General features: G+C 38.7%; 2 protein-coding genes across 2 annotated transcripts; both read right to left on the reverse strand.

Annotated features, from left to right (window-relative positions):
- Positions 1–26808: 26808 nt before the first annotated feature.
- Positions 26809–90926, reverse strand: LOC114025574 (TBC1 domain family member 2A-like). The gene is made up of 13 exons (XM_027839056.1): positions 90279–90926; positions 85764–85911; positions 76200–76347; positions 67865–67998; positions 61879–62072; positions 52862–53248; positions 46879–46989; positions 44263–44450; positions 42537–43013; positions 36239–36359; positions 32923–33108; positions 31098–31219; positions 26809–27379 (listed from the first exon to the last, which is right to left on the reverse strand). The coding sequence occupies exons 1-13, from the start codon at positions 90672–90674 to the stop codon at positions 27178–27180; spliced, it is 2814 nt and encodes a 937-aa protein (XP_027694857.1). The 5' UTR covers positions 90675–90926; the 3' UTR covers positions 26809–27177.
- A 6155-nt stretch (positions 90927–97081) lies between these two features.
- On the reverse strand, positions 97082–98041 carry LOC114025935 (olfactory receptor 13C7-like). Its single transcript, XM_027839470.1, has one exon. It carries the CDS (start codon positions 98039–98041, stop codon positions 97082–97084), a length of 960 nt encoding a protein of 319 aa, XP_027695271.1.
- Positions 98042–127348: the final 29307 nt, after the last annotated feature.

Raw genomic sequence — 127348 nt, forward strand, 5'->3', positions numbered from 1 at the left:
GTGGAAATGTGAATTGGTCCAGTTATTCTAGAAAGCAATTTGGACCCTATTGCATTTGTTGTTTGTTGATTACTAAAAAAAAAGGCATTTGACTCAGTAGAATAAAATTCATCTGTAAGGTGTCTCTTTCAACCAGGCATTTCTCATGGACATGTTGTTTATACAAAATTGCTTGATGAATATAACCCTAGAGATTACTCTATTTGATGACTGATTAGTAATATCAAACAAAACAATGTATAGTATTGGCCAAAAGTATTTCCTACTGAAACTAAGAACAAACCAAAGCAAATTGACTTCATTTTATTTTAGGATGAGGTTATTAGGCTGGTAGATGAAGGAAATGTTATCAGTGGAGTGTATCTTAATTTCAGCAAGGAATCTGATAAAATCTCTTTAGTTTGACGACAATGTAGAGAGATGCAGGCTAGATGATAGTACCGATAGGAAGAGTCAAAGGTTGGTGAGCTGTGCCCAGTGTTGTTGGTTAATAGATCAGTATCAGCCTGGAGGGAATTTTCTAGTCATGTTGCAAAGGCCTATCCAGTATAGTCAATTCAATTTAATTCGATAAATATTTATCAAGCATGCAGGAAGCACTGTGCTTGCTAAATTGAATTTCTTGATGTCCCCTTTCCCATTGTCTATACTTAACCTGTTTTTTGTCCTATTTTCTTATTCTCAACTTGTCAAGGTACACCAATTTGGCCAATCAATTGATTCTAAGGTGTTGAAGAGAACATTGGTTACCAAAAGGTTAATGTGTTATCCTTATCCTCCCCAGGTAACATGTAGGTACTAAAGGGACCTTCCAGAAGCACAATGACCCAAGCTCAAAGCTCTCTAAGTTCACATAGAATCACAGAATTTCAGTTAGAAGGAACCTCAGAGGACATCTAGTCTAATCCATGTCAAAGAATCCCCTCTATAATATATCAGTCAGAGGGCATCTAACCTTTGCTGAAATATCTCCAGTGAATTTTTATTGTAACAAACAACTGGAAACTAAGGGTGTGGCTATCAGTTGGGGAATGGCTGAACAAATTATGTATGAGTATAATGGAATATTATTGTACTACAAGAAATGATAAAAAGCACAGATTCAGAGAATTCTAGAAAAACTTGCCTAAACTAATGCAGGAATGAAGTGAGTAGAACTAGAATGAAATATATGCAATTATCATATCATTGTAAAGAAAAACAACTTCCAAAGATTTAAAGTTTCTTATCAATGCAATGACCACCTATGACTGCAGAAGACTGATGAAACATGATTCTCACTCCTTGGTGGAAATGTCAATTATTCAGTCAACAAGAATATATTAAGTGCCTAATACATGCTGGGCCCTGGGGATACAAAGAAAGATAAAAGACAGTCCCTGCTTTCAAGGAGCTCACAATCTAATAGGGGAGATAATATGCAAATAACTACATGCAAATAAGACATAGATAGGATAAATTAGAGATAATTGTTAGAAAGTTTAATTCAAAAATGGGTATCATGACAGACTAGTTAGTTCAAGGGGGTTTTAGAACAAGGCTTTTCATAACTCCTCAAATGGCATTATCTGTCAACTCCACTTACATTGAGAAATAATAAGTAATGATAATAACACAACAATAACAAATTTATGTAGTGTTTTAAGATCAGAAAAGTGCTTATGGGCAGAGCCAATCAACTTCCTTTAATGACTGTCAGAGGAGCTAAGTGTAGGAAGAAGGGCCAATTGCCACATTTCCTACTCTGATAGTTGTCAGGATTGGACGTACTCTGGGACTATCAAAGAAGTAAGAGGAAGAGGGGTAAGAAAGTCTTTTATTAGTAGAGCTGGAGTGCTCTAGACAGACATCCCAAAGACATGCCCCGTTTGAAGGAGTCCATATCCTTTCCAGCTACTCTATACGATTGTTTTAATTGGGAATTGCAGCTTCTCCTGACATGCCCCTGAATACTGGCAGTGGCATCTTTGAGAGCTCTGAGTATGTCTTTCCCAAGGCTAGTTTCAGTCTTCCTGTGAACAGAACAGATGGCGGTGGAGGGAGCCAGAATAGAGAATGGAGGAGTGAGGGAAGAGGTTCTCAAAAAAAAAAAAAAAAAAGAATCCCCAAAATGAATCAATAGTCCCTGTGCTAAATGAGAGGCTTTTCCTTATGTCTGAATCCCTGCCTTTCTTTGTTCTTTCACTCTCCTTCCGATTCAGCAAAGTTTTGCAGGAATTATCCTGATGTCAGCTATAGTCTTGAAGCTAAAGAAGCATCACAGAATTTCAGATTTGGAGGGAATTCCAGAAGCCATCTTGTCTTATTCATCCCCTCTCCGTCATACCCAACAAATGTGTGGCTTCTAATTGGGAGTGAACCCACTATATCCCAAGGCAACTCATTTCATTTTTTGATAACCTTGTTAGGCAATTTTCCCTTACATTGAGCCTAAATCTATTTCATTCCAATTACTAATCATTGCTCCTAGTTCCACTTTCTGAGGCCAAGTAGGACGTATCTAATCCTTGATCTTCATGACAGCCCATGAAATACTTGATGACTGTTATCATGTCCCTACCTAAGCTTCTCTTCTTTAGGTTCTTGAAGCTCCTTCAACTACTGCTCATTTGACATGGTCTTAGTATACTTATTATTCTGATCATCTTCCTTTGGAACCTTTGCAACTTCTCAGTGTCCATCCTAAGATGTGCTGTCCAGATTATATGAGATATGATATGACAGAGCAAAGTCCACAAAGGGACCATCATCTCTCTTTTTCTGCCATGCCTTGCCTCTTTAACATAGCTAAATGTCACACTGTTGGCTAACATTGAGCTCGCAGTTTCACATAAACTTTTCAGACTGTTGGATCATTCAAACAAGAATCCCCATGCAAACTCATGTTCATTCTCTCCATTCTATTTCAGGTCAAGCAAGGGGACTGATTCAATAAGCATTTAATTCAATAAACCTTTATCAAGCTCCTACCACATTCCCAGAATTGTGTTGGGAGTTAAGTGCTATAAGAATGAAATGGAGAGAAAGGCAACTGACTCAATGTGTTTAAATACATATCTCTCATCATAATCTTGCTTAAAAAATTAATTCTGTATTTAATGAGCACCAAATAAAATGTCCATTTTCATCTACATAGTAGAACAAAAATGAGAATTATACATGAAATTGCAGATGTCTGTTATGAATAGCTTGCTTTTCTTTTTAAGTAAATTCAACTTGTAGTGTTCAAAATTGTCCTACTTGTCTGTGCTTTATTCTGTCCTTCCTTCTGTTCTTTGCATTCTTAACAAAAGATACCTTGATTGCCCTCTTTTCTTTCTTTTTTTAATCACCCTATAATTATTCTCCCTTTATTCTTCTTCCCTTGGAAAAGGAAAAAGAGAATAAAAAAGAAAGAGAGAGAGAGAGAGAGAGAGAGAAAGCCCCCCCCCATTTTTTTTCTTAACAAATATGCATAGTCAAGTAAAACAAATACCCAGACTGTTTGGTTAGCATGTTTCATCATCAGTTCTCTGGAATTATGGCTAATCATGCACTGGTTGGAATTCTCAAGTCTTACACTCTTGCTGCTTGAGTTATAGGGAATGGGAATAACATAAAGGTTGGAGAAAAGATTGTAGATTACAGAAGGTCTGATTTAATAGCATATTAGTGATTAAAAAGACCTTAGAAAGCTAGGTGGCACAGTGGATAGAGTACTAGGCCTGGAGTCAGGAAGACTCATTTTCACGAGTTCAAATCTGGCTTTAGACACTTACTAGCTGTGTGACCCTAGGCAAGTCACTTAACCCTGTTTGCCTCAGTTTCCTCATCTTTAAAATAAGCTGGAGAAGAAAATGGCAAACCATTTTCAGTGTCTTTTCACTCCAGTGTCTTTTCCAAGAAAACCCCAAATGGGGTCACAAAGAATCAGACACGACTAAGAAACAACTGAACAGCAAGAGATATTCTAATTTGTCTCCTTCATTGAACTAAATCTCAGAGAGGTAAAATGACCTAATTAAACCCAGTTAGTAAAAACTTGCTAGAAAACATCTGAGTAATACATAATAGAAATGAATCCTATAAGCTTATTTAATTAAATTCAAAAAGCATGTATTAAATGCTGGGCATGTAAGCACAAAAACCAAACAGTCCATAACCTCAAGGATTCAAGTATTCCTATTGGGGGATATACCATGTGCACAAAGTAGGCATGGCAGAAAGGAAATTAAGGAATCACCAGGCATTCATAACTGGGAAAATCAGGTATCTTCACACAGGAAACCTAGGTGAGAGAGGTGAAAAGAATGGCCAGATCTCCTTGATACTTCTTTATTGTTGATGGGCCTTAGTCACCACAGGGGGAGTGGGCATCAGAGCCCTCATTACAGACAACTAATTTAAAGTTAGATTTTCCAAAGACCGTCTTTGGCTTCGTGTGCTCATGAATTTGAATCAGAACAAAAGGTAAGCTAAGGAAGCAAGGTTATTGTTCTCTATCCCTACAATACTGTTGTCACTTTCCATATCTGAGAGCAGAAAAGTTCCATTTGTCTTGTCACTTTAAACTGGCCAATGAAAAACCTCAGTCTCCCTCTCTAGATACTACGTCCTACATAAGTATCAGAAAAACACAAAAATATTCTATGTAATATATATAGTGCCATGACAGTCCAGAGAGTCAAAAGAGAAGCCTAGAGAGGAAGAGTCTGAGAAGACAATTGGTGATTGAAAAATGTCTCTGATGTTACCACTCCAAAGGATAATGATGCTATCCAGACTGCAGTGAGGATTTGACAATGATCCCCATCCATCACAAATTTTTTTCTCTCTTCTCTCCTTGCTAATGCTCTGTCTCTATCACTCAAAGGTTACCAATGGCCTTCCTATCAGTCCAATATCCTTTCCTCAGTCATTCTCCACCTTTCTGCAGTATTTGACATGGTTGATCAATCTCCTCCTGCCCCTCCCAGCCCCTAGTGGCTCTTGGCATCTATGTTTTCACCCTCTCCAGTTTCTTCTTCTTCTCCTCCTCCTCCATTTCCCTGACTGACTCCTCTTCCTCTTCCTCACTTCTTAATGTTGGTGATCCTCAAGATTCTATTCTTAGCCTTCTTTCTCTACACTCTTGCTCCCTAAATCTTTTGCTTATATTATCTCTAAAGAAGATTAGAAGAAGCTTAGTTTTAAGCTTGTGGTAAAAACCACCAGATCTTATTCACCTGAACTACCATTAGGTTAAGTCTCCTGACTTCTGTATTTATGAAATTAACTATTTGAAACATTTTTTTAAACCTCCCAATAGAGACTTTGTCAAAAGTCTTGCTGAAATTCAGGCATATGTGTCTACGTCAATCCCTTGGTCAATAAGTTCAGTTAACCTTATTTGTAAAAATCATTCCATGGCAGAATTTTATTATTTTAGAACCAAAAGTAACCTTAGAAATCAGTTCAGTTTAACATGATTTGTTCTTTGGAAACTTGTGCTGACTACTAGCAATCATCTGTTTCTTATCTACATGCTCGCCAACTATTTGTATAATAATCTATCCAAAAATATACTGTTCAATAATCTGCTCCAAAATACCCTATAAGATTTGATCCCATTCTCCTAGTGGAGATCGTGTGGCCACCCATTCTCACTTTTTTTTTCTCTCTCAAATTATTTTCTCTTTATTTCCTTATACAACACTGACCTATGTAGAAGCGCCCTTAGAAAAACCAGAACCTCAGGTATTCTTCTATAGAACTTATTTAGTCCTAGTGCAAAAATTGCTTCCTGGTTTCCAGGCCTGTATTTGGTCTCTGGACAGTGTCCATCTAATCAATAGGGACAGCCTTCTATGTAATCCAGTTTGGTTGTCAAATTAGAAAGGAAAGCCTATCTTGCATTTTTATTTTAGGATAAAAGGCTAGTCTAGGAAGGTATTCTCAAAGGCCAGTGGGAGATTAGTCAGTAAAAAGGCACCCTAGCAAGGGCCTTGTTCTAAAAGTCCTCTTGAACTCATCTGCCAGGATACTCAACAATCCCACTTTCAAGATAAATTTTCTAACAATCAGAGCTATCCATAAGTGGAATGGGCTTCTTTAAGGAGTGATGGGTTTCACCTCACTAGAGATATTTTTTTACAGGATTTTAATTTTAATTTTTTGAACTTGACAGACATCCACAAAATGGACATTTCCTTGTACAAGGAAGAATAGAAAAAGGAGATTGTATATGAAACCAGCAAAAAACCACCATTAGCAAAAACCTAAGGTCTCCTAGAAAATCCTTTCACCTGAAGTCCCCTGGGAGGGGGGAAATGGGTTGGGGTGGGGGGAGAGAAACAACATGCAATTTCATTAGTGGTGGGAACTCTCAACACTCCCACCTCTACCAATACAAATGAGCACCTGTTCTGCAATTCATATAGTTAGTTACCTGGGGAGTACTGAGAGATTAAGTGAATTAATGAATGAATGAAAAAGTATTTATTCAGAACTTAGTATGTGACAGGCACTTGCTAAGGGCTGAGAATACGAATACAAATACAAGTAAGTTTTGATCTCAAGTAACTTATGTTCTACTGAGGGAACACATAAAGGAGAGAGATAGGAGAGGAGGCAAAAACTCACTTAGAGTCCCAGGGGCAGAGTATGAGTTCTGGTGAGAGGAGGATGAAGATGATTTGGACATGGTTAGAAAATGGTTTGATGGCATTGTTCTGAGCAAGATAAGGGTCACACAGCCACATGGGTCAGAGGCCTTGTTTCTGACTCCAAGATCTGCTCTCTTCCCCGTCTGCCTGTCAAAGCCCCATAAGCATCATAGAGTTTTAGAGCTAAAAGGGACCTTCGGTATCATCCAGTCCAATCTCTTGTTTTAGAGATGTGGAAAATGAGGACCAGAGGTCATCTAGCTCACCTAGACTCACACAGGTAGTGGGTAGCGGTGCTGAAATTCAAATTCAGTTCTACTGATTCTAGACCCACCATTCTTTCCACAGGACCATGATGCCTTCTGGCTCCCATGTTCTCTCCCTTTTACTATGTTGCTTAGAGGCAGAGAGGTGGCATATTGGATAGAATACTAGGCCTTGTGTCAAGAAGACCTCAGTTTAAAGCTGGCCTCAGACACTTATGGGCTTTGTGACCCTGGGCAAGTCACCTCTCTCTGCCTCAGTTTCCTCAACTTCAAAATAGGGATGAAAATAAGAGCACCTACTCCCTAGGGTTGTTGTGAAAGCCAAATGAGATAATATTTCTAAAGCAATCAGCACAGTGGCTGGCTCATTGTAGCTGTTTAATAAATGCTTTTTCCCTCCCTCTGGTAACTGAACTCCATTTAACATATAATCTCTAAGGTCAGTTTCAGCTCTACTACTCTCTTGCTCATCCTAAACCTACTCTTTGCCTTCACTATAACCATTAGCTGGCCAAAAAGACTGGGCTGATCCAATGACCCTTCCTCTTTCTTGTAAAATCACTTGTCCCTTTTCTGGTTAGCCAGGTAGACAAGCTTTTTTTTTTGTTTGTTCCTTATCTATTGTTTTCAATTTGAATTTCATTTACATGCTATAAAACCTATTGACCAGAAATGCTCAGCTGTGTGTACATTTTACTTGTCTTAAAGTGAGACACACAGAAAGAAGAGAGACAGAGAGAGGAGAGGAGGGAGACAGAGACTGAGAAAGGGAGACGGAGAGAGAAAGAGGGAGAAAGAAAAGAGAGAGAGAGAGAGACAGAGACAGAGACAGAGAGGGGGGAAAGGAGAGACAGACACAGACAGAGAACACATTCTTTATTCCAGTGAGACAAAATCTTTGACCAACAGGAGTTAACCTGAGAGTTCAGACAAAGTGGGAGAATGGGCCAGGGGTGGGGAACCTGCGGCCTCAAGGCCCTATGTGGCGTTCTAGGTCCTCAAGTGTGGCTTTTTGACTGAGTCCAAGTTTTACAGAACAAATCCTTTTATTAAGGGGATTTATTCTGTGAAGTTTGGATTCAGTCAAAGGGCCACACTTGAGGACCTAGAGGGCCACATGTGGCCTCAAGGCTACAGGTTCCCCACCCTTGTTACAAGCCTGGCATTTACATTCAGGATTCAAATACTCCTAAAAATAATTGCAAATTAGTGAAATTAGTAGGCTTCCAGGAAGCAAAGTGAACATCATCTTTTCACTATCTTTTTTTGCTGACATTAGTAATTTTGCCAGGTTTTGCAAAATTAGCCGTGTGTCCCTACAGGTGAGTTCCTTAGAAAGGGGAGCTAGGCCCCTAAAGGAGAGTGAGCTATTGGGAAGCTCCACTCATGAAAAGTGGAGAGGGGATGAGTTTTACAAACATGGTTCAGTCTTTCCAATGGCTCCAAAGTGAATGACTGGCAGCCTAGCTCTCCAGCACCACCTGCTGCCAATGTTGAATTGAATGGAATTCCCAAATATTGCATACTCATTCCAGGGCAATGGAAAACTCTTTGTCCACAATGTTGATATTTTAAAGTTCTGAGTAAGAGTCAGAAAAGGTCTTCCTCAATTTTACCTCATCAACTTTTTGTACATAAATCAAATCATACTTATAGTACCCCATGCTGCCAATTCATGTTACCCTTTATTGAGGCCTACTGTCAAGTCATCAATTGGTGATGGAGAAAAGAGGCTTTGGCTAAGAGGGAAGGCCTCTTATTTCCTCCTACTTTGACACAGTCTGTCCCAGAGGCACATCTACCGTCTCATTTCTAGCAAAATGAAGTTAAATAATAAGGATAATCAATATGTTCTACTAGCAATCAGTATATATCAAAAAACACCAAATGTCACACATTTATGGGGGCACTGTATTAAAGCTTAAAATTGAACTAAAGTTAGGAGGAATGCTTATCTGAACACATTTAGATACCTATTCTGCTTGCCTTGACCTTGTGTCTCTTGCATTCTCAACTCCATCAATTCCTTTCATCGATGGAGTGGACACAAATTAGTATTTTCATTAAAGGATGTGAAGATGCATTTTACATTGTACACTAGGAGTTTGGTTCATATTTATGTCTTACTCTGTATTGTGGGGTTTTTGTGTGGCTAACCACTTGACTTCTGAGGTAATTTAAAATAAATCACTTCAAAATTAAAAAAAATTTTTTTTCCAGTTATCCTCCCTCCCTCTCTCCCTCCCTCCCTCCCATAAAGTGATATAAGTTTAGAAAAAAATTATTGTAATGGACACATGACCCTATTTAAAAAATAATAGTGCCTCATATAAAGAGCTTTCATGTGAAAACAAGAAAACACTTTCCATTTTAGAAAACACCTTTTCTGGGACCCAAAGAGAAAAAAAAATCAGAAAGTCTCTTTGTCTTCTGTCAATTATCACCTAATATCCTCCTCATCGTTCACTTCTGCCCCTTCCCAGGACCCAAGGTGCTCAGGCAATGTCTCTCTCATTGCGCTACTGTACAGAGTAGTCAGAAGAAGGGTAAAAAGAGGGCTCCAACCCAGACATCTTGCCTGCTGGGTTGGGGGCAACATCAACATGCTTCTTTCTGAACCCCTTTTTCTGATACTAGCTTTTGCTTCTGCCTCTCCCCACCCTTGCCCCTACAAAAACCCTATGAAAAACAATCATATCAGTATGGCTGAAAGCTATATACTGGTTGAGTTGGTCTTTTAAATATTCTGAAGGAAAAAAGGTCTCAGGTCCTTTAAGAAAAAAATAAGACTATGTTAGTGTTCTCTGTCAGAAGTCAGGCTATAAAACTGCAAGGAAGCCTGCATGTTGTGGTTGTTACTATTTTTATTATTATCGTCAATAGTAATTAAGTTAGCTATAATAATACCTTAATTTTGTATCAGGCATTATGAAGTACTTTCAAAGTACTTTCACGTGTATGAATTTAATTTGATCCTCATCTAATTTAAGGCTCCCAAAAGCCATGTGGGATAAGTAGGACAAGACTCATGACCTTAGAAGCCATCAGTTAGGCAAACCTTTTCATTTTACTGATGAAGAGACTGAAGTTCTAAGAGGCTGAAAGGCCCCACATATCCCGAATACTAGAACCCTTCAGATTTTTGAAGTTAGCTGTCATGTCCCCTTTTAGCAAGGGGTGTGCTTGAGCCAGCTCATTCTGGCTTCCGGAGAGCTGATTGTTAAATTTTCAACATGAGCATTTACACCATGGAATTTGGTCAATGCTAGAAATCTGGGCTTCGTTGATTGTTTTGTTGATTTCTTCCACCTAAGAAAGTGATGGAGAAAAAGTTAAAAATGCAGATTAAACTTAAAAGTGTGTCATGCATTTTCAGAGAACTGGTTGTTAAATACTGACCATCAGACCTCTGCCCCTAAGCCTTTTCTTCCTCAGGCAAAATATTCTGTTCGTTGATGCTCGTGGTGTTTGGTTTGGGATCTCCTCGATATCCTCATTACCTTCTTCTGAGTGTACCCTGGTTTGTCAATATCCTTCTAAAATGTGGCACCCAGTGAACACAGTAATCCAGGTGCTCTTTCTGACCTGGGCAGTGCAGACATACCTTTTTCATTCTGAGCACTATGTGTCTCAACATAGCCTAAAATCTCTTCAGCTTTTATTTCTGTGGGGGCAGGTGGGGTAGCACCCTCATTTAAAGAGGAGAAAACTGAGGCTGAGAGATAAAGTGACTCTTGATCTCTTCTCCCCCTATATGTGGGGCAAAAAGCCAGTTTCCCTCTCATGCAAAGAGACACAGAGAGAGTATCTAGTAGAGAGGGTTTAGCAAGGGCTAGGAAGAAAGTATAACTGAATTTCCTCATCAAGTTTGGAAGCATTAGAGGTCATCTTTGTACCAGGCCTAAAGAAGTTTTCTAAAAGGTTGATGGAATCAGGCTAACTTGGCTTTGAAGAATGGGCGTGCCCTTAAAAAAATAGATACTCTCTAAGTCAGAAGTTCTTAATTGGGGGGGGGTCTGTATATTTAAATAAAAAAATATATATATAGTATATACACATACACATATAGATATATAGATATAGATATATAATTTTATTTCATTATAATTGATCTTCTTTGCAATCCTGTCTATTTTGTTTTAGGCATTTAAGAACATTTATTCTGAGAATTTATTCCAGAGACTTCACTAGACTTTCAGTCCCTAATACCAAAAGGATTAAGAACCTCTGGTAGAGAGGTCTGAGATCTGGGTTAGTGGAAGGGGTACTTATATCAATGAAATGATGGATATTTTGATGAATGATAATACTGGTAATTAGTGAGTAGGTAATATTAGTAATTCATTTCAGGAAAGGGTTATTTTTCCTCCTGAGAGAAACAGCATAATTGGGAGAAATGTGCTATAGAATATTAGACTCAATCACATTTTTGGGAAACAACCCTTTAGGCCATATGATGATGACTCAGGTACCACAGCTCACATAGTGGAAGTTTATCCTAATTGCAGGTGTAGCTCCAATGGGGAAATAGCCTCACACATGCCAACTTTGCAAATCTAGACCTATAAAGGGGCAGTGAGCTAACACCAGAAATGTAAAATATCTTGAGAAAACCAAGCGTTACCTTGCTATTTTTAGGACCTAATGTGCTGTCATAGAATTATAGCTCATGAAAACTGGAACAGACCTTAAAGACCAATGATTTGAACCCTTCATTTTGCAGCTGAGGAAACTGAGTCCTACAGAAGGGCTTGTCTTGAGTTTCAGGGTTCCTTGGTTAATAATAATGTAGTGGAATGATAATATGTACCCATTATCAATATGGTGCAAAATGTGTTTTGAGTAATTTTTCCAGTTTGGTGGAATGGGAAGATTCTTCTAGGCCTCCATTGATGCTAGTGCCTTCCCTGAAGATCACCTCCAATTTTTGCTGTATGTACTGTTTGTACATAGTTGTTTACATGTCATCTCCCCCATTAGATTGCAAACTCCTTGAGGTCAGGGACTGTTTACTTTTCTCTGTATCCCCAGTGCTTGGCATGGTGCCTGGCATATAGGAGGTGCTTAATAAATGCTTGTTCATATGCCCAAAGAGCAACCAAAGCAATACCACTACTAGGGAGGGAACCTTTTTTATGATCTCTTTGGAATACAGACCTAGTAGGGAAGCTTTAAAAAAATAGACCTAATAGGGAACCATAAAACAGGGAACCTTTTTTATGACCTACATGTGCAAAAATATTTACAGCGGCTCTTTTCATGCTGGCAAAATATTGGAATTTGAGGGGATACCCATCAGTTGGGGAATGGTTGAACAAGTTGTGGTATATGAATGTAATGGAATACTATTGTGCTACAATAAACGATGAGCCGGATGGTTTCAGAAAAACGTGGAAACACTTATATGAACTGATGCAAAGTGAAATGAGAAGAACCAGCAAAACATTGTACACAGTAACAGCAACACTGTATGATGATCAACTATGAATGACTTAGTTCTTCTCAGCAACACAATCATCCAAGACAAGTACAAAGGACTCAAGAGGGAAAATGCTATGCACATCCAGATAAAGAACTGAGAGACTCTAAATGGAGATCAAAGAGCAGTTTTTTCACTTAAAAAAAAAAATTCTTGTTCACTTGACTATAGGTATGACCCACCCATGCTCTTTGGTTCTGTCCTCCTTGGGGATCAAAGTATTTGCCCTTCTCTCCAATAACAGCTGTTGAAAGGGATGGAGAGATATGTCTAGCACAGTACCCACCAACTTAAAAGGCTGAGCTTTTGTGCAGGTGAATGAGAAATCCAATGTTGAAGGCGGCCATAGCTCAGTAATCTCTGCCTTTCAATTTTGGGCTCTGCCCCCTGTTATTTTCCTTGTTACTTTGTAACCTAAGCCTTATTCTGGTGCCTATTTAGTCTGGAACCTCTGGCTAGGGCTAGGATAAGCTGCTCCTCACCCTCAAGACATTTGTTGATCTGTGGCTATCTTGGCTATGATTCCAATTTTAATAAGATTTTACCTTTTCTTCTGTTGACACGGCCCCACCTCTTCCCTCATACAACCCAAGGCAGAAAAGGTAGGGAAGGACAAGTGGGTTCTCTTCCAGGCAGCACCCACCCCTTGTTTGGGATATTGGGCTAGGAAACAATAAATCATATTTGTCACTCATGCTTGGAATGTTCTGCCTCATACCTCCTTTTTTTTAGTTTTTTAGCATCCTTCAAGACAGCTCAATGCCCACCTTCTCTAGGACACCTTTTTTAGGCCTCTCTTTTAATGCCTCCTCCTTTTAGATTACCTTCTCTTTACCCTGTATACATCTTATATGTGTCTAGTTATTTACTGTTGTCTCTCCCATTAGAATGTAAGTTCCTTGAGGGCAGGGACTATTTTTGTTTTTACCTTTTTTTGGGCTTAGCACAGTTTCAGGAAATGCTTGTTGACTGACCAGCTGACAGTCCAGCAGAGCTATAACTAGGGTAGGAGAGATCAAGGCTTTTGCCCCCAGGACAATTTAAAGGATTCTGATAGTGCTGGCATTTTTTTTTTTTAAGCATTCCAGATGAGCTCCTCCTTTGTCCAGCAATCGCCTCTGAATGTCCTGGGTTCTTTGCCTCTCACGTTATTGTCCTAAGGTCTCTGCCTCCCTCCACAGGCCAATGTCCCAGAGCATCTTCCTGATGAGACCATGTGTCTTGGAATTTCTTGCCCTACTTCCCTCAGTTGAATTTAGCTTTTAAAAATCTAATTGTGCCATTAACCCTTTGCATGGTACCAAAATTGTTCTGCTGTCATGCCAGAGGAGAACATGTGATCTGGGGTCTGGAGATTAAACAAAGGGGTTAACAGTCTATGGGACCTCAAACCTTTTGTGTGGCCTCATTAGCGTCACTACCTAATAATCTAATAATAAGAGCCCTTTACTATTTACGAAGTACTTTTACATACATGATCAATTGTGATCCCTGCAACAACCCTGTAAGGTAGCTAAAGTAGGTATTGTTACCATTATACAGATGGAAAAACTGAGAGTCAAAGTGAAGTGTCATATTCAAAGGCATACAATTGAGTGTCAGAGCCAGGATTAAACCCAGTTCATTTTTCTTCTCCTACGTAACACTTCTTATTGTTCAATTGTTCAGTCACGTCCGACTCTTTGTGATACTGTATGGGGTTTTCTTGGCAATAATACTAGAGCAGTTTGCCATTTCCTTTTCCAGTGGATTAAGGCAAACAAAATTAAGTGACTTGTCCAGGGTCACATAGCTACTACACGTCTGAGGCTGAATTTGAACTTAGATCTTCCCTACTCTAGGCCCAGTACTCTATCCGCTGAGCCACCAAACTGCTTCCAAGACAAAGTTAAGTGACTTGCCCAGGGTCACACAGCTAGTAAGTGTCTGAGGAAGGATTTGAATTCAGGTCTTCCTGAGTGACAAAGGTCTTCCTTACATGATGCTGTTGAGTCATTCAATCATGTCCATCTCCGTGACCCCATTTGGGGTTTCCTTGGCAAAGATATTGGAGTGATTTGCCATTTCCTTCTCCAGTTCTTTAATAGATGAGGAAAGTGAAGCAAACAGGGTAAATGACTTGCCCAGGGTCACACAGCTAGTAAGTGTTTAAGGCAGGATTTGAACTTGGGTCTTTCTGACTCACATGACATTACTTCTCTTTAAACAATTGAACTAAATGGCTGCAGACACTTTGTTCATATAACCTCTGTAGGGTTATGTTTCCTCCTTTCTAAAATGAAGGCATTAGACTAGGTGGCTTCTAAGGCCCTTCCCAGTTCTAAATCTTCTTTCTCTAATCTATCCTCTACACAACTGTCAAAGGGCTATTACTAAGGCATAGATCTGACCAGGTCACTCTCCTGCTCAAGAAACCCCAGTGTCTCCTTATTAACCTCTCAGGTCAAACACAAACTCCTCTGTCTGGCAGGATATTTAAAGCCCATCACAACCTGGCTCTAACCCGATTTCCCATCCTTATCAGATATTACTCCTCTTCATGTATTCTACAGTCTAGTACAGCTGGCCTTCTGACTATTCCTCACACAGGACATTCCATCTCCCATTTTTGTCCCTTGGGCCAGACTACTCTGCATACCTGAAATGCACTCTCTCCTCCTCTGTGCTTCCTAGAATCCCTTTGTTGTCTTTATGATTGTTCATTCCTGTCTGACTCTTCATGACCCCAGTGGACCATAACAGGCCCATTCTGTCTATGGCATTTTCTTGGCGAAGATACTAGAATGGTTTGCCATTTCCTTCTTCATTGAATTAAGGTAAACAGAGGTTAAGTGACTTGCCCAGGGTCACACAGCTAGTAAGTGTCTGAGGCTGGATTTGAACTCAGGTTTTCCTGACCCTAGGCCCAGCCCTTTATCCCCTAAGACACCTAGTTACCTCCCTAGTTTCTTTCAGAGTTCGGCTCAAATGTCATCATCTACATCAGGCTTTTTCTGATTCTTCCTAGTTTCTAGTGGTTCCTCTGCTAAATCACCGTGTCTTTATTTGTCATATCTCTATCTCTATATCCACATCCATATCTATATTCATATCTATACCCATTTCTATATCTGTACCCATATCCATATTCATATCTATACCCATTTCTACATCCATATCTATATCTGTATCCACATCCATATCCATTTCCATTTCTATATCCATATCTATACCTATATCCACATCCATATCTATATCTGCATCCATGTCTATATCCATAGTCATATCTCTATCACATCTTTGAACGTAAGCTCCTTGAGGACAAGGACTGTTTCATTTTCATTTTTGTATTCTCCAGAACCTCCCACAGCTGAGCCAGATTACAAGAGGTTGAGAAGTGAGAGAAAAATAGAGGCAAGGAATGAAGCCTTCCTAAGAATTGTTATGAAAAGGAGGAATGATATTATGGAAAAGCTTGAGATACCGCCGAGTGGAAGTTTTTCAAGAATAGGGGATACTGGGTATATTTGTAGGTCGCAAACAAGCAATCAGTAGATAGGGAGAAGGGGACGATTAGAGGAAGAAATTGAAGGGGCTGGGGCAAGGACCTGGAGGAAATGGGAGGAGATATGATCAAGGGTTCAAATTGGACTGGCCTTGGAGAAAAGGCCCATGTTTTCAAAGGAGAGAAAAGGGGAGTATTGGGAAAAGTGCTTCTAATTCTTCAGGTCTCCAGCAGAGGAAAAGGAAAGAAGGTTGGTGTGGGAGGCGAGAGGGGTTAGCTGTCCGGCATGTGGAAAGTCAATTAGGGGACAGTAAAAGTATTGCCTTGGGGCAGCTGGATGCCTCCGTGGACAGAGCCCTTGGCCTGGAGTCAGGAAGACCTGAGTTCAAATTTGACCTCAGATACTTACTAGCTGTGTGACCCTGGGCAAATCACTTAACCTCTGTTTACCTTAATCTACCAGAGAAGGAAATGGCAACCTACTCCAGTACCTTTGCCAAGAAAACCCCATGGACAGTATTGGCGTGCTATGGTCCATGGAGTCACAAAGAGTCAGACACAACTCAACAACAACAACAACAACAATAAAAGGATTGCCTTACAGCAAGAAGAGCCGAAATGAGATTACATCCCACATATACGGAGTGGGCCCAGTTACTGAGGTTGTGTTCCTTTCTCCAGGACCCCAATTCAGTGGAAATAGTATTTTCTGTAGCTTGCAGTCACACGATTGGAAGGTGTAGAGAATAGGATTTTACTTTGCTTACTGTTTGTTGATTATTTTTTTTTTAAAGTGTTTTATGAGGTGGAACAAAAGGCCACTAAAAGATCACTTCATCCAGTGTTTCTCATTTGGCAGTTAGGTGGCTCTGTGGAAAGAGCACTGGACCTGGAGTCTGAAGACCTGAGTTCAAATCCAGCCTCAAACCCTGGGCAAGTCACTTAAACCTTTGTCTACTTCAGTTTCCTCATCTGTAAAAAGGGGATAGCAACTACCTCCTAGGATTATTGTGAGGAAAAAAGTGAAGAAATATTTGTAAAGTGCTTTGTAGACTTTAAAATAATAGATAAATACTATGACGTTGCTGCTGATGTGTTTATAAAGATTTAGTTCGATTTAACAAACATATATTTAAGTGGCTACTATATGTAAGGCAGGGGCAGGTAGGTGGCTCAGTAGATAGCGTGATGGTCCTGGATTCAGGAAGACTCATCTTCCTGAGTTCAAATCTGGCCTCAGACACTTACTAGCTGTGCGACCCTGGGCAAGTCACTTAACTCTGTTAGCCTCAGTTTCCTTATCTGTAAAATGAGCTGGAGAAGGAAATGGCAAACCCCTCCAGTATCTTTGCCAAGAAAATCCCAAGTGGGGTCATGAAGAGTCAGACACAACTGAAACGACTGAACAACAATAACAGCAATGCGTATGGCACTGGTCTAAGTGCTGGGGATGCCAAGACAAGAATGAAGTTGACCCTGCCTTCAAGAAGCTTCTGTTCTGAGGGGGATTCTTTAAACAATGTGACCCTGGAGCTAACTTTGCTCAGCTGCCACTATCCAGCACAGCATAGACACATAGAACGGATATATAGGTGCTCATTAAAGCTGAGACTCTCCAGTGCCAAGGTGAGTCTTATGGAGCATCTCTTTCCCTGCATTTCCTTCAGGGAGTCCAGACCCATCAGTGTTAATAATAGGCACGAATGACAGAAGAGCTCAGTAATGGCCAACAATGTTCAATGCCAGCGCCGCAGTAACTCATTTTCCATTTTTATTAGCGTGAGTGAAATGCCATCTGGTGTTCTTTGGGCCTTACTCCAGCTGAATTTATTGCAGGTCATGGGCTAACATTTATTTGTTTTGCTCCTCTCTCCTACACTCATTCAACAAATCATTAATTTTAGTCCAAAGATTGTTGGGTTTTTAAAGTTTGTGTTTAATCAACTTTTAAAACTAACCACTAGGCCTCAATGGCTTATCAGTATCAACAACTCATTTTATTACAGTCTCAATCAACATTTATTAAGTACTTTCTATGTGTATGGCACGAGGAGTCAACTAGGTGTCTCAGTGCATGGAACACTGGGCCTGGAGTCAGGAAGACTCAAGTTCAAATCCAGCCTCAGACATTCACTAGCTGTGTGACTCTGGAAAAGTCACTTAACCTCTGTTTGCCTTAATTCACTGGAGAAGGAAATGGCAAACTACTTCAGTATCTTTCCCAAGAAAACCCCAAATGGAGTCACAAAGAGTCGGATATGACTGAATGACTGAACAACAGTAGTGTGCAAGGAACTGTGTTAATCCTCAAGATTATACATTCATAGGCGAGATGTATATACATATATATGGGTTTGATGCACACATCTATATTTCACATAGTTACTGTCAGTGTATGTTTGGTGGGCAAAAATGCAAGAATCATCATAAAAGACATAATAAAGTCCATGTATGACTGGAATGTGAAGTCATATATTTAAACTGAAAGACTGAGTGCTGTAATGGTATCTGTGAAATATTAAAAAAATGTTTCATTGCTGGTTTTTTTTCTTTAAATATTGTTGTCATTTTCCAAGAATATTGCCTCCCCTAGCACAACCTTTCTTTGTAACAAAGATTTATAGCTAAGGAAAACAAATCCATCCACTGGCTACATCTGGCAGCATAGGACTCATTGTGCACCCATGGTTCACCATTCTCTGTTGAGAGGCAGGGGCCTTCTCTGCTCTGAATCTTCTTTAAGTCACGAACAGTCACTGAATTGTGCAGAGTTCTGAAGCATTTTTTCCCCCTAAATTTTTTTTTCTGTTATGAACTTAACAATTGCCAACAAGCACACACATTCCACTATACAAAGATGAGCAAAAAAGGATGATTACATATGAACTTCTGTTACATCCAGGTTAAGTGTATGTTAATTTTTTTTGGCTAGGCAATGGGGTTAAGTGACTTGCCCAGGCTCACACAGCTATGTATGTTAAATTTAACAAAGAAGGGAACAATCACATTGCCCTTATGAACATTCTGGTCTTCCAATGTTGTTTTCCTTCACATTATGGAGGCCATTATGCAAATTGTTTCTCTTTTCTTGTTACTTCTCCCTTCATTAGCTCATGCTGGTTTTCTTAAGTTTCTCTGAATTCTTCATAGTCATAATTTCTTCCAGTGCAATAATATAGCAATTTGTTGATTCAATCTGCAGACAACCACTTTTCTTTTTCCAGTTCTTTGCTGCTACAAAAGGGACTTCAGCAAATAATTTTTGTCTCTATGGGAAATTTCCCTTTGTCTTTATTTATTTATTTTTTAAAGGCTGAATCTCCATATCTTGCCCCAGCCAGAAGTGTTGTTAGGCGATATAGTAGATTTGAGCCCTGGGCTTGGAGCCAGGAACATTCAATTTCAAATCTGGCCTCTGACACTTTCTATCCATGTGACCCTGGGCAAGTCACTTCTTGTTGTCCAGTTGTGTCTGACTCTTCATGACCCCATTTGGCATTTTTTGAGCAAAGGTTCTGGAGTGGTTTATCATTTTCTTCTCCAGTTCATTTTACAGATGAGGAAACTGAGGCAAACAAGGTTAAGTGACTTGGCAGGGTCACATAGCTATTAGGTGTCTGAAGTCAGATTTGAACTCACCTAGCTGCCCCAAAGCAGTATATAAATCTTGTATAATATTTATTTGTGTACTGGCAGGCGTATGTTGGAGCCAGCTTGAGCTGACTCACAAGAGCAAATCATTAAAATTTCAGTATAAGCATTTCATCTTGAAAAATCAGCAAATCATCAGAAAGTGACAGAGAAAACATTAATAATATAGATCAAAAAACTGAAAAATGTGTAGGGTATAATTTTTTTTTGGAGAACCAGTTGTTAAATATTTACCAATACACCACATACCATATCTAGTCCTGAGTTGTATCCTCCCTACTAGGCTATGAGTTTCTTGAGGAAAAAAAATAAATCATCTTTTTATCTCCATAGTTCCTAGTATAATGCTCTTTGCAATAGTAAGTGCTCAAATCAATGATCCCCCATTTAATAAACCAGGAAACTGTTAATGCCAAAAGGGAAAGTGATTTGTTGACGTTCATAGAGCTAATTAGGGAAGAAACCAGGTCTAGAACTTTATACCATATTTCACCACATAATCATCACCACTGCATAATCGTTGCACCCTATTTTTTCAGTCCAAAAATTGGTTTATAACTTTTCATCATATAATCGTTGCATAGTATAATTCTGTTCGTCACATTGCTTAAGAGATAAACATAAGAGCAACGTATTCACTAGTGGTATATGGATACGTGTTTATCTCTCACACACTGTGAACTGTGAGCCTAGAATTCTCAGTGCACATACACTGTCAGTATTCAATTTAAATATATATTCATTTAAATGTATATTCTGTGCATCCTAATCTTATACCAAAGACAGTTTAGTAATAAATGATTTTGAAGTAATACTGGCACAAATTTTTAAAAGCTTCACATAATGGTTGCACCCCACTTTTTTGCAAAAAAAATTGCAATAAAATCTGTGATGAGTATGCGGTGAAATATGGTACATCCTCCCTCTCTGATAAGGATGATAGTAACAATGAATTGCTAGCATAACCCTAGGAAGCAGGTGCTATTATTATTCCTATTTTATAGTTAAGGAAACTAAGGCAGAGAAAAGTTAAGCGACTTGCCCAGGGTCACACAGCTAGTAAATTTCTGAGGCTGGATTTGAACTCAGGTTTTCCTGACTCCAGGACCAGTGCTCTGATTGTGCCACCTAACTATCAGGAAACAAAGTAGGTACCCATCAATTGGGGAATGGCTGTATAAAGGTGGTACCTAATAGAATGTAATGTGGTATGTAATAGAATGTTATTGTGTCGTAAGAAATGTCAAAAAAGAACTGAGAAAATACATGGGTAGATTTGTATGAACCAATAAATGCAAAATGAAGGTAGAACCAAAAACCATACACAATGACCACAATGACCTAAATTAAAAGGAAGTGGAAAACCAAGTTGTCCTGGAGAACAGATAATGAAGGCTATCTTGTCCTTTATGCAGAGAAGTTGGGGGACCACTAGGTCTAAATGTTGTATACATTGCCAGACGTAGTTTCCTTGTTGAATGTTTTTGTTTAACTATTTTTCTTTGTCATAAGGGATGGTTTTATGGGGGAGTATTTTGGGGAAAATGACTGACATGAAGATAAAAGATATTTATAAAATTTACTTTTTAGATATCAATAGAACCCTCTTGTTATATAGTATATGCTTAGGGCAGTCAAGGCTCTTCTGAATTTACAGCATCACTTTAAAGTGTATTCAGTGAGAAAAGCAGGAACTGTTAACTATATCAAGTTGAAGGGGTCACACATGGTCAATTGTACTGGAATCATGAAACAGGATTCAGAAGCTGATCTGCAAGTATGAGTCAGGGATCAGGCAACAGGCAGCTAGACTGGCTGGGATTGCTGGCCATCTTGAGATCTGGCAAGGAGGCACTGACCTCATTAAGCTTCAGGATCAGGGTTGAGGTAGGAGCTACTTTGGCCTGGAAGCAGCCATGGCAATCCAGGGAATAGGGAATGGATATTAATATAGGAATTACATCTGTTCTTTCTCTAAGCAATGAGGTCTCTGGACCAAGGAAACGTCTATGTTGACCACTGCCCACAACCCCACTGCCCAAATTTCGGCTTCCCAGGGTTCTCCTGATATACTTCAATGCCCTCACCTGAGGGTGCTCTGCTCAAAGGAAGGTAAATTTTGAAGACTGAAACCTACCTAGGTATCTTGGGGTTTACTGGCTAGATTTCTTTCTTAAAGACCATGCCTTAAACGCAATTCACTCTGGGTTGAATTAATTGGCCAACTATAGGGCTCCACCCAAGCACCAATTAATGGTTACTAATTGGGCCAGATGGCTCAGAGTGAATGTAAATAGTAATTGTTTCTCTTTTGGCCAGAAACCCTGAGGGTCTTCCCTTCCCAGTTTGATTTTTTTTTTTTTTTGATTAATGGGGTCATTTCTTGGCTCACTTCTTAAATAGTCCTAATCACTGAATGGGTGTTGCCTCAATCAAAGTGAGAATTCAGAAAGAACTTAGCTTAAAAAGGCCAAGGTCTCCCACTGCATCCTGGGCCATCTCCAGTTGTCCTGATCCACATCTGGCCACTGGACTCAGATGGCTCCAGAGGAGAACATGAGGCTGGTGACTTTGCACAGCCCTGCCTCACTTAAATCCAATTCACTTGCAAGTCATGGCATCATTTTCCTGATGCCATGGTCCTCTTTGAGAAGGAAGGACAAACCACAACCACAATATATTTGATATATACTTGAAAAAAACTATTTCACATATAATTCTTTTTGTTTATATATTGATACATTCATGTTTATTGTTCATTAAATTCATTGAAAAAGAGAAAAATTTTAAAAGCCAAACAGAGGACTTAAGGTTTTATTCAAGAGGCAAGAGGGGGCCCTTTGAGCTTCCTGAGCAGTGGAGTGACAAGTCTGAACTGTGCTTTACAACATCACTTGGCAGCTGTGTGGAGGACGGCTTGGAGTGGCGAGGGTGGAAGTAGGGTCCCCAAATAGAACATGACTGCAAATTGTCCAGGAAGTTACATGAGGGTCTGAACTGGGTTGGTGGCTATGTGAGTGGAGAGAAGACTGTGGTGGTGGTGGGGGTCCTCCTGTTTCCTGCTTTTTGATCTTCTGCTAAAACATTCATTGCACCTTTTTTCTTTTTTAAAGAAGTATTTATATAGAACTTAACATGTGCCAGGTACCATGCTAAGTACTTTACAAATACTATCTCATTTGATTAAATTCTACTTCCTCATCTCTGCTCTGGGCCACTCAGCACACAGGTGGCCTCCAACAATCTCTCATAGCAGATACGGGTCCTACTCTGTGATATCCCTAAATACCTCCTTGAAGAATTTCAAACAATCACTTCTTTTTTCCAGCTACCCCACAACAATGAGAATTGGGGAAGGAATCTTTTAAAGATGAGGAGGTGTAGTTAGGATAATTAACTCCATTTTGTGACTGAGTAGTTTTGACTAAGTCGTTTTTCAATAAGCTAAGCACTTGTGCAGTATGATGTAGTAAACGACAAGCATTGTGTGAACCCTGGAATAGGACAGATCACCAATGGAAAAATATTAAAACCACCAATCAAATTATGAGGAATTAGAACACTTGTAGCTAAAAACTACAAGCAACCCACCAGAGGTCCTAGTGCTCAGCCTGCTCCTTGGTTGTGACAGGAACTGACTCCTGTGTTTCCCTATGCTTGTGACTCCAGCACGTCCAAGTTTTACTGGAGGGCAGCGCTGATTGACAGAAACTTGCCCTACAACCATCTTGGAGACTGATGTTCAGCCTCTAGCTGGGCAGAGAGAAAACCTCGTCCATCCAGTACTTGTTGAGCAACCCTTCAAATATGATGCCTTGAGATGGATACATCCAAGCACAAGAGTTAATCTCACAGCTACATTTTCCAAAAGTATGGCTGAAGAGCGATTGTTCCCCTTTGCATCATTACTGCTGAGATCTCCAAAAGGCAGGATGGGCACGGCCATATAACACCACTAGGCAGAATTTCCAGGAGACACAGCAGTATAAAAAAGAACAGTTTACCTCACATGCAAAATAAAATAAATTGAAGAGTTATTTTTAATAGTAGAATTGTCACAAAATATGTTCCATTTTATTTTACAAGGTACTTTATCATTGTTTGTGGTGAATATAAACACAAGGGATCATGAAAACAATTGCTATGCTTTATTTATTTTGTGATATAAATACTGTAACTCCCCACTTTTAAACTCTAATGTGTAATGTAAACATTTGGTGTAAAGAGCTATACACAAATCAGTTTTTAAAACATCGAACACGTGAATGGTTTTCTTTAAGTCTGCTAAATACAAAAATAGAGTCAAAGAAAAAGGTATCCTCCACATAGCTTGGCAGCTCCTACAAAGCTAGAAAATCCTTGAATCCGAATGGAGCTGGTGATGGATTAATGTCCTAGGCCAAGGCTCACTAAGTGCAGAGATACATCCCCAAAAGGCTGGCCGAGGGCTTTTCTTGATATTAGCAACTCAACGTGGAAGGAAGGGTTAATCCATGTTAATGAAGAGAGTGCCCATAATGATAAAATTACAGATTTTTTGAAGAAGTAATAAATGTATATTTTTTTCTACATTTGTACTTGCTGATTAACTATTATATGGTTAGTGTACGTTTGTGAGCCTATGACATACCTCAGCTAGAACGTGAGCTCCATTTGGAAGATAGGAGCTATACCTTCAACCTAAACAAATAATTATTATATTTCTACTCTGTGAAGAGGACTATTCCAGGTGCTGGTGAAGATACAAAGATTAAATAGGACAAAATCCCTGACTGGATGCACTTAAAATTTAACCAGGAGATATGATGTATTTTATCATAAAAATTTCCATTATATTTGTATTCTCCCCAGAATGTATTATAGTGCTCCATAGACACTTAAGTGATTGACAGATAAATTAATAATCATTATTATATGAGTACTGTTTTAAGCCAGAGTAAAATATCTTTTTAATTTTTCAGAAATACTCCATCTAAGATAATTTCTGTGCAGTCTTACCTATGGACAGAACAAGAGAACCTTTAAAAGACCCTTTCGGGCCTATGATTTTATAGTATGTAGAAGGTCACATTGCACAGTTTATTTTTTAATACTGGAAGTTGCTTCCAAATTCTGGGGAAAGCATTCTACTTTTTGGCAACAAATGGTCTATGCATGACCCACTTGCTGTCTCTCTGTAAGTCTGTTCTGCAGAAAATAAGTATCAGAAGTCTCTAGACTACATGCATCGATTTATATGTTCAAGTGATTTACTGGAATAAAAAATTCCACTGCCACCTCACGAGGCTCTTGCCAGTTCTTTGTGAGACTTTCCAATGGTTACATCATATCCTGGGTACTTTGTGCTGTTACTGAGTTTTTCAGCTCAAGATTACAAAGTGCATTGGGAATTCCAGAGACAAATTTACCAGCGATTCTATGAGAATCTATAGGCAGAGTCAGTTCAACAATTAGAGAACACAAGCCCACCTTACCTAGGGAGGTAAGAAAGTCAGGATAAGTTTCTCTAATTTTTGTTTTAGGTGGATGGGTTAGGAGGGCAAAATATCAGCCAAACCATTCTTAACTAGCCAGGCCCTCGGCTGCATCACAAACACTCTAGTTATGGTGTGCATCTGTCATTTCATCTGTTCCTCACAACAACCCTGTGAGGTAGGCAGGGCAGCATTGTTAACCCCATTTACCAGACTGAACAGAACATTTAACTGAGGCTCAGAGGTGAAGCAATCTCCTCAAGGTCTTATGCCTGCCCCTGGGAGTTTTTCCACTGGTAGTATGCTGCCCACAAAGGTAAGGGTGTGTGTGTGTGGGGGGGGGTCTCTACTGATTGAATCAGTGTGATCAGTGTCTGCCATGTATGACTCTTCCCGAAGAGGGTACCCCAATTCCTATAATGCTCTTAAGTGTAATGAGAGCAATAGGTCAGTGAATACTTAGACAGGAGGGGCTTTTCAAATGAATCATTTCCTGGAAAGTTCAACTGTGCCTAAAAGCTCCCAAGCAACAGAAGATGCTTGGGGTACACTCAAGCATTCATCTGCCTCTGAGGGTGAAGTTATAGAACAGCCAGGAGTGAGAAGCCAGTCTGGATGGAGAACTATAGACAACTGACTATTTCCTGGTTCTGATATGTGATGCTAATCCCCTCTCCCTCCTCACCACACCCCATTTCCCTTCCAACCTAAGAAAATACTTAGCAAAGGAGACTCTGGCTCCTATAGTCAATGGCTTAGCTTCATGACTAGAATGGACTGTAACAATGTCTTGGCTAAGAGGAGCAATATGGACTAGATTGAGAGATTTGGGCCACAATATTCTGAACATAGATCATTAGTATGATTTTGATATTACTTGAAGGGAGCAGAAAACATATCCCAGCCAACAATTTCACAGTGACCTTTCCTGGACAGAGAAAAAGGAAAACTGAAGTAGCAATATTTTCAAATAAAATCTATCATCCAGTTTCATTCTGGTGAGCTGTGTGCATTAGGTGGGCTTCTTTATTAAACATGTAACTGCAAATCAGCTCGTATTTCTCCTCTCCAAAGAGAAATCAGTTTTTAAGAAGGCAAGGGATTGTTTAACCATCACTTGAAGCTTTTAAACTGCAAAAATCAAAACAGACATATCATAGTAGATGTAACAAGCAGGTTACCTGACTAGCTTTGCATAAGGACAAATGTATAAAATCCTTTCATTTCACATTAAAAATAACTTTGTAGCTGAAGGGGGGAGGGGGGAAGACATGCTTTACCTGTCATTGAACACACTGTCTCCCACAAAGCCCACATCACTTTCAAGTCCTCAGAAGTGGGCATGGAACAAGAGTACAGTTAAGACAGGGCTTCAGTAAGGTGGTATTTCCTGGTATCTCTACTCTGGGTATTGAGTAAACATAGGGAGATGAAGCCAGGACACATGCTTAACTGGATGATGAAAGCAGGTCTACTAGTTTAAAACAATAACAATTGCAAGGTACAATAATAACAGCTAGCATTTATTTATAGCTCTTTAAAAACCATGGTCCTCTAGGATGCCCAAGTTAGTACCCATAGTGTCATTCTTGGCTGTCTCCTCTCTTTTATTGCCTAATCTCCAATCTAGCCTTAATCACTGAATGGGTGTTGCCACAGACACACTGAGACCTGGCAAAGGCATTAGCTAAAAAAAGGCCAAGGTCTCCCACTGCATCCGGGCCATCTCCAGTCCTGATCCACATCTGGCCAATGGACTCAGATGGCTCCAGAGGAGAAAGTGAGGCTGGTGACTTTGCACAGCCCTCCTTCACTTAAATCTAATTTACTTGCAATTCATACTATCATCTCCCTGATGTCATGGTCCTCTTCCAGAATGAAGGACAAACAACAACCTGTGAGTAGTAGCAGCTGCTCCACTGGGGCTGAGGAGGATGAAACTGAGGTAAGAGGGAGGCAGAAAAGAGAGGGCTGCAGCAAACACAGGGCTGGGCCACATGGGAGATAATCTTTCCAGAAATCCCCCTGGATTTGAAAGGTCTCATCCTCATCCCTCCTTTGGTGCTATTTACTCCTTTTTAGATGCATTTTTGGTTAGAAAATCATAGAGAGCTTTGAGAAAGAAAAAGGCAAAAACCCAAACAACCTGACAATTCCCCAAACCGCCAAGGCAGAAGATGAGTGGATCAGGGAGCTCTAGCTAGGCCTCTTCCTCATCCTCACTTACACAGCCTTCCAGTGACTTGCTTCCCTGCAAGGACCTCTCTTTCAGGAATTCTGCTTTGATGTGCTCCAGCTCCTGCATTTCAGTCTCCAGCTTTTCCCTGTGCATGGCCCGCCGATTTCTGAGTTGCTTCATGGGAAAGGGGTTCATGTCATTGAAAGCAATATTCATCAGTTTACTGTGGAGAAGAGAGAGGGAGGGGTAAGACTGATTAGTTAGCCAATCTGAAAAGACAGGACAAGGTCTGAACATTTTTCATATGAATGGTGATGGTAAACAAAAGGAAATCACTTAAGCTTGTGCTAACAAATTAATAAAACTCGTGACAGGATGAACACCTTCATTAAACATCAACCATGACATGTTAGACTCTCACTGTATGTAGATTGTTTTGGGTTGTAGTGTGAACTCAGGTGTGGACACTTCTCCCTACACAGATGTTCCCTGAAGCACAGCCCCTAACAAGGTGGGCGTCAACATAGAAAGCTGGAAAATGCAATGGCAGACCAGCCTGGCACAAACAGAAGGAATGGAGTGGGTCTTTTTCAGCAGAGCTTTGTGACTGATCATTAGTCTAAACAAGCTTATAGCTTTCATGCCATGAAATGAACATTAAAGAACTTTCTGGAAAGTTTCTCCAGTCAGTTGGTCAATGAGCATTTATTAAGTGACTACTATGTATCAGGCATTGTGCTAAGTGCTGGGGATACAAAGAAAGGCAAAAACAGCCCCTGCCCTCGAGGACCTCACATTCCAGGTGGTAGTGGTGGTGGCAGCAGTGGTAGTGATGGTGATGGTGGTAGTGTTGGTAGTGGTGGTGGTACAACTATGTACAAACAAGATAAATACAGGAAAAATTTGGGATAGTCTCAGAAGAAGAGCACTAACATTAAGGAGGACTGGGTAAGATTTCTTGCAGACAGTGGGATTTCTGCTGAGACTTGATGGAATCCAGGAGGCAGAGAAGAGGAGAGAGCTCTCCAAGTGTGGGGCACAGCCCGTGAAGATTCCCAGAGTCAGGAGATAAGAGTGGCTTGTTCAAGGATCAGCAAAGAGCTCACTGGATCACAGCAGATGAGGAAAGTAAAGTGTAAGAAGACTGGAAAGGTTGGAAGGGGTTTAAAAGTCAAACAGAGCATTTTACATTTGATCGTGGAGGTAATAGGGAGCCTCTGCAGTTTATTAAATAGGTGGGGAAGGGTGACATGGTCAGATCTGTACTTTAGGAAGATAACTTTGGTAGCTGGGTAGAGGATGAACTGGATGAGGGTTGGGGGAGTCAAGAAAGGAAGACCACGCAGCAGGCTATGGCAATCGTCAAGGTGACGAGGACCTTCACTGGGGTGGTGACGGTGGCAGACGAGAGAAGAGGGACATGTGTGAGAGATGTTACAAAGGGACAACTGATAAGACTTAGCAACAGTTTAGATGTAGGGGTGGGAGTGAAGAGTGGAGGATAATACTTAGGATGTAATGTCCTTGACAGTTACAGAGACATTAAGAAGAAAGGAGAGTTTTGGGGGAAAGATGATGAGTTCAGTTTTGGACACAGTGAGTTTAAGAAGCACTGAAGGGGTTGGAATGGAAAGAGTTCAAGAAGCCCCGGTCTATGGGACACTGGAGGTAGGGGATGCAACACTAGAAGTCAGGAGAGAGATTGGGGCTGCAGAAACACTTGAAGAACAAATTCTGTAACTACAGTTCAGAACCTGTGGTCCAAGGCTATGCACCGGCTTTTTTAGCAACCACAGCACACAGAGGCACTGTGTTAGGTCCAGGATATACGAAGACAAAAGTGAACTAGTCAGTGACCTCCAGCAGCTCAGATTCTAGCAGGAGAAATAGTTTGTCCCTATAAGGAGCTACTAGGCCTGGGGATAAGGCCTGCACCCGTGACTTCACCGGGACAGAAAACTCCCAGGTGAGGAAATGTCTTTTCCCAGTGCAGGTTGGCATGTCTGCTACAATTTACATGTCCACAATTGCCTATAGTGCTGAGAGGTTACAGGATTTGCCCAGACTCACACAGTATGTGGGGCGTGAAGCCAGATTTTCCTGGCTTTGAGGCCAGTATTCTATTTGCTATGCCATGCTGATAGAAGGTAAACACAAAGTAGATTTTTCAGGGTATGCACCAACAGCTGCCAGGGGGAGAATCAGGAGTAGTTTTTTTGAGGGTAGATACTGAAAGATTGGTGTGTGTGTGTGTGTGTGTGTGTGTGTGTGTGTGTGTGTGTGTGTGTGTGTGTGTGTGTGTGTGTGTGTGTGTGTGTGTGTGTGTGGTGGAAATCAGAAATGGCCTCATATAGGAGACAGCTCTTAAGCTGAGCTTCTGGAGGAGCCAGATTGGGGAGAGGAGGGAGGAGAGTCCAGATATGGGGGTGGGGAGAGGACTATGCAAAGAGCACAGAGATGCAGGCAGAATGCTCTGTATAAAGAACATCACCTTCATTTTATTTCCAATATATTCTTCTCCCTCCTTCCCCCAGTCACCCTTTAAAACAAAGGGGGAAAAAGTCAGTTCAGCAAAACTAAATACATCAATCAAGGTCAACCATCTATGTAATGTTCCATAGCTATAGCAGCCTCCCCACACTCCTCCTAAACCCAACTCCAGCAAAGAAAGGTGTGTATTCTCCTTTCTCATCTTGGAGGTCCGGCCTAGTCATTATTAATCGCAGTGTTCAATTCTAACTTTTTTGTTAATTTTATGTTAACATTGTTGTGGTCATTCAGTTTACTGCCTTTCTGGTTCTGCTTACTTTACGTTGCATTCATTCATCAAATCTTTGCTTGCCTCTCTGTATTCTTCATTCACATTTATAGCTTCTTAGGTTGCAGTCATATCCCATCACATTCATGTACCAAAATTTTTGTAGCCGTTCTCCAAATGATGGGCATCGACTTTGTTTCCAGTACTTTGCTAATGCAAAGAATGCTGTTATAAATATTTTGGCATGTATTGGACCTTTCTATTTTGGCTGTCTTGAGGTATGTGATTAGCAGTGGGATTCCTGTGTCATAGTGTATGGACATTTTAGTCATTTTTAAAACATAATTCCCAATTTTTTTCCAGAATGGTTGGACCAATTCACAGATCTGCTTACAACAATACATCAGTGTGTCTAAAAGACTTCCTTTCAAATCTCATTTGCCCAGTGGCCTGCTTTTATGAACTCTGAAGGCTCATACCTCACAGGCTCTTTCTGGGCCTTGGGGCAACATGAGGGAGGTTATAAAGTTGTTTGAACACAACGTTTTTGGACAGGAAGGAGTCACTTAGCCAGCCATTCTTAGGGTCCTTAATTTAAAAAAAATGGTTGTTGTCTTTGGTGGGCAGAGTCTGACTGTGGGCATATAGACCCATTCTTTATCTAGTCTTAGAGGTTCTCGTGGCCATTTTATCACTGATGTAAAGGGAAGGTACACACTAATTGGTTGGAATGGTTTATGGAAGGCCTGGATATTGACTGTAGTCTCTAATCCCTTCAATCAATATTGCATATCACTTTCATTTCACGTGCCATTGGCCTGCTCAAGAGCCTATAATGGCTCCCAATTTCCTATGACATAAAATCTAAACTATCTTTAGCAAAGCAGATTAATTGAGGCTAAGCTTCAGCTTCTGACTTTCTTGGCTCTCCAAAATCTGGTTCCAAATTTCCCCAAACTACAGCACTCATAAACTACACCATGATATTTTAGCACATGTGTTTTCAGCACCTATATTTCTTGTTTCACGTTTTTTTTTTTTAAACTCTTGTGTTTCCAACTACAAAGGAAACTCTTTAGGGGCAGGGATATATTTGGGGCTGCCCATAGCTCCCAGCACAGTGCTGGGCTCAGAGCAGGTGTCTGACAAATACTTATCTAAATATTAACATTAAAGTCCTTACCGGCCATTGCATATTGTTTTGGTGAAGAATCGAAGATACTGGTAGATCTCAAGAGTGTCGTGGATCCTTAGTATTGCTTCTTCATTGTACTTAAATATGGCAAGGGCATATCGGAATATCACCTGAAATGGGTTCAAATGTGTCTTAGGAAATATCAGTGACATACAAGTACAGGGAAATACTTAATAGAACAATCTTATGTATGGCTTTGTAAGCAAGTTGTACCTACTAGGCCACAGATAGGCACTACATAGATACGGAGAAGAAACTGCCTGAGTGGAGTGACAAGAAGATCTCTAAAGGCTTCCCTTGGCTTTAAATCTCCCCTTCCAAACAGCCTAGGTCCCCACAATATCATTTCTTTGGGTTAAGGAAGCCAAAGAGATGAGCTGAAAATAGCTAGATCAAAGGCCATAAGTCAGCTTTAAAAATAAACTCTTTCCTTTGATGCATCTTCTTTAGTCCTTTCAGTTAACCTTAGTACCACTGTCTGGTGGGGAAAACAAGCACTAGACGCGTTTTTAAGACTCAGGTTTAAGTTCTGGCTCTGACATCCATTACTTACCTTTCTGAGCCTCAGTTTTCTCATCTGTAAAATAACTCTTGTACTACCTATTTACAAGGGTGGTGTGGAAAGTGAAGAAAACATTTTGTAACTAGGAAATCTATATTTGAAATGCTGGATAAAATGAGATAATATTTGTAAAGAGCTTTGAAAACCTTAAAGCACTATATAAATGCTAGCTATTATATATACAAACGTGAGCTATTACTTTTCTAACTATTATAAGACACAGCCAGGAAAATATGACACTAAGGGTCAAAACCCCATTTACTTTGAGCAGGTGAGCTCAGGATTTTGGGGGGGAGAAGAAAGGAGAGCTAAAATTTTTCTTCTCTCCCTTTCTGCCTCCCACAGATCATTCCTTAGACACCCATTGGCCAGTGAGATCTTCCTGGTTCAATGCTCTCCTGCTGTCCCCTCTGGCTACAGGCACAGCCTCGGGTCACTCCATCTGCTTCTATTATCTGGGCAGAACCTCATGCTCCATCCTTTCAGAGCTCAAGACTGAGGTGATGCTTGCCTTTCCTTGTCCTGTGTCTATCTCATCTTTGGGAATTGACTCTCCATGTTATAATAAGTTGGCAATTAACAAGACTAAGAAACTAACATATGCTAATGAAAGGATAGAGGGATACTACTTTCTCCAAGGATCTTCCCTGTTCTCTTCTACTAGATAACTCAGTGGATAGTGTTCCCTCCTTCGGGGCCTAATTCAGACAAGTAACTTAATGGTGTGGGAACTGCAGGCTAGAAACAGAGCAAAACCACAGCAAGCAGAAAATGATAGCATTCTAGGGCAATGGAGAATCCATCACCTCATAACACGAAGATGGCTGCCTGTTCAGTCTATTCAGAGCACTGACCCCATGGAAAAGAACACTGTCTTGTTTCATCTATCATTTTAAAGGTACTCTTGCAGGCCCTTGCAGGTAAGAAAGAATGCTAGTTGCCTAATCTTCATACTTTCTTTCACCTGGTCAATTCAGGGAAAACTGAATATATCTGGCTTTTAGGAATAGTGGAATGGCTTTCTTGCTATATCAGTGGAATGCAGAACAGGGAAAATTCAGTTGCTTTATGAAATAAGTCATACCAGTTGGCACATAAAATACTTCTTAGAAATAGTTTCTAGGGAAAACAAGTACAGGATGAAGTGAGCAGGCACTAGACCAGGGAATGAATGAAATAATTCTGTCATTATTGCTCACTGGATTGAGGAAACCCCTAAAGCCAGAGCTGGCAAGGGAGAGCAACTCCTACCTTAATTCCTTCATACAGGAAGGCATCCCAGACTCTGAGCAATATGTCGCTGATAAGGCTGTCCACAAAAATCACAAGGAACCAGTTGAAGGTGATCAGTGACAGGTCGATTTTGTGCTGCTCCAAGTGGGCCATCAACCTAGGAAGCTTCTCTGATAAAAAATCTTGGAGAACCCTTTGATCTACCTGGAGTGAACCAAAAAGCTATGTTACTTGTCTCTCATAACCCAGGAAAGGCCCTGCTAGCTGTATTGTTCCTTTGATGGTGTTCAGAATTCACAGTAGGCTCTTCAAAGAATCACAATATCTCAGAGCAGGCAGGCTCTTCAGAGGTGATAACACCTACCCAAAGCAGAAACTTCCCTTTGTGCACAGGCAATGTGCCTGCTGGATGAATGGACTTCCAAAGCAGTGAGTTTATTATTTTTTTTAGATATGTCTGGTTATTTAGCTTTCTAAAGGGAAGCTTTTGAAAACAGGAAGGTTTTTGGTTAGCTGAAACGGTGAGGTAATCCAACTGTTGGCCGTATGTACTGTAGGACATATCAGATGTCAGAGACCAAACAACTTAGTGTTAAGATGTCAGGGTCAGCTTTAATTGATTGTCAATTAGGACATGTAGCCTAGGCCAAATGAATATGTAGGGTTATCCCTGAAGACTCCTAGTGGTGTTAAGATTTCACAATCTATGCATAGCATTCATAACTACTAGGTCCTTCTTTCTCGCTAATATCCTCCTCTGACATCTCTTTAGTATGGAGGCTCTTAAAGACCATGTGACTAGGGTACAAGTTCTAGAAGGTCCTAGCCAGGCTGAAAATGATTTGAATCAAGGTCTGATGATGGAGAATGTATTTGTCACTCGAGGACCAGACTAGTTAAATATAGTGAGGACAGAAGGTTGGCTCCCAGATGCTGAACTTCATGGCCTCCACATTGAAAAAAGGATCCCCTACCAAGGCATGTCTCCATGCACCTCTAGAGGGAGCAGTCACCTCAATAAAACCTTTTGAAATAAGAAGAAAGAAGTATCCTGACATAACAACCCCTCTACACTTGCACTCTGACCCCTTTATAGACAGTTTCTATGTGCCCATGTGTTGTTGCACACGGAGAGTGCTTGCCCATTAAAATCCCAATGTTCCTTTTATTTCCCCCAACTGTGATCTATCATGTGTCCTCCAGCTTATTCAGCTATGGTTATTTTGTGAACCCAAGGATGAGACTCCACATTTACTCCTATTAAATTTCATGTTACATATTCAGCTGCTAGTTCCAGGGCCAGTGAGATCTCTTTGGATCTCTATGGAATCATCCAATGCATTAGGAACCTCTTGCAGCTTCAGGACATTTCCAGATCTAATAAGCATGCCACCTGTGTTTCTGTACAAGTCACTAACAAAAAACTGGAACAGAACAGAACAGTTTTTATTATATTAGATGAGCCATGTAACATTTAGCACTTCTGTATTCTGTCTGTTATTTCTTTTTGTGAGGGACTATTGATGCTCATTTATTTACAGATTGGTGCACAGTATATTCATCCAATAAACATTCATTGAACTCCCACAGAAATGCTCGGGGATGAGCTAGGTCCAGTGTGATCAGGAAGATAAACAAAACAGAATACCTGATCTATGGGAATTTAGTAGTTTAGGTGAATTTTGCATTTTCATATGGCTTTTCAGGCCATTCACTTGTGGAGTTCAAGCAGTAATTTTTTAATGCTCATACTAACCTATGAAATAGGCAGATGGCAAAGGAATAGATAGGTTGAAAACTGAAGTCTCTATATCTTTTTCCACTGAGGGCGAATGGCCCATAGGAGAAAAAAATCAATTATACATAACACAAAAATAAAAGTCAACACATTTTTTTGGGAGAAAAATATAAAACTTTAAATTTATGAGTGGTTTGAATTACAGAGAAGGAAAATGAAAGGGTATCAGATAAAAGAAGGTGAGGGGGAATGAGTGAGAGGTATGGAGAGATACACAGAGAAAGAGGTGAGAGAGAACCACAAGACAAGACAGCAGTAGAAGGAGCACTGTTCTTGGGTCAGAAGATGGGGTTTCAGGACTGCATTGACCACTTGCTTCTATCTGCATAACCTTGGAGCAATCACGTAAGCTTTTCAACCCTCAGTTTCTTCATCTGTAAAATGGGGAATGTAATATCTATGCTAACTACTGTATCAGTAGTTATCAGGATCAAAGAAAATAATTTAATAGACTAAAATCTTTTGAAAAGTTAGTCAATGGTCCTTTCTATGGTGTCAGAGATCTTTTGGATCTTTTTTTTTTAAACCAATTTTTGAGAGTACTGGGTGATGTGTTGGATAACTGACTTCTGAGATTTAGGAAATTTCTATCATAAAATCAAAGCCTGTAGGTAAAAATCAAGTTTGTTTTCCTTCTAGCTGAGGCAGGTATTTATGGATCCTTCTCTCTACCTCACCCCATTCTCTAGAAATGCAGGGAAATTCACATCTCTCGAGTGAAAAAAGGGGGGGCAACAGCACCAAGTGTCCTATGTCTCTTTACTGATGGAGCTCAGCCATTCTTTTCCTTACCATTTTCTAACTTCTAACCAGAAGTCTCTTGGTTAGTGAGCAGTAAGAGATGGCAGTTGGATTTTCTGGATCAATCTGTCTTCTCCTACAGAGGAGGTCTATTTCAGTTGCTTACAGTAAATGATTTTTAGTGGGATTACTCTTTAAAATATTACTTCAATTTGACTTTGAATTGGTGATGCTTTTTGTATATATATGTCAATCCTCCCCTTTTCCCCAAATGTTTCATATCTTTTCAGTTGTTGTTCAGTCATTTTCATCTGTGTCTGACTCTTTGTGACCCCATTTGGGGTTTTCTTGGTAAAGACACTGGAGAGGTTTGCCATTTCCTTCTCCAGCTCATTTTACAGATGAGGAAACTGAGGCAAACAGGGTTAAGTGACTTGCCCAGCAATGAGTGTCTGAGGCCAGATTTAAACTCAGAAAGATGAACCTTCTAGACTCCAGCCCAGAGCTCTGTGCACTATGGCATCACCTAGCGCCCCATATCTTTTCTAGCAAGTCCTAATAACCACTACCTTTTGTCTGAGAGACCTGGGGAGGGTTTTGGGAAGTCTCTGGGGCAAATGATATAGATTCCTACTGGAGGCAGATGCCTGAGGACACAATTTCCAAAGCCAAGGATACTGCAGAGGACTAAAGGGCCTGCCGTGTCCAATACTCTGTGGTCCCAAACAAGAAAGGTAGAACAATTTACCTGTTCAGTTTCAGTTGAATATGCATCATTAAGACCTCCTTACTCACCTGAGATGCTATTAACGTTTTACTGTAGTATTCCGCAGGCATTATGGTCTCAACAATACAAACTAGGCACCAGAAAGCGCTTTCTTCCTCTTCTAGAATCAACAGGGCAATGGCTGCCAATCTATATCATGACAAAACACAGATACTGTATGTTAAAAATAAAAGCAGTGGTCCCCAGGATACAATCTGGAGCAAAAGAGGTCACTTTCCTTTGGGCAAAAAAAGGAGAAAATGTTAGTTATGCCCTGGTTATGCAGCATTGTTAGGGTTAACACTCTTTTTAAAAAAAACTTATATAGTGCTTTAATGTTTTCAAGTTGCTTTACACATGTTAATTCATTTGACCTTCAAAATAGCCCTATGAATTATTATTACTATCCTTGTTTTATTGATGATGAAACTGAGGGACGAGAGGATAATTGACTTGCCAGGGTCAATCAGATGGGCAGTATTTGAGGCGGGACTTAAATTCAGGTCTTCCTGACTGAAGCCTACACTCTACTATACCACTTAGCTGTCCCATATTTCTTTAGAGTTTACAAAGCATTTTTTCCCCCATGATTCCACTGGAGTTGGGTAATGAAAAGGAAAGAACTGAAATTTATTTAGGTGAGGTAGTCTTCTCAAGGTCACATTGCTAGTAAATGGTGGAGAAAGGCCTAGATCTCTGGTCTTCCAGCTCCATGATCAGTGCTTTTGTGTTACACCAGATCATCTCTGATTCATGTTTCTATGTCTACATTATCTGTTTGCCAAATAGACCCACATAAGCACTTTCCAAGATTTTTGTATTCACATCATCTCCCACAAGATTTAGGAAAACTTCAGTAAGAGGAAACATGGACTGCCTGGGATCAAATCCTACCTTAGATACTTTCCATTTCTCTAAGCAAGGCAAATCACTTAATCTCTCTCAGTCTCCATTTCTTTTTTTAAAAATAATTTATTTTTAGTTTTCAACATTCACTTCCACAAGATTTTGATTTCAAAATTTTGTCCCCATCTTGTTCCTCCCCCCACTCCAAGATGTCATGCATTCTGAATACCCCTTCTCCTAATCTGTCCTCCTTTCCATCTCTCTCCCCCTTCTCTTATCCCCTTCCCCTTCAATTTTCCTGTTGGGCAGGATAGATTTCTATATAGGGTTAACACTCTTAAGCTGGTCTCTGACCAGGGGTTACTTGGAAAATGATAGGGACACTTTACTCATTGTTTAGTATTTGTGCACTATAGGTTTGTGGTAACTGTTTTGGAGGCCAGAAATATATAACCAAAGTCAAACGAAGGTTTATATATATCTATTCACATAAATAAACATATATATATATATATATATATATATATGTATCTCCAGGCAATTTAAGTCAAAAACAAGAAAAAAACTTTTTTTGGTCAAAACTACTTGGCAAGTTTGGAAAATTGACTACAGAGATATCTGCAGATTTCTGCCAGTGTAAACCTGACTAGGATGTTTAGTTTTGGAGGAAAATGAGACAATTCTTAATTCTTCTAGTGATAATTTATATTTTTTAAAACATGCTAAACAGGGGAAGTGGTAGTACATAACCTAGGATGAGTACAAGACAGTAGCCGTAACCTGTAAAAACAGGGTCAGGGAGATTAAAAGCCAAAGTGAGCTAAGGCTTGTAAAACTCCTAAGAATAGAAAAAAAAAGATATAGAACTCCATTGGGAGTAATTAGGAAGTGGAAAGGGCAGACCAACCGCTTGGATGAAATTGTAATGTTAACAGATGAGAAGGAGAAAGTCAAACTACTTACAACCTAGTTTGTTTCTGTCGTGTTCAGCTGAGGGGAATGGTTCCCTGATTCAAAAGGGAATAAATAAGAGTAAAAAGGGAATTGAAGTCCAATGATGGTGAAGAGATAGCAAGAGAGCACAAGAATGCATGTTTATTTACTAGATGATTGAAATGATTTCAAGTCTCCAGGGGCCTCTCTTTTGGCCATATCTATATAGATCATAGGATCTAAAATCCTACAAACAGCAAATCAGAAGGATGCCATAGACACAGTGCACCTGGATTTCAGGAAAGGATTTGTCAGTTTCCTATTATTTCCTTATTCCCTTAGAATTTGGGGGTTAAAGGGTAGGATCATATAATTGTAGATTATGGGCTATGAAGAACCTTAGAGACCATCAAGTTTGTCAACTCTTTCATTTTACAGAGGAAGATAAGGTTCAGAGAGATTAAATGGTTGGCCTAAGGTCACAAAGGTATCAAGCAGCAGACCATGAATTTGAACTTGAGTCCTCTGATTCCAAAAACAGCACGCTTTCCACTGTATCATGCAGCTTCCTTGACTTTATTTTACATTTACATTAAAGATCATCTAATCCAACCTCTCAATTTTACAGACATGAAACTGAGGCCACAAAGATAGCTAGTGGCAGTACTGGGATTGAGTCTACTTCCAATACACCTTCTATTACATAATACTGCCTTTAAGGTATATATAACGGGCTAAGAGTTTGAGATTTACACAGGAAACTTTCCAAGAGAGATGGGGCTACAGACAAAGCAAGAGGAAAAAAAGATCACACTGCCACTATTCTGCAACTGTCTCAGAGCTGATAACAAAGGCAGTTTCCCAGCAGAGGAATCCTGGTCAAGGGAGCAGGTGTGTAAGGCACTAGGAGACTGAAGGTGTGATGGAAGCAAATCCACTCATCAGTGATTGTTAACAGACCACAAGTGAAAAAGAACAAAGGTGCTATATATGCAAATGATGGCCAAAAAGCAGCCTTGGACATGGGACACTTGAAACTAGGCAGTGAGGTGGTGCAGTGCAGGCCTGGAGCTGAGTTCAAATCAGGTTTTAGACATTAGCTGGGTGACCTTGGGCAAGTCACATAAGCTCTATTTGCCTCTGTTTCATCAACTGTAAATTGGGGATATCAAATGAGATAATATATGTAAAGCACTTAGCACAATGCCTGGCACAAAGCAGGGGCTATATAATGTTAGTTATTATAATGAAGATGATGTATATTAGCTATTACTCCCTACCCTACCCCTCCATCCTCAAAAGACCAAGGAAGTCAGCTTTGAAATCCTAAGTGAATGATTCTGGTAGCGGCCACTAGGTGGTGCCAGTTACACTACTATCCACCCAAAGAGCAGCTTTATTCCAGGCACGAATAACTGTTGTCTCCAAGATAATTAATATGTTCCCATACTGGAACATGTTTTTTTTTTCTATTTAAAAACTACTCTATTAAAGTGTTATTATGAATACTTAAATAAGAATTGTCTATATCTGTACAGAAAATTAAAGTGAAAATATAATTTGGAAAACTACATAGAGCAGCATAAAATCTGGATATAAACTTGTGTCACTTTCCATTATTCTCACTTTTATTTTTGCTTTTTACAACTTTTAAAATTTTTGCCCTGCTGTTGCCTCTACCTCTTTTCTGAAGAAAGAGAAACACTGTGAATTGCAGGCAAGCAATAAATACTTACTGAATGACTGAGTGCAAGAAGAATCTATCCTATTTCTTTATTACTTCTGGAACCATATAGTAGACTATAGTGGAAAATGATAAGATAACAAATATGAGCCATCTCCTTAGACAGAGCTTTCCTGGGCCATGCCAACTAAATTTATAATTTGAACTTACTGGGTAAGGAAGGCAAACTGAGTAATTCCAAATCTAATAAACAAAACAATTCTTGCCAAAGGAAGCAGATAAAAAAGAGCCCTTATAAGTATTAACGAATTCAAATCTCTGGCAAAAGAGTAACAATCCTTTCTTACTTTCCACAAAAGAGAATCATAGTAGGCTGAAATCCTTTGCAATTTCCTTTTTTTCTGTCACCATTATCACCAAGCTCAAAAGCTTGGGAGGGACCCTCATAGTCTCTCCAGTTGGCAAGCCCTGCCATCCACCACCTGCCAATTTGTCTCTTATTCCCCACATCCACTGCCAATACCCTGTCTTGTCTAGGACTTATGTCTATGAGCTTATGTCTGGACTGGCTTTTAACTGGGCTCACTACCGCCAGTTCTCCACCCCTCTGTAGAGGGGTGTTTTCTTTGCTGTTAATGGCTACAGTGAATACTCACTGGATCAAAGTTACATACGTTAGCCTGGCACTCAAGGCTTCTATCATCTGGCCCTACCTTTTCTAGTCGACCTTATTTTACTTTATTCTTCAACATAAAACCTCTGCTGCAGGTCAGACTAATGCCCTCACTGTCCTTATATTTTACGTGTTTATTTCTTGCTTTTTGTAGCTTCGTTTATGCTGTTTTTCTTTTACAGAATGTCCTTCCCCATCTTTTGCCAATCCTACCTATTTTTAAAAGGTCAATCTTGAACCCCACCTTTGCCACAAAACCTTCTCCAATAACTGTGGTAATGACAATAAAAATAATGATTATTTACATAGTGCTTTACATATTACCTCATTTGATGCTCACAATAACTCTGTGAGGTAGCTGCTATTATTATCCCCACTTTTACAGACGAGGAAACTGAGGCTGAGAGACATTAAATGACTTCCTAGGGTCAAAGAGCTATTAAAGGCCAGAGGCAGGATTTGAATTCAGGTCTTTCTGATTCCAAGTTGAGGCCTCTATCTACTGTACTACCTAGATGATGTTGACCAGGGTCAACATCAATGCCCTACCCCTGCCCCTTCCTCCTGCCAAAAGACCATTTACAGAACTTGATACATGATACACTAGATAGAGTGCTGAACTAGGCAGCTTAGGCTCTGATCTACTTGAGTTCTCCTGGGCAAATCACTTTCCCTCTCTAGCCTACAGTTCCCTCATTTGTAAAATTAGGGGGTTGGATCTGATGACTTCTAAGGGACTTTCCAGATCTAAATCTATGCCCATTTTGAAACCTGGTTACATGAACACCATTATCTACTATTTCATGCTGTTCTCTAATTGCTTCACATCTCTTAATCTTTTTTTTCCCCCAATGCTATAATATGGTCCTGGACGTAAGGACTGCATCACATGCTTCTTCTGCAGCACTTCAAAGCACCTAACTGTGCTGGGCGCGGAGCTGGTCTTCAACAAATACTGGTTGATTTAATTGGGTTGCTGAACTGGGTAAGTCACTGTTTCTCTGGATCTCATTTTCCTCATCTGTATAACAAGGTTAGGTTTTATGATTCCTAAATTCCCTTCCACATTCAAGTTTAAGAAAGAGAATCATACAATTAGTTTCAACCCACTAGACAATAGAGGGAGAGAAAGAAAAACTGGTCAGGATATTTTTATCCTAACGAAGTATGAAGTCCTATCAACAGTTACCTAAGCCTTCAGGAAGACTTACTAAGTTGAAAAATTTCAGCAGTAAGATTAGTGACATGAAAAAAAAAAAAACCCAAACAGATCAAGTTTAATCCAACTGAGACTTATTACAGACAATTATATATTGCTTTAAGTTTTATAAAGCACTTTCTGTATCGAGTCTCACAACCACTCTATGAAATAGATTCTACAGATGTTAATAATCTGATTTCAAAGATTAGGAAACAGAAGTTGACAGTAAAATGATTTGCCCATGAGTATATAGCTATTAAGTAGCGGTGGTATTAAGATGTTTTAAGTGGTATTCCAAGCTAGGTCTTCTGATTTCCAGTCCAAGATTCTGCCCACTGTACAATGCTGCCTCATGACCACCTAAGGTTGTAGAACAAAGATCACTCATCTCTGCATTTTGCTTCCTTGAAGCATACACCATGAAAAGAAGTAATTACTCCATCCAGTATAGTGATGAACTTTGGGAACTATGATAATCCTTTTATTTTGATGCATGGCATCCTTCTTATGAAAACCCTTGAATGGCATATCAAATTTTAAAGCTAATTTTGAAGCTAATGATTTTAAGCTAATTCTGTCTGGAGAAAAATTTTGCAAACTTCCTTGAGATAATTAGTAGGATTCTTTTTTTTTTTTTTTTGTGAGGCAATCGGGGTTAAGTGACTTGACTAAGGTCACACAGCTAGTACATGTCAAGTGTTTGGTCTGGGGCCGGATTTGAACTCAGGTCCTCCCGACTTCAGGGCCTGTGCTCTATCCACTGCGCCACCTAGCTGCCCTTAATTAGTAGGATTCTTGAGTCACACAAAAGATGTTGAGAATGCCTAGAGACTGTGAAGGCCCTCAAGTCACTATCGGTCAGAATTCAGAGTTCTTATTAAAAGCACTTATTAATTTTTCACATTTTTATGAATTGAGGCACCAAGTAGTACAACTCAACAGAGCTGTGTGTTTTGGGGCTTACCAGTATTTGTGGGCAAATAAGCTCACCTGTTCAGCCCTTGACAATAGCCAATGGTAGGGTTCTGCCAGGAGAATGCAAGTAGTATTCTCCGGAGTTTGGAGATAAATTTAGAAGAGGGGCTTGTAAAGTGCTTGTTGTTAATTAAGGTGCGATTCAAGTCTAGCTCAATCTGCCGAAAGGCTGGGTGCTCCATGGTTTCACACTTTTTGAGCAGTAAGTCATAATGGTTAGGTGCTTGGATAGGCCTGACCCGGAGGCTTATCATCCACTTCCAGACCCGCTGGCGGTGCTCAGGAGGAATGCCACTCCGGATCAGATGCTTCAGGTCTGCAGATGGCATAAGTTCTCCAATACTATTCCATTTCTCACGGAGGGGTTTCTCTACTGCCTCATGGTTCAAGAGATTATTAGATCTTATCTCTAGAGCCTGGATTTTTGCCAGAAGTTTTAAGTCCTCAACTTCATAATCAGGGACAGTCATGAATCCGTAGTCATCATATTCACTGTCAAGAAGACACAAAGTTGGCAGTGTATCATTATAGAGGTAGGACTATATTCACAGATATTTCAAAAGACAAAGAACAGAAGAACTTTAACTCAATGATTTTCATGGCTTAGGAGCGCAACTAGTCCTACTTCCATATCCAAGCTTGTCTTCAGGGCCAGACAAGGAACAAATACATTTATTAATTGTCTGTGCCCATGGACTTATCACTAAAGGTTATGTAGAGGGTAGTGGAATTCTTATTACAGCCTTCATTTCTTTCTCTGTAGAATAAGTGGGCTGGATGAGATGATCTCCAAGGATCTCTCTAATTTTGACATTCTATAGTTCCTTCCATTTCTAAGACTCAGTGTTCTGTGTTCTAAGATTTCTTTCAGATCTATGGTTCTCCAGGTTTACATGCAATCCTATCTCAACATACAGTATTATTATCAGAGGCTACAGGGAGCTCTTTCATTGCCTATAGGATCACAGATCCAGAGCTGGAAGAGCCCTCAGAAACCTTGAAGTCCAACCTTTTCATTTTGCAGATGAGAAAACTCAAGCTCACAGAGGGAAGGTGATGTATCCATGTCCCATAGGCAGTGTCAGAGGGGAGATGGGAGTCCAGAGCCAGGGATCATTCCATTGTACCTCACTGCTTCCCTATGGGCAGTGTTGCCAACCCAGGGCTTATGGAAAAGATTAGGACCCTGAACCTGGCTAAAATTCAAATCAGAGGCCAGGCCTGTCTTTTGCTTGACACGTGCCCTACAATATGTATATCTACTAACCATGTCCAATAAATTTCTGCTTATCTTTAGAAAAAAAAATGTATTGCTGTGAAATTCTTTTTAATACTAGATCAGATGCCACTGATAACACTTCTGGGTATATTATTAGAGTTCTAATATCTATCCATTTGACACCTTCAATCTTAGATATGGAAGGGCAGCGGCTAATACTAGTTCTCTGTCAAGTTCTATCCTCAGCCCATCCCTAACACTAACTCCTCTGGCTTCTGTACTATTATTTTCTTCCAGGTTTATTTGTTAGGCAGAGGCTGAGGAGCTCTTCAAATAAGATTTCCTAGATTCTACCTAGATTCTACCACTGAAAAGTCTGCCTTCGTCAAAGCCTACCTCGGGTCTTGGGGTAGGATTTGTCTCATTTGTTGTGTAGAATTAGTCAGTAAAGGACCAAAGGGATTTCCAAGATACAAAGACAGGTAGGAGCAGAGTACAACTCTCACAGGCAAACCTCCTCACCTGATAGGATTCAATTTCATGGAGTCTGCTGCTCCTTCCTTTACATCCCACTGTAGAGCTTCATGAACCAGTTTCTTTAACATCTCCCCATATTCACTGTCCTCACTGGGCAATGTGTCCTGTAGCTTCCGCAATACAGTGAGGTATTTGCTTTCAATTTGACAATTCTTTGCTTGGAGATACGCACACTGGAGGGGAAGGTGACAAAGGAGATTATGCAAAAGGAAGGTCAGGGGTGTTGTATTTGGAGTTCAGATCAAAAATAGGCAACTGCAAACCTCAAGTAGTTTGCTTCTTAACCCAACACTCCAGTACTATGTTAAAATGTGCTCTGATAGTAGGCTACATGTTATCAATTTTCTAAACCAGGCGTGGGGAACCTGTGACCTTCTCGGTCCTGAAGTGCGGCCTTCTGACCAAATCCAAATTGGTTTTGTAAAATTTGAATTCAGTCCAAAGGCCACACTTCAGGACCTAGAAGGCCACAGGCTCCCCACCCCTGTTCTAAACTAACCAGCTGAATATCTCTCATCAACTATACTTGTAGTTTTCTTTGGATTTGTTAGAGACTAATGAATTCTTTGAATTCTCAATTCACAAAAATATCAATTTCCTTAAAATTACTGATTTGGATGACAACTTACCTAGCCATAACACTAATATCTAAATATTGTTAAATTTTCTTGATTATCTTCACTCAAGTTAAATCAACAAGCATTAACTGCTTGAAGGTCCTCACAATCTAATGGGGGAAACAACATACAAACAACTATATAACAAACAAGATATATCCACAGTATAAGCTGCAGATAATCACAGAGGGGCTGGGAAAGACTTCTTGCAGAAGGTGGGATTTGAGCTGAGTCTTGAAGGAAGCCAGGGAAGCCCAGAGGTGGAGATGAGCAGCAACAGAGCTGAAGGCAAGGAGGGAAATTCGTGAAAACGCCTGGAGTTAGAAGGAGTACCTCGTGAAAGGAGCGGCAAGGGGGCCTGAGTCCCTGGAATGCAGTATACAAGGTAGAGAGGAAGGTGTAAGAAAACTGCAAAGGTAGCAGGGGGCCAGATTATGAAGGGCTTTAAAAGTCAGACAGCAGATTTTGTTTTTGATGGAGGCAAAAGAGATCCTCTGCACTTTAGTTCCTGTACTCGGCCTTTCCTGGACTGCCTTTGTCTATTGTCACTGAAGTCCTGTTGAGATAATTAACATTTTAATTAAAAATATTATTAAAATTTACGGCTAGGTGATGTAAAAACAAAAGATATCAGTGAAAATCCATTAAAACTTTTTTTTTCCATTTTATACAGATCATGGCAGATATTGTCTACTGGCACCCAAGTGATTCTCCCTCCTTTCTCAAGGAGTTCAGCCTTTGGCTAACTTTTTCCTCTCCACCTCAATGCCTGCTCTTCACTAGAGGCCTCTAACATTCACGCTGATGCTTTCACAAGCACCCTCATCTCTTAGTTTCTCAATTTCCTCAAATCCCATGACACTGCTCTACTCCATCTCAATCCCACATGTGGATACAGTCACAGTCTGGATTTCACCATTACCCATAAATGTTCTACTTTCCTAATAAAAAACAAGACAAAACAAAAACTCTGACATTCCTCTTTCTCTATATCTTAATCCTCCTAAAACTACTTTCCCCCTCACTACATCTTATCCCTCAATCCCTCAGGATGTTCTCAGGCCATTGCCACTGCTTTGTTTTGTTTTTTTGGCTAGGCCATAGGGTTAATTGACTTGCCCAGGGTCACACAGCTAGTAAGTGTCAAGTGTCTGAGGCTGGTTTTGAACTCAGGTCCTCCTGACTCTAGGGCCGGTGCTTTATCCACTGCGCGACCTAGCTGCCCCCATTGCCACTGCTTTGACTTCACTTTCTTTCTTTGCCAATCTTGACCCTATAATTAACAAATTCATCTCTATGCTTTTCTCTTCAGTCCTTTGTCCCAAAGTTGCTCATTTCTTGCAAGATTCTAGCCCTGAATTACCTCTAATTTTGGCCTTGATCAAACCTACTGCCATACTGCTCAATGGAGCTGAAGGAAGTTACACAATGATGCTGACTTTAAAAACTACAAATTTATGTTATCAAACTCCTTGGCTTTCATTAAGTTATAAAAAATTAATATACCCTTACCATTCCTCCTACTAAGCAAAACAACAACAGCAACAACAAAGTAAAACCCTAGACACATGCATTCATAGTTCGGCACAAGAGATTCCCACGTCGAGGTCTCTCTGGCCTCAGACACCGCTGAGCAAAGTCTTTTCCTGGACACTTTCTCCTTTCTAAGTTTCTGTTCCCTGATTCTTTCCCGGTTCTTCTCCTATCAGTCTGACTGCTTCTTCTCTGTCTCCTTTGCTGTCTCATCATCTATATGACGCCCTCTAATGTTAGAATTTTGCAGTGAGTAGTTTTTAGGAATCAAAGAGAAAGCTGTAGCAACGGAACAGAGAACGCAGGCAAACTTTGCAAGGTGATCTGGAAAGCAAGGGGGAAGGCGAGGATATTACTGAAGGGGAAGGATCAATCGCAGCTCAGGAACAGAGGGAGGCTCTTAGGGTGACAGGACAATTGGAAGCTGCCTGGAGGACTATGTTACTCTTACTTTCATCAAAAGGACTTTCTCCTTCTCAGCAGCATTTCTCCATATCTTTGTGACCTGGTGGATTTCAGAGTTCAGGAACTGGTTCTGGGTCCTATAGGCTTCTATGTCATCCTGGAAGGAAAGGTGTTTTGGCTATTTAATGAAGCTGTAAATATCTAACAACCACATGGACAGTCAAACTCTGATACCATATCCCAATTTTTTAAAGGTTTGTCACCTTTTTAACAAACTCCTCACTCTTTAGTTCAGTAGTAATTAAGCTCACTAACATTACGTTTAATGCCCAGCCCAAAACATTGTCATCATCCCAGTCTCTGAACTTTTTGCTGTTTCTTGTTATAAGGTAAAGCTTTTTTTTTCCCCTTTCCCCTTTAAGGCCACGGGTTCCTCACCCCGTTCTAAACTAATCAGCTGACAATCTCTCATCAACTATATTTGTAGTTTTCTTTTGGATTTGTTAGAGGCTAATGAACTCTTTGAATTTCCAATTCACAAAAAAATCAATTTCCTTAAAAATCACTGATTTGGATGACAACTTACTTAGCCATAATACTAGTATTTAAATTGTTAAATCTTGATTATCTTCACTTAAGTTAAATCAACAAGTGTTGTTCAATGCTTTCTCTCATGTACATCTATAAATATTGTTTTAAAGTGTGGAATACCTTACTCATAAAACTACAGCTTAGAAGGGATTATAGATAGCTTCTAATTCAATCCCTTAATTTTACAGAACAGGCACTGAGGCCTAAAGTGACTTCCCAAAATCGTGTCATATGCAGTAATGAAACCAGGATTTGAATTCAGGTTCCCTGACCTAAATACAGGGTTGTAGAATTTCTACTACTTCTCCCATTAGAACCATCAGGTTCTTTCTTTACGTTCCCAAGGCTTAACATGGTGCCTGGTTCACAGTAGGCACTTAACAAATTCTTAACAAATTGACTGACAATATTTTTGTGGATTGCAAACTCAGTACGAATCAGAAGTACAAGGCAACCCCAGGAGATGATATGATCTTTGGCTGCATTAAGAGCATGACCAATGCCAATTTGTACTGCTGATTCATACTGAGTTTGCAATCCACTAAGAACTCCAGATCATTTTGAAATGAATTATTATTGTGTCATTCCTTTGCCAATCTATACTTAGGCAATGATTCTTTTTAAACCCAAATGTAGGACTTTACATCTGTCCCTGTTATTGTTTGATCTAGCACTCCTTTTGGATCCTGACTACCATTCCACCAAGTTAGCTCTCCTTGCCAGCTTTGCATCAATTGCAAAAGGGTTAAGCAGGCCATCTCTGTCTTCATCCTAGCCACTGATAACAATGTGCAACTGCCTAGGGCCAAAAGCAGGTCCCAAGGTAATTCCCTTAAATCTCCTTTCTATTATTTACCCTGAGGCTGCTGCCTGCCTTAACTGCATGGTATGGTGCCTAAGAAAAGAAGAGCCTTTATAAAGCTAGGCTTATAAACCCAAACTTATAAGTGATGGCAAATGTCATGCCCTCCCAGAAATATTTGCATTTAACAGAGATCAAAGGCTTAATGTAAAAAAAAAAAAAAAAAAAAAGAAATTCTAGCAATGAAATCTCAGGCATCAATCAGTAGGAGGGGAAAGATTTTTTTGGAAGGCTGAAATGAGGTCACAAGTAGTCTTCACTGTCCCGTAAGGATGTCTCTGCCTTAGACAGTATCTTAGGAGAAGCAGTGCCATTTGGTTATTGACCACTGTTAAAGAGCAAGTCTCTAAGCAGTAAGAGAAGAACTATGTCAAAAGATTCTTGAAAATAGTGGGAACAGTTGCTCTGTTATCTTCCTAAAAGATGCTTTTGAAAGGGGAGGGTTCAGCCTATTCTTAAACTAAATTAAAGGTTACTGGAATAGAATGTTACATGTATTGGTCTTTGCTCTTAAATACCTGCTCAGGAAAGAATGTAAGAGAACAGGTAAAAGGACCTGATGAAATGGATATATTTTAATTTTCAAGTGTTTGAAAGGTTTGGGGAATTTTTTTTACTAATATATTTTAGGTTTCACTTCTATTATTTTGAAGTCTATTTTAAGTCACTTTCAGTTATCCACTGAAAACCTATGTTGCTAGAAAGGTTCTACTGCAAGTTTCACTATTGGAAAAAAGGTTTTACTTCAAATTATCTGACGGGAATACTTTCAAAGAGTTTACAAACCTGAGATGGCTAAAAAACCAGTGAGCTCTTCCAATGTTGATATCTGCTGAAACTTGGTTCCAATACTAACCATCAGATTTGCTTGAAGCTCCAAACCAAAACGGACTGCGTTTATTATAAAAGTACAATGCCTTATGTCAGATTTTTATAAGCTAAGCCTCAAGCTTGGTCATTATTTGTATGGGAACTTTGACTCTATATCTCTGAATGATAATTCAAGGCGCAATAATAACAATCATCACTACCACCATGACCTGAAGTGTCATGAAGTTGGTGACGACTTACCCAGAAATAGTTTGCACAACTGCTTTTATTATATCTAGCATAAATAGTCATGTTTTTCTTGTTCTAACGGTCCATACAACCACAAGGAGTAGAAATAGAATTCTGGGGAAGTGATGATATAAGAAGGTGAAGGGATCAGGGTGAGGGTGGGGCTTGTGAGAAACTTGCCGCTTTGTCTATTTCCCGCCTACCATTTATATTCTTCACTGCTGAGAGGAGGCTCAAAGCAAGGGAGAGACTTTAGGAAACAGATCAAGCTTCCCAAAAGGCCCAGTGGGACAGAAGACTGATAGGATCAAAAGGATCTTATCTTTGCATATTGGATAGTTGAATACCGTGCTCAGTATTCCACACAAATTACTGATTAACAAATCAATTGTTCAGTGGATGAATGAATGGGGGGGGGGTGGCGGTGGTGGTGGTGGTGGTGGTGGTGGTGGTGGTGGTGGTGGTGGTGGTGGTGGTGGTGGTGGTGGTAACGTTTTAGATTCCACACAAAGTCTATTTCCTTTAATTATTTCCCAGAGATCCCTGAGGCAGAGCGAGAGCTGGCTAGTTGGCTACTTTTAAAATGCCATCTCCAACAGCCAAAGGAAGAGAAGATTTTGCTTAACTAGGTGACCTTAATTATGAAGTACAGAGGTTCGTACTTAAGCAAATTCAGACATCTGGGTCTTTTCATGGCTATCTGTTACAATAAGAGACTAAAGTCTGAAAAATGGCAAAATTTCTAACTGTAACTTTAAACCCTAACTTGCTGTTGGAGGATACTTTTAAACAAAAGGCCTACTCCATAATCAGGCCAGCCCTTTCTGGAAGTCTTCTGGGATCAGCTTCATGCCTTTTCCTCCTCCATTCCATCCCATGCTTTCCTTTCTCCCTTTTTGAGGTCCCTGAGTCTTTCAAAGCTTCATATTTTCTCATTCACTTCCCACAATGGCAGGTGTAGGGTCTTGTTTGCATGCATGGTTTTATTCAGAGTCATGGGCTACCTGTTCAAATAGTAAAAATTTGAATAACCAGGGATCAGCATCCTTGGAATCCTCAGCCTTCTATAATATAATAGTTTCCCCTCCTTCTCCCAGCAACACTCCACCGAAAAAACTTGTCGAGCAGCTAAGAGGCAACTCTAGAGAACCCTTAGAGACTTGAAGATCCTTATTATACCTGATGCTCTTGTGATTGGTTGGTTTTCTGGGCAGAAGGAAAGGAGTATTCTGATTGGCTGCTGATGTCTATAAAAAGCCAGGCTTCTTACATGAAAGCTGAGAAGCACAGGAGAAGTTACAGGAAACAGAAGAGATAGGAAAGAAGAAAAACAAGAGGGATGAGATCAGCACTGGAGGTCATACATGCTGATAATCATATACAGTGGTAATTGAGCATGGCCACAGGTGGGAACCAGGAACCACAGCTTACAGAATCTCAGAGTGGGAAGGGATAATCAGACAATAATCCGACCCCATTGAATAAGAATCCCCTCCACAACAAGAAGCCCGTTAAGTGGCCAAAGTAAAGCCATCTTAGAATCAAAGCTCCAAGTTCATCTAGTACAACTTTCTCATTTTATAGATAGGCCCAGGGAGGTTGGGTGACTTGTCCAAGGTCACACAGAGAGTGTCAGAGGGTAGGATTTGAATCCAGGTTCTGACTTAAAAATAAGGGCTAAAAAGGTGACATCACTTGACTAAGGCCATTTGGGAAGGGTTATGCTGGAACTGGCTTGGACCAACTTGTGAGAGTCAATTGTTAAATTTTCAGTGTAAATATTTACACCTTGGAAATCAACCAATGCTACAAATCAGTGCTTGGTTTATTGTTTGGTTGACTGCCTATACTTAAGAATGTGATTGAGAAAATGTTAAGAATGCAGATTAAACTTAAAGTGTGTTGTGCATAACTCCCCCTGCCCCCCGCCGGTTGTTAAACATTTATAAGTACATCCCTGCATATGGGTAACCTTATGGCAGAGCTCCAGAGCTAAAATTGGAACTCCAGGGTCAGTATGTCTCCCATTGCACCACCCCATTCTTCTCCCAGTGCTGCTACTCTGCTGCCTTTGGTTATCACTGAGTGGGTGCTCAGGGGATTAGTATGAAGGCCTCTTCCTTCCTCAGTGACTATATTGCCAGGGGTGGAGGCTATACCTACTCTTGACCTCAGTCACTGCAACAACATCCTCCATTATCAGCGCACACCCAAGCAGACAGGGATACCCATCCTCTCCCACCAAGCCTCTTGCCCCAGCACCTATTCTCTGGACTCTTCACTGTATTCAGGAGCTAGAAAGTTCTGTTCTGACTCTTGCTCAGACACTGGGAGGGTGTTGTAGTGACTAAGGAACTGATGCTGGGTTTAGTCACGTTCCCATATGCCCAATCACCCAGTATTTACCAATTCAGAAACCTAATCTAATTTTCCTCCTTGGTTGGTGTTTGAAAGATCACAGGACCTTTAAGGGTGGGAGCTTGAGTCAAATGATACTCTGCTAGTAAACCCCATTTCCTCCTATTCTTATCCATGTGATTCCATTACCGTCTTCCTAGGCAAAAACTCCTTTTGCCTACCACCCCCTGCATTCTAGCCCCATCCATCTCTGCCCTTCCCTTCCTATGCTACTCTGTCCTTCCTTGTCATTTTGTCTTCTGGGATCCATTTCTATCATTAACAAACTTCTTTTCATATTAAACTTCCTCCTCTCAAACTTTCTCCATCCAGGGGTAAACAGTGAGCCCCAAAGTACATCAATGTGACATGAACATTGCCAGTCAGTGGAGTTTAGTAGTGTGGGGAAACATTCATCATACAGGGGTGCCCCAAAGGTTCTAGGACAGTTTTAAGATACTAAACCTTAAAACTGCCCTAGGACCTTTGGGACACCCTATATACAGGGAAAAGCTAACATTCAAGCCATTTTTATCACATGGTATAATAACTGAAGTTCACAATAGTCACTATATTTTAATTTAGAAAAAAAAATTCTGTGCAGTATATTCCTTTTTATAAGTTTTCTTTTGGGGGAGGAGGGGGCACTAGGCAATGGGGTTAAGTGACTTGCCCAGGATCACACAGCTACTAAGTGTCAAGTGTATGAGGTCAGATTTGAACTCAGGTCTTCCTGACTCCAGGGCAAGCGCTCTATCCACTGTACCACCTAGCTGCCCCTCTTTTTTTTTTTTTTAATAAGTTCTAAGTATATTCTAAGAAGGCAGGGAAATATACAGTAGATTTTAGAAAGATTTTTTAAAAAGCTAATAAAAAAGTTTCTCCATTTAAAGAAAAGGTCTTTAACTACTTGAAAAACTCAGTTATTGAGAATAATTCACTCTCTAAGAGATGTGAATTAGCTGATGCTTTACTGTATTTAATATATAACCCAAGAATATCCAGGAATCATCACATTGTATCTGTGATCAGTAAAAAAAACTAATGGGGCAAATTGAATATGACAGGCTGGGAAATGCTGGGGACTGTTGTAGTTGGGTTGTAAGGCAGTTCTACATACCTTCAAATGCTCAACCTTTTCATGAGGATTTAGGAAGGTCCCAGAGTCCAGCCCATCGGCTGCCTTTGAGGGGTCCATGAAATTCTTGGTCACTTTCTCCATCAGCTTGAAGATAACCTGTTGCTTGGCATGGTTCTTGTCCATTAACAGCTGCACATGCTGTTGGAGTTCCTTAATGTGCTCCTCCCTCAGGCCCAGAGTATCCTCAAGGGCTTTCTTGTCCTGTTGGAGGCTCTCCACATGCTTTCTCAGCTCAGCAATTTGTCTCACTTTGTGCCGAACCAGCTCAAGACGGTCTCTATCTTCAGTGGCTGTGAGGTATGTGCTACAGGCCCGTTTTTCCTGCTGGGCTGCTTCAAGAGCTTTATGCAGAATCTTCACAAGTTCCTGACAGGTAAAAAAAAATTCAAATCAAATCAAACCTCTTGTTAATCGTCTTCTGCCATAACCCCCCCGCCCCAATCCAGACAAGGTAGGGGGCATGAAAATAAAACTGGAGCTGCACAGGAAACATGAGGAATTAGAAACCAGTTGCTCAGGAGATAAGGATCTAGTCAGCCTTGACCTAGGCTTTGCTCAGAACCTGGACCTCATATAACACTCATGTCTTATAGTCCAATTCCCACCCTATTCCCCAATTCTATCAATTAAGTCCTTATTTTTCTCCCCTGTGCTCAAGTCCATTTCTGAAATATCTAATTTCAATCAGTAAATGGTTACTCATCTCAAGATGACTCTCACTGGTTATATTAAAAATAAACATAAAATTAAAAAAATAAATTAAAAGTTAAAAATATTAGATTAAAATGAAAATTAAAATAAAATTAAAAATAAAATAGAGAAATCTAGCCATCTAATATGTTTTTAAAAGAAGGCAGCAAGCACTTATTAAGCAATTACTATGTATGAAGCACTGTGCTATGTCGGGTATACGGAGAAAAAAAAACAAAACCGCCTCTGTTCTCAAGGAGCCCACAGTGTAATGGAAGAGACAGTTCTCCTACTCAAGTTCCACCTTCCCTCCATCTCCTTACCAGAACTTTCTGACCAGTAAATATTTCTCCTATTTCACTGTTATCAGTTGCAGTTAGTTTGAAAAACTCTGTAGTCAGAGAAATGAGCTAGATGATTGTTTAAGTCACTGTCACAGGACTTCAGAGCTTGATAGGATGTCAGAGATTACTTACAAATGAAGAAACTGAGTCCATCAAAAATTATGTGGCTCACTCACTGATTGAAATGAGGACTTCATAGCTAGTTAGTGAAAGAGCCATGACTAAATGAACCAGCTAACAAAGAAGAAATGGCAGGGAAGGTAGACATGATATTATTGACTGGCTGAAAACACACACATATATATGTAAACATAAATATATATATTTGTATAAAGAGTACCAGATTACTGAGGGTCTTAATGAACACCAAAGAAGAGATTAGGAGAGTTATTTGTGCTACTTACCTCTCCCGAATATAAAAACTCATGCCTCTTTCTCACGTTTCCTTTGCTTGGAATGCCTTCCATTGTCCTCTATGGATTCCATTTATCTTTAGGGAACAGATTAAGACTAATCTCCTTCATGAAGCCCCCTCTCAGTACCCCAGCCCATAGTCATAATAACCTCTTCTGAATTTCTAAAGCATGAATTTTCTGTACCATTTATTTGGCACTTCGTATATGCTACCTTGCATTGTTAATTGTTTTTGCTGTGTATCTTAGTGGTATAGTGGATAGAGAGCTCACTTCAGACCCTGGTAGATGGGGATTCCAAAGGCCACCTCTGACACATCAACTTTACTGCCCTGGACAAATCACTTAATCTCTTGGTGCTGTAGGCAACTCTCTTAGCCTAAAAATAAAGTGAAGAAAAGGTGCCTACCTGCACTGATAGAAGGAGTTTCCTCATCTGGAAGTTCCCTTTATAAATGAAATCACAAGTCTACTCTTTAACTTGGCTCTATCCTTATTTTCCCAATTAGAGTATAAGCTCCTTGAAGGTAGGATACATGTCATTAAACATCTTTGTAACCTATTTGATTTAAAGTTAACCAATCCTTAATTAAGGTTTAATTAAAAATTGTCAGTTTAGAAATATCTGATTACTTCCTTTTATTTCCTAGCCAGGTACTATTTCTAGCCTGTTAAGATAGAAATACTTCCCCATTGTTCTCTCCATGAAGGCTAAGCACTGAATATCCCAGATAAACTTTTTCTAGGTCTAGGTCTTTAAGTCCCTAAAACTGTATAGTCCTGGAAGAAAATATGACCAGCTACCTAATTTAAATTACCACATTAATTTCAATATATTTAAAAAACCTTTTTATTCTGAATTTAAACATTAAAAAGGAACATTTCCATATATCTAGAAGAACAAGGTTCTATATAATACTGTGAATTTCCATTTCATGCTGTCTGCTTTAAAATAAAAAGTATATAGTAAGTTCTACATATTACTTTCAAAACTGTTCTCCTTAGAGGCAGCTAGGTGGTACAGTGGATAGAGCACTGGCCCTGGAGTCAGGAAGACTAGTGAGAGGACTTATAATCATTTCTGTTTAAAAAAAATAGAAAACCTGTGTTTTAAAGAACTTTAAAGTACAGACTCAAGAGTCAAGAGAAACTAAGAAAGTTGTATTAATTTGCACAAAAGGCTACATGATGATATAGTGCTAACATTTAAAAGGGAGAGAAGAAGCAAATATCCCCTCAGACACTTGACACATACTAGCTGTGTGACACTGGGCAAGTCACTTAACCCCAACTGCCTTAAAAGGAAAAAAACAAAAACAAAACTGTTCTCCTTATTTGTGCTTCCTTCTTAACTTTGTTCTACTCTCTTCTGAGAATTAAAAAAAAATATTTCAATGGTGCTGTTTTTCTGGGTATCATCTTTACCTCCCCTTCTCCATTAAAAACCAAGAGAAATAAAAAACCAAACCCTGTTTTTTCTTTCTTTTCTTTTCTTTTTTTTACATTTTTCTTATTTAATTCCCCCATTACCCCTTTGAAGACATTAAGGGTCTGAAGGGATATTTGCTTCTTCTCTCCCTTTTAAATGTTAGCACTATATCATCATGTAGCCTTTTGTGCAAATACATACAGCTTTCTTAGTTTCTCTTGACTCGTGAGTCTGTACTTTAAAGTTCTTTAAAACACAGGTTTTCTTCTTTTTTTTTTAAACAGAAATGATTATAAGTCCTCTCACTAGTCCACGAAATGTCCCTCGCCCTTATACTGGGGTTCATAGGTCAGTTACTCTTGGTTGTACACCCATCTCTTTTGCCTTTTGGAATATCACAGTCTAGGGCTTGTGAGATCCTGATTGCGGTTTCTTGGGCGCAGCAGCGACAACCAGTGCAATGTCAGAGCACTGAGACCAGGACATAGTATGTAAAGTATTGTAACGAAAAAAAATGGCAGAAATATCCTTTCTTAGAGATCTTTAAGGCTGACTGAATCTTAAGTACTGCCAAGTTGGGACTAGAGTTCTGTGTAGTTGTTATCACCTGACTGTGAAATACAGGACAGAATGTTGGACTGTAAATCAGGGGAGACCTGAATTCCTAAGGGTCCTAAGAATTAGGAGGACCATATCCTTTTCCTACCACGAGAGTTAATTACACAAAACAAGAACTTTAAGTTTCCTACTTTAAATATAATTCTGGAGAACCTCTTATTCAGGAAATGGAAAGGGCAGCTTTGTCATCTTATATGGCTTGGTAATGTGTAAATTCTGGTCACAGTTTCCTAGTAACTGAAGCAATCTGATTAGGTGGCAGTTTCACCACCCTCAAAATCTTCTGAACTCAATAAAAATCAGGGTAAGAATGTTTGTTTTTATGCTTGGTAAGGACTTGTTTGTTTTTGTTACTCTTTTTACTGGCACGCCGACAGTGATTAAACTTCCAGCAGATCCTGAAATAGTACTGTCAATCAGAATATGGCAGGAAAAGGAATTCATTAAGAAAAGATATTTGGTCCCTTAGCTAAGCCCAGAGTTTGAATAAGCCTTGCAGAGGCAAATTTGTGCTTGCCTCATAGCAAGAACTGGCAGAAAGCAGACTATTTCAGAGTCCCTCCTCTAAACACAATAAGCAGGTAACATCTGATGCCACAGAAGGAATCTTGGGAAAAATGCCCTATGCAGCTAAAAAATTCTAAAAATGTAACCGTTTAGTAGCTTCTTATTTTCTGATTTAATTTAAAACAAATCTGAGCTCTCAACAAGAGCATGCAAAAGGAAATAAAGAAGAAGGAATGTCTCCTAAAGGTATTCAGTTTAGAGTTTTAAAATGAAAATAAATGCTCTAACCTTAAAAAATTACTGATATAAAAATATACATTACCAAGACAGAAAAAAGTTTGAGTGAAAAACACTGTTCAGTATTTTTATAGGATTAAAGGAGCACAGATTTAGAGGTATGAGGCTGAGAGTTCACCTCGTCCAAGTTGGACTTTTTTTACACATGAGAAAATCGAAGCCCAAGAGAAGTAAAGAAACTGGCTGAAGGTCACATAGGTGAATGGGGCAGGATTTGAACCAAAGTACTCTGACTTCAAATCATTTACTCAAAGTCAATTAATTTACAGGAAGGACTGGGGGAAAATGCCCATGCTAGAAGGTAGTCAACTGTTAAAATACCACACATATATTACAGAAATATGCAGATCTCTGTGTATGATAAAAAATGACAGTTTTTCAAGTTATTTCAGTAGAGAGAACAAAATTAAAAGAAAAAAGGAACAAAGATTAGTTGTGTAATACAATCTAGGATATCCAGTTCCTGTCCGTGAAGCGTATATCACTTTGAGGGCAAATTCACTTACAAACATCCCTGATTTGAATGCAATATAGAGAACTCCTGTAACATACATTCCTAGAAATCCTGAATTTCATTTGTCTATGTAGGGTAGAGCAGGCAACTGAATCATGACTTTGAAAGTACTATGTCAATGTAATAAGACTGAGTGACTACCTCATCTTATTTCCTAACAGATGTAGTCTCCAATGAACTACATTATAACTGGATGATCCATATCCTGAACCATATGTTAATTCATGTTTTTTCTCTAGGCAGCATACGTGGTTGGTTTAATTATTTCCTTCAGTTGACATATGTCCAATAGAACCACAAAAGCTTTCCATATGCCTAAACAGATGGAAGTCAGGGACAGGTATGATTTCTATTCTCTTGGTGATTTGAGTATTCGTATTAAAAACATCAACTTTGTATCCACTGGACTCCAGAGAAGTCTGTTCCTTTTTAGCATTATCATTAAAAATGTCTACAGTAGCCAATGTACTGTCAGATTCTTGATATAGAAAACGCTAGTCATATAACAAGAATTCATTTGTTCAATGAGCATTTATTGAGTGTCTACTTGGAGCACAAGTTATTTCTAAGGGATAGCTAGGTGGCACAGTGGATAGAATGCTGGGCCTGGAGTCAGGAAGACCTGAGTTCAAATCTAGTCACAGACATTCACTCTCTATTTGATCCTGGGCAAGTCACTTAACTTAGTTTGCCTGTTTCCTCATCTGTAAAATGAGCTGGAGAAGGAAATGGCAAACCACTCCAGTATCTTTGCCAGGAAAATCCCAAATGGGGTCATGAAGAGTTGGACACAACTGAAACGACTGAACAACAATAATTTCTTTATCTTGAAAAGCTGATAGTTTTGTGTCGGAAGTAACACATACATACATGAAATGACCATGGAACAAGTCCAATTCAATATCAAATAATAAGGCTGGCAAATTTGAATTCAGGCTATATTCTGACCAGGCAAGGACTGTTTAGGTCTTTATTACCTCTGACCTGATTATTGCAAGAGCTACTAACTGTTTTCATAAACTTCAAACTCCTCCTCAAATCAGCCTGGATACCACAGGCATAGTATACTTCTTAGAAACAAAACAAAACCCCCTAATTTAACCACTAATTAAAACAATGGTCTTCATTTCTTTGTTCCTTTCCCCTGACGTGGTAGAAGAAAAAGAGCTCTGAGATGATGATAATGATGCTAACAGCAACAATAGCGCTAAAGGTTTGCAAAGTACTTTATAAATATCTCATTTTATCCTCACAACAAGCTTGGGAGGTAAGGGCGAGTATTATCCTCATTTTACAGATAAGGAAACTGAGGCAGAGGTTTTGACTTGCCTAGGGTCACAGGTAAGTGTCTAAGGCAGAACTTGAACTCAGGTCTTTCCTGTCTTTAGGCCCAGCATTCCATCCCTTGTTCCACCGGCTGCCACAGGTAGCATAAAAGCCACTGTGTCTTCTTTTTAGTTTTCTCTCCTCAGCTATTTAACATCTTTAGATGCAGTGAGGTGTAACTTGATTTGCATATAACACTCATTTGGTCTCTGGCCTTCTGTTCCTATTTCAATGATCACCCCTACGAAGATACCCCCAAACCTTCTCCATAATTCTCTGCTTCCATCTACTTTTTGACCATCTCAACAGGATGTCCGTACCTCAAATCTAACATGTCCAAAAGTGTACTCCTCAGCTTTTTTCCCCTCAATCTTGCTCCTCATCTGCCAAACAGCACCTTTTTTAAAATAAGTTTTTATTGATATCATTTGTTTTTTATATCACCAGTTTCCCCCAGTATTCCTTACCTTCCTCTTCTCAGACAGTCATGTCACATAACAAATGGTATTTTTTTTAGAAGACAAAGGTATAGAGGAGGTATGGCTTGCACCATATCTTTTCAGCCTTATTTCATACAACTGTCCCTTGTGCACACTGTTCTGCCCAACTGGTCTACTTGCCGTTCCCCTTATTAGTATTTCATCTCCTGCCTCCAGGCCTTTGTCCAATCTGACTGTTCCATTCCCTGTCCCTGGAATCCCTGCTCTACACAAGGTTCACGAGGGCTAGCCACCTCTTAGAGGAAGCTTGTTTTGGCCCTCCAGTTGCTAGTGATTCCCTTCTCTTTCCAGTTATTGTCGATGTATGGGGTATTCCCTTCAGGAAAAGGTAAGAACCTCAAAGGCAGGGACTCCTATTTTTGTCTTTTTATTCTGAGCACTTGCCATAGGACTTAGTACTTGCTGGAATGCAGCACTGTTACTCAGTTCACAACACAGATTTTTTTCTAGCATTTTAGACAGAGTGTAAAGAGAGCAGGTGATTCCTTTATTATATTAGTGATCTCTCTGTATGCTCTGAGGCCAGGCAAATTTCCCTCATGCAAAGTTTCGGACTCCATCACTGTCAGAGTCTGTGACAATTTAGACACATTTAGGCTAGCATTAAAGCATATTTTTGAATAATCTATAAAAAAAGATTTAAGAAAAATAATAATATAAATGAGATATGCTTACCTAGTTAAGAGAAAAAAATTTCAAGCATTTTATGAGCACTTATTGACAATACAAGGGTGATATGCTAATTACAAAGAATTTTTACATATAAACACAAGAAATGCTAAATTGAGTTGGACCCCATGGACTATCCAGTATTTTGTCTTGTTTGGGATATAATTTTCCCTTCACAACATGCTACATGTAAATCACCATTAATTTACCTAAGATCTCTGTGTGTTGAACTATTTTCATCTTCAGCCTGTATATTACCTTGGAGATAACAATTTCCATCTATCTATTACTGGCTTTGTAGCAGATGAGAAGTTGTGAAAAACATACTTAATGTAAGCATGTCTTCAGACATACAAAATTAGTTGAGGCCAGCTTTATATTGTAAAGATGAGTAACACTCCACAGTCAGATGCTGTGAGAACCTTCAGGCCACACTGAGGCTCTGGGAGGAGACTTTGGCAGAGGGAGAAGAAAACTGAAGTGAACCGAAGTCAACTTTACTTTGCAGAAACTATGAGCATTACATATTCACACTTAGCAATGAGAATATGTAGAAAATGGAATAATAGAGGTACATTTTATGAAAATTAGAAAAAAAATTACTGACTCTCTACTCACAGATGTTTTTGTCTTAAAACTACTTCCTTCAGTTTCCAAGGAGTTGCCCCTAGTTCTCAAATTCCAAGATTTGATGGAGAAGTCTGTCCCTGTACCTTTGTGATTTTTACATGCTACACTTACAACTCTACTTTTCTTTTTTCACGGTGAAAATATCACAATCTTATTAGGATACTTTGACCTTTTTAAGTTGCTTTCTTTCCTAGTTCTGTTATGATTCTCTTGCAGGTTGGTGATTAGAGCTGTAAGCAATATCCCAGGTATTATTGCATCAGGGGTTTCTATAAGGATATAAGGCTGCTTTGCTTATTAAAGCAGTTCCTGAAAAGTACCTCTCCTTGACAACACCTTTTAGTTAAGTTCTCCTTCATTAGAATATAATCTCCTTTTGAGTAGGGATTGTTTAGTTTAATGCATTTGTCTTCCCAGCATCTCTCACAGTGCCTGGCACAAAGTTGGTGTTTAATAAATACTTGGTGATTGATTAACTGCATATTCCTAAAACTATTAACACACTCCATAATTTTTCAAATATTCTAGAAATCAGATTTTAAAATAATTTAGAATGATTTCCTTCTCCATTTGGATGAATTCATTCATTCATGGGATAAATATTTACTAAGTGCCCCCAGTACACAAAGCATTGTGCTAGGTGATAAAGAAGATACTCAGTATGAACAAACAGTCACTGTCTTCATGTAACTTAAAGTCTGGCCAGGAGATAGAACAGAGACACCATTAATTGTAATATATTATACATGGCACTATTATAACCTTCCAAGCAAGATGTGAGTTAGATGGTTACAAAATAAAGTTATGTGAGGGAAAGTCAGAACTGACTGGGAAGAAAAACAATATAGTCTTCATGGAAATGATCGCCTTGGAACTGGGTTATAAAGGCTGGGTAGGAATTCAATATGTATGGAGACAAGAGACAGAATTCTAGGCAAAGAAAGAGACAAGGGAAAGGGATGATTGTTCTTCCCAAATTGTTGTAATGAACTTACTTGTTGGTGACCAAGTTAAAAGGTGATAAATATACCAGAAGACATTTATGGAGCCAATACTTACCTTTTGAGACTTTAAATCCTCTGTAAGAGTCAGAACCTGCTGCTGAAGGGCCCCAACTTTTTCCTGAACATGTTTTTCACATAGGCCTTCAGTAAAGATATGGAAGTTACTGTTCTGCTTTCTGGCTTTCTGAATGAAATTTGCTGTCAGACCCAACTTCTGTGTAGATCTTGAATATTCCTCTATTTCTTTTCCTGTTGAAGAGGGGAAATTCAGAAGTTAGCAATATTATTAGGGTAAAGCAGAAAATCTGTTATGAGGTTAAGGAAAGGTAACAGATTATTTGAAATGTCAGATACTAAGAAGGAAGGACTGAAGTAATTGGGATGATTTTATTTGTGAAAAGCCCCAGGACTGACTTAATCACAGTATTCTCATATATAAAAGATTGAGTGAAAGATAGTAACCAGATATTCTCTATCTTCACTGAACACTCAACAAAAAGACTTTTATTTTCAAAAGCTAAACATAATGCCAGTAAATTTAAAAGGCTAAAAAAGTCTCTGCCTCTCTATTTAAAAAAAAAAAAGTCTCCTAGGTTCATATGAGTCTGTGCAGGGACCCATGTATATATCTGCTTTAGACAGATCTGACAGTTTCTTTATCTAATCATATAGAGGGAAGGAAAAGCTGGAAATGAGAAGAAAAGAGAAGGGAAGACTGAAAAATATGAGAAACGTAAAATTTGCAAGCCAAACAGAATTTCTGCGGTTTTGAAAAACTATCTGAAAAACTGTTAAACGTTAAGTGTAATCTCAAAGAGTCAAGCTGACCTCTACTACTGCGTGATTAAAACATATTCATAAGAACATAAAAAAACCGTATTTTTTTAGACTCATAAATTAGACCAAAATCTTGTCTGCTATGGTATTTTACCAATCAGTGTTTCATGTGAAAGGAGGTTGTCATTCTCAATGACAGTGACCTTAAAAAGTATCTATGGGGCTGGGGCAAATCATTTCCTACCTGTGGGGCTCAGTGTCTTCATTTCTAGAATGAAGAGGCTGCACTAAATAATCTTTAATGTCCCTCTCACCTCTGTGATACACAAAATCACCTTAAAAATTTAACTTTTTAATTTTATGTATCAAAACTGTCCATTTTGTGTTCTGTGATCTGCTTCTATCCTTTGTTTGAACTCTGTCCTTGTGAAAGGTACTTTCCTACTCATGGAGAGACATAGGCACGGATATACAGGCACAAAATAACACATGTAAAATAGATACAAGACCACCTTGTGGGGCAAACTGTCATGGCCAATCTTGGACTTGGAGAAGAGACTGAGGACAAGTACCTCCCTCCTTTCCTTAGACAACTAAGAGACTACTGACGTAGAATGTTGTATTCATCGTCAAGCATGGTCATTTTGTCAGCTGGTTTGGCTTAACTTTTTCTGTTAAAAGGGAAGCTCATTCTTGAGGCTACTCCCCAAACTGGCATTGCCCAAGAAATCTTCCTTCTCTGCCAGAAGGCTACATTCTGGGCACATGCTGCTTAGGAAATCTTTCTTCCTTTCACAGACTTAAGACCACAGTTCTAAACCCCTGCTCTCTGGCCATATGGACAAGCATGCGTCTACCTCTTCTGTGTACTCTGTTCTACCCCACTCCTGTTGTTGCTATCTCTTGGACTGCAAAAGTACACAATCGATCAGGTGATCAATCCACAGGTATTTAATAGGACCCTACTATGTACCAAGCACTCTGAAGAACTCTCTTGTCAGGCCACGTGGGCAAGAAAATTGCGGGCGAGGATATTATGAAATCAGGCTGGAGATGTAACATGACTATCTAGTAACTTTCCTTTAATAATGATTATAAATGCTATGTATTTGATCATAGTCTTCTTATATATAAACTGTTATCTGAGAGGCAGCTAGTGATCTCACTGAGAAAGAAATGGATCTAAACTCCCCTTGGGTATTAGGATGGTGAATGAATCAATGTTTATAAACGCTATTAAGATCCTGGAAGCACTGAAATTTCTCTATAACATAGGCAATAGAACCCACGTGTCAAAGGTTTTTCTGTGATGTCTAGGACCTTATATAACCTCAACAGTCTTTATCTTACCCTCAGTTTTATTTTAAGCTTAAAACTGTTATACACCTGCTGGGCATGGTAGTGCACACCTATAATCTCTGCTGCTGGGGAGTCTGAGGCTGATGGGTTGCTTGTGCTTAGGAGTTCTGAGCTATAGTAGAGCTAAAGCCAATCAGGTGTCCCCACTAAGTGAGGCACTAATATGGGGAACCACTGGAGAGGGGTGAATAGTCTCAAGGCAGAAATGGAGTAGGTTAAAGCTTCTGTGATCAGTAGCATAATGGGGACCAAGAGTAGCCAGTGTACTTCAAGTCTGGGAGAAATAGGGCGGCTCAGCCTCACAATAAAAAAAAAATGAATAGAATAAAATGAAGTAAACTAAGCCCTCTTACCTCTACTGAAGGGTCTCAGTAACCCACATTCTGACTAATAAGTCATTAAATCTTTGGACTTCAATAGATACATAAAAGTCACTCAGTTCATCTCCCTATCTTCAAATAAATCTCATTTTAAATCACTCCATCTCCCTGAAAAGAGCACTCTTTATTCTTTTCTTAATATCCAAATAAAGGATTTAACTAACCTTGATGATTATTAAAAATACACTGAGGGAAGAAGAAAAATTTGCAACTCAAAATCTCATAAAAAATGAATGTCAAAAACTATCTTACATGTAATTGGAAAAAACAAAATTCTATTTAAAATAATAACAATAAACCACATTGAGATCTTTTGGACAGAGTCCAAAGTAACCTGGGAGACTGACAGAAAAAAACTGAGCTGTTTCTTAACTGATTAACAACAAAGCAAATCTTTTTTTTTAATTTCTTTTTTTTGTTAATAAATTTATTTATTTTTAGTTTTCAACATTTACTTCCACAAGATTTTGAGTTCCAAATTTTCACCCCATCTCACCCTCTCCCCACCCCAAGATGGCATGCATTCTAAATACCCCTTCCCCTAGTCTGCCTTCCCTTCTATCTCTCCCACCCTTCTCTTATCCCCTTCCCCTTCTATTTTCCTGTAGGGCGGGATAGATTTCTGCACCCCATTTCCTGTATTTCTTATTTCCCTGTTGCATGTGAAAGCATTTTTTTTTAAACATGTATTTTTAAAACTTTGGGTTCCAAATTTTGTCCCTTCCTCCACCCACCCTCATTGAAAAGGCAAGCAACTCAATATAGGTTATACCTGCACAATTATGCAAAACACTTCCATAGTAGACATGCTGTGAAAAGCTAACTCTATTTCCCTTAATCCTATCCTGCCCGCCCATTTATTCTATTCTTTCTTTTGACCCTGTCCCTCCTCAGAAGTGTTTGCTTCTGATTACTCCCTTTCCCAATCTGCCCTCCTTTCTATCATCCCCCTACTCTCTTGTCCCCTTCCCCCCATTTTCCTATAGAGTGAGACAGATTTCCACATCCAATTGAGTGTGTATGTTATTCCCTCCTTAAGTCAAATCCTATGAGAATAAGATTCACTCATTCCCTCTCACCTTCCCCCGTTTCCCCTCCACTATAAAAGCCTTTTCTTTTCTGTTTTTTTTTTGTGAGATAATTTACCCTGTTCTACCTCTCCCTATCCTTCTCCTAGTATAATCCTCTCTCACCCCTTAATTTTATTCTCCAGATATGACCCCTTCATCTTCAACTTACCCTGTGCCCTCTATCTATCTATCTATCTATATACATACATACATACAAATAATTTTTTCCCTCCAACTACCCTAATAGTGACAAAGGTCTCATGAGTTACAAATATCATCTTTCCATATAGGAATGTAAACAGTTCAACCTTAATAAGTCTCTTATGACTTCTCTTTCCTGTTTACCTCTTCATGTTCCACTTGAGTCTTATATTGGAAAGTCAGATTTTCTATTCAGCTCTGGTCGTTTCGTCAACAATGCTTGAAAGTCCTCTATTTCACTGAATGACCATTTTTTACCCTGAAGGATTATACTCAGTTTTGCTGGGTACGTGATTCTTGGTTGTAATCCTATCTCCTTTGCCCTCCAGAATATTATATTCCATGCCCTGCGGTCCCTTAATGTAGAAGCTGCTAAATCTTGTGTTATCCTGATTGTGTTTCCACAATACTTGAATTGTTTCTTTCTGGCTGCTTGTAATATTTTCTCCTTGACCTGGGAACTCTGGAATTTGGCTACAATATTCCTAGGAGTTTTCCTTTGGGGATCTCTTTCAGGAGGAGATTGGTGGATTTTTTCCATTTCTATTTTGCCCTCGGGTTCTAAAATATCAGGGCAGTTTTCCTTGATCATTTCTTGAAAGATGATGTCTAGGCTCTTTTTTCAATCATGGCTTTCAGATAGTCCAATAATTTTTAAATTCTCTCTCCTGGATCTATTTTCCAGGTCAGTTGTTTTTCCAACAAGAAATTTCACATTGTTTTCTAATTTTTCATTCTTTTGGATTTGTTTTACAATGTCTTGATTTCTCATAAAGTCACTAGCTTCCAATTGCTCTATTCTAATTTTTAAGGAAGTATTTTCTTCACTAATCTTTTGGACTTCCTTTTCCATTTGGCCAATTTTGCTTTTTAGGGCATTCTTCTCCTCATTGGCTTTTTGGACTTCTTTTGCCATTTGGGTTAGGCTATTTTTTAAGGTGTTATTTTCTTCAGTATTTTTTTGGGTCTCCTTTAGCAAGCTGTTGACTTGTTTTTTGTGATTTTCTTGCATCACTCTCATTTCTCTTCCCATTTTTTTCCTCTACTTCTCTTACTTGCTTCTCAAAATCCCTTTTGCGCTCTTCCAAGGCCTGGGACTGATTCATATTTTTCTTAGAGGTTTTGGATATAGGAGCTTTGACTTTGTTGTCTTCTTCTGGTTGTATGTTTTGATCTTCTTTGTCACCAAAGTAAGATAATATAGTCTGACTCTTTTTGCGCTGCTTACTCATGATCCCTGGCCAATTACTTGAGTTTTAAACTCTTTGTTAAGGTAAAAGTCTGCTTCCAATGTGGAGAGTGTACTGTCCCAAGCTTTGGGGGTTTGTACAGCTGTTTCAAGAGATACTTCTAGGGACCTGTAAGTTTTCAGTTCTTCCAAGGTGGATGATACAGGGCGAGGTGTTTCCTCTCCACAGATAGAACAAGCTCCACCACTCCAGCACTCATCCTTACCCTACAATCGCCCCTCAGAACTGTGACCCAGATCCAAGCATGGGCACAGCAAGAGATTCCTGCCTCAGCACTAGCAAAGAGATACCTGCAATCCCTCTCTGATCAGCTACTCGACTGCCCCTCAGTCTGTGGGCCAGAAGCTCAGGAGGCAGCCGTGGCCAGCGCTGGGGACTTGGGGCTGAGACCCAGCTTCTCCTCTCACCGCAGTCACAGACTTTTTCCACCGACCTTCTGAGTTGTCTTTGGCGTTCGTGGGTTGAGAAGTCTGGAAACCATCTCAGCTGTCCGCGATTCAGTCCTCTGAGGCCTGCTCCAGGTTCGCTGCGACCTTCGTGCCCACACCAAACTGCACTCCTCTCCCAGCCCGGCATGATATACCTTCCCGATCAGCCATCCAGGTTGTCTTGGGCTGGAAATTTATTTCACTCTGTCTTTTTGTGGGCTCTACTGCTTTAGAATTTGTTTAGAGCCATTTTTTTTTTACAAGTATTTGGAGGGATTTGGGGGAGAGCTCAAGCAAGTCACTGCTTTCACTCCACCATCTTGGCTCCGCCCCCTGAGTTCCAACAAAGCAAATCTTGAGTTCTCTAAAAGTGCACAACAGGTCATGTTTTATGTACACCCTGCCCTTAGCACAATGCCTGGCATATAGTAAGGCCTGAATAATTGCTTGTTGATGGATTGATTGTGGGTTGCCTTGGACCCACTACCAGATAATGCTGGTAAAGTAAGTTGTGTTGTTTATAACCTAAATAGGTAAGAAACAGACACATAAAAGAAAGTTATAGAGATGAGTTACCAGCAAGTCCTGGGTCTGCTTGTAAATGTTGTTCCTCATTCTGATTTTCCCCAAACTTCTGGGATTCAGTCCCTTGGGAAACATGGCCATTTCCCCTGGACTGCTTGTTGCTACAGATGTTATGCATTGTGTTTCTGGAAACAAAACGATAACAAAGGGAAAGTGAAGTGAGTCTCAAACTTAACCAAGATCCTTGAGTGTAGGAACAAACAATGCAACAAATAGAGTAGATATTCAAAAAATATTTTTAAAAATGTGTGAAAGAAAAAGACAGTATCAATATGGAAAGGCACTTTTACTCAGTCAACATGCATTTACTAAGTACTTACTATATGCGAGTACTGAGCAAAGCACTGGGGTACAAAGAAAGCAAAAACAGTCCCTTGCTCTCAAGGAACTTATACTCTAATGGGCAAGACAATATGTAAACAAATAGGTATATTTGGGATACATGCAGAAAAGGTGAAAGGTAATATTAGAAGGCAAAGCTATAGTAGCTTAGGGGACTGGGAAAGGCTCCCCCCCCAGCTGAAGGTGGCATCTGAGCTGAGTCTTAAAGAAAGTCCAGGAGCATAAGAGTTGGAGGTGAGGATTAAGAGCATTCCAGGCATAGGGCACAGCTAACATAAGGTACTGCAAGGAGGCCAGTGTAGATGGACCACAGAGTGCTCAGAGTAAAGTGATGTAATGGGGATTTAAAGTGAAGTGTTATGTCTGTAAAGTAAGAAGGGTTCAGGGTGTAAAAAGCTTTAAATTTGATGCTGGAGGTAATAAGGAGTCACTGGAACTCACTGAGTAAGGGCTGATGTGGTCCGACAAATGCTTTGGTAGCTGAGTGGAGGATGGATCGGAAGGGGAAGGACCTGATGCACACTATCCGTCTGAACATGGGCAAATCACTTAACCTCTTAATGTCCAAGCAAACTAATACTCTTAGTTAAGGATGAAAGGACAAACTGCATCATTGGTGGAAAGATTTTCCACACCAGGATTTTCCTACATTGATGAACCCACAGATCTGAATTCTCTTAAAAAAAAAGTTGTTTTCTGTACTTTGCTACCTATGATTTATTGAAAAACAGGTCAACAATTTTAGTAATAATAGAACAGTAAAATAAAAACAATTGCTACATTAATGAATCAATGAGCAATGGATTTATAATCTCATTACTCATGCTCATTAGTGGTGTGATCCCTGGATAGGTCATTTAAATCCTGTGAGCTGTAATATCCTCTTAAGTAAAACATCTGTATCACATACCTTATGGTGTTACTATGAAGTACAAACGAGAGAAAGTGTAAACATTAAAACACTATATGTGTGCTATTGTCATTAATAAGCTATTATAGCTATCTGAATAACTGAAATGGCTTATTATGTTGATGTAATAGGTAACTGCAAGAGCAAATTAAAGTCCAATCCCACTGAAATAAGAAGAAATGTAGGAAAAGTATGACTGTGCTAATAATATTTGCTAGATTATATGAAAGGTGTCTGAAAAATACCAATTAGATTCAAGAAAGTCACTAAACTTTGTATATCCTCTTTCACCTCGTGATGGCACCACTAGATCAAGGAGGTCTAAGACTAAGAGAAAGGCCTCATATGTTCAAAAATATTTATAGCAGCATTTTTTTGTAGCAGCCAAGAGGTAGAAGAAAGAAAATGGGTGCCCATCAACCAGAGGGATGACTGAACAAATGTGCTGTATAAGTATAATAGATCTTACTGCACAGTAAGAAATGAAGAATACGAGGAATTCAGAACAAATTAAGGCTTACATGAACCAAAGCAGAGAGAAGGACTAAGGACTAAGAAAACAACTGGCAGTTACCAATTGATTGATGGTCATGTATGTTTAATGCCTCTTACTAGAGAAATGGTGGGGAAGTATGTAAAGAGCTATATGTTTTCAGACATGGCTAATATGTTGATGTTGATTTATTTTGGAAAGTTCCACCACACAACAGAAAGTGTTGAGCATTCTTCAATCTGTCCATTTCATCATGATACCATCAAGGACTAGCAACCTATGTGAGCACAGCTCTGGTGTAATCACACAATCTCGGAGCTGGAAGGGTTGTCAGCGGTAACCTAGTCCAATCTACAACTGAAGATAATTTCCCTTTAAAATATCCCTGACAAATCTTAATCCAGCTTCTGCCTAAAGACCTCTACTGATAGGAACTCCCTACTTCTAGGCAGACTGTTTTACTTTTGGACAGTTCTAATTTTAAATTAGTCAGGCATAAAACCTAGAGAACCGGCCTTGGAATAAGAAAGACCTAGTTTCAAGTCTATAGTTCAGCACTCCAAAGCAGAGCAGAGTAAATCAGTTCCCTCTTCCACAAGAGGCCACATCAAATATCTGATGACAGCTATCATGCTTTCTCCCTATGACCCCAACCCCTACCTTCTCTTCTTCAAGCTAAACGACCAGTTTTTTCTCTTGATCGTCACATGGCATGAAGTTGAGACCTTCCCTAATTTGCCTTCTTCTGGATGCTCTCCAGCTGATCACATCTTTTCTTGATGAACTGGTTCCTGATGAAACCATTCTGGATAGTAGTTGCTATTCCCCTTTTTATTGAAATCCTACCTCTGTGAACCTGGACAAGTCTCAATCTCTCTGGGGCTCAGTTTCTTCATCTGGAGGATGAGGGGTTAGATCACATGGCCTTTGATGTCCCTTCCAGCTTGAGAACTATGATCCTATGAAACCTTCCTATGATAATGTATGTTATGAGACAGTTAGGTAGTGCTGGGCCTGGAGTCAGGAAGACCTGAGTTCAAATCCAGCTTCACTTACTAATTCTGTGCCCCTGAGCAAGTCATTTAACTTCTGTTTGCTTCAGTTTCCTCAACTGTAAAATGGGGATAATGATAGCACCTACCTTGTAAGGCTGCTGTGAGGATCAAAGGAGATAATATCTGTAAAGTGCTTAGCGCAATGCCTGGGACATAGAAGTGCTACATAAATGCTTATTCCCTTCCACAAGGGCTCCCCCTCCATAATTTCAGCAACAACAATGGCTCAGGAATCATATTTTCAAGCTCTTTCAGCATCCTGGGTTGCAGTTTATCTAAGGTTTGGTGATGTAATTCATTGAGAGCACTTAGGATCTCTCACCATTTCCTCATTTATCTGGGGTTTCAACTCCATTAATCATTTTTTTATTTTATATTTTCTTAAAGAACACTGTCCTTGCTAACTATGAACTCTGTGTGTATAAATGTGTGAATTCATGACTGTTTGCCTGGCAGTGTCTCTGTGTGTATGTACATAGTAAGATTGCTGAAACTTATCAATCAATAAGTTCTTGCTTAGCTACATACTCTGGAAATATGGGCAAGAGCACAAAGTGCTCTTATTTCTGCAAAATCCTGAGCATTTTAGCCTTTACGTTCTTGCCCCAAATTTCCTGTAGCTTACTATAAATGGCTTTAGAAGGAGGTGACTGCCTTTATCTCCAAAGATTTCCTTCCTTTTCTTGATCTATGTTTTAATTTTATCAGTTCCACTTTTAAAATGTCTTAGTAACCCTGGCTGGATTTACTTAAACAAGATCTTTTGGCATTAATCATCATTTTACATGTAGTTATGAAAGAACATAAAAGAATCATTAGACTACAGAGAAAGCTGTACTGATGAACAATTCACTGAAATGTCTACATCAGCAAAAGCTATCAATTTAATTAAAAACAGGACGAACTTTTAGAATGATGTAATAAAGAACAAGATTAGGATTCCACTTTTGTCTCTGCCACTGTATGCTGTATCACACCTTCGGCATATCAATTTAACCCATGTGAGCATAGCATAATGATGTCTGTTCTCTTGAGTTCTGGTCTTGAATATCCAGCTACCTCCTAGATAGCTCCTTCTGGATGTCCCAAAAGCACCTCAAATTCAACAAGTTCAAAACAGAACTCCTCTGCTTTGATGACAGGGGATGTTAATTGAAAAACATCGTCTAATTGGAAATGGTCTGACTGGAGACATTAAATTTAAGAAAAAATTGATGGTTAGTAATGTACTATTTTTTTTGTAGTTTGAGGCTTTATTTAATACAAACAAATATGTATAAAGCAGATCATTCCTTTTCTTTATGGCACTAACATGTGGGACTGCTGACTGTGATGGCCCATCGAGTGCTCTCTCCCCAGTGACTTTAGAAGAAACACTGAGCAATCTCCTCATAGTAAGACTGGTTGGGTATCAGGAGCCATTTCTAGCTCTGACCAAAAGAAAATTTCCTGACTAGCTGGGTGGCATATGTTTTGTCATCTTATTGATTCCATAACTAACACTGGGCATTAAGAACTGGCTCTTCAATTAACTTTACACTCCTGACTCTTGGTTTACCCAAGTTCATCGTGATCTTGACATACCAGATCTGGCTTGTGTCCAATGAACTTTTTGGTTCCTTTCTTGATTATTTTGAGCTTTGCAAGGGCTCTGAGAGTAGGCTTAATGCCAGCCAAGAGATGGCAGATTCCTCAAAGAATAGCACTAAGTGGAAAAGAGGGAGAAGGAACCATATACTTCTTTGGGAGTCCATGATTTCATCTTTGTCAACATTCCTTCTACTAATGTAGCTCACAACCCCTCTACAACTTAGTAGGTGGTTTAATGAATGATGTAGCCAAAATAAAAGCATTTGGAAACCAACCCTTTGGTGATGAACATCTTTACTAGTAAGCTTGGTAGGCTGGTTGCACAGTGGAAAGAACTCTGGACTTGTAGTCAGGAAGAGGTGAGTTCAAATCCCCAGGATCATACAAGCTTAGAAGCTGTATGTATGTTCTGAGCAAGTCACTTAGCCTATGGCTATGTCTGTTTCCTTATCTGTAAAATGGGGATATTAACAGCACTTACCTTTCATGGATATGGTGAAGATTAAATAAGATAATATTTTTAAAGTGCTTTACAAACTGTAAAGTGCTATATAAGAGCTAGCTATTATTTTATTGCTATCATTGCTATTAGCTATTATGATTGCATTGATAGGCCTTTATTCAGAGCCTTGCCATCTTGATAGGAATTCTGCCCATTTAGCCTTTAAGAATGCAAGCTCACTTTCACACCACAATGAATCACTTTAGTGCAGGACTAATACAGTCATTTTGCTGAAAAGGATAAAAAGTTCATTTCATGAAAAATGAAAACACAAGACTCAGATGGAATTTCAAGCCAAATTAAAACATTTACTCAAATTTGCTATTGTTCAGTTGTTTCAGTTGTGTCTGACTCTTCATGATCCCATTTGGGGTCGTCTTAGCAAAGATACTGAAGTAGTTTGCCATTTCCTTCTCTAGCTCATTGTGCAGACGAGGAAACTGAGGTAAATAGAGATAAGGGACTTGCCCAGGGTCACATAGCTAGTAAATGTCTGATGCCGCACTTGAACTCAGGTCTTCCTGACTCTAGACACAATGCTCTATCCACTGTACCACCTAACTGCCTTACTCAAATTACAGTTTTTGCTTTGGGTTTTTTTTTTTTTGGTGAGGCAATTGGGGTTAAGTGACTTGCCCAGGGTCACACAGCTGGTAAGTTTCAAGTGTCTGAGGCTGGATTTGAACTCAGGTCCTCCTGATTCCAAGGGCGGAGCTCTATCTACTATACCACCTAGCTGTCCCTCAAATTACAATTCTTATAAACTATGTTTAATAGCTTCATTTCATAAAATGTTTATATAAATGCAAACTGTTATAGTAGAATTAATGTCAAATTCAAACCAATCTATGACCTATTGACTTGAGAGTTCTTTCCAACAACACAAATCACAAGCCATGCTTGTGAATCCTCCCTGTAAGAGTCCATCAAATTATGTCTGAGTCCTTCTTCGATTTCTCTTAACATAAAGAGGATACCACAAGTATTCTCGCCATCCACCATTATTTCTCACTCTTACCAGGTGACCACTCCATATTCACTTTTTGTCATTATCTTCTTTTTTTCTTCTTCCTTCTTCATCATTGTTTAGTTCTTTGGAAGCAGTGGTGTTCTAAGTCTTGCTGTCACAAAGTAGCACCAGTAAAGTATTTATACTGAAAAAAAGGATCTTTGCTTTCTGGAGAAGCTCAGAGTCAGTAAAAGTACTTTTTACCCTTCCACAAACAATCTAGCCAGCTCTCCTTCTTTTCAACTCTGGGCCGAACTCATTGCTCATTTGTATTGTCAGATATAGATGCTGTTGGACAAGGTCTGTGGGTGTCCATTCAGATGCATGTTGAAATTTGGAAGACATTCTCCACCCACATTTGGTCTTTTCTGTTTGGATGGGTAGGCCAAACTCCTTTGAGTAATTTCAGATCTCTTCTTAAGAGACTCTGCAGTGTTTCAGAGCTTGATGCAAACAATATAAGGTCATTTACAGACAGAAGCGTCTTGAAGACCTCACTATTCACAGGGAATTCCTCTATGGATCTCTCTGTTTTTTGCTCTGCCTGCTTATCATCAGAGGGTCACTGCATAGTTACTTCTGTTGTTACATTTAAGAAAAAGTAGATGGGAGACAACTTGTAAAAGAGCCTGTAAAGGCCAAGTTTTGTTCTACTGAGGATTAAGAAAAGGTCATTAGATTTGGCAGTTAGACCATAGGTAACTTTGAGAAAGCAGTTTCGGTTGAGGTCAGAAGTCAGATTGCTGGGGGTTTAGAAGACAGTGAGACAAGTGGAGGCATCCAGTGTAGTGGCTTTTTAAAGGAATTTAGCAGAGAAGAGGAGAAGATGGGATGGTAGGATCAAGAGAGGGTTTTCTAAGGATGGAGGCAATATGGGTGTATTTGTAGGTGGCAGGAAAGCAGGAAAGGAGCCAGTACACAGGGAAGAGACTGAAGACTAGAGTGTGGGAATGATAGAGAAGACAACCCACTGGAAAAGATGGGAGGCAATGGCATGGATGAAGGATGTACCTAGAGAGGTTTGTCTGGGGAAAAAAAAAAGGATCACCTCTTCATATGAGGTGGGTTAAAGACAGACTGTGGGGGAGTATGTCTGAGTGATGCGAAGCAAGCAGAAGGGGAGAAGAGGAAGCTCTCAGGAAATGGACTCAATGTTTCTGGTGAAATGTGAGTCAGCTCCTTAAGCTGAGAGGGTGAGGGACAAGAATGGAACATCCATTGCGGACAGTGAGAGAACAAACTGATTACAGAGGAGCAGTGGGGGCCCAGTTAGGATGATGTAACATAACTGTGAAGTGTGCCCAGTCAGCACAGTTTTGTGCACACAGCTGGTTAGTAGCAGAGCCAGGATCAGCACACAGGCCTCTTGGCTCACCGACTAAGCCACACAAGGTGCTATAATTATTTTCTATTTTATACAGTATTCCTAGCTGTCACACGAAACATTGTAAGGTTTGCCATATGACTTTGGCCAACTATCTCATTTGATCCTCACAAGAACCTGTAAGGTGAGTACTACAGGTACTATTATCTCCATTTTACAGATGAGGAAACAGGAATCTCAGAGACATTGTTTTGTTCATGTTCTTATTGTAAGTCAGTATCTGATATTTTATCAAATCTACATCTTCTTAATCCCATGTCCAGCACTCTTGGCATTACACTTCTTGTTGCTGTTCAGTTTTTCAGTCATGTCCAACTCTTCACAACTCTGTCGGGATGTTTTCTTGGCAAAGATACTGGAGTGGTTTGTCATTTCCTTCTTCCTTTGCACTACCAAGTTATAAATTTGTCCACTCAGATAAATGTTTATTAAGTATCTATCATATGCTTGTTGCTATGGGAGATAAAAAAAGACGTCGTCTCTGCCCTCATGGAGCTTATAGTCTATCAGTGGAGGTAAAACACGCACAAATAAATACAAATACATGTTAGGTGAAGTAAGAGAGGTAGAAAGTGTTATGGTATTTTAGCAAAAGTTCCTTCTGGTTAAGGGAGGGTAAGTGAAAACATCATGGAGAAGATGGTATCGAACAAGATGGCACGAAGGACATGTAAAACAAACAGAGCTAGAATGGGGGAGACAACAATTCCAGGTGAAGGGAATCATGGGAACAATGACAAAGAAGTGGGTGAATGAAGGGTGTGTTCAAGGAATGGCAGATGGTCAGCAAGCAAGGTACTATGTACTAGGCACTCTGGTAGTTAGTACTGTTGGAACAGGGGGTGGATAAAACAAAGCAGTGTGAGAGAGGCTGAAAGAGCAGGTTAGATCTAAATTGTGGCAAACCCAGTCTAAGGAGCTTAAACTTCTTTCAGTAAGCCATAGGGTGTTACTGGAGGAGAGAGCTGGAGGAGGAGTGTTTCAAATGATAAGAAAGGTACCAATCTATAGATTAGTTATCCCAATTCCCTAAACACTTACTGTATTTCAGTTCCTAGGTGTTTGAGAGAAATATTCGGGAGGGTAGTGGGCATCTCTGGAACAGGTTGAGAAGCAGCTGCTATGCCTACTAGTCCAGTTGGTGTTTTCACAGGGCAGAAAAATTCATCAGTTTCTGCATTATCTAATTCTAGAGAACAAAAGAAAAGTGAAACAAATGGACCCAATGTTACAGTGCTTCGAAAAGCTCATGTTTAGATTCATGTTGAATCTTATTTTTATCTGTCTGGCTTTCCTTTGAGAGGCTGTCCATCCACCTATTCCTTCTGATTCACAAGGCCAGAAGCAGGGGTCTGGATACTCTGCTCCCCACTGATACCTCCAAACTGCTACCATGCCTCAACAATGCTTCTTTCTTCAAAGTTTATGCCATCAGATCACATCCCCCAATCCTCAGAACTATAGCTACCTTTCTGACTTTCCTCAATGACTTTGGCTCCCAGTTCACAATTCTCTTCTCCTCCCTACCCTGGCTATCATTCTCCCATAATTCAAAATTCATGGGAATTACACTTCAAACTAGCTGACCTCTTTCAAAGAGCTCTATCTCTACTCTACTACAGCCACACACCAGCAGAGCTACTCTTTAGACCTGACCATTATGTGGCACTATATGCTCCAAAATCCTGAATTCAAAAATTCCTTAGGTAACAATCTCCTATCCCTCTACCACTCCAACTCCCTCACACTAAACCCACTCCTTGCCCTCCTCCTCATCTCTAATCCAACTTTTCCCAGTCTATCCCTCTCCCTTCACCTCCCTCTTGGCTTTACTTATCCCCTTCCTGAACAGTCTTAACCTAATAATGGCCAGCTACTTCAAAAATGCCCTAGTGATAAATTTAGACTATATTGTCCCTCTCACCTTCTTTGATCCCTATGCAGCTAATCTTCAACTCTGGTTTACCCCCTTCATTTGATTTCCTGGATTTTGCCGCTGAGTGTTGATAGATAAGATCTCAAAATTGACCCAACTTCATTTATTATAAATTTGTCAGTCAACAAGTATTTATTATTTACACTGAGCTAAGAACTGGGGGTACAACAACAATAAAAAGGTAAACACAAGAAGCTCACATAGCACTGGGGGAGAAAACATGCAAACAAACTATGTACACGCCAGATATATACAGTGTAAATGGGAGATAATCTCAAAGGGAAGGCATGACTGACTAGAGAGAGGAGGCATGAGGGGTGGAGAGGGGACCAAGAAAGACCTTTGGCAGAAGCTGGGATTTCAGCTGAATCCTGAAGGAAGCTGGGGAAGCCAGGAAGTGGAGATGAGGAAGGAAAGCATTCCAAGCACAAGAGACAACCAGAAAAAGGTTCTGAGTTGAGAGGAGTGGCATGTGCAAGGAACAGGAAGAAGGATAGTATAGCTGGATGGTTGACTAAGTGGAGGGCATTCAACTGTGAGAAGAATGGAAAGGTAGGAAGGGATCAGTTTGTGAAGGGCCTTAAAAGCCAAACAAAAGGGGGCAGCCAGGTGGTGCAGTGAATAGAGCTCCGGCCTTGGGGTCAGGAGGACCTGAGTTCAAATCAAGCCTCAGACACTTAACACTTACTAGCTGTGTGACCTTGGGCAAGTCACTTAACCTTGATTGCCTAAGCAAAAAAAAAGCCAAAGGATTTCATATTTGATCCTGGAAATAATAGGGAACCACTAGATTTTATCACATACTTGGGGGGCACAGTCAGATGTGCTTTAGGAAAATCACTTTGGCAGTCGTGAGATGGACTGGAGTGGGAAGAGACTTGTTGCAGGGATACCAAGCAGCAGGCTGCTGCAGCAGTCCAGGTGTGGGGTGATGAGGATCCGTACCAGGGCGGTGGCTACATGAGCACAAAGAAAGGATTTTTATGATTTGTTGTGAAGGTAGAAACAACAAGGCTTGGCAAGAGACTGGACGTGTTGGGTAAGTGTGAGTGAGGAACCTAAGATGAAATATGGGTGTGAGACTGGGAAGATGGTGGTGTTCTTGACAGAAAAAAGGAAGTGCGGCAGAGGAGGAGGTTTTGCGGGAAAGATGCTGGACACTTTAACCTCAACTGCACACTCACTGTTACTCAGAAATCCTTTTATTTTATTCTTATCAGTTCACAGTCTAAATTCTCACATTTGGTCTAAATCTCTTTCAATCTCTTCTCAAGCCTGCAATTTCTCTCTACCCTTTATGCTCAGTCAATGACATAATTTTCCCTTACTGAGATCACAGTCATCTTTTGTGATATCCTTAAAACTCCTAAGTAATTTCACCTTTTTTCCGCTTTCCTTCCTCCAGTTTCAGAGGAAGAGGTGACCCTACTTTTTGGCAAGGCCAACTCCTTCACTTATGCATTTATCCTTTACTGCTTCCTCCTGCTTTATCAATCAATCATCTTTTTTTTTTTTTTTTTTGCATCTTGAATCTCCCCCTTTCTACTGACTCCTTCTCATCTTACCACAGCAATGCTCAGGTTTCCCCAATCTTAACACACACACACACACACACACACACACACACCCCTCTTTCCTTGACCATTCAATTCCATCAATGGCTTCTCATGCTAGTTACCAAATAAAATCAAAATTTTTAGGCTGTCAGTCAAAGCTCTTCATAATCTTCATAATCCTCATAAAAAAATGCCTCTCTGCATTTCCAGTCTTCTGACTACCCTTTATATACACTAAGCTATAGAAAAACTACTACTTGTTGTCCCTTTTATATTCTTCCAGACACTACTTACTGCCTCAGTGCTCCTTCTGTACCCTCTGCTTGGGGTGCCCTTTTCCTACTTACGACTTCTGAAATACTATCCATACTTCAAGGCCTGGCTCAAATACTGGTTCTGCTCCTCAACATTTGAGTAACCGTGGGCAAGTCACGTAAACTCTCTGGGTCAGATTCTTCATCTATAAAATGAGGGGATTGGGCCACATGATCTCTAAGTCCTTTCCAGTTGCAGATCTACGATTCGTCCATGGAATCTTCACTGATCAACCATGTTTCTAGTACCTTGGAAGCTAAAGTCATGGTCTTACTCCCATTAATCACATAAAATCCATTTTCTTCCACAATCTCCCCAAATAGCTCCTGTGAACTGTCCTAGCTCATCTCTAGCACTGTCTGCAAAACTGTAAAGTTCCTTGAGTCTCATCATAAGCTGTCAGGAATTGAGGAGTTTATCTCCCACTTTCTCCTGTTATCATCATGGTATTTCTGAAAAAAAAATTATTCTATTTCCAGTACTTCCCTAAACCAGATAATATTTTACCAAATATGAGGGCTGGTTTATCTCTGCCCCCATCTGATCTACTCTAATTGACACTAAATGTTTACTGGCACAGTAGATGCATCTGGCTTCTAGATATACTTTCACATTCCTCCATATCTACTACTCTAGGAATCCAACACCTGTGGAATGAAATGATAGATGGTGAGAAGGAACTCTTTGTTATTAAGATTACATTCAAAATTTGATAGCACCCCCTAGAAGTACCCCAAAACCTGATTCTAGTAAAAACCTACTACCAGAACCTGGAAGACCTCCAAACCCCTTGTTTCCCTCACTTTACTCCCTTTAACCCCTTAAGTTTTTGGTAATTGCTTCTTTCTGTTCATCTGGCTATTATTCCTTCTTTCACATCCTACATTTCAATATTCACTTAACAAACATTTATTAGATGCCCAATATGTTATGTTACTGTGCTGAGATGCTGAGTGTTCCTGATCTCAAGGAGCTTATCTAAACATTTTCTCAAGGTTTTATTCTTAACCTCTTGTCTTTCTTTCATTGATCACATCTATTCCAATGGCTTCGGTTATTATTATTATTGTCATTTTTCAACCTATGTAGATGATTCACATACTTTTATTTTAAACTGCGAACTCTCTCTCTCTCTCTCAGCTCTAGCCCCTGATTCCTAACTGTCAGTGGAATATTTATACATGCATGACATAGAGGCACCTGAAATTCAACATAAATCTTAGAGGTACAGCAAGATACAGAGAAGAGAAGAAAATATGGAAATGACTTTTTTGCCCAGAAACAGGTAAAAAAGATGAAGTAAGTGGTATAAATTCCTAGTTGCAGGAGATTGAAAGTATGTACTTGAGATATGCCAACATACAATTTAAGTGCAAATGAATGGGGATCCACCCAAAGGGGACTAAATAGCAGCAATAAGAAAGTATTCAAGATACTATGCTATAGGAAGAAAATGTTTTTGGAAAGCTAAGTGAACTGAATATAAGGTATAGGTATATATATACATATATAATATATATTATATGTAAGTGTAAGAGGTGTGTGTGTGTGTGTGTGTGTGAGATTCACAGTATCATACTTGTAAGAGCTGACAATCTCACTAATTCCCCATAATTGCATAACCACTCAAATTCCACTTCCTTCATGAAACCTTTCCAGATCACACATGCTCCAAGCTTTCCCCTCCTCTAGGTCCTTGTTTGTTCCACTCATCACATGCTGACTCCATTCCTAAGTAGACTTAACGGGAGACATAGCTGCCTTCAAATATATGAAGGGCAGTCATGGGGAAAAGAGATTAGAATTGTTTTATTTGGCTCTAGAGATCAGAACGAGAACAAGCAGTACAATTAGAGAGGCATATTTTTGCTTGAAATAAGGAAAAATTCTAACAGTCAGAACTGACCAAAAGTGGAATGGGCAGCCTCAGAAGGTAAATGAGATCCCATGTATCTGAAGTCTTTAAGTGGGTACAGGAGAGCCACTTGTTAGGGAGCTGAAGAGGGGATTCTTGCTCTAGTGGAGAGAGTGCTACATTCTGGAGGCGGGCAGACCAGGGTTTAATTGACACTTGTGATACTAGCTGTCCTAATTTGTCCCCAGACCTATACCTGAAGTGGTATAGCTTTAGGATGTGACAGAATCTGTGATCTGCTGCAGGGCTGCCAAGAGCCCTGTGTCACCTCCATACCAAGATGAAGTATTAGAGTATGACCCATGGGAGACAGGGAGGAACGAAAGGATCCATGCCTTTATGTTATAATGCAAAGTAAGATTAAAAGGGATTGTGCACATGTTCTAAAGCCTTAAATGTATGTTTTATAATTATGAACAGGCTTAAAGAGACAAAGCAACATAGAGTATAGGCTCTCTTTATACTGTGCAGAGATTGTATAATAGAACATCAATTATATGAGGATGTTCTAAGTAAAATACCACATAAAATTAAGGGTATGGGTTAAAACAAAGTAGAAAAAGGAGTGGGAAAACTAAGAATATTCTGATTCTTCTGGTTAGTCAGTTTCCAGTACAAGTCACATAGGAATTCAGTTATCTCAAGGATTTCTTGTTGTCACCAGTCTGATTCTAATCAGCTGAAATTGCTCCAACTCATTATGCAAACATCAATGAAACCAGGTTTGGAAATATAGGACAGAAGGCAGTTAAGGAAATGGGGGAAGGGAGACATTTTAGTAAAAAGGATCTTTATTAATGAGTCTCTAGGGATTTAAAACTTCAGAAAGATTTCCAACAAAAAAATTAGATGACTTTTTGCTCTAAATACCAATTTAATACTACACAGCTACAAAGTTTTCTCTTCTAATTTTCAAGTGAGTTGGATTTAGTCATAACAGGAAATAGTTTTAAGAGTTTAACTGCATATACATTTTTCCAGTAGTTGTATAAAGGTCATGAAAGTGGTTTTTTTAAAAACCTATTTCAAATTAAATTCAGACAAAGGGTGATACACTTCCTTGCAGGTTTCTTTTATCTTTCCACTTGAGGTCAGGAGGCCCTAATTAGTTTTCAGCATTTATTGAAAACTGTGAAAACTTGTAAAGCATTTTCATTTGTATGCCATTACACTGTGGCCTTATGGCAACAGTGAAAAGCTGCCAAAAGACTGCTGCTGTGAGCATCAGAAATAGCCCGGAGCACGTACTAGGTTGAGGTTGGGCATAGCAACTAAGCGATCTAGCTGAGCGAAGGGGGAGATGCAGGCAGGAGCTACACAAATGGAAATGCAGTCAACCTGCGTATGTGTAAGAAGATCCTTGAGTCGAATTAAGGTGCACAAATACAAATATGTATGCAGCTCAAGGACATTAGAAGCTGACAGTGATTTCATAGAAGGTTGGTCCTTAGAAATGCCACTTGGCTTTGCTCTGCTGCAGTGCCACACTCTGAACCTCTAACCCCAGCTACTTCTTTTATCTCACTAATGTTTACTTTTCATCACAAAGGGTTTAGGAAGAGAGAACAAACAGGTCACCACAAATTCACCAGGGCTACTTCAAAGCAACTGATGATGGGGCAGCATCATCATCTTTGCATATGACAGACATCTCAGGTATCAAGCAGCTAGACTCTGTACCATGGGTAGAAACCCCACATGAGAGGAGTGGACACATTAGAAGAAGTACTGCCTGTCAAGTCAGAAAACCTAGACTTATGTGCCAGTGGTAGATCAAGTACTTCCAGCTGTATCTGCTTAGGCTTAGAAAAGTTAAGGCACTGGACTCTTTCCTAGCTACAAAATAGAGGTAACATTTGCTCACCTATTTCACAAAGACACTATGGGTATCAAATGAGATAATATATATAAATCATTTTGAAAATAAATCCATATATAAATATAATATATTAATTATAGGCTTAAATTAAAGGCTTAAAAAGCTTTTAAACTGACTTGGGTTTGAGAACTCTTTTGTACTAGCTTACTATATGACTGTGGACAAGGTATTTATATTTCTTTGTATTTTAATTTCCCTTTGCATAAAAAGTACATGATTATTGCTATTGAAATAAGTTGTACATCTTTCTGAGGCTCTCAATTTTAAAAAGGTATATAAGTATAACATGTTGTTATCTGAACATTCTCTTTCATGGTACAAATAATATGTCCAGTATCATTCTGTTGTTAGAGCTGGAATATCTTTTTCCCTTAGGAGGGTTCCTATACTTCTTGTAAGAACTAAGAATGTAAGAACCATGGAGAAGGGATTTACTCTCACATAGATGTGAGAAAATTTTTCCAGCTTCTGTGTTAAACTGTGGAGGGCTTCTTTGTTGGGTTTATGATAGGCAACTTAAAAGTAATAGGCCAGAAAAGAAGATAGAATAAGTGAAGATGTTCTATTTTTGCTAAGGGAAATTTAAAAAAACCATATGTATATAATAAGAGATTTGTTAGTGTAACTCTTGTTTCTGATACCTATTTCTCAGAGGCTATGGAGATTAAAAGTCTCTTTAAAAGTACAGAAGCAAGGGGGATGTTTCTACTGGCAATTGGTGTGTGTTTTATTTCTGACCTATGATCTATGAGGAATCTGTGAAGAATGTAGAGGAAGATGATGTGAAACACCCATTGTGACATGTTTTATAGAAATTTTATGAAGTGAATCCTAGGAAGAATATCTGAAGAACTGGCAGGTACAATGTACTTTGGAAAGACTGTGATTAATGAAGAAAAGACAAAGAAATGACTAATATTAAACAGAAATATTGAAAAAGATTTTTAAGAGACTTTCATCAGTATCTGGATTGAACTGGAGTAAGACTTGAGTTTCCAGATAAGTGAAGAGTGGTCAACTACTGTAATACCGAGAGTCTAAGAAGTTATGAGATGTGACATTGAATATAGTCAAAATACTCTAGGTAGTTAAATATGTCTATGTTTATTGATATTGTCATTCATTAATGAATTGCATACATGAAGTAATTTTAATATTATTTCATTACATATAATTAAAAGTAATTACTATTGGGAAAGGATGATTCTACATTAGATTTTGAGCTCCTCTGTTATACTGTGAGCTCCTTAAAGGGAGGGATAAGTTTCTGCCTTTCTTTGTATTCCCCAGAGCTTAGCACACTGTCTGGCACATTGTAAATGCTTGATAAATATTTGTTGACTTGAGACTTCCTTCATTTCATTAAATAACTAATATTTCATGAACTGGGATGGGCCTCAAACTAGTGAGTTAAAGAGATACAATTTTATTAATGAGAAAAATCACAACTAATTCTAGATGGCTATAAAGCTCAGAAAGATAAAATTAAATACACAGCAATGGGTCAAGGGGCAAACTGACAGTGTCAAGATAATATTATATAGGGAACTATGACTTTGTCACTCCAACAGTTAATAACAATGCTTTCTTTCCCCTTTCTAATCCATAAACTCTTAATAGTCTAGAATACGGTGGTAAAGATGCCAAGGTCATAGGCTGGTCCTTATAAATAAATGCCAGTTAGCTTTGCTCTGTTGCGGAATGTACCACATTCTACAAAGAGTATGATAAGATGCTATCCTTTCTAATAAACCTGTTGCATATTGGAAGGGGATGTCCTCTCACCAACTTAGAGGATGACTTCAGTAGTAAGGCCCATTGATTCTACCTTTGTAGCATCTCTCACATAAGGCCTCTTCTCTCCTCTGATGCTCCATCTCACAGCTGGACTACTGCAATAGCCCTCTGATTGTTTTCTCTGCCTCAAGCCTCCCCCCCACACCAATCCACCCTCTACTCAGCTGCTAAAGTGATATGCTACCACCTTCTAATTCAATAAACTTTAGTGACTCCCTATTAGCTCCAGGATCAAATATAAATCTTCTGTTTGACTTTTAAAGCCTTTCATAACCTGGCCCCCTTCCTATCTTTCCAGTCTTCATACAATTTACATGTTTATTATGAGTTCTGCCATCTTGCCTCTACTACTCTGCCTGGTTTCAGCAAGATGCCCCTCCTATGTTAAGAGCATCTCCTCTAATCTCATCACCACACTGCTAACTCAAGCCTTGATTGATACTACCTCTCAGCCCTCAGACTTCGCTATGGACTTGATACTCACACCACTCTGAATCTACTTACTGCTTTCCATAAAATAAGAGATCCCTAAATCTCCTTCTTCCCCTTCCTGCTTCCTTTTCTGTTTTCTCCTTCCCATTAGATTATACTCCCCTTGAGGACAGAGACTATCTTTTTATTAACTGTAGAGTATAGCACAGTGCCTATCATATAGTAGGCAACTAATACACATTTATTAGATTGGATTATGAGCTGGTGAAATTGACCTCCTTGCTGCTCCTTGCACAAGACATTCATTCTCTGGACTCTGTACAATTTCAACGGCTGTCTCCGTGTCTGATACACCTTCCTTCCTCACTTCTGCCTCCTGGCTTCCTTCAAGTTTCAGCTAAAATTGTCCCTTCTGAAAGAAGCCTTTCCTAGTTTCCCTTAATGCTAGTGTCTTCCCTCTTAGACTGTCTCCAATTTATCCTATATGTATCTTGTTTGTACATAGTTATTTGCATGTTGTCTCTCCCATTAGAATGTAAGCTCCTTGAAGGCAGGGGCTATGTTTGCTTTTTTTTTTTGTAATCCCAGTGCTATAGTAGAAACCTAACAAATGCTTGTTGACTTGACTTGATTTAAAATGTAGGCACTGTTTCTTCTGCCAAGAGTTCTCCTAATTCCTAGTATTTTCATAACGACAACACAATTAAAGAGTACAACTGCAGAATGTAGTAAAAAGACAAGGGCTCACAACAGAAGGAAAATTATCTTTTGATACCTAGTGTGATGTGCAGGGGAGAGGCATTTCCAGGCAAAGCTTCATCAGTGACCCCTGAGACCAGGATTCCAGGCTGACTGTTGTTATACTCCCAACGCTTCCACTGAAGCTGCTGCAACCAGTACATCATGGTTTGTTTGTTGACAGCCTAAGAAGTCACAAAAATTAGATTTAATACTTGATTCCTGTAAAGCAAGTTGGTTCTTGTTTTATCTCTACATTTTTTAAAGGAAGGAGTAAGAAAGGGAGAAAGGTATGGTAACTACCTTTTTTCAGGATAGCTCAAATTCCAACATAAAAATCATAGGGGTGGAGTTGGAAGGGACCTCAGAGAATAGCTGGTTCAATCCCAGCCTTTAACAGACAAAGAAACTGAAGCCCAGAAAGTTAAATGACCTGCCCAAGGTCACACAGGTATGAAATGGAGGGTTTCTGCTTAGATTCCAGTCAACTGAAGAATTGCCAGAACTAACATTTTATGTTTAAAAAGAGTAGGGAGAGGCAGGTAGGTGGTGCAGTAGATAGAGCACTGGCCCTGGAGTCAGGAGGACCTGAGTTCAAATCTGGCCTTAGATACTTTCCATTTACTAGTTGGGTGACCCTGGGCAAGTCACTTCTTAACCCCAATTGCTTCAGCCCCTGCCAGCCCCCCAAAAAAAGAAATTGGGGAGATACACAAAATATGCAAGAATTACCAGGAATGGAAAACTTTCTCTTTCACAGAATTTAAGATTCAGATATAAACATTACTTACATATCAAATCTTTTTAGTTCAGATAGTCCTTATAAAATTGACTGGTTAAGTGATGGCTTTTCTTTGTCAATGTAAGACATAAAGTTCTGAAATGTCACATGCTCTGAAGCTGAGGATGGGGCACAGAGTCCAAGCTATGTAACTACAAGATAGTATGTGTGCATTCCTCCCCTTTCCCTTTTCCTTCCCCATATCCTGGCACTCTGCTAGGTTGACACTAGTAGCACAAAGAACAAAACCAAACAGTCTCTGTCATCCTGAGATTACATTCTACTGGAAGGAGACAACATGTTCACCAATAGATTTCATATTGTTGAGGTTGCTGTGGTGGGACTGTCTCAAAGAATTCAGTCAGACCACCTCCAAAACAAGTACAGGCATTTATTGGGAATGAAACCTCCAACGGGTTCAGTTCCAAGAGGAACCCGCAACTTAGTAAGACAACACAGGCAAATTTATAGTGTAATGATGCTGATGACACAATAGAAATGATGAATATTAAAATGGTAGGAGGGGTTTGTTAAGTGATTAAGTAATGGGGGAGGGGTCCCAGCCTCAGTGGAACTACACACTTGATTACCCACAATGCATAGAGGAAAAACCCACTGGGGGGCATTAACATATGATAATGATATTATAATAAGCCTCTCTACATTATAAGTTCACCTAAAGGACAGCTTTTGCTATTACTGCACAGGTGCCTATTTGGGGAAAGTCTCTTCTATTGTTTTGGGGAACACATCCTGCTCTGGCATACTGGTGGTGCTGCTTTCTGATTAGCTGACTACTGGGGTCCTGTCTGAGATTAGATGACATGGTTGTGGTCGAGTTCATGGACACACCTGCTGTTTCTATGGGAAATACAGGGAATGGGTATGGGGGCAGTGGCTAACTAGAGACAGCAGCTGAGATCCCATCACATGGACACACCTGTTGTTCTAGTGAGCAGTGAGGCATAGATGAGGAAGTTAGGATATTGAGGGGGGCCAGTGGCTAGGTAGGGGCAGTGGGCCTGCTGTTCAGTGGGGCCTATGATTGAATCTGGGGACCTGTGGTGTGGTTAAAGCTAGACTGTGTGGTTACATCAGGCCATGCCTGTTGTTCAGTGAGGCCCATAAGGAAGTCAGAATACTGGGGCTGGGGGCAGCTTTATTAGGATTTATTCCATCAATACAATGGAAAGTGGAAAAAAGCATTCATAAGTCTTTTGCGGGGGGTGGAGATGGGGAGGGATATCGAAGGCTTTACAGAGGAGTTGGCATCCAAGTGGAACCTTGAAAGAAGATAATGGGGGCAGCTAGGTGGCACAGTGGACAGAGGAGTCAGGAGGACCTGAGTTTAAATCCGGGCTCGGACCAGACACTTGACACTTACTAGCTGTGTGATCCTGGGCAAGTCACTCAACCCCAATTGCCTCCTTGAGAAAAAAAAAAATAATGAACCTAAGAAGCAGAGTTAAGGAAGAAGTGCATGGGGACTGGTTTGTGTTAGTGAAGGAATGAGTACAGGATCACAGATCTCGAGCTGGAAGGAAATCTGGGGCAATCTAGTCCAATGCCTTCATTTAAGAGAGGAGGAAACTGAGGGCCAGAGAACTTCAGTGACATGCTCAAGGTCATACAAGCAGAAAATGTCTGAGAGGTGGGATTTGAGCCCATGTTCTCTATTTCCAGAAGAAGTAGTCTTTCCACTCCAGTTTAAATGGAGTATAAGTTTTGTGATGGGGAGTAGCATAAAATGAGGCTGGAAAAGTGGATGAGAGTTATAACGTAGAGGGCCTTAAATGCCAGGCCAAGAATTTTGTATTTCATCCTATAGAAAATGGAAAACCATGAAAGGTTTTTGACTGGGGAAATTATATAGTCAGTCCCGGGCCTTGAACATAGCCTGGTATTTAAATGTTTGTTTAATTGATTGCTGAAGTATTGTACCCAGAACTGAGCACAAGGCAGTATGGATAAAGTAGAAAGAATGTTGGATTTACTCTTGTCAAAAGACCTGGGATCAGAAACTCACTCTGGTGTTGAGACCTTTTGCAAATTATTTAACTCTGACCCTTGGTTTCTCCTCTGTAAAATGAGAGAGTTTAGACTACACTAGATAACTTCTAAGGTCTCTTTCAGTTCTAAATTTATGATCCCATGACCAGGGTTCACAGTGGAACTACCATTCTGGACAGTAGAGTCCTGGATATTGTGATTCTCAGCACTGTCTATAATCAAAAGACCTAGGTTCAAACTCCATCATTTTCTAGGAAAGACACAATCTGAGCTTTATCTATAATATTCAGATGATATTTTTGAGATCCTACTCTGATGTCTCATCATTGTATGCCAGTGAGCCAGTGAGCCAGTCAATAATCACTTAATAAGCACCTATTATGTATCGGTCATGCATCTTCTACTGGAGATGGAGATAGAGAGACAAAACAGTCCCTGTCTAAGGTATCATGTAAATAACTATGTACAAACAAGAAATATATAGGGTAAATTGAGATAATCAATGTAAGGAAGACATCAGCATTAAACTTGAACCAGCATTCTTGAAAGCTAAGCCAATGAAGCCCAAGCTTTGCTATGTACTAAACCAAACTGTAAAGACTTTGAATTCAGGGCATAGGGGCAGACTGAAAGTTTGTTGTCCGAGAAGCAGCCCAGATAAGTTTCTAAAAGGTTTATCACAAGGTTGACAATAGGGAGCTGAATTGTTCACCCCTTGCCACTCTTTGAAGATTATTATTATAGTGATATTATAATATTATTACAACGTACAGAAGTTATATGTGGAAGAAGTACTCATAAAAATTTTTATTGAATAATTATAGTTTGTACTACCATCTCACAGGATACTTTGTACACCTTAATGCCTCTACAAATGTGAGTTACCAAGACTTCTTTACTCTGAAGTACCACTTAATAATCAATCTAAAGAGGGTGCTTAGTGTCCTAGTTCTAGGTAATCTGTGCCTCCTCTTACTCAGTATGACAGTTTTGAACACTTTAGCCTAAGGCACCACACCCTACCCTAGTAGGTCAAACTTTCTATGACTATTCCTCAGATTATTCCCAGGAAGGACATTATGCAAATTAAACAACAGCAGCAGAGAAGGTTTAGAAAAAGCAATCAACATCAAATACGGTGACAACCATCAGTCAAAGAAATCTAAGGCTCTAACAAGCTTTGGTTCCCCACAGGCTCTCAAGAGGAAGCACCCATTCCTAGAGGGACAAAATGCAGGAAGACAGAAAAGAACTAGAATCCCAATTTCTGATAAGATTAAAAAACCTCCATCCCTTTTCTCCACAAGATCTCACTTTTAATTAGAAAGAGAAAGGCACAGTCTTCTAGTTAACAAACCTTTCAAAAAAGTAAAAAGTTTGACCTACGACACGGATTTTATCATATGCCCAAGGCCAAATTTTACAGAACATCCAAGATCAGTCAATAAACGGTTATTAAGTACCAAGTGCCAAACCCGTAGCTAACAGCCGTGGATACAAAGAAAGCTGTAAAAGAGAGCCCCAGTTCCCAAGGAGCCCAGTCTAATGGGGGAGACAACGCGCAAACCACTACGTTCATAGTAGGCGCTTAATAAATGTTTATGGATTGAGGTACAAACAAGCCATATAAGGTATACATTCTAAGTAAACAACAGAGGGAAGGCACTAGAATTAAAGGGGTGATACAGCTTACAGCTGAATGTGGAATTTTACCCAGGACTCGAAGGCAAGCTAATAGCAAGGAAAAACAGTTCTATTTACCTTCAAGGTAAAAACTCGACTTGGAGTTTTGATCTCAAAAGTGCCCTCCTCGGCTTCCACTCTGCAATCAAGGGTAGCAGTGGAAAGGTCGATACTCCCCAGGGGGTTAGCATCCTGGGCAGTCCTGGAGTAATACAAGTGGCACTTTTTCTCGTCGTAGAAGAACCAGCGGGATTTCCAGCCCTTGATGGGTCCTTTGCCTCCGAATTTAAGCAAATACCCGCAGAGCTTCTCGGCGGCCCGGCCCCTGGCTTCTTTTCCGGGCTTGGGCAGCTCAGCCTCCGAGCCCTCCGGGGACGCCGCACCTTTCTCGGCCGCGGGGCTGGGGTCATCCCCGCTCGCAGGTTCGGAGGGAGTATCGCCGGGAGTTTCCTCCCTCGGGGTTTCCTCCTCCATCTCGGGGTTAATGAAGCAGGGGGAGCAGCCTCCTTTCCTGGGCCGGGGGGAACCCAAGAACCGCCCGGGGAGCCAAGCTTCATTCACCGCTAGCCCTCGGGGCTCGCAGCGGAGCGGAGGCGGGGCTTCCCCGATAGGTAGGGGGTTGGGGCGTCCCGCGCAGACCCGCCGCTCGGGGGGAGGCTTCGGGGTGACCTGAGATGGACAGGGCCCAGGGCGGAGCGGGACCGCAGAAGGACGCCTCGGACCCGTCGCCGCAACTGCGAGACCACCAAGCTCACCCCCAACCCTGAGCGCACCCCGACCGCGGCTCCACCGACTGCCGCGCCCCCCGCGAGGCTCCGCCTCCAACCTGCCCGGACCCACCCCTCCCCTGTCCCAGGCGTGCCTGGCCACGCCCTCTTCCGGCCGGCAGCCACGCCATCTTCGCGGCTGGCGCGCGGCTCCTCCAATAGGAGCCGACTTGAAGTAGGGAAGCGAGACTGTCTTCCAGCCCCCTCTGGGGGCGGTGCTTACCGGTTTTACCTCCCTCCCTTCCTCCCCCCCAACTCCCACTCCGAATTCTCCGCACCTTTTTTCGCAAAGGGAAGGAACACAAAACGTAGAAAAGGAATATTGTCCCTTTCCACGCCCCGTCCGCAGGGCCGCGGCTTCCTCGGTGGGGAACATTCCGGAGTCCACGTGGGCACCTGCGGCTCCTTCCCTTGTGACTGACCTGGGGAGGTGCATGCCTTTAATCCGGTCGGGCGTGGCCGGCCCTTGAGAAGGGGGAGCTGCGGCTGGCCCAGGAGAGTGTCGTAATCTTGTTGCAGCCGCGACTTTGAGAAACCACTGCCCCATTTCACAAATTTGCGGGGTCGTAGGACTAGGGGAGGAGGATTAATCCAGCCTGTATCCGAACACGGATCCCCTCGAAGACCCCGCGGGGGCCAGGCAGCCCACCCGCCCCAAAGGAGCCACCTTCCGCTTTGGAGGGCTGTGGTGGTTAGGAAGTTTTTCCTTACCTCAGATTAGGTAAAACGTTTATTAAGCTTTTGCCCTTTACGGGGTACTATGCTAAGTGAGAATCTAAATAAAATTAAAAAAAAGCCGTCCCCTCGAAGAGTTTACATTGGGTTGGAGACAGTACATCAAAGGCAGCTGAAAATCAAATCAGTCTGAAATCTGCTTCTTTGCAATTTGGTGGGCAGGCTCCTAGTTCTTTTCCTGCCGTGGCCAAGTTGAACAATCCCTCTCCACAATTTGAAGGAAGCTGTCAGGTTAATTGAACCCCCCCTTCCCCCGGGTAAATTTGTCTGAGCACCAGCCTAGCTAAGTTTGGAGAGGTTTATCACTTCTCAAGGAGTTTACAGTGGTAGAAAGAATAAAGAAAGTTCCACTTTTGGAATCAGGAAAACCTAGGTTCAAATCTTATTTCTGACAATAGTGGTGTGTTTGATTATGTGCAAGTCACTTAACCTCTCGTTTCCTCATCTGTGAAATGAGTCTCAAAAGTATCTATTTCAACACGAATTTTTTAGAAGACTCAAATAACATATAAAAACATTTTATACACTAAAGCACTTTGTAATGACAGCTGCCATTATTATCTCCCAAGACTTACATTCATATCCCGTAAAATTCAGCTTGGTTGATGAATTTTTTGACCACAGTAACTCTTGAAAACTAAGAAATTATAGAGATGTTGCAATGTGTTTGCATTGATTGTTCAGTTGTTCAGTTATGACCCCATTTGGGGTTTTCTTAGAAAAGAAGCTGCGGTGGTTTGCCATTTCCTTCTCCAGCTCATTTTTACAGATGAGGAAACAAAGGCAAACAGGGTTAATCACTTTGCCCCGGGGGTCACACATCTAGGAAATATCTGAGGCCCGATTTGAACTCAGGAAGATAAGTTTTCCTTACTCCAGGCCTGGCACTCTATTCACTGGGCCTCATAACTGCCAAGATTGAGTTGGAAGATACTTCAAATGTTGAAATGTCACACAGTTGTCTCAGTGAGTTTGCAGTCCACTAATTCCCCTACACAAACATTTATTTTGTGACCACTACCTGGCTAGATGATTGTAATAGCTTCCTGTCTATAACTGGTCTCTTTCTGCTTCAATTCACTCACATAGCTGCTAGACTAATCTTCCTAATACACAAGTCTGACCATGTCTCTACCCTGCCCAGAATTGTTCAATGATTACTCACTGTTTAAGGGGTGAAGTTTAAGTTTCTTAGTTTGGCATTCCAGGTCCTTTATAACCAACCTATGTTTCTAGTCTGATCCCAGTTCATTTCAACACAAAGTGTAGATTAAATGTAAGGTCCTAAATTAGGTATTAGAGATGGAAAGAAGAAAAATGACAGGTTCCCTGCCCTTCAGGGGCTTACCATGTAACAGAAGGATTAGAAATACAGTAATAACTAATATTGCCGAGAAAACCCCAAATGGGGTCATGAAGAGTTGGGCATGACTGAAATGACTGAACAACAGCAACAAAAATAACTAATACAGTATTTCATAGTGCTGTCTTTAACCTATATGAAACTCCAGCAGTTAACCAGTTTCTTAACAATTCCAGATCATGTTCAGACCTGGAGTCTAGAATCTGTTCTTCCTCTAACCATGTGTGATATAGAATTAGTCACTTTCCTTTTCAGATTCTCACTTTCTTCATGGAAAGGGAGGAGATTGGATCAGAAGAACTCCAGTCTTTAACGTCCCTTCCAGTGCTAAAAATTCTATTTAAATCCCCTTTACTTCTCTGTATTTTAACCCCGCAACTTGGTTGTATGTCCCTTGAATGTAGGTATTTGTTTTATATTTTTGTATCTCCATGACACTCCCCATGACAACGTCTCGGACTTAATAGATGGTCAATTTGAAAAAATGCTTGGTTTGACCATGACAAAAATATACAATTTAATCATTCACTTATTTCACATGTCCCTATCTTATCTGAGAATTCAGATTGTACTTTCCTCAAAGAGAGGAATAGAGTCCCCACAGTGCCATGCATAATCTTTCATTAAAAAAAATTTGTTTTAATGACTGAATCATTTGGTCAATTCAAACAGACACTTTTATAATATCCTTTGTTGTCACCTCGTGGACATATCTGGAACTGCACCTGTGTAGCCAATCAATCAATCAACAAGAATTTATTAAGCTCCTGCTATGAGCCAGACATTGAGGAAATAAATCCACCACAAAGCTATTCTTGGAGGATCTCTGCTTTGATGTCCAGAAGTCTGGGGCATTATCAGTAATCTCGGAGGTGGATCTGAGCAATGAGCACTTCTTAGTCATGGGGAAGGAAGGAGGGAATTGTTGCTAGTCTCCATTACCAAATTTCTAATCAATCATGTTGTTTCCTGCACCTCAGCTTTGTAACCCATTATATTATTCCTAATTCCGTGATGTCACATGTTCTGTTCTTTGTTCTGTACTCCCCAAAACCTATAAAAGGGGAACTTTCCATCAGGTCAGGGTCTTTGGCATAAATGGAGGCAAGCCAATTGACTCATTTATTCACAGGCAGCATGCCCCTGTTAATAAATGTTATCTTGTGCAAAAAATTACCTCAGTTTACCTTCTTGCTAAATTTCACCCTAGACATGCAGAAATATTTATCATAGCTCTTTTTATGGTGGCAAAAATTTGGAAACTAAAGTTGAATGCCCATCAATTGAGGAATGACTGAGCAAGTTGTGGTAGGTGAATGTGATGGGGGTACTAATGTACCATAAGAACTGAGGAAATAATATGATTTCAAGGAGACATAGAAAGACCTGTATGAATTGATGCAGAGTGAAGTAAGTAGAATCAGAACAATTCATGTTATAGCATAATGTCATAAAACAAATAATTTTGAAGACTTCTGTGAACTGATAAAGAATTAAATGAAAAGAACCAGCAAAACTGTACAATAACAACAACACTGTAAAGATAAATAGCTTTTGAAAGTTGTAAGAACTATGACTAATACAATAACCACCTGTGATTCCAGGAGACTGATGATGAAACTTTCCCACCTGGTAGTAAGGTGATAGTTTTAGGAGGATGAGACAGATATACATACATACACACATACATACATACATGCATATATACATACATACATACACACATGTTCATCCTTTGATTTCAAAGAAGACCAATGACATCATCATATTGAGGTTAGGGTACAGTGTGTTCAGCAGTGACTTAACAGTCCAATGTGAGTTTGGAAGGCTCTACCCCAGTTTGGGCACAAGTAGTTCATTGGAACATTTGGGATGGAGATATCTCTAGATTTGCACATCTCGTGTTTCCATTGTGCTTCTATGATTCTGCTTTGCTCATAGAATATAGCACCTTATTTGATGCAGGCACGCCATGCTGGGAGATCCTGTGTCAGCATTTCACATGTTTCACAGTTGATACCAAAGTTCTTCAAAGTGGCCTTAAGAGTGTCCATGTACAGCTTTTTCTGACCATCATGGGAATGCTTGCTTGTGTGAGTTCTCCATAAAAGTCTTTTGGGTAAGTGTGAGTTTGGCATTTGGGATATGTGGCCAGCCCCTCAGAGTTGTTCCCTCTGCAGTAATGTCTGATATCTTATCTTGCCAAGTAATCTTCAGAATCTTCCTAAGATAATTCAAGTGGGAATGGTTCAATTTTCTGGTGCTGACAGACTGTCCAAATTTCACAGGCATGTAACAGTCAAGTCAGCACAGCAGCTTTATAGACCTTCAGTTTGGTATGCAGTCTGAAACCTCTTTACTCCCACGCACACATGCATACAGGCAATGAAGGAATTTATTTTGCTTCGTTATGTATGTTTGTTAGGATAATTTGTTTTTTTCTTCCCCATAGAGTGAGGTAGGAGAGGAATAGAGAGAAAAATATTTCTGTTCATCAAACTAAGCGTATTTTGGGGCAGCTAGGCGGCGCAGTGAATGGAGCACCAGCCCTGAAGTCAGGAGGACCTAAGTTCAAATCCGGCCTCAGACTAAACATTTGACACTTACTAGTTGTGTGACCCTGGGCAAGTCACTTAACCCCAATTGCCTAAAAATAATAATAAAAAAAGTGTTTTTTTAAATAGAGATTCAAGTGTGACTCTGATATGACAGATGTGGAAGGCTTCATGCATTTTCATATGAACTCACTGTGTTCTTAATTTTGATTAATTGTTTTACTTTGTTACACAAGTGTGGGGGTAATCAGTAAGTATTTGTAATATGAATACAAAATACATCAATAAATTTGCTTTTTTTTTTTTAAAGGAAGAGCACACATTGTGTCCACCAGACTCTCCATTTTCCCCTTTTCTATTTTCTATTTTCTGCCTCATGGCTTTCCTGTCTAGTCTGAATAGAGATAGAATCAGGAGATATAAAAGGCAATTTCCCCACTCCTTTTCTATTTTCTCTTCCCTTCTTTTTTTTATTGCTGGCTTTCTCATTTTCCAAAGCCCTATAAACATATAAGGATGTGGGTCAGGGAAATGAATAAAAGGAGTTGAAAATTTCAGAGTTAAATATCAGTAGGAAGTAAATGAAAAAGTTTGGTAACAGTTTCTCAAGAACACCTAGAACAGAGGTGGGGAACCTGTGACCTCGAGGCCACATGTGGCCCTCTAGGTCCTCAAGTGCAGCCCTTTGACTGAATCCAAACTTCACAGAACAGATCCTTATAATAAAAGGATTTGTTCTGTAAAAGTTGGACTCGGTCAAAAGGCTGCACCCAAGGACCTAGAAGGTCATATGTGGCCTCAAAGCCACAGGCTCCCCAACCCCTGACCTAGAAAAAGATAGTGACTGATTAGAGAACATCATTCTAGGGGAATTCCTTTTAAAAATACTATTTTTTACTCTAAAGAAGAGTTAAAAAATAACATAAACTTAACATCTGCAATCAGATGTTATGTGACTCTTTAGCTACCAAATATTTTGCACAAATGCTACTTGTTATGGGTTATAACTAATTCTTGTGACCTAGGTAAAGGATTTTGAAAGGATGGTATTATTTTACGTTCTAGTTGGGCATAATAAAAACTTTTTGGGAAATAATATATCAAATTCTTTCTTTTTGGAGTCTCAGATATAAATCAATCAATTAACAAGTCTTTACTAAGTACCTGTTATGTGCCAGGCAGTATACTAGATGCTGAGGATACAAATGCAACGAATGAGACAACTCTTACTTGCAAGGAACTTGTTTTTGTTTTTAAACATCTTTAATGTTCCAGTTCAGAATCTGTTACAAATTGGTTATGATGTGATTTGGAGCAAGGTGCCAAAGCCTTTGCCCTAACCCTTATTCCAAGTTCATTTCTTCCTCTGTTAAAAAAAAAATCAATGGTGGGGTGATGTGTGTTGGACTAGTTGACCTCTAACGTTCTTTCTAGTTCTCTTGTTCGGTGATCTGATGATATTCATTCAGTGAAGAACTTTTGAGTTAACATATTTTTCACAGCTGTTTTCACATCCTTGTTCCTCAGACTGTAGATCAAGGGATTGAGCATGGGAGTAACCACACCATAGAACAGGGAGATGAGCTTGTCTGCTATTTGTTGTTTATCTGCTCCAAAAGAATCTTTGGACTTAGGTTTTGTGTACATGAAGAGGATGGTCCCATAGAATATAATCACCACCGTCAGGTGGGCAGAGCAGGTGGAGAAAGCTTTGCGTTTTCCTTCTGAAGAAGGGATCCTGAGAATGGTGGAAATAATGAAAACATAGGAAACAAAAATGAATAGAACTGGCATAACTAGAAAAATCATATTTGCCACTACCATGCTAATCACATTGGTTATGATATCTGCACAGGCCAATTTGAGGACAGCTAGAATTTCACAAGTGAAATGATTGATGACATTGTCCCCACAAAAAGGCAATTGCATTGCAAGAGATGTCTGCACAACTGAGTTGACAGCTCCTGCTATCCAAGATCCCATTGCCATTGGCACATAGGCAGCCTTGCTCATGATGATGGGATATCTCAGGGGGTTGCAGATAGCCACATAGCGGTCAAATGCCATCATGCTCAGGAGGACGCACTCAGTTGCTCCCATAGCAAAGGACAGAAACATTTGCACTGTACAGCCAGAGAAGGAAATGGTTTTCTGTGGGGTGAGGAAACTGTCTAGAATTAGAGGGACAGAAGAGGATGTGTAGCAAACGTCCAGGAAGGAGAGGTTGCCAAGGAAGAAGTACATGGGTGTGTGGAGGTGGGTGTCATAGATAGTTACCACGATGAGGATACCATTGCCCAGAAGGATTACCAAGTACATAACTAAGATTAGCACAAAGAAACTTTTCTCTAGCTTTGGATGGGCAGAAAGTCCTAGGAGAACAAATCTTGTAACATAGGTGCTGTGATTCACTCCTTCCATTTATTTCCTGTTTGTCACCTGCAAGAATTCAGAACACAAAGCATATCATTCTTTAAAAATTACAGTATCACCACTGTTTTATAATTGGATGAAGGTTGAAGTTTCTGGGTCTATATTTACCGTTTTCCCTAACTTTTTAAAGTATAAAGCCAATAGATAACAGAAAAATAGCTCATTCATTCAATTGACATTTATTAAATGCCTACTTTGTTCCAGGAACAGTGCTAGGTGCTGAGGATACAAAACCAAAGATGAAATAGTGCCTATCAAGGAACATACATTCTATTAGGAGAAAACAGCATAAGCCCAGATAAGCAGATTTTACATATATATATATATACACATATATATTCTTATATATATGTATATGCCTATGAATATATAAGGAATCCAAAGTTACTTGGGGAGCAACTTGAGGATCAGGATAAGATAGTGGCACTTGAGCTGAGCTTTGTAGGAAGATATTCTGTAAGGTAGACATGAGGAGTGAATGAATTCTCAATTTGGAATTCACAACCCAGTCCTTTCCCACAAGAATCTAACAAATGCCAAAATATACAAATAATATACAACCAATATGCAGACCAATATCATGTGAAGTGGAATGTAATAAAGACAAGGAGAGATCAAAGCAAAGAAAATTTGAAGATAGTAAGATTAATTTTAGTTGGGGGTGGTGTACTCTAGATTTTCACAGAGGATGTGGTACTTGAGTTGAAACTTGAAGAAGACAAGGATTTCAAGTAGATAGAGATGTGGAGGGAGAAAATTTAAGGAATAGGGGATGATCTCTATAAATGTTTCGTGTTGGGACAGGGTGAGGAAAAATATGGGTGAAATGCAGATTATGTGAAGGATAAAGTGGAGTGAAACAGGACTAGAAAGGTAAATTGGATCTGCATTATGTAGGGTCTTAAATGCCAAGCTAAGGACTTTTGTATTTTATCCTATAGGTAACAGAAAACCACTAAATATTTTCCAGCAGGGAAATGACATGGTCAGACTTATATATAAGGATGGTTATTTTGGAAGCTTATAGAAAGGATGGTTTAGAGATGGAAGATGCTGGAGAAAGAAAGATGAATAAAGCATGGTGGTGGCAAAGTAAGTGATGAGGGAGCAGGTTTGAAAGGTATTATGGAGGGAGAATTAGCTGGATTTGGTGACTCTGGGTATTAGTGAGATGGAAGAGCTATGGATAATTCTGAGGTTTTGAGTCTACAGAACTGTGAGGATAGTGGTGTAATCATTATAAATAGAGAAGATAGGAAGAGAGGCATTTTTTTGGGGAAGATGAAAAGGCTGAATTTGGGACATGTTGATTTTGAGGTGCTAGAAGGGTATTCAGGTGTTTAAAAGACACTTGGAATTACATGTTTGGAACTCAAAGAGAGATCGGGGTTAGGTATATAAATTTGAAAGTCATCTATATAGAGATGGTGATTGAAGCTATAGGAGTAGATGAGAATATAGGTAAAGAAAATAAGTACAAGGACAAGGTCTTAGGGGCACTCATATTCTTCATATGGGAAGAGGAAGATCAACTAATCATAAGGATGGAGAAGTCATCTTATAGGGGTAGAATCAGAAGAGAACCCAGTCAGAAGCAAAGGGAAAAGAATGTCAAGGAGAGAGTGGTCAACAGTGTCATATGCTAGAGATGCCTGTGACACTACCCACTTCTGGTTCTCTCTGACTCCTTTTTGTCTAATTGCCTTTAACTATGTCAGGAATCTCTTTCTTCTCTCCTCTCTCAACTTTTGATCCCTTAGGAAATAATTATTTCTAAAGTGTTGAACCATTCCTTGTTACTAATGACTCTAGCAGTCTACTTATCCAAACCTGACCCTTACATTCCCTTCAGTACTATATTTCTCAAATATGCTTCTAATATCTAAAATCTAATGTCTAAAGTGGAGTTGGTAATCATGTTCTTTCCCCTCCCCCCCCTAGACATTCACCACTTCACTCCTTCCCAATTACCACACATAATTTTTATTCTCTCAGGCCTCAATTTTCCCAACCCTAATCTAGGTCAGACTCTAACCATTTCTTGCCTACCCTGATATGACAGCTTTTGAGTCAGCCTCAATATTGCCAATTCCAAACAATCTTTTAGCCACAAAAATATTTTCATCTAACATTGCTTTTATCATGATGTTCCCCTTGACAGAGCAATGACTAGAAATTGGGCTACTTGGGGCAAAATTAATTGGCGGAAAGAGAGACACAGACTTGGAGACTGTTACTGAGGAGGCTGGTATGTGCCTACAATGCTGCTGATTGTAGGTAAACCATATTGCATGGGTTCTTAGTTCTGGTGGCCTAATGTAAGCCATCCTTGCTATTAGGGTACAGTCATTTTGGCATACTAGTAAAATAGTCCTAGATAGGTGCATGAAAGAGACAGGACCCTTGTTAGAGGGGTGGCCAGGGGCTAGATAAGGAAATGGGAGACATTTGTCCCGCATAGTACATGGATGGTAGATGATTGCAAGGTATGGAGCAATGCTCTGGGAAAAATGTGCAGTCTCTCTTCTTGGTCCTGCTGATTCTGGCATCCTAGGGCAAAGTTTGTTCACCTCATATTAACTAATGGTTCTGCTCTTTCATTGATGGCTTCAAGTTAATGTGAATCATATCTCAACATCTAATCAACAGTGTTAAAAGTCCTTCACCAATTCCTCCATCCTGTCCTTCCCACTTCTGTTCTCAGATTAATTGCACTTATGTTCAATCACTCTAAAAGTCCCTTACCACTTTCTTCACATCAAAATTAGACTACAGATGTCCAGAAATATAAGTTATATACGTCCTGGTAGAGTTCACTTTGGAGTTGGTCCTTTCTACACTCACAGATAATTTTTATCTCTTTGAGGGAAAGGGTGACATCTACTGCTTATTTTGTTTGTATGTTTTCCTCTAGTGGCTAGGAACAGTTTCTCTACACCATAGGAACTCAGTGATGTTGTTAGTTGACTGATAAATACTAACTTGTTTGTGACTGGGTCTTAAGGACATAACTATTCTTGACTTATCAAGCAAGACTAAACAAGTTAGTCAACAGGCATTGTTATAATGGCAAACTCTGGGACCTAAATACAGTACTCAGAAAGAGGGCTCTTCTCTTTCATCAATTGCACAATAAATCTACAGTGAAGAGGCATCTCCCTCTTTCCTAGCCCACAAGCATGTACACCTGTGTGCACTTAAGAATGGATTGGGTGTATTAACCTCTATGAAAATGTGAAAGTTGTTCTGGGTAAATAATAAATGCTATCAGAAATTATTCTATCTGCAGAAGAAATAACCTAGATGATTATCATATTCAAACCAAAGAAAGTGGTAAGAGTTCTTACCTCCATTTTGCTGTGATGTCTCCTTTGATTGTGGGTCCTGTGCTTCTTCTCTATCTCACTGTGTTAGTTGCAAAGTGACTGCCCATGTCCATTCTGATGACAGCTACTGAACTCATCAGAATGAATCTTTAAGAAATCCACCTCTACTTTCCAGGGTCCCCACCCCTTCCTTTTCCATTTAAAGTTATTTGATTAGATTTTCGAGCCTCCAAGCAAATAATTTTTATCAGTTATTGTTAGGTGAAATCCATTCATGGTCAAGAACCCATCATTCCTGAATTTGAAACTATGGTTCATAAATCTGAAACTCATTCTTGGAATCAACCTCTTAAAAAATCGTTCACTTCCTACATATGCTATTTTCTTTGAACATCTTGCCTTCAATCACCAGTTAAAAATATTACATGCTCTGTAGTATTTGTTTTTTTTTATCTTCAGTACTTATTAATTTCTTACTGCTTTAATTTTCCCTCCAGATATGGCGTTCCATAATGGCTTTCCCTGTTTGTATCTATTCCTGTGTTATATATTTCCTGAAAATGTTTTACGTGCTAGATATGCTATGAATTATCTGAGGTCTTAGAGAGAACATTAGAGAGTTTGGGGATGAGAGATATGTGACAGAAATTCTGTAATCCTTATCAATGCTTTATTGTTTCCACTATGCCCTTATGATTCAACAGAAGTGGTTAATGAGACGAGACAAATTGTGGATGGTTCTCCATCATGTCTTAGATACTTGTACTGGGAAGACAGAAGATTTATTTATTAGTTAGATCATGTCCATAAATAGCTGTCTTAAGAGTTGAAAAGTAGGGATAATGATTTGTATCCTGACCACCTAGGGGCTATTGTAAAAAGCAAGTGAGGTAAGGAATGCAAAAGTTCTTTGTAAAAAAGAAAAACACTATGTAAATATTAATCTAGATGGGGAATTTTTAAGATTTTCATCTTCATTATATTAAGCAAAATATATTATTACAAGGCTGTCACTTAACCAATCCATATTGAAGTACTTAAAAATATCCATGATTTTATCATTGTGGGCATTCTCTCCCTAAACATATATTATAACCCCTTAATGCTGTAATAGATGCTCTTCGGGAGTAGCAAGGGACAAAAAAGATGATCTATATGTCTATCTCTCTGTCTGTTTAGTATGGATGGTATATATCACATATATCATATGCATATTATCTCCAGGTGAGGTATATATCACATATATCATATGCATATTATCTCCAGGTGACAAACCTTCTGGTATTGAGCCTTTATTTTCACTTAGCTAGGGTGGTCTATGGATAGAAGACAAATATCCATCTCTATACTTAACATTCAAGCCTTTCCAGGTTGGTGGGACTGGAGGGGGACATAAATAGAAGAACAAATCAATATGACAATAAATATTCTCAGAGGTAGTTATTTTCATCATTATTGCTAGGAGTGTCTATTTTTGTTTGTAATTTCTTTCTTGATAATAATGTCTTTTTGAAGACACACTATTATTCAACATGGTATAACTCCAGCACCATGGAGAGATACCCAACAGGTAAAACTGTTTCTCAAATAAATGTGATCAAAGTCCATTATAACCCAAAACAAACAAACAAACAAAAAACAAAAGCAAAAATAAGTAACAAAACAACTCCCCCTCAAATAAAACAAAAATAATAAAAAATTTACTCTGACAATTGCTTATTTTCAGTATAATATAATCATAAGAAAGCACTTGTGTTTGGAATATTTTAGACAAAATTTTTAAAAAAATTATTTTTATTTTTTGAGACAGACCTCCTTATGTTCCCCAGACTAGAAGGGCTACAGCCATTCGTGGGCCTAATCCCACTGCTGATCCACACAGAAGCTTTGACCTATTTCGTTTCTGACCTGGCCACTTCATCTATGTTTAGGCAGCCTGCTTAGGTGGCCCCCTACTTCCTGGGACTCACCATGTTGGTGCCAGATTTAGTGTGCTCACCTGATTGGTTATAGCGTTACTGCTCCTCAGAGCTCCTGAGGGAAAGGGATTCATCAGCATCACCCTCAGCTTCCCCAGAAGCAGGGATCACATACCCAATTAGACAAAAATTATTTTGTGTGTGGTACCACACCTAATTAGACAAAATTATTCTTGGAATGATTGATATTCCTGTATAAACAAACCAGTTGTGCAGTAGAGCAGTGCTGTCAAACTCAAATAGAAACACAGGTCACTAATCTATACATAAGGATCCCTAGGGGCTGCATAGTGACTTAGTTTTAAAATGTAATGTTGTCTATGTTTTATTATATTTCCCAATTACATTTTAATCTTCTCCAGTAGCTTAGGAATGCTATTGGCAGTGTGTTTCATGTTTCTTCAGTATATTCACTATTGTTTTAAATATAGCTGAAAATCCCCTATTAATAAATCAATTGACATGCATTTGTGAAGTGCCTACTATGTACTAGGCACTATATCAGTCACAAGGGATACAAATTCAAAAATAAAACAGTCTCTTTCCTCAAGGAGCTTACATTCTGATGGTATAGACAAGATATACATATAATGGTATAAACAAAATACATAAAAACCAAACCAAAACAAAAATGTAACATGTGGGAAAGATATTAACAGCTAGGAATGGGTGGGTGAATGGATACAGGGTATCCACATGAATCCTCATGTAAAAGGTGGGAAGGGAACCAAGAATTCCAAGAGGAAGGGGTGAAGAAGGAGATGATGATACTAGGCATGGAGGACCGTAAGTATAAAGACTCAGAAATGGGAGACAGAGTGTTATTTGTGAGAAACAGAGAGAAGGCCAATTTGTCTAGAGTATGTGGAGTACAATAATGTGTAATAAGGCAGAAAAGGTATGATGAGACTAGGTTGTGAAGAGCTTTAAATGCCAAATACAGGATTTTATATTTGATCTTAGAGATAATCGGAAATTACTGGAGTTTATTGAGTAGAGTAGTGATGTAGTCAGAACTGCTCTTTAGGGAAATCACTTCGTGGCTATGTAGAGGATGGTTTGGAGTAGGGATAGACTTGAGCATGGAAAACCATATTGATTATTCTTTAATTCTGTTTTTTTTTGTGTATTATCATGGATTTAGCCTTTTAAAAAGAAATGTTTCTTATTCATGGTGCTTTCTTTTTTATTTTTATTAAGTGAGTTCCCCACCAAAATACTACTCAGATGCTTCATTATGGTAGGGTGTTTAAGTCTATGCAGACAGAACACAAACTTTGGTTAGCTTTAATACCTCAAGAGGCTCCCAGTGTGGGCCTGGTTACAGGCTTTCTGTTGCTGGAAGACTTGCTTAACTAAGTGTGGTGGTGGTGGTGGTGGTGGTGGTGAACTTAGCCCAAGGGTGAATGCAACGTGATGGATTATTTAGCTCAGCAATTCTAAAGACTCTACTAAGTTGCAACATTGTAAATTGCATTGGTGGAGGCCACATCCATACTAATGAAAACATAAATCCCTAAAACATAGAAGTATAAAATAAGTTTTGTATACTAAGGGAGAATAAACAGTTTAGAACACTCAAGACTGGAATCATTTTCTTGATTTTCCATGTTTGCATCACTGCCTGAGACAACAAAGAGCCAGTCCTCCAAGAATAGTGCCACAGAGGTAACATAATAACAATAACAATAATGAGTAATGATAATAATGTAATTTATGATATTATGATATGATATGTCATTATGATGTAATGATAATATCATTTGTGTATCATCTTATGTTCTTATCTATCATCTGAATCTATAAGCACAGTAGATTTTAATAGATTTTTAAAAAACATTTGAACATTATCCCCAAGACTTGAGATGGCTAATAAAGGACCACACAATTATATATTTTCTCTCTTCATACAGTGAACCACTTTCTAGATGACTGGGTACATACACCAGACTTCTAAACATGACTTATTATTTCCTTGGACTTTTCTTGTTTATGTTCTTCACAGGTTAATTGTGCCTGAATTGAATGTTAGAAATATGACTGCATTAACTTAGAATTTGTAATTCCTATTGCTTTAAATTCCCGCTTACCTTTTTCAGTGAAATAGTTGGAGAGAAGTTAAAATTTGCTAATCTGCTACAAGGCAGAAATAATATTGGATCTGTAAATGATTAAATAAGGAATCATCCCATGTCATTGTTAAGGCTTCATGTCACGCTCTTCTCAATGTTTAATTTCGTTCCATATTTCAGATGCAATCATCAAAGGATCGACCACTGAGTCCAAAAGCCAATTTAAATCTTTCATTGTTTTTTGGGACTGTTTTTGGTCCCTGAAGTGATTTAAAGTTTCAGAATTGAATTGTATAAAGTTTAGGAACTTTTTATGCTTCTGGGATAATGTCCCAAAGATCCAATTAGGATTATGTTAGCATAGTTGAACTTGTTAAGTTAAGTTGTCTTACTCTGATAAGACTGTTAAGAGCATGACAGGAAACTTCTGCTATGTCCTATATGAATTATCACAAATTCCAAATCAGTAAACATCTTTATTTGTAGCCTGTGAAAGAAAGAGTATTTTTGGTGGAGAGGGGGTGTATAGAGGAAGGAAATAATTAACACATCTATCAGAGTGTGTTTTCTTTTCCCGTCAGCTTACCAGAATCCATTTGATTATAAAAGTAAATAATATTTATTTACTAATTAAAATAGGGTCAACTTTAGGCTGCAGATTTGAGAAAGTGACTGTGTCTGCAACAACATGGTGTTGGAGAATTGTCAAAGGGCACCATCCATCCCATCACTGTGGGTCAAAGATAAGAAATTAAACTGAAAGTAAAGAGATATATTACCATGCTATATACTTATAGAAAATTCAAATTATTGATGTAGAGATTAGGTTTTTATAATCATTCAATCATTATAATCAACCATTTATAATAAATCAATCATTTATAATCAATACTTGGAGTAAAGAAGCAATAAACATCATTCTGCAGCAAGTCAGGAAAGAAAAGTAAAGCATTTCACTGAGGTGGGAAAGAGAGAGAAAGAAAGGCATTAGTTAATGAAGAAAAGGGAATTATTTGGAACACAAATGGAAAGATTTCTTATCACAATAAGAACATGTTCCCTCTTCAAGGGCAGGAGACAGGGGGAAGAGAATTTCATAAGTGTGAAAGCAATCCTTTTAGACAAAACTGTTCCTTATCAAAGTTCAGCAAGTAGCAATTATAACAGTGGATGAGATCATCTGCTTTATTATGCCTTTGCATAAGTATTGGGTACTTTCTAATATTAGATCAGTAGGTGTTTGGGTGATTTCCATGTTGTTACATTTCCCAAAGAAGGTCCTTATTTATTCCTTATTTTTTCTCTTCATAATGGAATGGTGGGCTTTCGACCAGTGATAAAATACATGAAACAGGGGTTGGTAAAATGTATTTTTCTGCAGTCTTAATTTTAACCAAAATCTTTTAAACTGAAAAGGAAGGTGGAGGGAGAAAACCACTTATGAATATGTACCAATATAAATAACATAGAGAGTAATAATAATACTTAACATTTATATAGCACTTTAAAATTTGCAGAGTGTCATATATATACACATATTCTCATTTTATCCTCATAACAACTCTGGGAGGTAGGTGTTATCAGCTCAATTTTATAGAATAGGAAACTGAAACAGAAAGAAGTTAAATTACTTGTCCAAGTCTAGCACTCTCTCTATTTGTTATTTATTGACTGACTGATTATGCTACTTAGATTCCCCATAACTATAATACAACAAGAATAACAGTAGGAATGACCAGAAAAATCATAGGAGAGAAATTGCCCAAAGCAGCTAGTGATAAAATCTTACCTGCTTTAAGAAATTACCATCTCCAAAAAAATCACAAAAGTAAAAGCATGGACTGATCAGCTCTGTTTCATAGAGATACATAAGTAATAGAAAATAGTCATCTCAATGAGAAATGCTAAAGAAAATCGAAACTAGGAAGGAGGAGGTTTTGGTATCTTTTCTTTAAGAAGAGAGCTGGAGAAGTCTGGAAGTAGCAAGCACATCATAGGGAGTGGGAGAAAGGGCACTGTGTTCGGAATCAGGAGACCCGATGCTGAATCCTGGTTCAGTCAAATGGACAAATGACTCCCTCAAAGTGAGCACTTTGAGGGTAGAAATCATGTTTTTGCCTTTCTTTGTATCCCTGGTACTTAGTACAGTGCCTGCCGCATAGTAAACACTTAATAAATGTTTGACTAACTGATTTTCTTTGTTGATTTTTCTCCAAACTCTGGGCTACATTTCCACTTTTCCACTTCTGCTATGTGATATCTCTAAGCTCTTCCATCTCATGCATTAAACCTCAGAGTCCCTACCTATTGAAATGAAAAGTATCCAAGTAATGTAAACCAATTTTGAGAAAATCGCATCCTTTCCTTCCTACAGAAGCCATAATATTGTTCACTTACAATTCCACTTCTCCACTTCTACTAAGGAGACATGTCTTCGTTCAATGATCACATCTATAGTGTTTCATAGTCTATACATAGTGGAATTGAAAGACTTTAGTAATTGTTAAACACTTCTCAGAAAATTCCATCCTTTCGATTCCATTTGTCCCTACTGTTCAACGAAGATGGGAAAGGCCAGAGTACTGTTGAGATACATTTCCACTTTTTCACCTCTGATAAAGAGATATATCTAAGTTCTTCCATCCCATGCATCAAACTACGCAGTCCCTACCTATTGCAATGAAAAGAATCCAATTAATGGAAGCAACTTTGGAGAAAATGGCATCCTTTTGTTCCTATGGATGCCATAATATTGTTCAGTTACAATTCCACTTTTCCACTTGTACTAAAGAGACATCTCTTAGTCCAATGGTCATGTCTAGAGAGTTTCATAGTCTCTACATACTAGAATTAAAAGAGTTTAGTAATTCTTAAACACTACTGAGAAAATTTCATCCTTTCAATTCCACTTGCCTCTAGAGGTCAATGAAGATGGGAAAGGCCAGAATACTCTTGAGCTACATTTCCACTTTTCCATTTCTTTTAAAGAGATATCTCTATGTTCTTACCTCTCCTGCATTAGGCTTCACAGTCTATGCCTATTTCAATCAAAATAATCCAAGAAATGGAAACAACTTGGGAGAAAGTCGAATCCTTTTGCACCTATGGAAGCCAGCATAGGGTTCACTTACAATGGTACATTTCCACTTCTCCACTTCTACTAAAGAGACAGGTCTTAGTTCAATGATCCTATCTGTAGAGTTTCCTAATCTCCACATATTAGAATTGAAAGAGTTTAGTCATTGTGAAACACTTCAGAGAAAATTCCAGTCTTTCGATCCCATTTGCCTGCCCATAGAGTTCAATGAAGATGGGAAAGGCCAGAGTACTGTTGAGGTACATTTCCACTTTTCCACTTCTGCTAAAGAAATATCTCTAAGTTCTTCCACCTCATTCAGTCAGCTCCAGAGTCTCTACTTATTGCAATGGAAAGCATCCAAGTAATGGACAAAACTTTTAGAAAATCGCATCCTGTCGTACCTGTAGCAGCCACAATATTGTTCTCTTACAATTCCACTTTTCCCCTTCTACTGAAGATACATCTCTTAGTTCAATAATCATATCTATAGAGTTTCATAGTCTCTACATATTACTATTGAAAGAGGTTAGTAATTATTAAACACTATTGAAAAAATTCCATCCTTTCAATCCCATTTGCCCATAGAGTTCAATCAAGATGGGAAAGGCCAGATAACTGTTGAGCTACATTTCCACTTTTCTACTTCTGCTAAAGAGATACCTGTATGTTCTTCCATCTCATGCATTAAGCTTCACAGTCTCTACCTATTGCCACAAAAAGAATCCAAGTAATGGAAACAACTTTTGAGAAAATTGCATCCTTTCTTTCCTATGGAAGCCACAATATTGTTCTCTTACAAACTTTTCCACTTCTATTAAAGACACACCTCTTAGTTCAAAGATCACACCTATGAAGCTTCATACTCTCTACATATTAGAATTGAAATAATTTAGTAATTGTTACACACTACTGAGAACATTGCATCCCTTCATTCTTATAATGGCACATATTACTGTTCAATGAAGGTGGGAGAGGACAGAGTCCTTGTGAGCTACATTTCTACTTTTCAACTTCTGCTAAAGAGATATCTCAAAGGTTTTCCATGTCATGGATTAAACTTCACAATATCTACCTATTGCACAGAAAAAAATCCAAGATATCTAAACAGCTTTTCAGAAAATCGCGTCCTTTCATTCCTATGTAGGCCATAATATTGTTCACTTACCATTCCACTTTTCCACTTCTAGTAGAGACAAACCTCTTAGTTCAAAGATCTTTTCCATAAACCTTCATAGTCTCAACATATTAGAATTGAAATAATTTAGTAATTGTTAAACACTACAGAGAAAATTGCATCCTTTTGATCTTAGAGGGGCCCATACTACTGTCCAATGAAGTTGGTAGAAGCCAGAGTACTACATTCCCACTTTTCCACTTCTCCTAAGGAGATATCTCTAAGGTCTTCCATCTCATACATCAAGCATCACTGTCTCTACCCATTGCAATGAAAAGAATCAAAGAAGTGAAAACATCTTTTGGGAAAATCACATCCCTTCATTCCTACGTAGGCCACAATGTTCACTTACAGTTCTACTTTTCTACTTCTACTAAAGAGACATTTCTTAGTTCAATGAACACATCTATAAAGCTTCATAGTCTCTACATGTTAGAATTGGAATAATTTACTATTTCTTAAACACTACTGAGAAAATTCCATCCTTTTGATGGTATATTTGCCGATATTAGTGTTCAATGAGGCGGGAAATGCCAGAGTAGTGTTGAGCTACTTATCCGCTTTTCCACATCTTCTAAAGAGATATCTCCAAGGTCTTCCATCTCATACATTAAGCTTCATAGTCTCTACCCACTACAATGAAAAGAATCCAAGAACTTGAAACAACATTTGAGATAATCTCATCCTTTCATTCCTATGTAGGCCATAATATTGTTCACATTCCATTCCACTTATCCACTTCCAGTAAAGAGACATCTCTTAGTTCAATGATCACATCTATAAAGCTTCATAGTCTCTCTATATTAGAAGTGACATAATTTAGTAATTGTAAAACACTACTGAGAAAATTCCATCCTTTCAATCATGTATTTGCCCATTTTAGTGTTCAATGAAGATAGTAGAGTTCAGAGTACTACATTTCCACTTTTCCACTTCTGCTAAAGAGATATCTCTAAGGTCTTCCATCTCCTGCATTAAGCTTCTCAGTATCTACCCATTGCAAGAAAGAGAATCCAAGAACTCTAAGCAACTTTTGAGAAAATCGCATCCATTTGTTCCTATGTAGGCCATAATATTGTTCACTTACAGTTCCACTTTTCCACTTCTAGTAAACAGACATCTCTTAGTTCAATGATCACATCTACAAAGCTTCATAGTCTCTACATATTAGAATTGACAAAATTTAGTAATTATTAAACACTGCTGAGAAAATTCCATCCTTTTGATCGTATATTTGACCATATTACTGTTCAATGAGACTGGAAATGCCAGAGTAGTGTTGAGCTACTTTTCCACTTTTCCACTTCTGCTAAAGAGATATCTCTAAGGTCTTCCATCTCATACATTAAGCTTCACAGTCTCTACCCATTGCAATGAAAAGAATCCAAGAACTTTTCAGAAAATTGCATCATTTAGTTCATATGTGGGCCATAATAGTGTTCACTTACAATTCCACTTTTCCACTTCTACTAAAGAGACATCTCTTAGTTCAATGATCATATGTATAAAGCTCCATAGTCACTAAATAATTGAATTAAAATAATTTAGTAATTGTTAAACACTATTGAGAAAATTCCATCCTTTCGATCCCATTTGCACATCGAGTTCAATGAAGATGGGAAAGGCCAGAGTACTCTTGAACTACATTTCCACTTTCCCACTTCTGCTGAAAAGATATCTCTAAGTTCATCCATCTCATACATTAAGCTTTACAGTCTTTACCTATTGCAATGAAAATAATCCAAGTAATGGAAACAACTTTTGAGAAAATCGCATCCTTTGCTTCCTATGGAAGCCATAATATTGTTCTCTTAAATTCCACTTTTCCACTTCTACTAAAAGTCGCTCTTCCTTCAATGATCATTCCTCTAGAGTTTTCATAGTCTCCATATATTAGAATTGAAATAGTTTAGTAATTGTTAAACACTTCTGACAAAATTCCACCCTTTTATCCCATTTGCCCATAGAGTTCAGTGAAGATGGGACAGGCCAGAGTACTGTTGAGATACATTTCCACTTTTCCACTTCTGCTAAAGAGATATCTTTAAGTTCTTCCATCTCATGCTCTAAGCTTCACAGTCTCTACCTATTGCAATGAAAAGTATCCAAGTAATGTAAGCAAATTTTGAGAAAATCATATCCTTTTGTTCCTACGGAAGCCATAGTATTGTTCACTTATATTCCACTTCTCCACTTCTACTGAAGAGACATCTCTTAGTTCAATGATCATATCTATACAGTTTCATAGTCTCTACACACTTCAATTAAAAGAGATCAGTAATTTCTTAAACACTTCTGAGAAAATTCCATCCTTTCAATTCCATTTGCCCCTAGAGTTCAATGAAGATGGGAAAGGCCAGAGTACTGTTGAGCTACATTTCTACTTTTCCACTTCTGCTAAAGAGATATCTCTAAGTTCTTCCATCTCATTCATTAAGCTTCACAGTCTCTACCTATTGCAATGGAAATAATCCAAGTAATGGAAACAAATTTGGAGAACATAGCATCCTTTCATTCCTGTGGAAGTCATAATATAGTTCACTTACAATTCCACTTTTCCACTTCTACTAAAGAGACATCTCTTAGTTCAATGATCATATGTATAAAGCTCCATAGTCACTACATAATTGAATCAAAATAATTTAGTAATTGTTAAACACTGTTGAAAAAATTCCATCCTTTCCATCCCATTTGCCCATAGAGTTTGATGAAGATGGTAAAGGCCAGGGTACTGTTGAGCTACATTTCCACTTTTCCACTTCTGCTAAAGAGATATCTCTAAGTTGTTCCACCTCATGCATTAAGCTTCACAGTCCCTACCTATTGCAATGAAAAGAATCCAAGCAATGTAAACAACTTGGGAGAAAATAACATCTTTTTTTCCTATGGAAGCCATAATATTGTTCACTTACAATTCCACTTTTCCACTTCTACTAAAGAGACATCTCTTAGTTCAATGATCATAACTATAGAGTTTCATAGTCTCTACATATTAGAATTGAAAGAGTTTAGTAAGTGTTAAACACTTTTGTGAAAATTCCATCCTTTCAATCCCATTTGCCCATACAGTTCAATGAAGATTAAGCACTGCTGAGAAAATTCCATTCTTTTGATCCTATATTTGTACCCCTTAGTGTTCAATGAACATGGGACAGGCCAGAGTAGTGTTGAGCTACATTTCCACTTTTCCACTCCTGCTAAAGAGATATCTCTAAGGTCTTCCATCTCATACATTAAGCTTCACAGTCTCTACCCAATGCAATGAAAAGAATCAAAGAAGTGTAAACAACTTTTGAGAAAATTGCAACATTTAGTTCATATGTAGGCCATAATATTGTTCACTTACAATTCCACTTTTCCGCTTCTACTAAAGAGACATCTCTTAGTTCAATGATCATATGTATAAAGCTCCATAGTCTCTACATAATAGAATTAAAATAATTTAATAATTGTTAAACACTACCGAGAAAATTCCATCCTTTCAATCTTATAGTGGCCCATATTAGTGTTCAATGAAGATGGGAAAGGCCAGAGTACTGTTGAGATACATATCCACTTTTCCACTTCTGCTAAAGAGATATCTGTTATGTCTTCCAGCTCATGAATTAAGCTTTACAGTCTCTAGTTGTTGCAATGAAAAGAATATGAGAAATGTAAACAACTTTTGAGAAAATCGCATACTTTCTTTCCTATGTAAGCCATAATATTATTTACTTACAATTCTGCTTTTCCATTTCTATTAGAGACGTCTCTCAGTTCAATGACCCTATATATAAAGCTTCATAGTCTTGCCATATTAGAATTAAAATAATTTAGAAATCGTTAAACATTACTGAGAAAATTCCATCCTTTCGATCGTATATTTGCCCATATTAGTGTTTAATGAAGATGCGAAAGTCCAGAGTATTGTTGAGCTAGATTTCCACTTTTCCAATTCTCCTGAAGAGTTATATCTAAGGTTTTCCATTTCATGCATTAAGCTTCACGGTCTCTAGCTATTTCAATGAATACAATCCAAGAAATGTAAACAACTTTAGAGAAAATCACATCATTTTGTTCCTATGAAGGCCAGAATATTTTTCACTTGCAATTCCCCTTTTCCATTTCTAGGGAAGATACATCTCTCAGTTCAATGATCTTATATATAAAGCTTGTAGTCTCTACATATTACCATTAAAATTATTCTTCAAATGTAAAGCACTGCTTAGAAAATTCCATCCTTGTGATCCTATATTTGGCCATATTAAGTTTCGCAGAAGATGGGACAGGCCAATGTAATGTTGAGCTACATGTCCACTTTTCCACTTTTGCTCAAGAGATATCTTTAAGGACTTCCATTTCATGCATTAAGCTTCACATTCCCTACGTATTGTGATGCAAAGAATCCCCGAAATGTAAACTATTGAGAAAATCACATCCTTTCGATCCTATTTAGGCCACAATATTGTACACTTACAATTCCACTTTTCCACTTCTAGTAGAGAGACATCTCTTAGTTCAATGATCCTATCTATGAAGTTTCATAGTCTTTACATATTAGAATTAAAATAATTTAGTAATTGTTAAACACTGTTGAAAAAATTCCATCCTTTCAATCGTATAATTGGCATATTACTGTTCAGTGAAGATGGGAAAGGCCAGAGTATTGCTGAGCTACATTTCCATTTTCTAATTATGTTGAAGAGATATCTCTATGATCATCCATTTCATGCATTAAGCTTCACAGTCTCTACCTATTGGTATGAAAAGAATACAAGAATGTAAATAACTTTTGAAAAAATTGCATCCTTTTGATCCTATGTGAGCCATAATATTTTCCCACTTTTCCACTTCCAATGAAGAGACATCTCTAAGTTCAATGATTACACCTATAATGCTTTACAGTCTAAACATATTACCACTCAAATTATTCTAGAATTGTAAAGCATGTTGAGAAAACATCATCCTTTCTATCTTATAGTTGCCCATATTAGTATTCAATGAAAATGGGAGAAGGCAGGACAGTTTTTAGCTACATTTCCACTTTTCCATTTCTTCTAAAGAGATATCTCTAAGGTTTTCCATCTGATGAATTAAACTTCACAGTCTCTACCTATTGCAAAGAAAAGAATCCAACAAATGTAAACAACTTTTGAGAAAATTGCATCATTTTGTTCCTAGGCCATAATATTATTCACTTACAATTCAACTTTTCCACTTCTAGTAAAGAGACATATCTTAGTTCAATGATCATCTCTATAAAGCTTCATAGTCTCTACATATTAGAATAAAAATAATTTAGTAATTGTGGAAAAGTACTGAGAAAATTCCACCACACATATTTGTCCATATTATTGTTCCTAGAAGATGGGAAAGGCCAGAGTACTGTTTAGCTGCCTTTCCACTTTTCAACTTCTGCTAAAGAGATATCTCTAAAGTCTTCCATTTCATGCATTAAGCTTCACAGTCTCTACTTATTGCAATGTAAGGAATCCAAGAAATGTAAATGACTTTTGAGAAAATAGCATCCTTTTGTTCCTTTGTAGGCCATAATATTTTTCACTTACAATTCCAATTTCCACTTCTAGTAAAGAGACATCTCTTATTTCAATGATTATATCTATAAAACTTCATAGTCTCTACATATTACCATTAAAATTATTCTAGAAATGTAAAGCACTGCTGAGCAAATTCCTTGCTTTTGATCCTATATTTTCACCCATTAGTGTTCAATGAACATGGGACAGGCCAAAGCTACATTTCTACTTTTCCACTTCTGGTAAAGAGATATCTGTAAGGTCTTCCATCTCATGCATTAAGCTTCACAGTCTCTACCTAATGCAATGAAATGAATCCAAGAATTGTAAACAACTTTTGAGAAAATTGCATTCTTTCATTCCTATGTAGGCCATAATATTTTTCACTTACAATTCCCCTTTTCCACTTCTAGATAAGAGACATCTCTCAGTTCAAAGATCATATGTATAAAGCTTATAGTCTCTACATACTACCATTAAAATTATTCTTAAAATGTAAAGCACTGCTGAGAAAATTCCATCCTTTTGATCCTATATTTCCCCATATTAGGGTTCTTAGAAGATGGGACAATCCAGGATATTTGTTGAGCTATGTTTCCACTTTTCCACTTCTGCTAATGAGATATCTCTTAGGTCTTCCATTTCATGCATTAAGCTTCACAGTCTCTACCTATTGTAATGAAAAGAATCCAAGAATGTAAACAACTTTTGAGAAAATCACATCCTTTCGATCCTATTTAGGCCATAATATTTTTCACTTACAATTCAACTTTTCCACTTCTAGGAAAGACACTTCTCTCAGTTCAATGATTATATGTAAAAAGTTTCAGAGTCTAAACATATTACCACTAGCCTAAGTGAGGAATAAATAAAAAGGGACCACTTTTGTTAATCAAGAGAATAAAAAGAAGTGCAGCTTTTCTGAACCTCATCCCAAGTTGCTGTCATTCTTTCCTTTCACCCTTGACATCACAATGCTTCATTTTTGTCATCTACAAAACAGTAGTTCTACTTGCTAATCACTAACCTCAGAGATAAAGTTGGGAAAATAAGTGACTATTTTGAAACAGAGACCCCTTAATAAAATAGGCTATCATCATGAATGCTGTCTGATTGGCCTTTTGGTTTGCTTTTTACAGCACTGACAAATACATGCTCAGTCTTCAAAGGCAAATCTAGTGTTATCTTCAAAAAGGATAGACACTGTCATTGTCCTTGGATAGGCTTTGTCTGGAGGTCAAGGTCTGAGCATGTGGTCCATTTTCACCTGCCAGTCTTTAGCCTGAAGGCCAATTATTGCTCAAGAATACATCACAGCCACCTCAGATAGCCTCAAGGTTGCAGACAATTGTAAAATGTTTCAAAGCCTATAAAGAAGATATCATTCCTCCCCCTAGCCAAACTTATTCTCAAAATATGGTAGCAAATATTAGTGTTCAATGAAGATGGTACATGCCAGGGTAGTGTTGAGCTACATTTCCACTTTTCCACTTCTGCTAAAGAGATATATTTCAGGTCTTCCATGTCATGCATTAACTTCACATTCCCTACATATCTCAATGCAAAACATCCTAGAAATATAAACAACTTTTGAGAAAATCACATTCTTTCCATCCTACTTAGGCCATAATATTGTTCACTTACAATTCAACTTTTCTACTTCTAGTAAAGAGACATCTCTAAGTTCAATGTTCATACCTATAAAGCTTCATAGTTTCTACATATTAGAATTAAAATAATTTGATAATTGTAAAATACTCCTGAGAAAATTCCATCCTTTCAATCGTATGTTTGTCCATATTAGTGTTCAGTGAAGAAAGGAAAGGCCAGAGTACCATTGAGCTACATTTCCACTTTTCCACTTCTGGTAAAGAGATATCTCTTATGTCTTCCATCACATGTATTAAGCTTCACAGTCTTTAGCTATTGTAATGAAAAGAATATAAGAAATGTAAACAACTTTTGAGAAAGTCGCATCCTTTCGTTCCTATGTAGGCCATAATATTGTTCACATACAATTCCACTTTTCCATTTCTATTGAGACATCTCTTGGTTCAAAGATCATATATACAAACCTTCATGGTCTCTACATATTAGAATTAAAATAATTTATTAATTGTTAAACACTGCTGAGAATATTCCAGACTTTCTGTCGTATATTTTGCCCATATTAGTGTTCAATGAAGATGGGAAAGGCCAGAGTCCTGTTGAGCTACGTTTCCAAATTTCCCGCTCTGCTAAAGAGAAATCTCTAAGGTCTTCCATCTCATGCATTTAATTTCATAGTCTCTACCTACTGGAATGAAAAGAATCCAAGAAATGTAAACAACTTTTTAGAAAATCGAATCTTTTCATTCCGATGTAGGCCATAATATTTTTCACTTACAATTCCACTTTTCCACTTCTAGTAAAGAGACATCTCTTATTTCAATGATCATATCTATAAAGCTTAATACTCTTTACATATTACCATTAAAATTATTCTAGAAACGTAGTGTACTTCTGCGAAAATTCCATTATTTTGATCCAATGTTTGCATCTATTAGTGTTCAATGAACATGGGACAGGCCAGAGTAGTGTTGAGCTACATTTCTACTTTTCCACTTCAGTTAAAGAGATATCTCTACAGCCTTCCATCTCATACCTTAAGCTTCACAGTCCTTACATATTGCAATGCAAAAAATACCAGAAATGTAAACAACTATTGAGAAAATCACATCCTTTCAATCCTATTTAGGCCATAATATTGTTCACTTACAATTCCACTTTTCCACTTCCAGTAAAGAGACATCTCTTAGTTCAATGATCCTATCTATGAAGCTTCATAGTCTCTACATATTACAATTAAAATTATTTAGTAATTTTTAAACACTGCTGAGAAAATTCCATACTTTCAATCTTATATTTACCCATATTAGTGTTCAATGAAGATGGGAAAGGCCAGAGTAATGTTGAGCTACATTTCCACTTTTCCAGTTCTGCTGAAGAGATATCTCTTAGGTCTTCCATCTAATGCATTAAACTTCACAGTCCCTATGTATTGCAATGCATAGCATCCTAGAAATATAAACAACTGTTCAGAAAATTACATTCTTTCCATCCTGTCTAGTCCATAATGTTGTTCACTTACAATTCCTCTTTTCCACTTAGGAAAGAGACATCTCTAAGTTCAATGGTAATATCTAGAAAGCTTCCTAATCTCTACATATTGCAATTAAAATAATTAAATAATTTGAAAACACTGTTGAGAAAATTCTATTTTTTCTATCGTATGTTTGCCTATATTAGTGTTCAATGAAGTTGGGAGAGGCCCCAGTAGTATTGAACTACATTTCCACTTTTCTGTTTCTGCTAAAGAGATATCTCTAAGGTCTTCCATGTCATGCATTAAGTTTCACAGTCTCTATCTATGGCAATGAAAAGAATCCAAGAAATGTAAACAACTTTTGAGAAAATCGCTTCATTTGTTCCTATGTAGGCCATAATATTGTTCACTTACAATTCCACTTTTCCATTTCTAGTGAAGTGACATCTCTTAGTTCAATGATCATATCTATAAAGCTTCCTAATCTATACATATTAGAATTAACATAATATAGTCATTCTTAAACATTACTGAGAATATGCCAACCCTTCGATCATATATTTGCCCATATTAGTGTTCAATGATGATAGTAGGGGCCAGAGTACTACATTTCCACTTTTCCACTTCTGCTAAAGAGATATCTCTAAGGTCTTCCATGTCATGCATTAAGCTTCACAATCTCTATCTATTGCAATGAAAAGAATCCAAGAAATGTAAACAACTTTTGGGAACATCGTCTCTTTTCATTCCCATGTAGGCCATAATATTGCTCACTTACAATTACAGTTTTCCTCTTCTAGTAAAGAGACATCTGTTAGTCCATTGACCATATCTATAAAGCTTCATATTCTCTACATATTAGAATTAAAATTATTTATTAATTGTTAAACACTCCTGAGAAATTCCATCCTTTCGATTATATATTTGCTCATATGAGTGTTCAATGAAGACGGTACAGGCCACAGTAGCATTGAGCTCCATTTCTTCTTTTCCACCTCTGCTAAAGAGATATCTCTAAGGTCTTCCATCTCATGCATTAAGCTTTACAATCACTACATATTGCAATGCAAAACATCCTAGAAATATAACAACATGCCAGAACTTATGGGATACATTAAAGCAGTTCTTCAGGGAAGATTTATATCTCTAAATGTTTACATACAGAAAATAGAAAAAGAGGAGACTAATGAATTGAGCCTACAACTAAAACACTACCTCCAAGGATGAGGAAATTAAAAGAAGAGTTAGGAATTATTTTGCCCAAGTATATGCCAACAAATTTGACAATCTTAGTGAAATGGATCCATATTGACAAAAATATCAGTTACCCAGATGAACAGAGGAGGAAGTCAAATACTTCCATGACCCCACAACTCAGAAAAAGACATTGAACAAGCCATTGATGAGCTCTCTAGGAAAAACTCTCCAGGGCCAGATGGATTTACATGCCAATTCTATCCAACATTTAAAGAACAATTCATTCCAATACTATCCAGACTATTTGGTAAAATAGGTGAAGAAGGTATCTTACCAAATTATTTTTCTGACACAAATATGGTGCTGATTCCTAAACCAGGAAGAGTCAAAACACAAAAGAAAATTGTAGACCAATTTCTCTAATGAATATAGATGCCAAAATCTTAAACAAAATATTAGCAAATAGTTGACAGCAACTTATCACAAGAATAATACATGATGATCAGGTAGAATTTAGACCAGGAATGCAGTGCTGGTTCAACAGAAGGAAAACTGTCTGTGTCATTTATCATATCAACACCAAAACTAACAGAAACCACATGATCATCTCAATAGATACAGAAAAGCTTTTGACAAAATACAACACCCATTCCTATTCAAAACACTAGAGAGCATAGACGTAAATGGACTCTCCCTCAAAATAATTAATAGCATTTATCTAAAACCTTCAGCAAGCATAATAAGTAATGGGGAGAAGCTAGAAGCATTTCTAATAAGATCAGGGGTGAAACAAGGACGTCCATTATCACCACGTTTGTTCAATACTGTACTGGAAACATTAATTTTAGCAAGAAGAGACGAAAAAGACACTGAAGGCATTAGACTAAGCAAAGAAGAAATAAAGCTCTCACTCTTTGCAGATGACATGGTGTTCTACTTAGAGAATCCCAGAGAATCAAGTAAAAAACTACTTGAAAGTTTAGAATTTTCACAGCAGTGTTTTACAGTTCTAAGATAATTTTAATTGTAATGTGTGGAGACTAAAAAGCTTTATACATCAGATGGTAGACTTAAAAGATTTCTCTTTTTTAGGAGTACAAAAATGGAATTGTAGGTGACCAATATTATGGGTGTAAATACGTTCAAAAGGATTGGATTTTCTCAGCACTTGTTATATTTCTTGGATTCCTTGCTTTGTAATATGTGGAGACTTTGTAGCTTAATGCATGAGATGGAAGAACTAGGTGATATCTCTTTAGCAGACCTGAAAATGTGGAACTCTTGCTGAACGCTACTTTGGCCATTTCCATCTTAACTGAACATGAATATGGGCAAACATAGGAACCAAAGGATGGAATTTTCACAGTCTATCTACCAATGGCCCTTTATTACATATAATTTTTATTGCAACATGATCTGAAAGGGATGCATTTAATATTTCTGCCTTTCTGCAGATTCCATTTTTCTACTTCTCAAAAAGCAACACTTCTGACCCTGGGGTGAAAATTCTTCCATTCAATCCTACGTTTGCCCATATTAGTGTTCACTCAAAATGGGAATGCCCGAAGTAGTGTTCAGCTAGAGTTCTACTTTTTCAGTTCTGCTAAAGAGATATCTCTTAGTTCTTACATCTCATGCATTAAATTTCAAAATCTCTCAATATTACAATGCAAAGAATCCAAGAAATATAAACAACTGCTGACAGAATCCAATGCTTTTGAACATATATATGGCTATAATATTAGTCACTTTAAATTCCAGTTTTATGCTTGAAATAAAGAGACATCTCTCAGGTCTACCATCATATGTGCAAACCTTTATAGTCTCCAGGTATTACAACTACAATTGTCCTTGAAATGGTAACCACTGCTGTTAGAATTCCATCTGTTCGACCCTATGTTTACCCACACTAGTATTCAGTTAAGATAGGAATGGGCAAAATAGCATTCAACTATATTTCCACTTTTTCAGTTCTGCTAAAGAGATATCTCTTAGCTCTTCCATCTCATGCATTTAGTTTCAAGGTCTCTACATATTACAATGCAAAGAATCCGAAAAATATAACAACTGCTGAGAAAATAAAATCCTTTTGAACATATGTAAATATAATATTGGTCCCTTACAATTCCATTTTTCCACTTCTAATAAAGAGACATCTCTTAGGTCTACCATCTTATGCAAAAAGCTTCATAATCTCTATGTTTGACAATTAAATTTATCTTAGAATTGTAAAACACTGCAGTAAAAATTCTATCCTTTCAATCCCATGTTTGCCCATATTAGTGTTCAGTTAAGATGGGAATAGCTGAAGTAATGTTCCCCTACAGTTCCACTTTTCCAGTTCTTCTAAAGAGATATCTCTTTGGTCTTCCATCTCATGCATTATGTTTCATAGTATCTACATATTACAATGCAAAGAATCTAAGAAATATAAACAACTGCTGAGAAAATCCAATCCTTTCCATCGTATGTATGGCCATTGCAGGAGGTGGAAGACCTATGAGATATCTCTATATTAGAACTGTAAAAGTCATATTGTAATTGATAACTCCTATGGTTAAAAATAGGATCGGAAGGATGGAATTTTCTGACTAGTGCTTCACAATTTTAGGATTATTTTAATTATAATAGTGTCTATGAAGCTTTATACATATGAAGGTAGATCTAAGAGATGTCTCTTCATTAGAACTGGAAAAGAGGAATTTTATGTGAATACTACTATGGCTGTAAATAGAATCAAAAGTATTAAATTTTCTTAGCAGTTTTTTGCATGCTTAATGCATGAGGTGGAAGATCTTAGAGATTTCTCTGTAAAAGAATTGGAAAAGTGGAACTGTAATTGAACACTACTTCAGTCAATCCAATCTTAACTCACCACTAATATGGGCAAACATAAGATTGAAAGCAAGGAATTTTCCCTGCAGTGCTTTACAGTTCTAGGATTATTTTAAATGTAATACATAGGGACTATAAAGCTCTTTACATATGATGGTAGACCTAAGAGATGTCTCTTTATTAGAAGTGGTAAAGTAGAATTGTAAGTGAACACTACTATGGCCATGCATAGATTGAAAGGATGGGTTTTCTCTGCAGTTCTCTACAAATCTATGATTCTTTCTATTGTAATATGTAGAGACTGTGAAGCTTTATACATGTAATGGTAGACCTAAGAGATGTCTTTGTATAAGAACTGGAAAAGTATAATTTTATCATACCTTTCCTATGGCCACACACAGGATAGAAAGATCAGATTTTCTCAACAGTGGTTTACAATTCCAGGATTCTTTTGTTATAATGTGTAGAGACTGTCAGGCTTTATACATTTGATGGTAGACCTGAGAGATGACTCTATATTCGAACTGGAAAAGATTTATTAGAAATGGAAAAGTGACATTGTTATTCATTGCTTCAATGGCAAATCATAAGATCGAAAGGATGGGATTTTCTCAGCAGTGAATTACAAATCTAGGATTCTTTTTATTATAATATGTAGAGTCTGTGAAGCTATATACATATGAATATAGACCTAAGAGATATCTGTGTATCAGAACTTGAAAAGTGCAATTGTAACTCCACACTTCAATGGCAAAACATAAGATCTAAAGAATGGTATTTTCTCAGCAGTGGTTTACAATTCTAAGATTTTTGCATTGTAATATGTGAGACTGTGAATGTTTATACATGTTATTGTTGACCTAATGGATGTCTCTGTATAATAACTAGAAAAGTGGAATTGTAACATAACACTACTATGGTCAAACACATATTCGAAATGATGGTATTTTCTCAGCAGTGGTTGACATTTTTAGGGTTCTTTTCATTGTAATGTGTAGAGACTGTCAATCTATATACACATGAGTGTAGACCTAAAGATGTCTTTGTATTAGAACTGGAAAAGTGGAATAGTAACTCAACACTTCAATGGCAAAACAGGATCAAAAGGATGGGATTTTTCTCAGCAGTTTTTTACAATTCTAGTATTCTTTTTTTATAATATGTAGAAACTGTGAAGCTTTATATGTGTGATGATAGACCTAAGAGATATCTCTGTATAAAAACAGGAAAAGTAGAATTGTAACAGAATGCAACTAGGGCCACACATAGGATTGAAAGGATGGGATTTTCTCAGCAATGTTTTACAATTCTAGGATTCTTTGTATTGTAATGTGTAGAGACTGTGAAGTTTCATACAAATGATCCTAGACCTAAGAGATGTCCTTATATTAGAAATGAAAAAGTGGCATTGTTTCAGTGCTTCAATGGAAAAACCTAGGATCGAAAGGATGGGATTTTCTCAGCAGTTCTTTACAATTCTGTAATTTTTCAATTATAATATGTAGAGTCTGTGAAGCTATATACATATGACTGTAGAGCTAAGAGATGTCTGTGTATTAGAACTAAGAAAGTAGAATTGTAACTCAACACTTCAATGGCAAAATCTAGAATTGAAAGGATGGAATGCTCTCAGCAGTGGTTTACAATTCTAGGTTTCTTTGTTTTGTAATGTGTAGAGACTGTGAAGCTTTATACATGTGATGATAGACCCAAGAGATGTCTCTATATTAGAACTGGTAAACTGGCATAACTCAACTCTTCAAAGACAAAACGTAGAATAGAAAGATGTGATTTTCTCAGCAGTTCTTTACCATTCTATGATTCTTTCTCTAATCATATGTAAAAACTGTGAAGTTTTATACATGTTATGGTAGACCTAAGAGATATCTCTCTGTAAGAAAAAAGTGGAATAGTTTCAAAACAATACTATGGCCAAATATAAGATCAAAAGGATGGGATTTTCTCAGCAGTGGTTTACAATTTTAGGATTCTTTGCATTATAATAGGTAGAGACTGTGAAGCTATATACATATGATTGTAGAGCTAAGAGATGTCAGTGTATTAAAACTGGAAAAGTGGAATTGTAACTCAACACTTCAATGGTAAAACCTACAATTGAAAGGATGGGATTCTCTCAGTGGTGGTTTCCAAATCTAGGATTCTTTGTAATTTAATGTGTAAAGAATGTGAAGCTTTATACATGTGATGGTAGACCAAAGATATGTCTGTGTAGAAGAACTGGAAAAGTGGCATTGTTACTCAACTCTTCAATGGAAAAACATAGGATCAAAAGGATGGGATTTTCTCTGCAGCTCTCTATAAATTTATGATTCTTTCTATTATAATATGTATAGAGTGTGAAGCTTTATACATGTGATGGTAGACCTAAGAGATGTCTCTATATAAGAACTGGAATAGTATAATTGTATCATAACACTATTATGGCCACACATAGGATTGAAAGGATCGAATTTTCTCAACAATGGTTTACAATTTCAAGATTCTATGGTTATAATGTGCAGAGATTGCCAAGCTTTATACATACGATGGTAGACCTCAGAGATGTCTCTATGTTTGAACTGGAAAAGTGACATTGTTACTCAACGCTTCAATGGCAAAACCTAGGATTGAAAAGATGGGATTTTCTCAGCATTTGTTTAAAATTCTAGGATTCTTTGCATTGTAATATGCAGAGACTGTGAAGCTTTGTTCATGTGATGGTAGACCTAAGAGATATCTCTTTATTAGAACTGGAAAAGTGTAATTGTAACTCAACACTTCAATGGTAAACCTTAGGATTGATAGGATGGGATTTTCCCAGCAGTGGTTTACAATTCTTGGATTCTTTGTATTGTAATATGCAGAGACTTTGAAGCTGTATACATGTGAGATATCTTATAGAGATGTGTCTTTATAAGAATCAGAAAAGTGGCATTGTTACACAATGCTTCAGTGGCAAAGCATGGGATCGAAAGGATGGGATTTTCTCAACAGTTCTTTATAATTCTATGATTCTTTTCATTATAAAATTGAGAGTGTTTGAAGCTTTATACATGTGATGATAGACCTAAGAGATGTCTCTATGGTAACAGGAAAAGTGGAATTGTAACAGAACACTAGTAGGGCCGCACATAGGATTGAAAAGATGGGATTTTCTCAGCAGTTTTTTACAATTCTGTGATTCTTTTTATTATAGTATGTAGAGACTGTGAAGCTTTGTTCATGTGATGATAGACCTAAAAGATGTCTCTATATTAGAACTGGAAAAGTGGCATAACTCAATGCTTCAAAGGCAAAACAGAAAAAAAGGGTGGGATTTTCTCAGCAGTTTTTGCCATTCTATGGTTCTTTCTATTATAATAAATAGAGACTGTGAAGCTTTATACATGTTATGGTAGACCTAAGAGATGTCTCTCTGTAAGAACTGGAAAAGTGGACAGCACTATGGCCAAACATAAGATTGAAAGGATGGGATTTTCTCTGCAGTGGTTTACAATTCTAGGATTCTTTGCATTATAATAGTTAGAAACTGTGAAACTATTTACATATGATTGTAGACCTAAGAGATGTCTGTGTATTAAAACTTGAAAAGTGGAATGGTAACTCAACACTTCATGGCAAAACATGGGATCAAAAGGATGGGATATTCTCAACAGTTTTTTACAATTCTATGATTCTTTCTATTATAACATGTAGAGACTGTGAAACTTTATACATTTGATGACAGACCTAAGAGATGTCTCTTTATAAGAACTGGAAAAGTGGCATTGTTACTCAGCACTTGAATGACAAAATATATGTTTGAAAGGATGGGATTTGCTGTGCAGTTCTTTTCAATTCTATGATTCTTTGCATTGTAATATGGAGAGACTGTGAAGCTTTATACGTATGATGGTAGACCTAAGAAATGTCTCTATAATAACTGGAAAAGTGGCATTGTTACTCAACACACTTTAATAATAAAACATAGGATTTATTGAATGGATGGGATTTTCTCAGCAATTCTTTACAATTCTATGATTTTTTTCTATTATAATAGGTAGAGACTGTGAAGCTTTATTCATGTTATGGTAGACCTAAGCTATGTCTCTCTATAAGAACTGGAAAAGCGGAATTGTGAGATTTTCTCATCAGTGGTTTACAATCCTAAAATTCTTTGTATTGGAATGTGCAGAGACTGTGAAGCTTTATACACATGATGACCTAAGACCTAAGATATGTCTCTTTATTAGAACTGGAAAAGTGGAATTGTAACATAACACTACTGTGGCCACACATAGGATTGAAAGTATGGGATTTTCTCAGCAGTGGTTGACAATTCTAGCATTATTTGAGTTGTAATATGTAGAGTCTGTGAAGCTTTATACATATGATGGTAGACCTAAGATATGTCTCTTTATTAGAATTGGAAAAGTGGCATTGTTACTCAACGCTTCAACGGCAAAACATAGGATTGAAAGGATGGGATTTTCTCTGCAATTCTCTACAAATTTATGATTCTTTCTATTATAATATGTAGAGACTGTGACTACATGTGATGTTTGACCTAATAGATGTCTCTCTATAAACTGGAAAAGTTGAATTGTAGCATAACACTACTATGGCCACACATAGGATCAAAAGGATGGGATTTTGTCAACAGTGGTTTACAATTCCAGGACTCTTTGTGTTGTAATGTGTAGAGACTGTCAAGCTTTATACATATGATGTCAGACCTAAAATATGTGTCTATATTTGAACTGGGAAAGTGGCACTGTTACTCAATGCTTCAATGGCAAAACATAGGATCGAAAGGATGGAATAGTCTCAGAAGTTGTATACAATTTTAGGGTTCTTTGAATTGTAATATGTAGAGATTGTGAAGCTTTATACTTCTGATGGAATCTCTAAGAGATTTCTGCGTATTAGAATTGGAAAAGTGGAATTGTAACTGATCATACTATGTTCAAACATAGAATCAAAAGGATGGGATTTTCTCAGCAGTCGTTTACAATTCTAGGATTCTTTACATTGTAATACTGTGAAGCTTTGT

Source organism: Vombatus ursinus, unplaced genomic scaffold, assembly GCF_900497805.2.
Source record: "Vombatus ursinus unplaced genomic scaffold, bare-nosed wombat genome assembly UNPS02014832.1, whole genome shotgun sequence".
Lineage (NCBI taxonomy): Eukaryota > Metazoa > Chordata > Mammalia > Diprotodontia > Vombatidae > Vombatus > Vombatus ursinus.

What these genes read in the sequence shown, in the direction of transcription:
- LOC114025574 (XM_027839056.1), bottom strand. Translation starts at nt 90,674, where the DNA reads ATGGAGGAGGAAACCCCGAGGGAGGAAACTCCCGGCGATACTCCCTCC. An exon ending in GTCGAGTTTTTACCTTGAAG is followed by an intron (nt 85,912 to 90,278) that starts GTAAATAGAACT and finishes GTGACTTCTTAG; the next exon opens with GCTGTCAACAAACAAACCAT. An exon ending in AGAAAGTCCTTTTGATGAAA is followed by an intron (nt 44,451 to 46,878) that starts GTAAGAGTAACA and finishes CTTCCCCTCCAG; the next exon opens with TGTGCGTATCTCCAAGCAAA.
- LOC114025935 (XM_027839470.1), bottom strand. Translation starts at nt 98,041, where the DNA reads ATGGAAGGAGTGAATCACAGCACCTATGTTACAAGATTTGTTCTCCTA.